This window comes from Macrobrachium nipponense, chromosome 49, assembly GCF_015104395.2.
Source record: "Macrobrachium nipponense isolate FS-2020 chromosome 49, ASM1510439v2, whole genome shotgun sequence".
In the NCBI taxonomy this organism is placed as follows: domain Eukaryota; kingdom Metazoa; phylum Arthropoda; class Malacostraca; order Decapoda; family Palaemonidae; genus Macrobrachium; species Macrobrachium nipponense.
Genome location: NC_087224.1, coordinates 8,786,792 through 8,904,405, shown reverse-complemented (window position 1 = coordinate 8,904,405; position 117,614 = coordinate 8,786,792). Strand labels below are relative to the sequence as shown.

General features: G+C 40.9%; 5 protein-coding genes across 12 annotated transcripts in view; 2 read left to right on the top strand and 3 right to left on the bottom strand.

Annotated features, from left to right (window-relative positions):
- Positions 1-4,433: 4,433 nt before the first annotated feature.
- LOC135205311 (annexin A3-like) lies at positions 4,434-8,035 on the bottom strand. Its single transcript, XM_064235742.1, is given in 8 exon segments — positions 4,434-4,604; positions 4,781-4,962; positions 5,229-5,402; positions 5,798-5,823; positions 5,826-5,969; positions 6,343-6,521; positions 7,101-7,271; positions 7,900-8,035. Coding segments are annotated over 8 exon segments (933 nt in total). The 5' UTR covers positions 7,903-8,035; the 3' UTR covers positions 4,434-4,550.
- Positions 8,036-10,571: 2,536 nt separating this feature from the next.
- LOC135205310 (uncharacterized) lies at positions 10,572-31,887 on the top strand. Of its 3 annotated transcripts, none has more exons than XM_064235741.1 (5): positions 10,572-10,701; positions 18,496-18,564; positions 19,785-19,914; positions 20,362-20,589; positions 29,999-30,822. In XM_064235741.1, the coding sequence occupies exons 2-5, from the start codon at positions 18,500-18,502 to the stop codon at positions 30,305-30,307; spliced, it is 732 nt and encodes a 243-aa protein (XP_064091811.1). In that variant the 5' UTR covers positions 10,572-10,701; positions 18,496-18,499; the 3' UTR covers positions 30,308-30,822. The 3 variants fall into 3 exon arrangements, with proteins under 3 accessions (XP_064091811.1, XP_064091810.1, XP_064091808.1); XM_064235740.1 differs by lacking the exons at positions 10,572-10,701; positions 29,999-30,822 and adding exons at positions 12,857-12,948; positions 31,240-31,887; XM_064235738.1 differs by lacking the exon at positions 10,572-10,701 and adding an exon at positions 12,857-12,948.
- A 646-nt stretch (positions 31,888-32,533) lies between these two features.
- LOC135205309 (protein TFG-like) lies at positions 32,534-68,375 on the bottom strand. 5 transcript variants are annotated; one of them, XM_064235733.1, is made up of 13 exons: positions 68,284-68,375; positions 66,085-66,219; positions 65,066-65,200; positions 64,480-64,614; positions 52,174-52,279; positions 50,936-51,033; positions 49,093-49,210; positions 48,144-48,209; positions 45,427-45,615; positions 40,564-40,608; positions 38,227-38,401; positions 36,235-36,399; positions 32,534-33,942 (listed from the first exon to the last, which is right to left on the bottom strand). In XM_064235733.1, the coding sequence occupies exons 2-13, from the start codon at positions 66,142-66,144 to the stop codon at positions 33,897-33,899; spliced, it is 1,338 nt and encodes a 445-aa protein (XP_064091803.1). In that variant the 5' UTR covers positions 66,145-66,219; positions 68,284-68,375; the 3' UTR covers positions 32,534-33,896. The 5 variants fall into 5 exon arrangements, with proteins under 5 accessions (XP_064091803.1, XP_064091804.1, XP_064091805.1 ...); XM_064235734.1 differs by having other exon boundaries at positions 49,093-49,195; XM_064235735.1 differs by lacking the exon at positions 40,564-40,608.
- Positions 68,376-74,442: 6,067 nt separating this feature from the next.
- On the bottom strand, positions 74,443-84,124 carry LOC135205308 (sucrase-isomaltase, intestinal-like). Its single transcript, XM_064235732.1, has 19 exons — positions 83,968-84,124; positions 82,407-82,549; positions 81,854-81,958; positions 81,369-81,526; positions 80,648-80,819; positions 80,156-80,255; positions 79,921-80,045; positions 79,477-79,602; positions 79,214-79,345; positions 78,647-78,877; positions 78,161-78,351; positions 77,669-77,776; positions 77,047-77,183; positions 76,529-76,652; positions 76,142-76,271; positions 75,634-75,795; positions 75,306-75,454; positions 74,980-75,118; positions 74,443-74,758 (listed from the first exon to the last, which is right to left on the bottom strand). The coding sequence occupies exons 1-19, from the start codon at positions 84,071-84,073 to the stop codon at positions 74,543-74,545; spliced, it is 2,754 nt and encodes a 917-aa protein (XP_064091802.1). The 5' UTR covers positions 84,074-84,124; the 3' UTR covers positions 74,443-74,542.
- A 4,167-nt stretch (positions 84,125-88,291) lies between these two features.
- LOC135205307 (cell division control protein 6 homolog) overlaps positions 88,292-117,614 on the top strand; it is an 83,121-nt gene continuing 53,798 nt past the window's right edge. Inside the window, exon 1 of one of the 2 annotated variants that reach the window (XM_064235729.1) lies at positions 88,292-88,405. The gene's annotated coding sequence lies outside the window, so the exon portion shown is untranslated. The remainder of the gene's footprint in view (positions 88,406-117,614) is intronic. The other variant, XM_064235731.1, reaches the window with a different exon arrangement.

The following is a 117,614-nucleotide window of genomic DNA, read 5'->3' as shown; positions in this document are numbered from 1 at the left end:
GATAACCCAAGCAGAGCATAAGATAGTCGTATCTTTTTAAGATTCCTCTCACGCACTATGGCTTGCTTTTTATCTTGTATGAGTCACCCACGCCAGCCTCTGATTCATTGCTCATTCATGACAGGTGAATTCGTCATGGGAAGGTGTGTAGTTTGCCGCTATTGCTTGTTGATTGTGGGAAAACATACGTACGTAAATATACATGCAAACATTTCAGCGTATGTTGATGTATTTTTTTCTACATATTTCGCAGCCCAGTGCGTATAAACACAAGGTACACAAATGAAAAACTAATATTATATCTAACCTCGGAGAATTTAGACCATTACTAAATATACTTCGACTATAAACGGATTTTTCCGGTAGATTTTCTCCCTAAATCCCAAGTCATGGAGTTTAATGAAACTACATCTAATCTATCTACGTTCTTCAGTCAGAGTGGTGTTTGTAATTTGTTTATTTTCCTCTACACCTGGTCATAAAATGGGTGGAAATACTATACAGCTCCTTTCAAAATAAAATTAGAAATAGTTATATTTTATACAATAATAATATCTGTAAAACAGCACCAGGAAAAGGAATTAAAGAACAAAAAATACGCGTCGTTCTTTTTATAACACAATGAACTGCTCCAGTGCGCTGTTGGTTGCAACTTTTGCCGATATTGCAGACCAACCATCTTCTTGCAGCATCTGATAATCCCTCGGTTCCACAAACTGACATGAAATGCATATTCGATTTGACGTTAGACAATAATGGCAAAATAGGTAGAGCTCATTGTCGATAAAGAACTTGAAATATCAGAGGATCCGTTTCAGTAAACAATTTAAAATGGTGGTGTTGCTGTCAATAACTGAATGGAATACACTACTATGAGATTCAGGGTCTCTGTAACACGATTTTTTGGACTTTGCTCCTTGTCAAAGCATCGGATGTAGCTGAAAGTTGACATATGTATATTTTACAACCACACACAAATTTTGTCAGCATTATCAATAACCTAAACCCGATGGTTTTAATTTTTATAGAGTAAAAATGATCTAGCCGACGCCATGGCCAATGATTACGAGCCAAGAGTCGAAAAACATTCATTACATAAGCAAGGTAAACACACCTTTTGACGAAATGTTGCCCCGCCCATCCACCAGACAGAAACTCCAACGGCTCTGAAACCCAAAGACTTTATGAATGGCGGAACGATACATAGTGTTTGCTAGCGTAGTAATAACTACTGTAGCGGTAGTGCCGCAACAGTATAGCAGTCATATACATGATTAAAACGTTTAGGCCCAACTGCTGGGATCCTTCAGGATCATTTATCAACTTCTTACAACTACTTGAGAAATTTGTTTTTATAGAAGAGTTAAATTTTCTAATCCAACAGTGCCCATGGTAGGCTTCAGTGTTATCCTGAATTATAACGAGACGAAAGTGGTGGAGCCTCATGAAGTCATCATTCTGACGATAATTATTGGTGAAGGTTTAAAGCCAATATACGGTACCGCTATTTTTTTCAGTAAATAGGTAGATAGCCAATAAATAAAAAATTGCTTGACATTGGATATAGCAGTTTTCAAATCAAGCTTGGTCTACTATGTTTTTGAAAATTACCAACTATTCCCTACATCTTGTCAATCTGATTGTGACCTATAAAGTAGACTGTAATTTCTTAGGAAACCTATTTTGGGAGTTAGACTAATAATCGTAGTGTTTTTGTATTTATTAACATATTTTGTTGGTTTGTTCATTATGACAATTATCAGTGAGAGGTTCCAGAGTTCATAAAGGTGTACTGCTTTGCTTGTATTTACATTTGTATGTCATTGTTCCCAGAGGTTTTAGCCTTCGTTACATATAGCCAATCATCCATCGATAAAGAGGGAAGAAATGCTGTCATAAGTTACGTAACGAGTGCGTTCGAAACCTTTTCTCTGAGTAAGTTGGCCCGTCTTCAAAAAGGTCACTTTTACATTATAAGTACCAAATTTATTCAACCTACGTAATGCAGAATACAGTCAACATTTATGTGTAGATATAATATGTATTCTGAATAAGCGTTATATTTATGATATGCATAGATAAAAAGTTATTGCGAAAAAACCGTGTTACAGAGGCCCTGAATCTCATAGTAGGATGCTTTAATGATATATAGACGCACCCGAGTTAATATATTCTTTTCAAGAAGTAATTTTTAATAAATACTTATTTATTCTTAATAGTAATTTTCTCTTTTGGTATTGTGGTACATAAAAACCGAACGGTTCTCGTCTTAGATAATATCGAGATTAGTCTATGTGTAAGTGTTACATAATAAAAATATATATGTTTATTCCTATATATAAAAAACTAAAACTATGATTAATTAAAACCTGTGACCCAAGAAGTCAACCAGATTGCTTGCAGGAATGTGATCAGACCATAGACGATAAAGTATGCTAAGATTACGTATACAATAAAGTAGGCTAAGATGACGTGCCGTCACCTGTGGTCCTTCATTTGTTTTTGAAAACACAGTAGTCCCAAGCTTCCTGCTTGAGACAACTACCGCGGCCTATATTCAAATGGCCAACGTGATTTGCAATCTATGTCATCTGTATGTGTTCGTATGTTTCGAGCTACTGTCTGCTTCCTTTATGATTTGTAAACGAGATTGTAGTCAGATTTGAATTAGCCATCATCATTGGCAGACCTGTACAAATTTCCTCTGATCTTCATCATGTAATCTCAGAGAATAGAAGTATATTTTGTACTCAGTGTTTTCTACTAGAACCTCATATCAGAAAGAGATCGAATGAAGTTATAACTATCATCATGAGTTTAACACATCTCCGTCGTCCTAACCAAAGAAGATACCGACTTCGTAAGTTATCATCAAACCCCAAGACACTCCAATGAGTATGGAAGTGCATAACCAACCGACTTAGCGTAAGATTATCGCAAGTCTAACATAACCTCACAGGGCGCCTTATTATACAAGGCAACAGCCCTTTCATATGGTTCTAGTGCAGGCCGTTAGACCAAACATTCATAATCGATCGATCGATCTTCTTTTAGCATAATTCTTTTGCAGATAGTGTCATTTATCTTCACTGATAACAAAAAATAAAGTCATGAATATTCATCCTCTGGCAAAACTTCTTTAACGAAGATACAACACGTGAATTTTCTAATCGAAACTGACAAACGAAAAAAATTTTCAAAGTTTAGCGCCAAGCCACGGAACCTTTCCGTGTGATCAAAGTTTATATAAATCCCAAGGAAACGTCTTAGAGACAATCAATTACATTTTTCCTGATATCCGAAATATCTATTTCAATTTAGATCCATTTTGTACCAAAAATAAAAGGCAGGACTATTAATAATTCTTTTTATTTGTAACAAATCGGAGGTTATCACTTGACTTTCAGAAATAGCATTTGGAGTCGAACTTCGTCTTCTTCTTCTTCTGCTTCTTCGTCTTCTTCTTGCGTTCCAAATAGAATAATTCACTCATTGATGAGGGCCAGCAGCATCTTTTCGTAGTACCCGATGTATCAAACCCTGTATATATATATATATATATATATATATATATATATATATATATATAATATATATATATATTTGGCAATGTGTGTGTATGTATGCTTGGTATGGGCGCCCGGGTCCATCAGTCTGACGGGACTGAGATTCAGAACAGAGATGGGTTTTTCCACCCCCAGGAAGGTCGAGACCTATGTTTGGGAGCCTGGAATTCCCCGCACCGGAGTCCCAAAATTTCTACTTCACCCCTCCGAAGGGTGAAAAGGGATTCCCTGAAACAGAGCTGGCTTCTGCCTGTGAAATGGGGGCTGGCTATGCCCGTAGACATAGTCACTTTACAAATTTCTGTATACATATGACTTATCATTTAGAGAAAAATACTATAGGGCAGGGCTCTCCAAACTATGGCCCGCGGGCCACATAATTTCATCCGGCCCGCCAAACAAAGGTTGCTTGTAGTTTTGTGTCTATTTTTGGTACAACATACTTGTGTGAACAAACATTTTCCGTTCCAAAATGAAGTATGTGAAATCTAACTATCGACAAATTTTGTCTGATGATCATTTGAAATCAATTCTTACAATTGGCTCATCTAATCTGGGGCCTGATTTCAATGAAATTTTGAAGTCAAAACGTCAGTATCATTCGTCACACTAATTTGGTTGCATAAAACTAAAGGCAGGAATCTATTTAGTTTACCCTGATTATTTCCAACAAGATATGGTTCAAGTTTTCCATGTTTATACTCTAATATTTGAGGAAATTAAATTACTGGAACTGATTTGGTTCCAGTAATTTAATTTCCTCTGGTGTAGGTTGTCAATGCTCATAACCGAATTATTTATTAATATTATTGAGATTCCATTTTGTACCAAAAACGGCTAAAAGGCCAGGACTATAATAATTCTTTTTATTTTGTAACAAATCGGAGGTTATCACTTGACTTTCAGAAATAGCATTTGGAGTCGAACTTCGTCTTCTTCTTCTTCTGCTTCTTCGTCTTCTTCTTGCGTTCCAAATAGAATAATTCACTCATTGATGAGGGCCAGCAGCATCTTTTCGTAGTAACCCGATGTATCACCCTGTAAATATAGAAAAAAAAATACAGTTAAAATGTAGTATCACATCTCATTAAACTGACCGAACTAATATCACGAAAACCAAACAGCTCATAACCGAATTATTTATTAATATTATTGAGATTCGATCAAATCAACATTTAACATTTAGCTGTCAACATTCCCACCGTACTACAAACCTTTATCGCCTTCTCTAGAGATTTGTTATAGATAACTTCGTACTCTTTCTTGATGGAATGGAGGTCAATCTCGCTGCGAGAAACCAGGAGCCTGATCAAGGTTCTGTCATTGGTGCCCGTGCCAGCGACGGCCTTGTGTATAGCCTGCGCAAAGTAGGCTGGAGTGTCCCTTATGCTCTCGTCTGTTGGTGAAAGTGTCTTTTTTTTAAAGTCTGGTTTGATAAAACTTCACGCAAATCTTAGCAAAATGTAATAGATGTGTCTAGACCTAACAGCCAAACTAACACTACCATTAGCAAACTCAAAAACTTGGACGCGTGTGTCCTAGACCTACCCGCTTAATTACTTAACCTAACTTTGTACTTAGGAGTTATGCAATTTTTTCATACCCTTTTTGCCCATATTTGGGTCCCCAAAACCTGTAATATATGAGTAACAGGATACTTACAGACAGCTAACATTCCCTTTTTGAAGTCTCCTTCCAGCTCTTGTTCGATGACCTCCCCAAAGGTGTTTCCTGTCTCCTTCCGGTAGAGTTCGAAGACGAGGCGCAGGGTCTCGAAGGAGCAGTTGGCCAGGATCCTACGGATCTCGTCCTCGTCTGCTCCGTGCCTTCCTTCTCCTGCGAGGAGAGGAAGAAGTCAAATGGTTAGGCCTAGTACGAGTTATAAATTACGTGAGTTTGGGAGGAGCTATTACAGAGAATATGTTTCCATGGCCGACTGGTGCATGATTTTTGTTATCAATCGTATTTAATGTTGCTATTTAATCTATTTCTGCTTGCTTCTGCTTGTTTCTATTTTGTCCATCAATTCACATTAATTTCTTGTCTTGTCCGGACCTGAACATAGCTATGAATCCCTGTCTTATGACCACAAGAATTAGGAAAATGGAAGCAGAGGAGGGCATTCGAAGTTAACTGCTTTTAGTCTGAGCTGTTCAAGCCTAGCTAGACTCATACCCACAAGCTCCGTTGTCCTACTTTTACATTGAAAATGCAAAAGGAAGGATATTTACCTGCCCTATAGAGCTTTTGGCAAGAGTAGGGGCCATGTGTGTGGTCTGCAGCCTCTGCCCTATCGCAGCGGCACAGATCCAGGAGAGTTTTTCAAAGTCGCTCGAGGTCTCCTTTTTAACAGCCAAGTAGAGGCTCTTGCCATAGACGTCCTCGTAAGCCTTCGAAATGTTCCTGTGGAGATGAAGGCAAAAGGATAAAATATTAAAATTTTTAAAACGAATGGACGGGTTGAAATGCCACTGGAAAGACAACTGACGTTAGACTAGGATATCAAGAGCTCCCTTATACTAGACTTAAACCAGGGTATCTGCTTTGTACAAGCTGAAATGCAAGGGTATTCATACCCCAGCTCAGTCAGCTGACCATCTACCATGAGGTCACTTAAAACAGCAGGATCTAGGATACAATTCAAAAGCCATGGTTTAACTTGCTGCGCGTTCTAAGATCAAACTTTTACATGCAAAGCTGCGATAGTGCCCTTACTTACAAAGTCGCTTCCCTGAGAGAGAGAGAAACAGCTTGAGAGGCTATATAGGTGATTTACCTGAGCGAATGGTTGTCCCTTGTGCAGAGGATTTCAATGAGGACATCTTCGTCTGTGCCCACGCCCTCCATGGCACGGTGCAGCTCCGTCGCGAGGTATCTGTCCATCGGAGTCATCAGAGCAAGCACGAGGTCTTCGAAGTTTCCACTCAGGTCCTTCTTCAGGTCCTTAATCAAGTCCTGGAATGGTTTAGGGTTAAGTTGAGGCCTTACGAATGTGGTAGGAGCAGAAGGGGGCGACAGTGAGAACACGCCTCCACCCACCCACCCCCCCCCAAAAAAAAAAACGGGATGTGATAGAGTGAGGTTGCTGTTGGGCATTTTTCCTAATCAGATTTTAGAGCTAGATTTTAATACGGTTGGTCATTAGCCTTCACAGGTAGAATACCAGGATGTTAGCAAAATACAGAGAAGAAGAAGAAGGAGAAGATGAGATATAAAAGTTTTTATACTAAAACCAATTGCAAGATTTAGATATGCGTGTATGTATTAAGCAAACAAGGTAAGATAAATGTACTTTTGAATACAACCTCAGTCAAAATACCCAAGATTGAGGAAAGCTAATTGTTACAGAAGATGTGTGTTATCAATACGTTACAGAGACTGAAAGTCTAGAATACCAGTGAAACTGAACATTTGAGACTAAACATGAGCAAAAGATAAGCTTCAGCATTTGGACAGGGGTTTAGAAATGGACACCAAGAGTGTAGGAATTGGAAATGAATTCGAATTCTATAAACAACACAGCCGGGAACTTACCCTGTCCTCATTGTACTCGTTCAGGATCGCCTGTCGCTGCGAGGACGTCCTGTTCGTGAGGATCTTGATGATGGTCTTCTCGTCTGTGCCAAGGCCCTTCAGGGCTTTCCTCAGGGCTTCGGCATCTTCCTTTGGGTTGAACGAAGGGGCAGGAGTGATCGTTGGCACCACCTGAGGAGAACGGTTAAGAAAACATTATGGGCAGCAGTCTCCCAGATAGTCAATTAGTTTATTGACAAAATATACAATACATTATTTCAGTAGCATAAATTTTTACAAAAGTGAATTGTTTTTAATTAGAAAAAATAATTTAACAGCAAAACGTAGTTTTTCCTGTGGTTACATATTTTGTCCCTAATGAAAAAGTCATGATTCATATTTCCGTGAACTGACCAAGGCTACTTTGGTCCTGTGGGATTGAACTCGGGCTCCTCACTTCGCGAAGCGATGCCGAAGCCACGAATTCAAAGAGGACCTTAAATAATTATGAATGACCGGGTAAATTTTCTTTTTAAGAAATGAGAAAAAAATTGGAGCTGCATAGAAATCTGTTTAAACATTCTGAAGCTATCATGAAATACAAGATGAATTTTGGTACGTCATTATTATTATTAATCGGGTGCTTCAACTTTCTAAGTTCGACAGCTACTTTGGTGCGTAGAGATGGCTACAAGCCAGTGTCTATGGTTAGGGTATGCTCTGTACTGGGCAATTTCATTTCCTAGTCAGCTTCTTCCCGCTAAGATCTAACTTTCATGAATGAGGAAAAACAGCAGAAAACAAATGTATAGTGTCTTACCATTTTCTCGCTCTGCTTGACTCGAGGTTTTGAATCTTAGGGAGTTCGCACTGCGGCGCTGATAGGTGACCTGACCGCTATTTATACCTTGAGTCCTATCAGCTAGGGAATGTGGGCGGAGCCTTCTCTCTGGGGCCACTGGACCCACCGAAGTCTCATTGGCTCGCACCGGAGGCTCTCCAGCCGATAAGGGATTACTACTCTGTATTGGAATGTGATGAGATTTCAGATTTTTGTAGAGGCCTGGGTTGACTTCCTGTTAGATTCTGCAGTTTCTGTAGTGTCTTTGTCGATTTATGCAGCGAATTTATGTTCTCGATAGTCTGCTAACTGTTGTTGGGAGAAAGGGTATAGGTCTAGCAACCCCATTCCAAATTATGAGATGCTCAAGGACAAAATTATGGTACTATCTGGAAACAGTGCCTCTAAGGAAGGTTAATGCGTTCTTTGTTAAAGAGAAATGGCAATTTGCCTAATCCCTTATTTCTTTGAAATGAAATGTATTTATAATCACGCTAGTCACTGGGAAATGTACATGAAGGTAACTGTTGTATTTACACAAAAACCTCATTGTTCTTTCCATTAGAGAGAGAGAGAGAGAGAGAGAGAGAGAGAGAGAGAGAGAGAGAGAGAGAGAGAGAGATCGGTGAATCAACGAAATTGATTCATAGACCAGTTCAAACTTTATCGCCTAATCTACACTGGAGTAACCCACTCACACGTTCTTTCTCCATTATCTCACGTCTTCTTCTTTTTCTTCTTCTTCTTCTTCTTCTTCTTCTTCTTCTTCTTCTTCTTCTTCTTCTTCTTCTTCTCGAGAATGACACTCTCACGAAAACCGAGATAAAACACTCACCTTTGCCAAGTGACTCAGAGAACCGGGCGATTACATTAACCGACGTTTCCTGTGTCTTATCTGTGAAAATCCAATAAAAACGCCAATCAATCGAACCCTTTTTTAATTCTGCACCGCAACTGTTGCTCATTTTTATAGTAAGGTTGTTGGATATTCTTTTATTTATAAGACATTCTTTCACATTTTGATTGAAGTATTCTTTGAATTCATTCAGCTCACACGAGCAAGCAGTCTTACACCTCGGCTTGGATACAAGCTGACTCGCATTACGTAAGTGCAAGGGGTCGGCCGCAGAAGGCGATAGCCGATAATTATACGTTCAAGAGTCCGACGTATATTTCCGCTTTAACTTTTTTTTTTTTTTTTTTTCAAGACATTTTAGACAAAGAATCGCAACTTTCAGTAATGTTGAAAAACTATAAAACAATGCGACTAGAAGTTACTGTCTTCATCTATAGGCCTAACACCTCTTGCCCAAGATTTAAAATTTAATTTAAAAACGTTTTTTTGCATGGTTGATTTCACTTGATTTATAAATTATTTGCTATTCTTACACTTAAATCGAGCCTAGGCTACAAAAGGGCATTAAATGTAGCCCATCACACTAGTTTTTTTCCCTCTCTCTCTCTCTTTTTCTATGAAAGAGAACACGGTCTTTAAGGCCGGGTAGAAACAGTTATACCTACTACTCACATATCTCAGCCCTTGCGGATTTAGGGATTATTTTAGGCCCCTTGCCCAAGAGGTAAATCCACTCCCAGCACTGAGAGCAAATCCTCTGAGGATTAAGAGATTCGTTTTTATCCTTAAATGTGTAATGGTTGTACGTGAGAGTCTGCGTAGTTTATTCCACACGAACAGCTTCCTTTTCTTATCCATGTATACTTTATTTATTTGTTTATATGGCTAAATTACTAGCCCAGGCCCGATGCAAAGACACATTGGTCTTTTGTGAGACATGGGAGGTTATAAGGAATTCTATAGACATATTACCACCCTGAATTAAAAGAATCCTATAGGCCTATTACCACCTTGAGTTGGAAGAATCTTGTAGTCTTATTACCACATAGAGTTGAAATAATCCTATAGACTTATTACCACTTTGAATTGAAAGCAATTCTAAAAGTTTGACTCCAAAATTCCATTTTTGCCAATTTTCTTAATAAAAGTGAAAAAACTCCAATTATTTTGCTAAAAATGCCGGGATCACGTGACACATAAAAATGGCATTTTGGGAAAAAGGAACAATGTATGAGACTGTCAACTCTTTACAGGCATTGCTCACTTACTGGGCAAACTATCAAACATTCTGATAAAATACAATACCGCATTGTTATAGCTTGAATCCCTACTCTCGGAACAATGACAGATAAGTTATATCAGTATTTAATATAGATATTAGTAAAAGATAGGCGGCATATCGGCATGTCTGTTATTTAGTCATGAAGAGATGATGTTCTCCACAATATCACATGTTAACATAACTTCAAAATGATGTCATTTAGCGTCAAGGTGAGACAATGACATTATCATTATATTTAAAGTCAGGTTACCAGAGTCTATTGTTAGATGGGGTTTCAAAAACTTTCATAATAAACCTTCCCTGTCCATCACAATCTTTTTATGTTAAAAATAATTTCCAAAAACAGCTTTACTTTGGATTACTGTAATCGTAGAAAAAATCATTACTTTTTATTTCATATGATGTGAGTCATGTTAACCCTTAATGCTCTGATCAGATTAAATTTCATAAATTACGAAACTGAATCATGGAGTTTGAAGACATGAGAAACACGACCGGGTCAAAAATAATTAAAGTTTCCTAAATTCGAGAATCCTTGCCGGCTGGTGTAAACAAAAGCCGCTCGTTCTTCCTTGTCAAGAGTTCTGTGACTCCTGATTTTTTTAACTTGTTTTTCTCGGAGATCCTGCGTTACAGGCCGTACGTGAGTATTTTATTTATTTAATTGGATTTAATTGTTTTTTTTATTATTTGTGGATGGGACTTTAATATACTGGGCATATTGATAATACAGTTTGAAAGGGCCAGGTCACTTGCTAGCTAGCTAGGTAGGTATACCTAACTATACTCTTTTTTTTTTTTTTTTTTTTTTTTTTTTTTTTTTTTTTTTTTTTTTTTTTTTTTTTTTTTTTTTTTTTCATCTGTCTATCCGCCTGTGGTGTTTTTGTATGGTAACACTGCGTCCCGGGCTTTAGATAGTTACGCTAATTGTAAGTTGTAGGTAAATAAAAGGATATGAGTGTACATTAGTAACTGAAAAGCGTTTTAATAATTTACTGTATGCGAATTACACCGTTAATATTCGAAATAGGATGATATAATCGTTGAATGTAACTATCTAAAGCCCTGGACGCAGTGTTACCAAACAAAAACACCACAGGCGGATGGACAGATGAAAAAAAACAGAGTATAGGTACCTACTAGGTAGGCTACCTATGTAGGCCTAATTTGTTTGATGTTCGTAGGATTTGCTTCAAAATCAAAATACTTTTGCTTGTAATTTTGTTAGTTTATTTACTAAAGGAGCCAAGTATGAATATTTAAGACCAACCAAAAGACAGGAATAAAAAAAAATTTATTAGGGTACCTACTCTTGGCTAGATTGCTTTTGGTTTTCATTAAGGTTTAGGCCTAAATGACATGAGGTGCAATGTATGCATTCATTAGGTAATAAAGGTTATTTTTTTACATCCATTTTCCCCTTGGCTACACTATTCCTCATTGTTTATTTTTATTATTTTATTTTTGTTTAACCATTTACTTGACCCTCATTTGACCTTCATTCCTGCATTCTCCCATCCATCCAGCTGTTCAACCACTTGAACTCCTTCCGGTATTTCTTCAGAAGCAATCTGCGGTGGCCTAGACTATGGCAATTGACGTTTTCCCATGTTATTTTACCCACTGAACAGAATTAAAAGTAATTTCATTCGGACGACTGTAATTAGGCTAACTCCCAAGGGCCAGTACTAAACATGGCGACTCGACCGCCGACCGAAATCTGCGGAAGAACACCAAAACCAACATGGTGGCAATACCAAAACAACAACAAACAAAGTAGGGAGCGACTAGGGTAGAATATCACAGCAGGCCAAGCAGGCCACCTACAATCAACACCTAGCCACCCTCCGAAAAAGTACATTATAACGCATCCTGACACCAGAGATGGGCATCAGTCGCGACTTCTTGTTGTTGGTGAAAAAACGGAGCTAAAGACCTCTACTCTCCTTTCGAAGTAAGTATTTTTCTCCAAAGTTAGAAATTAAGGCCAAATTTTAAGATTTAAACAGATGGTACTGAAAGGTGGCCTACTGCAGTGGAAATCTCACCAAAACGCTTTAGAAATTTTTACTTACACTAAAAATGTTTCGAAGATTGACGCTATCTTGATGTTTACGGAGTCGCTTGTGTCAACAAACTTCCCATTTCATGTGCTAAATCTGCACACCAACTTGTACCCATAGACGCGGTGGGGCACTTTCATCACAACAATCGTAAACCCACCCTCTTACCAGCACTTATTCGTACTTATTCAAGGGGACTACGGCATTCTTTGCGGCGTTTTGCGCTCTTCAATTGTTTATCAGTGTTGTCAATTGGTATGTGTTTACCCTCCAAAACTAGGTACAAGACTTACACAAACCGCCAAATAAGTGAAATTAGCGTATCTATTTGTAGTATATATACATATTAGAGCAGCAATTTTATCATTACTGCATTACTATGACAACTAGAATTCATCGAAACAGTTTGTAATGCATCGGCGTATGTGTGACGCTCCACTAGATTGGCAACGATGAGCCATTTTGCCTCACGTCGTCCGCTCGTAAGTATACATCCGAAACATTTGTAATTTTTGGGGGTTAATTTGGTTGCAAAAAAGGGATAATGGACATGAATTCAAATAAACATTTTGAAGTTAGAAGTTAAACTCAAATATTGAGTTAAAGGTAAACCATTAATCGGGAATAAAGCTTTGCATCTCATAATCAGTGTTGTCGTCTGCTGCTCGTAACTTTGTTTACGGAGTGAGTGCTTAGGAAACACGAACAGCAATGTGGTTCGAGTGCACTGTGGAGTGAATTAAGACCAAAATGTGTATATTACAATCAAATAAGCACTGTGGAGTTTCAGTTGTGATGGCAGTAAGGATAAAACCACTGATTACAAGGTAGAATGAATTCAGTTCCAACCATCACCCCGGGAATAAAAAGTTTCATACTTTCACTAATATAGGCAACAAAATGTAGTTTTATTGTGCTGATTACAACTGCAATCTTGAGTAAGATCAATAAACGTTACATACATACGCTAACATTGTTCAATGAGTGCTGGGAAGGCTGGGGAAAGATGGTGGCCGCTCACTGATAGAAACCGTCCATGCAAAACGTAGCCGCCATATTGGATTTCAAAACTGCCTTGAAAACATATTTTACGAAGAGCTCACATGCTTATTTTAATTCGTAATGGGGCTTTCATATATTCCACAATCATGTTGACGAAACTTCAGTCTTTTAATGGTATGCTTAGATTGCAATTGTATTCATGTTTCACCAATTAAATATCGAGTGAATAAGAACCCGTCCACCGTGATGAGGGTTGGCCTGTCGTGATATTCTACCCTAAATATCAGCGACGATCGATTTGTGTGCGCTGTCAGTAAGGCCGCAGCGGAACGGCGCTTTGCACCTTATCCGCATATTTAAAGATTCTTGGCAAGCACGGCATGTACGGCAAGAGGTAATGTTGTGCTGCGCACGCTAGCTACAGGGGTTACAGTAAGGCTACTTACCGTGGCGGATGACACCTAAAGGCGTTCCTGTTGTAGTCATCCGACAAATAGTAGCTCCACAACACACTGAGTTTTTTTTGCTTTCGAAAGAAATTTTGTCTTTGAGCGTATTCAATCACAACTTTTTTACCACCACTAGACAAATAATGATAAAATTCACCGTAATCCACATTGCACTGCAAACAATCGGTAGGAAATCGAAGGTGTCTGTCAAAATTAATGCCAGAAGGGCCAGCCACTGCCTCTGCCATAGGTACAGGAAGACAAAATGCCATTTTTTGCTTCATTATTTGAGTATTCTGTCAAACAAGGATACTAGGGGACACTGGACAGGTAACTTTATTACTCCGCTGAAATGCTAGTGAAACTTAGTTTTCGACTAAAGTCGTTCGTAATTGGTAATGAAATCCATGACGTCATAACGATGTCACACCTCTCGGCCAATAATGAGTAGCTGGAACTGCTTTTGTTTGCGTAAGAAAGTAAGTTAGAGGGCTCATTAAAAGTAAACATTACCGTAGAGGAAACACCTCTCCCGACTTAGGAAAAATTCGAGGTAAAAACTTATCAAGCTCATTTAATTCCACCCCGTTCAATCTCTCATATAATGACTATACTTTTTATATTGCTTTTCACATGCTCTTTCCATGTAGGTGATTATTTATTTTAATATCCAGTGCGGAGTGCTTCTGAAATATTACCTTTAGTACTGGCCCCTGGGGGTTAATTACAGTCTTCCGAATAAATATTACTTAAAATTCTTGTTCAGAAGGTAAAACTGCATAGAAAACCCGCAACTGCCATACTCTGGGCCGCCGCGGATAGGTACACTAGATCTACCCTCCTTCCCTCTGCCCTAAGCACTTAAGGCTGAAAGCGCCAATTTCATAGTACCTAGTATGATTGTTTAAATCGGATCATGGTAATCCTAGGCAATAACCCTGCACGGACTGCAAGGAATGTTCCCTCAAATACAACAGCCACTAGGGATTGGGGCATCAAATGTATTTCACTGTGTTTAGTACTATAGGTAGTAGATTCACATCAACCGTGCACTTTGATGTCTAGGCCAGTCCCTTACGACGCTCCTGATTGGCTGTTGATAAGCTAATCACAGGGCTGGAAACTCTGTCTCTTGAGAGTTCATATAGGCAGGATGTATGTTTTCCCACCTCTCCTGAAAGATGTATCCCTCAGGAGTGGTGAAACACAGGTAGATCCTACCCATGTGAACTCTTTGAGAGAGACTGAATTCCCAGCCCTGTGATTGGCTTAACAGCCAACCAGGAGCTTCGTAAGGGACTGGCCAAGACATCAAATGCATGGTTGATGTGAATCTACTATAGGCCCCGGGGGTTAAATTACAGCTGACCCCCCAAAAATAAGGGTAAATTTGGTATATTTAGGTAACAACGCTGCATTGAGTATTTCTTTGGAAATTGCTTACACAGAATTTACCTTTATTTTTGGGGGTCAACTGTAACTGCCCCCCTCCCCCCCAGGCTGGTACTAAACATGGTGAAATACATTTGACACTTCAATCCCTAGTGGCTGTCTTATTCGAGGGAACATTATTTGCAATCCGTGTGGGGTCATTCCCCAGAATTACCCATAGGCTGATTATTTAAATCAGATCACTATCACTGGGTAGGACATTTTATGACAGATCAAAGTGCCACTGGTGATCAGTGGATTAACTTTATAGGTACTAGCTACCTAGTTTATCCTATTGGTGATAATGTATCCTAGGCTAACATAATGGTATTCCCGCATCTTGACCCTGAACTTAAACACGCTAAAAGTGTAATTTTACAACTGGATTCCCCCTCCCGTAGGTATGGTATTGCGTAACAGGTTAACCAGTAATTTATGATTTAAACAAATCTGAGCTTTGTCAGCATCACAAACTATCAGAAAATCCATAGCCCAATTTATGGCCTTTCAAGTGCAGGAGCTATCAGCAAGTGAGGGTTACTTTTATCATGGCATTGAGTAAATTATATAATTTCATATCTTCAACGAATAGGTTATTGGGATGGTTCCTTTTCACACCGTGTAAGATTGTAAAGAAATTTCCAAAGTCTTTGATGCCACCTGATGACATTTTACTTATAGCTACACTATGCAGGAAGTAGTCTGTTACACTAGTTGGTGTCTATGGGCCAAGGGCCAAACTGAAGAAAATTGATAAATGGGACTGATTGTAACGTACTCTAGTGGATAACGAGCAATAAAAAGAGAAGACGAAGTTATAGGTTGCCATCTTGTTTGTATAAACTGTAGCTTATTGAAGTGGCCATTCCAGGGAACACACACATTATTTTACTAGTGGTGGTTCTAGTAGGGTAGTCTAATTCTGTGGCAAGCCTTGACCTTTGCAAACTACTATAGTGGAGTTTTTGAAAGTGTAAATCTGGACTTTGTTGTTATTTGGTCAAGCTGAATTTAGGCGAAATGACATACTTCTAACCATTGTGGATTTTAACAATTTTTCATGGGAATATCATTTAGTATTTCAATGCGTTTAGGTTCTGGGATTGACAAAGACAGTGGTTATAAATTTTTAAATAGGTGTCTCAGACAGTTTGCTAAAGACCTTGACAAATTTGACATGTGCGAGACATGGTTAGGTTATAGCTGCCCCCCATGTTGATGTCTGGTTGGAGTGGGTGTCTAGGGAGGTGAAGCCTCGCTACCCATTTCATTTAGTATGTGTCCATGTACGTATAGTGCTCTTTTAAAGCTTTGTTACTAAGGTTAAATAAGAGAGAGTCTGGGTTGGCCTACCCCTCCCCCAGCATGGTAAGGGTCTGGTATGCTGGCTTAGGTTATATTATATTAGGATCCATCCTTATTAATGTCCTTGTTCTTTGTTCAGGCTTTTTAAAAGGTAAATTGCAATATTAAATAGCCATCAAGTTTGAGCCCCAGGTTAATTTTTTGGCAGAAAGCTGTTTGCAATTGCATACTGCTATGTGGTTCATTGTTTATTTCTTCATCTTTGTTGGGGCAGATCACTTTTTCAATTAAGTATACTTTTCAAAAACAGTAGAAATTGGTGGTATAACTAATTATTTCTAGGCGAGGAATAGCAGAAACTTTATTCTCAATGGACAAATAAGCAATTTGGGTAGATAATTGAGAAAATAGCACCTTTTTAAAGATTTTTTACTTATACTCTTCAGTTTTGCTAATAAGCAACAACCTTTTCTAGGAAACTGCCCTAGCCCCATTACCTAAGATACCCCTTCTTGTTCAAGCTAAATGTATTCTTACTAAACATTCTAGGTTGCTGTGTCTTAATCAGTGCATGGTAACCAATAATTTCTCTATACGTATACGTATAGTGGCCTCAGCTGAGATCTCCACCCAGGATTTTCCAAACATGGCTGTACTTCTGTTTTATATTGAGAAAAGGGGTATCATGAAATCATCATTTTGTAGATGTACGTTAGGCAGAAAGGCCCCAACATATGACAGGAAGCAGTACGTTCTCTGTTTTGTGCTGTTCAAAAATATTCAAAATCTACCAAATCAGGCCAAAGTTGAAGATTGGGGTACAGTATTTTTTTCCTTGAAGATCAGGTTTATTGCAATTTCTGAAGAGTGCCTTAAGAAGGTAAAAATGTAGGTCGTATAATAATAGTATTTTATTCATCTTTACTTCAACATACAAAATACCCCAAGTTTGTGTAAACTAAATAGCTTATGAATTACATCCAAAATTATGAAGAATATTGTAGCCTGTAAAATTCATCAAGTAATCTTTATTAAGTTAGGGGGATGTGATGGAGTCTAGGTAGCATGATTGAAAGAGAACATGAAATAGCCAAATTTTGTTTTCTCTTTAGGCTTTTAGTTTGTGCCTATACAGTACTACCTAATACAGTACAGGTCCAGACTGCCCAGAACGAAAAGCCTGAATTAAAACCATAATATTTTAATCCCTTTAAATTTGCGTGGATGTAAACTGAGGATTCATGGTTATCAACACAACAGCGCTTGAAGGCTGAGGGGGGTTTATGGTTCAGGAGCCATCATCGTTGAACAAAATTAGCTTGGTATCAGCCTAGTGATTGACTGGGCATTGAACTGTTGCTGGAACCAGATATTTTAGCAAAAAAAAAAAACCTTGAACTCACAGGTGGATTTTTTAAATCTGAGTTTGTCCGTAGTCTTTCTCCAACATAAAATGTCATACTTTTGATATCTCTACAACAGCAGGATTAATTTCAGCCAGACTTGATACGTATATGTACATAGGATAAAGTGTGTTAGAGGCTCCACCCCCTCCCCTCCCCTCCCAAGACAAGAATATTTATAGTGAAAATAGGCTTTGGACAGTACATAATTGAAAAACCATGTATTTTATTACATAATGCGTAATCTGGTTTGATTGCTGTCAAGTGTTTGGCTACCCTCAAAATATTTACTTGAAATACTTGGTCTGCTTTTACTTGTAACCGTCGTCATGGCTAAAACACACGTTTCTCTCTCTCTCTCTCTCTCTCTCTCTCTCCTCCATCCTCTCCTCTCTCTCTCTATCTACTCTCTCCTCTCTCTCTCTTCTCTCTCTATCGTCTCTCTCATCCTCTCTCTCTGAGCAGTAAATTAAGTGAACCATTTATCTTATCAAAGGCATTACTGTCCAATATGTAGTTTTCAGTTGTGGATGGTATTGACTTGGGACATTTCCTTGTAATTTAATGTAAACTGTACTACTGTACATATACGTTTAAAGATAAATATTACTATTCAGAGCTGTTTCATGCCATGGTTTGTTGCTGTGTTAGCAAGTTTTACTTTTAATGAAAATTTAAGAATTGTTTTTATTTCTCCAATGATTTTTTTTTATCAATTTTGGTGATCTACAGATTGTTTCATGGTTCTTTGTGAAAAAAAAAATTAATTTATTCTCGTTTACAGCGTGATGCCAGCGTATCTCGTAACTTCGATGTTTGTGTTAACACTGGTTTCAGCTACGAGGCCAATGGTGTAAGTGGTTTTATCTCTGTAATTCGTCTTTTGTAGAGATTTGAGGGATTAATTTTATCTCCAGTTTTGGTTCTGGAAGGTCAGATATATCAAAATGAATTTGAAAAGGATTGAGCTGAACTTTGGAGACCAAGATGAAAATGTACTGTTTGTTTTCATGAATTTCTTCTTTTATTAATTTACTTTTAGATATGTTACACAGTGTTTATTGACAGGCTTAAGAGACTTGGAATAAACACACTGTCCTAAGAAGTTTGTACTCCTCTTTCACAAACCTTTCAACAGAAGAATTAACTTCCACCAAATTGTCTTTCCATTTTAGGAAATAAGGCAATAAATCCAGACCATATTCCATATCATTCTGCAGCAAAGTTCCTTTATTTATAGCCATTGAGCATAGCACAGGTAGTTTTTTTAATGTTGCCACATAATCAAAACCTATTAGATACAGCTCCAAAAGCAGTCAGATCACAGCCTGAATAACTTAGTATATCAGACACACTCATGAAGAAAAGTAATAATGTTAATGTTTCCATGGCCACGTTACATATCTAAAGCAAAACTGCTGTTGCATATAAACCTATCAGCACACATACTGTGCATCGTACATTTATTTACGACTTGTCACTGTGCCGAAGAAACCTTTTAAGCCTGGCTAAATATAGCTCCTTATTCAGCAAGATATAAATGGTGAATTGAGAGTTTCTCTATGTAAGAATTTGTAAGTGCAGTAAGAAAGCCTGATTAATAGTTATTCAGTGCAAAATTATAAGTTGTATCAAAGTTAGTGGACTTGGCCATTTTCACAAAGTAGTAGAAGATGGAGTATAATCATGGTTATCTATTAAGGGGTCAAAATGTTTTGGTAGAGGTTGCTGGGTCCATGGGAGATAAACTCATGCACTCTTGCTTCCCCCCCCCTCCACAGTCCTCAGATACTGTATTCATTCTACTGTAGTAGAGGCGCGCCTCTCTCTCTCTCTCTCTCTCTCTCTCTCTCTCTCTCCGGATGCCCTCCTCCTCCTCCCCTCTCTCTCTCTCTCGTCTCTCTCTCTCCTCTCCGCTCTCCACTCTCTCTCTCTCTCTCTCTCTCTCATATTCATTGTGCTGTAGATGTATGTGCATATAAGGCACGCACATTAAGTCTTGTAATTAGTGGTGTGTCTATGTAGCTTGTGTAACTAGTGTATAGTATACAATAAAGTTTTTGTATCGCCCAGGGACCAAAGTGGAGGAGGGAGGTTTGGAAAAGTTGTCGCACCACCCGAGCCAAAGAAAGAAGCGGTACCTGTGCCAAGAGCTGACGAGGAAGTTCACGAAACATCTCTGGAGGAGGAGGTTGATGAAGTTGTGAGTAAAATTTTGCCTATAGTTTATCCAAAAGAAATTTGTGAAATATTTTGTCTGTCCTGATTTTCATTTTATCCATTTATTGTAAAGTTAATAAGATTTCATATCATAAGAACAAATTCTTTAGGCCTGGCCTATGACAGCTGAGATTAGGTACCGTGCCTTTGTTAAGTTGATTATACTGTATTATATTAATATGGCCATCAGGGAATTTCAAAATTAGACCTAATTGATTTGTAGTACAGGCAGTCCCCGGGTTACGACGGGGGTTCCGTTCTTGAGACGCATCGTAAGCCGAAAATCGTTGTAAGCCGGAACATCGTCAAAAATCCTAAGAAAACCTTACTTTTAATGCTTTGGGTGCATTGAAAACTATGTAAACTGCATTCTTATGGCATTTTTCATCAAAAAAACTTTCAAATATTGATTATTTTGCATTTTTGACAGCCTGTTGAAACTAAGGGCAAACCAGCCAGGTCGTGGGACACTCGCGTGAGAGAGATAAGCGGGAAACTCTTGAACCGCTTCAATTTAGACTTCGGCTCAACTACAAGCTCAGTCGCAAAGGCCCTTGGTAGAGCGTCAGCTGCTGTGCAGGGCATACCATTTCCAGGAACAACTTTCTTTAGTACTGTGTTAGCCGTTGTCATAGGCTCCAGCCCAATTGCCAGAACGGTATGTATTATTCCTTTACTTGTACAGTTCTGTATTTTTTCTGTTCACAGAACAGATCTTCAGGAAACCCATATGGGGTTCTAGAAAGGGAACCTAGATCATCATCGTCTCGGTTGAGTCCCATTTTTGTTTGGGGTAGCAATTGTGGATGAGCTGCTCCCATCTACCTCTGTGGTGTGCTTCTGCTTCCAGTCTCTTCTCTCTCAAGTCTTCCCTTTCACAGTCTCTCCATCTTTCTTGGTCTTCCTCCTCATCTACATTTCACTTCCATCTTCATAGCATCCCTTCCAGTATGGTATTCCTCCCATCTCAGTAGGTGTCCATACCATCCGTGTCTCCCCTCCTGCACTTTTGATGTTCTCATTCATAGTCGTATCCTCCTTGGTTACTCTAGACTTCCATCTGCACCTTTTCATTTTCTTCTGTCTTTGTCATACTTGTATTTTCTGTACCATAGTCTTAAGGGCACACTTTTGTCACAAGGGACTCTAGAGGCAGCCTCCAGTTGTTTCAACCTACTAGTATCTGATGTTTTACTTCATCCATTCTTTCACCAACCTCTACTATAAACTCCAAGTATTTGAACTGTCTACTCTTTCTCTCTTTTCTCCATTCAATTTTATATACTCTACCTGCCATCCCCTTCAATAGTGGTACACATACTGTATTTTTTTTTTTTTTTTTTTTACCTGTTTATCCTCATTCCTCTATCCTCCAGTGCTACTCTCCACTTTTCCAACTTCCCTTCCTGAACACACCTCCCTCCCTCTATGAACACAACACGTGTTATCTGCATGTAACATGCTCCATGGTACTCTCTTACCTCCTGTCATAAAATGACACATTTAATTTTAATTTCCATTAAAAGAAAAGGTGCTTATTTCTTTATCATTAATTTTACTTTAGTTTTGTGATTTACTAATGATAACTAATTATTTTTAATTGTAAGTGATAATTTTTCGACCATATTTTGCAAATGCGACAAGAGTTTCCCTCCATTTTTTTTCCCACCTTAATGTTGGCGTAATGTGCTGCTGTCCGGGTTACTGTGCACACGTGACAATTTCGTGGGTCCCGGTAGTGGCGAGCACTGCCATTCTGTATTAGTTATATTATGTAATTAAGTGTGCTTATCTTCCTGAAGACATCGAACCAGCTAAGTATCTTATATAAGTTAATTTGCTTGTTTGGCCAAATGTGTATAGGGGTTATATAAAAATGCTAGGTTAGTTCTCGTCTCTTTGTGTTTGGCGACTACCAGTGAGATTTAAGATAAACACAAGTTGATTTCTGGTTTGTAATATAATTCCAGTGCCTAAAATTCCTACAATTGTTGCCTTCTTAAAGAAAATTGTGCTGTGGACCATTTTGAGCAATCTGAGGATATAATTTCACCACACCTCCCATGTCATGCTGTCCATCACTCTATTGAAAATAAATGGCTAAGGGCTGATCCCTGGTGTAATCCAACCCTTACATCAAATCCTCTAGTCTCCCCAATTGGTCCTCACTCTGACTCATTCATGCATACCTCTGTGGAACCATCTTCACCCTCAGACAATTGTCATAATCCTTTTCAAAGTTCATGTGTAAGTCTTTCTCTGCTTCTCTGAATTTAGAAAGTGAATCTAAATCTGATATGGTAATAATTGGCGTTAATCCTTCAACCTGTAAAGGCGTCAGATACTGTACATTCTGTAAATATGGCCTTTGACAATACGTACAAATTCATTTCTTGGTTGGTGATGTTATCATTGCCTACAGAACTGACTTGGCCATTTTTATTTGCTTTTACAATGTTGAATTTGAAAAGATGTTAAATAGGTAGGTGCAAACAAATTTTCACTTAGTTCTACGTGGCTTAAGCTTTTTAAAAATTGAAATGCATCACATAAGAGGCTTGAGTTGTGGTTCACAGGTTAACTAATCTATGATAAAGTTATTAATTGGCAAAAAATAGTGTAGGTATAGTGTTTTTAAGCCTGTAATCCTACAAAGAGCAAACCTTTTACATTAAACAATGCCTTTCTTTCCTATTTTTGCTGTTTGCATTTATGTTTATACATATTTGATATTAATAAACATTACCTTAATATAATTTATCAAGCCCTAAATCCCCAAAAACCACACCAAAATTTACCACATTGGCAAACTTGTTACCTCCTATTCTGTCTGCCAGTTGGCAACACTGTCGTTGATAGGTACAAAACCTTCCCTTGAAAATCGGTTGCTAACGAGCGGCAGTGTTGTTTACGTCACGGCCGCTCTTTATAAATTTCCTAAACCTTTTTATGCCTTTAAAGCTCTCATTAATTGTTAATGCGACTTTGTTAATAATTACCACTCACGTATTACATTCACGAAATAGTGAATTAACTTTTATTTCTATTGTGGTATTTACATTATATTATGAATTTTTGCGCGACCCGGAATTGTGACCTGTCCAACAGTGCAATGGATTGCCAAGATAATTTGATGCTTCCTTCTGCCAGCAACATCAGGAATTGCCCGGCTTATGGGACAAGGATGAGTAGCAGGGAGTATGAACCCCATGACATTTGTAGCTTTTGTCGTGGACAGGTTTGTGACTTGACTTCTCGTTGTGACTTATGTAAGCCTTGGTCTGACGAAGACTTGACGACTTAGCCTATATGAAACATCAAAGAATCATGCAGCATAACAGATTTATTAAGGAGAAAAAGAAATCGGTAGCTAGACCTGTATCTAATGATTTCCTTGATTTGTGCGCTCATGGTTCTGGCTCTTCGGTTTCAGTATAGTGTGATTCCGATTCCGAATTAATTGATGCTTTGCCACCTGTACAACCAGTAAATAGTGAAGTCGTTTCTGATAATTCAAAGGTTTTGGCGATGGAAACTAGTTGGAAACAAAAGTTTGAAAAATTACAGCTTGGTTTAGATAGACATTTCAGCCAAGTTTAACAAGCTTTCAGAGAATTTTGAAGAAGCTTTTACTAGAATGTCTAACACTCTTTTTAGATTCATTTTCAGCTCCTCGTCAGGTACCTGTCGACAGCACCATGGGTAACGGTGCGACAGATACCCCGGCTTGTGAACCCCGTCGTGGCGTAGGCCTAGGGGGGATCCGGTCCGGGCAGGTGCCTGACGATTCTTTACCCAATGTGTCCCCTGTTAGTCACGTAACAGTGCCAAAGGGCGCTTATTTAGGAGAAGGGGGAGGGGTATTAGTGTTAGACCTAAGATAGCTAGTCGTCAGGATCTTACTTCAGGGGAAGTTTCTCAGTTAGGATCTGACGATGATGATGATGATGACGTGGATTTGTGTGATATTGATGTTTCTTTGAACGGCGGTCATGATGTCGAGTTCAAGAAACTTTTTTATTTAATTTTGAGTTTTCTTCCTCAGGCGAGGCCTAAAGAGCAGAAGCAGCCTCCGCCTTGTTGTATCACAGAAGGGATTTTTCCTGACGGTCTTTCCCGGTCACAGGAATTTTTAAGTTTTCCCTTTGTTCAGAGGTTCACGAGAGTGAGGGTGGACATCGCTGTTAAACTTTCGAAGGTGATCGGGGAAGGGAAGAGGAAGCTCTCTTCTCTTCTACGACACCGGAGAGGAGTTTTTCAGGTGGCGGATGATACTTCATTCTCTCAACCCCCCAAACCAAATCCTGAATTTGTCCGACTTTCGGGTCAATCTTTGCTTTCCAAGGCTTCGGTCTCTGTCTCAATCGAAGACGTTATTGCCATGGAGTCTGTTATGAGCCCCTTACAAGAAGCTCAGTCCTTCAATATGTGGGTCCTCGGAGGTCTTTTAATGTATATCAAGGACTCCGGGTTTGTTCCTCCCGATGCTCCTCTTTTTGAGAAATTCTGCTTGTCTATTTCAATCGCTTCTGTACATCAGAACGAGCTTGCCACTTCAATGGAGGCCTTTCTTGTTTCTCTAAGGCGTAGCCTGTATTTGTCGCAGTTACCCTCCTCTGTATTGGAGATTCAGAGAAACCGTTTGTTGTCTGGCTTTCTGAGGTTTTGAAGGAACATCAAGGTGATGCCTCTTCCCAAGCTCACTGGGCCTTATCAAGGGTCTTCCTCCCGTTCCTTCAAGGAGTAAGCGTAAGTTTAGTGCCAGATCTGTACCTTTTGCTCCAGCCCAAATCTCCTCCTCCTGGCTCATTTTTCCAGAGTACATCTCAGGTGCTGGCGCCTCGGCTTCCTCCTCTGGTGCTCACTCTTTGAAATGCGGGAGAGGTTCTTGGCATGGCTCTAAGGGCAGGGGAAGAGCTCAACCTCCAGGTGGACCACCACCACCACCACCTTCTTCTTCCTTCTTCTTCTTCTTCTTCTTCTTCTTCTCTTCTTCTTCTTTTCTTCTTCTTCTTCTTCTTTCTTTTCTTCTTCTTCTTATTCTTCTTCTTCTTCTTCTTCTTTTCTGCTTCTCTTCTTCTTCGTTCTTCTTCTTATTCTTCTTCTTCTTCTTTCTTCTTCTTCTTCTTCTTCTTCTTCTTCTTCTTCTTCTTCTTCTTCGTTCTTCTTCTTCTTCTTCTTCTTCTGTCCCCCACCTTTTTCTTCTTCCCCCCCCCACCCCCCCCCCCCCCCTTCTTTCTTCTTCTTTCTTCCTTCTTTCTTCTTCTTCTTCTTCTTCTTCTTCTTCTTCTTCTTCTTTCTTCTTCTTCTTCTTCTTTCTTCTTCTTCTTATTCTTCTTCTTCTTCGTTCTTCTTAAGAATTTTTGGAAGTAGGAGTCTTTTCTTCTTCTTCTTCGTAAGAATTTTCGGAAGTAGGAGTCTTTTCCTTTGCCTGGAGACCGCAGTAGGAGCTTGTCTCTGTTGCCTTTGGTCAGCTTGGCAGGAGAGAGCAGTGGATGGTTGGGTGGTGGAGGTCCTGAAGGTAGGTTGCAAGATCCTTTTTGTTTCGAGACCTCCACTTTCCAATCGTCCTCTCGAGTTCAGCAGTTATTCCCCTCACTCAATCGGGTCAAGCCTTGGAGAAGGAGCTTTCGGCTGTCTTGGAGAAGGATGCTGTAGAGCGAGCTCCTCCTTCTCCCGGGTTTTACTCACGGGTGTTTTAGTTCTAAAGGCCTCGGGTGCCGTTCCGGATGGAGATGGTTCAGACTGTTCTTTCATCCGTCAGGATGGGCGACTGGATGATTTCCATCGATCTACAGGATGCTTATCTGCAAATCCCCATCCATCCGAAGAGCAGACCTTACCTTTGGTTTTTCACGGACTCAGGAGTTTTCCAGTTCAAGACCCTTTGTTTCGGCCTCACCACTGCTCCACAGGTCTTTTCTCGGGTGATGGCTCCTGTTTCGGCTATTCTGCATCAGTTAAATGTAAGGATGCTTCGGTATCTGGACGATTGGTTAGTCCAGGCCGAATCTCTAGAGAAATGTCTCCGGTCGAGGGAGATAGTTAGTTCTGTCTCTTTGTGTCGAGTTGGGCATTCATATCAACTTTGACAAGTCCAGTCTAATCCCTTTGCCAGATCATGACTTATCTGGGGTTTGTTTTGAATTCCCAGATTTTGAGGGCTTCTCCTGCTCCGAAATGAATAGACAAGCTTCTGTGTCTGGTCGAAGAATTTTTGTCCTCAGTAATGCAGCCAGTTTCTCTTTGGAGGACTCTCCTGGGCCATTTGTCATCCCTCATCCAACTGGTTACCGGAGGTCGTCTCAGAATGAGGTCCCTTCAGTCGACACTTCGCCAGTCGTGGGATTTCGTGTCCGAGGACACGATAGTCGCCACCTCTCCACAATGTCGGAAGGATTGGTGGATGCAAGTTCACTGCCTCAAGTCAGGGACATCTCTTCTTTCAGTTCCGCCGGACCTAATGTTTTGGTCAAACGCCTCTGATCAAGGTTGGGGCGCGCACCTGGGCTCCGAAGCCACTTCGGGCCTTTGGTCAGAGGAAGAGAGGATCATGTCAATAAATTGGAAGGAACTAAGGGCAGTGTACCTAGGCCTCCTTTCATTTCAGGATCAACTGTTGGAGTTGGTTGTCGTGATCTTCGTCGACATCTCCACAGCAGTCTCGTACTTAAGAAACCAAGGTGGCACACAGTCGGACCTTCTCGCTCAAGAAGCGCGATCAATCCTGTGTTGGGCAGAAGACGGGGATTACATTGGTCCCTCAGTTTATCGTGGGCCATCACGTCTTAGCAGACGCCTTGTCGAGACCGAACGAAGTTCAAGGGTCGGAATGGACACTTTGCCAGGAAGTCTTCGACAGCCTCAGGAAGAAGTGGCCTGTCATAGTCGATCTGTTTGCCGCCCCACTGAATTTTAGGTGCCAGATCTTCTTTGCCTCTTATCAGACTCCTCAGAGTGCCCGGACAGACGCTCTTTTGCAGGACTGGGAGGCCTTCAAGCCTATGCATTTCCTCCGTTCGCTCTGGTGAGGTCAGTCCTCAACAAAGTGAGGGCAACCAAGCGTCTGGATCTCACCTTGATCGCCCCCTTCTGGCCACAAAAGGAGTGGTTTCCCGACCTACTGGAAGCTCTGGTGAAGCCCCCCATTTGTCTGACAGAGAGACAAGATCTTCTCAAACAACCCCATTTTCATCAGTTCCATCAGAGGCTCCACATGCTCATCTTCATGCCTGGAGACTGTCAGGAGATTCTCCAAGCACGAAGGGTTCTCCTCCAGAGTGGCGCGACAGTTGGCCGACCCAGTCTGCAGTGTTCTCCTCCGACATGGGACATTAATAAAGTCCTTAAAGTCTAAAGGTTCCCTTCGTTTGAGCCTCTGAATACGGCCGATTTTAGAGACCTCTCTTCTAAGACACACTTCCTTGTCTTGCTGGCTACAGCCAAGAGAGTGGGTGAACTGCACTGGTGGTTCGGCTGCCTGTGAGGGCCAGATGCCGAGAGCACCCAGTATTAGAGCAGTTGCTACATCAGTAGCTTTTATGAAGAACGTCTCTGTCGCCAAGGTGCTTGAGGTGGCGACTTGGAGTTCTAATTCTGTTTTTGCCTCCTTTTACTAGAGAGATATTTCTCTAGTTCTAGGTGACCTTCATTCCTTAGGCCCGTTGGTGATGGCAGGACAGGTCGTCAGACAGGAGAATTAGGTAGTCTTCCTGTTTTACGTTTGGTTGCTACCTGTATGTTATTTATTTATTTTTTTTTTTTATATATATATATTTTTTGTTTTTACATTATAACTTATGGCAGTTTTTGGTTTTGGTTATACATAATGGGAATTAGGCATTTTGGTATTTAGGTGGTGTTGATGACAAGGACTAGCTGCTTGACAACTCATGCTGCTTCCATTGTCAGTGTGACATGGGACCAGCCACTGGGTTGTTGGCACTGGTGACTATGCTTCTCCCAAAGTCGATGCCGACCTAGGACTAGCCACTGGTACGCTTGTCCTGACGACTCGCGCTTCTTCCATTGTCCTTCTGGATAGGGAATTAGTCGATGGATCGTCTCCTGTCATCTGGTGGTGACTCGTTCACCATCTACTTTTTGTCTCGCCTCTTTTCTAGGAGTCAGACACTCGTGCGAGATCAGGCGACATTTAGTAGCCCTGAGTTTCTTGTTGACACGTCTGTTGCATTGATACACTCCAATGATAGTTTAACATGAGACCAGGTTGGACTGCCGGCACTCTTCCTTCTCTTGGCACCAGAAAGCTCGAGTCAGGAGTTGCTCATGAGCCAATATCGCTGCTGGCGACGTTGGGTTGCGTTTATACACCCCCAATGTTTGCTTAGCTTTGAATCGCCCAAGCAGTCCAGGCACTCATCCTTCAGGGAAAGAGTTGTCAATACCCGATCCTCTCTCTTGGCGCCAGACATTCGTGAGAGAGCAGGTGTCGTCGTAGTGCTTGATAAAGTCATCGGGGTGCAGTCTTGCGTTCCTCATTTTGTCTGACTGGTCACCTGACTTTAGTACAGACAGACTGACTATACACTTACTCCTTGTCCTTTACTACCGCAGTTCTGCGGCATTATGGTAGGAGACTTTGAGTTCTTAGTATCTTAGACCTTGGGTTGAGTTTTTAACTGCCTATGATATATATTTCTTTGTTTTGTGTCCTATTCTGTCCGAAAGGGAAATTGTACTTTGATTCCCTCCTCCTTTTCAGTGTGGTTAATCGGGCTGAATAAATTATATAAAGGTAATGTTTATTAATATGGAATTTTTATTATAAAATTATTATTAATAATACTTACCCGTATAATTTATCTAGTCCCTCCCATCCTACCCCATGATCTGCCTATCTCAACTGATTTTCAAGGGAAGGTTTTGTACCTGTCAACGACAGTGTTGCCAACTGGTGGACAGAATAGGAGGTAACAGGGTTGCCAATGTGGTAAATTTTGGTGCGGTTTTTGGGGATCTAGGGCTAGATAAATTATACAGGTAAGCATTATTAATATTGATTTTATAATAAAAATTCCATTTTGTTGGAGGTTTAGTATTCTCTCAGAAACTCCCTTGAGTGGAAAGTAAACTGTTACTAGCAGATATATATCGTTTCAAGAAATCAGTTTTCTCCCAGGAAGTATAAACTTATTTTGGAAGCAGGAGAACAATTTTCCTTCCTGAAAGTGTTACCTGGCCCTGTAGACAGGGTGGTGCCTTTTGGTTTACAGGCAGGATCAAGATGTACAAAACAAAGTATAGAATTTAGGCCAAAGGCCAAGTGCTAGGATCTATGAGGTCATTCAGTGGTGTAATGTAAATTGACAGTAAAAGGGTTTGAAAAGTGTAAGAGGAGGAAAACCTTGCAGCTGCACTTATCAGTTAGTCATTAGGAGAAGGTGGAAAGTAAGATGGAAGAAAGAGAATATGAATGGAGGTACAGGTGACGAAATGAAAGGGGTTGCAGCTAGGGGCTTTAGTTACGCTGCTCGAAAGATCCTTCAGTAATACCTACAGTGCACCATGTGAGGTGACTGACGGCATTACCTCACAAGGGGGAAGAAGTGCAGTAGTTAAGGGATGCATGCAAGACACTGACTCCTGTTGCTGGCATTGGTAGAACTATACTCTGTGATTTCACTCGTTTTCTCATTTGCTCTTCTGCTTGACGAATAACAGCAAAAGTATAAGCACTAAAGAAACTGGGGATAATGTACTGTTTTTGAGGAAGTGAGATAGTCTTTTTTATCCCCAAAAACCGATGGTTTTCTGTTGGTTAACCTGTTGCTTGCCTTTCCTTGGCAGGTGATGATAAAGCAATGGTTTGAAGCTATGGTTTGTAGCCATGAAATATTGTAATGTTTTTTAATGGAGTTTTTTTTGTATGAATGGAAAAAATGACTTATAAAATGCACAATGAAGTAATTGAAATTCATTTACAGCATATATTCATTTGTTTTGCAAACTCATAATTTGCGAATGGTAGGATGTATAAGTTAGGAGCCATTATTTTTGTTATAGATGGCTCGGTGAAAAATATTAATTTTCAAATCTCTTCCCAGTCGGGTATGTACTTCTTGGGCAGACTCTTTGGGGTTGTGGAAGACATTTTAGCGTACTTTGGAGGTTATGGACGGAATGACAGGTATAATCCTCTTATAGGCGACCCACAAACAGGTTTCCCAGTGTACAGACAGAGAAGAATTGAGACAGGAATGGAAAATGTCACAGATTATAAGAAGCCATTAAATTTCTCTGAGGCAGAATTCAATGCTACCTCATACAATGATACCTCATACTATGATACCTCATTCAATGGTACCTCATTCAATGATACCTCATTCAGTGGTACCTCTCCGGACTATTCATAGTGTTCACTGTAAAATTGAGTGTTTTAAGTTTAAAATGCATTTTGTTTTTCTTGAAGGCTTTAATGATAGCCTCAATAATGGTATAAATGTATTAAGTGAACGTAAAGCTGAAACCTGAGGTGTTCTTAGAAGTATAGCAGTGAATTTGTCGTCGTTTAATCAATTTTCATTCTTTTAACAAAAATAGTAAAAGTGACAAAAATAATTTAGTAGATCCATTTTGAAAAGTTTTGTACCAAGAAAAATGCTTAGTCACAAGGCATGTAGGAAGCTTAATTTTCGTGGTATTGCAAAATTAAGCTGTAAATGGTAAAAAATTACATTTAATGGGTATTATGGTTAGCTATGGTTTAGCAATGGATCTCTTTTTAATGCCAAATTATACTTGGAAATGCTGTTAATATTCACCGCTATACATAAGTATAACAGTGCAATGATGTTTTATTTACAAAAGCAGTTGAGGTGTAAAAGTTTTGTTTTTGTACTCTGGCAGTAGGATTAAATTTGTGCGTGATCCTTTTAGTTTTAATCACCCTTCACTGGTAACTGTACGTCCTCGTTTATTTGCTTGAATCTGTGTATAGTAAATACTACTGGTCAGCCCAGCGTTTCCCATGCCTGAAGTATCTGTTCCTTTACTGAAGTATTAATTTTCAGTTAAGGAGTTCGGTAACTGGAAAAAGATAATTAACAGAGAGAAGTAAGCTGTAAATGGCAGTATAAATGGCTAGAGATACGTATAATAAAATCTAGTTTACTTCGTGTTAACCTTATGATTTGGTGAAGGTCACTATTCTTGAAGCATCCTTTTCTGAAGGCCACACGTAGTGTGTTTATGCAAAGATTGTCTTTCAGTCAATAGATTCAGTAGTGGTACTTTCCTTGGCGGTCTAGGAATTTGGTACTGTAAAGCTTTACTTTTGTTTTCTCAGGTAGGTGATGGTATTGGATCAGTCGTAGCAGATGTTGTCAGAGGCGTTATGAGCATGGTTACAGGCAGTGGTGGCCCCCAGGAGGATGAACCTTTTGATAAAGATTATCCTGTGTTTTACCAGAGTAGATACAAAAGGGATATAGTCGATGAAAGCGTCATCCAAGATTTCATGCATTTTGTGTCCGAATTGGCTGGATATGCTTTGGATATGGTTGAGGAGAAATTATTGTAATACTGTATTTAAAATTTTAAGAGAAATTAATTTTGCAAAATGTAGCATTCAATTCTTGTTCATGTCCTAATTTAAAGTAAACAATTGAAGAAATCTGTAGTAATGATTCTGGAAAGATGGAATAGAGTAGTTTTTATTTTGTAAAAATTAATACTGAGTGTTAATTTATATTTCCCCTGAAGGAATTTTAATCACCACATGTAAAGAACTATTGAAGTGAATGCTAATTTCGACATCACATGTACATTACTGTTAATTTTGACCTGACAAGTAAAAAGTTTTGATATGGATGCTTGCCTAATGCAGATTGCTTCCGTACGTAATTTAGATTCTCTTTCAGGATATGTATGGTAATGCATTGTAGATAATTTCTGATAACCCATAGAATCTTTTTAAAAATAAAAACAAATGAAGCTTCATGTATTCTTTCACAGTAGGTAGCATTTAAAAATTACTTCTTGGACAATAGTGTACCATAGAGAATGCGCATGCATTTTGAAAGATGGTCATTAAAACACTAGTAGGGCTTGTGTAAATGCAATTGAATTATATTGGCCACATCAAGGTAACCTCTTGGTGCATTTAGGGTTAGATGGAACAAATAAATATGTATCTAATGTAAAAGTAGAGAATAAAGCTGTCAAAACTCGTTACAAAACAAATGGACTGAAAATCAGATTGTAGTTGAAGGCTTTCACAACCACTCGCCTTCATCTAAATTTGCACATACTAAATGCTATTATTTTTTAGAAACAAACCATACTACTATAATTGTAATGAACAAAACCTAAGTCTAGAAATGTGATTCAGATCCCTGGTAGGAGTTCCAACTCGTATAAACTTGAACCGACTACAATTCCACAGAACCGATTCCAATTCCACAAAAAACTCTTAAAAGACCCTTTTGTGTTGAGTACATTTTTACAGGAAATTGTTGAGAGGGGATTGCATTGAATTCAAGGAATCTTATAAGTCAAGCACAGACAAAACTAAACGCTGGAAAGTTCCAGATTCTATTTTCAAAGATACATTTGAACAAAATTTTGTAAATTAAACCAACTTTTATCCAGAAATACTTTATTTTACCAACCTATGTTATAAATGAACTGCATAAAATACAAACTAAGAGTAACTGGTGTTTAAAATATTACATCGATGTATATACAGTAACAACGTCAAACCAAATGCACCACGGGTGTTTCTATATCCAGGTACTTTGCTCTGGGAACCTTTCATTTGTAATCACTATATGCCTTTGGGGAATTTAAAATTATCTTGAATAAATGCCCAATGAAAATACATGAGTATGTAAAAAAATTTTTTTTTTTTTAAACTGCCAGCTTTACATTTGTGAAAAATTTGAAATGAAAACTCACTCAACTTTAAATTTTTTATAGTATACTTTCAATGTCATTTTTATATTTCCATTTGTCTTGACCACACCAAACGATCTTGTAAAACTAATTACCTTTTGGTGCAGGAAATAAAGAAATAATCTTCCATCCACCTCAATTTTCTAAACTTGATATTGAGCCAAAAAACAATTGAAATAAAAATTTAAGAAATTTACACTTCCCCTAAACCTATTTTCAGATCACAAGCAGTTGGACTCATGTTGCAAACAAGTCTGGAGAAATATGAGGCATGTGTTTAAGCAGGTTCATAAAAAAAAAAAAAAAATCCAGCATCCATAAATATATGCAATAACCAATCATTCACATGTTATGGCAACTATTGCAAAATTTTGAGTCTTATACAACTAAACTTTCCCATTACACTAAACGTGTACAGGAGCCTAACCAAAATCAAGGAACTTCAGCCTCTGATGAGAAAAATATTCATGATAATCCTATAGCAATAAGCATGGTAATATTGCTTAACAAAAATTAACCATTAACTCTCTTCAGCATTTTAAAATTAAGGCCACAACAGGAATGGTAACATTAAAATGAAATGCTAGATTAAAACAGACACAGGACGAAATGCAAGAATAATAAACAATGCACTTGAAAAAGTGGAAAAAATATGTACTGCATCACTTCAATACCATATACGTACTGGAGCATTTGGGACTACACAATAACTGCCGGGAAGACATAAGTATGGAGCGCTACTTGGGAGTCTACTTGTCATCAAGTTTTTTAAAGCAGAATCAGAAAAAAAAAATCCTGGTAAAGGTTAAGTTTGACTATTTTAAAATCTTGGTAAAAAAAAATTTGATAACTAATATAATTAGTAAGTAATGAAACTAATAAACTTTTCTACAATTTATAGGAGTTAACATTTTCTCATATAATTTGAAAGTAGGAATCTAGTTTACGTATTTCCTGTCTGCTGTATGTTGACCTTCATACAACATACTTTAATGCTGATAAAATTAGTTTTGCCTCTGATGCTTACCAAAAACAAAAATGCTAAAAAGTTTACTGTGGCCATGGCTGGAAGTTTGAAGCGGGCTGACCAGGGTACCTGTGGAGTGAGACAGAGAACTATTAAATTGCAATGCATGACCAGTGGTTAATTTAGACGTGGAAAACCTACTGGTCATTTTAGACATGTAAAACCTTTGTGTTAACCATACTTTACTTTGGAATAATAATAACCACTAAAATGATTAGTAAAATTTGATCGAACATACAGCAAATCAAGCCAACTAGTTACAAATAAATATCTCATAGATAATTATCCCCTGAAGGGGGGGGGGGGGGTGTTTGGCACTGACAGTCACCTCATGCAGTGCAATGTAGATATTACTAAAGGTTCTACTAAAGGTTGGTTCTTAGCTGCATCCCTTCAGCCCCTTCATTCATTTTATCGTACCTCATTCATATTCTCTCTTCCATCTTACTGTCCACTTTCTCGGAACAATTGATTCATAGTGCAACTGAGAGGTTTTCCTCCTGTTACACACACATTTCAAACCTTATACTGCCAATTTCTGTAAATCAATCACAGATAATTATCACACCATCTAAGATGAAAACTACCTTGTAGGTTAGTGCCATTAATGGCCAAGTATTCTCAAGGGAGCTGACAAGTGTCCCTTCGTTTCCCAGCAGTACCCATGTTTCAGCCTTTAACTTACCTCCATTCCTACTTCCTTTTTTCAGCCTTGCTGTCCAATCTCTCTTCAACTATATTGCTACCTAGAGCAACTGTAGGGTTTTTCTCAGTTCCACCTTCAGATCCTTGTTATTATTATTATTATTATAAAGGATTGGTTTATCCAGACCTCTGAGCCTATGTACTACATCATACTTGCTATTTGGATCTGTTTATATTGCTGTCCATACATTACAACTCCCTCTTTGCACTGTCTTCTAAGAGCTGAATGGCAAAAGCCCACATTTTTACACCCAAAACGCCTTAAGAACAGCTGTCTGGTATTTCCTTTGCTATAAAAATTTAAATTTCGATTATGTATAGGGCATAAACTGCAGTGCAATCCTTAATTAAACAAATAAGTGCCAATATAATGTATGTGAGCACTGTGACCTTATAATTAAGCTACACCCAAAGAACACTTTTTCATATGGTAGATTAAAGATATCTAGTTATGCTATATACTGTGGAAGGTTCACTGAATTTTTTGTCTTTTTTCAATAGTTTTGAGAAACATGAAAAATTATTGCTTATTTTGTAACAACTATGAAACTTTGATAGACAGAAATCTGACTTTTGTAGTTAAAATATTTCTTCATAAAAAAATGCCCCCTGATAATTACATAATCAAATAAAAATACACGAGCTTCCAGGCATTTCTCCAATAAAGACTTGGCATTTGTCCCCAAATTTTTTTGTCTTTCTAATTCTGGTAATTGATGCAGTTATTTTATTCTTTCTCTTTTAATACTTTTCTTTACTCCCATTATAATGGAAACAAACTATATTAAGAAATACACCAAAAAACCATGACGACTCACAACATACAATGTGTCCCTACAATTGATTCAAATGCACATTAGCTACACGTATGTTCCACAAATTTTTATTCCCAAATGGTGCGGGAGGACAGGTGCAAAACTGTGATAGTTGTCACACGATGTCAAAGTTAAGCACATTTTAATAAAACATTTTAACTGAAAATAGGGATAATTAAATGCAAGGTAGTCCATAAATAGAACACTGGGCAAACCTGCCCACTAAAAAGAATAATGGCCTTTTTAAAAGAAATAGAATTTTACTCCTATTTTTAACAAAGATTTACAAAAGTTTGAAACTGAAAATAAAAATTTCAATGTTTATGGAATTTTAAAATTTTAGCAAAATAATGGCCTTGCTGTCCCAATGTTTGGCATCTGAGCCTAAATTTCATAATCCCATTTACACCAAAGTATAGCCTGTTATAAACAAAATACTGTAATAGTACGTCCTTAATAATATCGTCTGTTTCAAAACACACACTACAGTAATGTGCAATGCATAAAAAACTTAATATTGTTTTTTACATCTTCACAGTGCTCACCCAAAAGGTTTCTTATATAACATGCGAAAGATGGAGCAAAGTAATGCCAAGAAGGTGGACATCTGAACAGACACATTATGTAGGTGTACTCCCTACAGTATGCATTACTACAAGGTGCACTTCGTACAGTGATTGGCTGCACTATCCTTTTCCCTCTCCCATTTCCTTTGCTCTATTACCACCTGGCTGTGCCTTCTTCAACCATTGCCTGCTCTAATTTTGAATGAAAGAATCCCTTGAGCCATAGCAACTGACTATAAATATGAATCAAGTGGTCCGGATAAAACAATATTCACCTATTGACTGCTGACTGTGGTCCAGCTGGAACCTGCGAGGACTGGGACACTGCCACTTGTGAGGGGGCCCCGCCTCGGGGTCCAGCTTGGCTGAAATTTCCAGGATAAGGCTGACCTGGGTATGCTTGAGGGAAGCCAGCACCAGGACTCCCACTCACGCCAAATCTGAAATTTATACTTCCAGTAATTGAAGGGACCCAAGAGATGGGAAAATGTATATGAGAAAATGTATATGTCTCAAAACACCACTGGGCGAAAATAAGAACGAGCATAAACGAACGTCATTCGCATAAACATACTCTCCAAGACCCATAAAAGTGACCAAACTTCACTGATGAACCAACTCCAACTAGATAAGAACGAAGACGCCCTGGAACCTTGCCTAATACCTGTAGAGGCTTTATGTACAGGAAATTTCAGTTTGCTTCTGAATACTGTGTTCAAGAAACTATGTGAATACATTTACCTGCCTGAAAGACTACATAATAATACAGTGACAACGAATATGTGACTCGGTCCCCCTTGATAGTTTAAACAGTAATAAATATTCAGTGGCATGAATCAAAACCCCACAACAATAATGGGAGTAACTAAAACTGTAATTACTAAATAAGTTAACTTTTAATTATCAAAATTTTTGGCAATTCATGTCTAAATATGTAAATATCTTACAGTGCCTATATTAGAACTCAAAAAAATTCTCTTGACAAGTTTAGACAATTTTCTGAATTTATATCATAGCCCTGTCAATCACTTTCCATCAAATCTTGTGACTAGTCATAAGCTGTCATCTCACACAAGTTACCCTCTTAATAAGAGTTGCGTGGTAACTGTCTATGTTTAAGAAAAAGAAAGATATTGGGGGAAAAAAAAAAAAACATGATTTCTTCAATCAAAATATTCTGTCCCAAACTTCTGGCCAGTCCCCGGTTCTCGGTGATCCAGTTTTATGGTGCTGAAATCTGCTGATTTCCGGTTACTGGCGCCAATATATGAATAAAGAGGTACCATTAACTGGTTATCGGCACCAATCGATTTTCGGTCACCATGATTTTTGTTTACCATCAAGCTGTCTGAACAGAACCCATGCTGATAGCCGGGAACTGCTTATGTACATAAGACTATGACTGAATAATAATAAATATAGGCAGTCCCCGGGATACGATGGGTTCGGCTTACGACGTTCCGAGATTAAGGCGCTTTTCAATTATATTCATCAGAAATAATTTCCAGGGTTACAACACCTAAAATGCTGATCTGGCAGAAGAATTAGGCCACCAAAAATGCAAAATAATCAATATTTGAAGGTTTTTTTTTTATGAAATATGCAATAAGAATGCAGTTTACATAGTTTGTAATGCACCCAAAGCATTAAAAGTAAGGATTTCTTAGGATTTTTGACGATGTTCCGGCTTACGACAATTTTCGGCTTACAACATTTTCTCAAGAACGGAAACCCTGTCGTAACCCGGGGACTGCCTTATATGTAATCTGACAAAGAAATATAGTATTTCTTCTCTGGACAGTTTCTCAAAACTCACAGTGCATATCTTCATGAATGAGAACTACTTTTCTCAAACATGAGAGAATGAAATTCAATCAAGCTTTTGGATCACTTAATCCAACTATTCAAGTTACACAAATGATATGGAGAGCATTTTAGAGCAGGAAGTTTAAGCTCAAAAATAAATTTATTTAGATTTTTAAAATGTACTTATATTCCTTAAAGTTATCAAGGTCAAATTTTGGAGTTTCCTTACTTAAACAAACTATGAATTAGTGGAACCATATTTTTAAAATTTGAAGCAAATCCTGTCCACCATATATGTACTCAAAGCTTAACTTTTGTTACTCTATAAATGTCCCAACATTATGGGACTCGACCTCACTCCTACAAACCTGTCTACAGCAAAAGATTAACCAGAATATCTTTTTTGATACAAGATTCAAATGAAAAGTGAAAAGCACTAATGAAATCGCTAAGTTACTGACCCTGGGTACTGGGGATACCCATAAGCTGGGTAATGCTGTGGTTGTTGACCAGCCTGCACCGGTCCTGCACCCATTGATACCGATGTGGATCCAGCTGGGATGCTGGTGGGGGGCATGCTCCCCCTCGGAGCGCCACCGGCAGACCCATCACCTGGAGATGTTCCATATGGTTGCCCTGGAACAGAAAATGTTTATAAAAAAATCTGGGAGGCTGATTTGACAACAAATATTAAACCAAGTCTCCATTCTTTAGATTTGAAGCATGCAACAAGAACATAAGCTCTGAGAGAGAGAGAGAGAGAGAGAGAGAGAGAGAGAGAGAGAGAGAGAGAGAGAGAGCGAGAGAGAGGAGAGAGGACGAGAGGAGAGAGAGAGAGAGAGAGAGAGAGAGAGAGAGAGAGAGAGAGAGAGAGAGAGCTTTTCACTTTAGTTTTAAGATGCATGGTATTCAAATGCATTTGTATATAAAGTTTATTTTTCACCATTAAAATGCTCCTCAGAATTACACACTATCTGCATTTTTACTTAGCTTACAAGTGAGGTTGAAAGACCACAAAACTGCAATAGAAACCTTATTTTCCAATGAAACTATTTACCCATTTACCTTGTAACCCATCACATTTATCTACCTACATCTTTTAAACTCCCAAAAACAATAACCACACTGGACTAGTGTCAGTTATTGACCAGTAACTGATAAATCTAACACACTCATATGGTACTAATCTCTATAAATTTCCTTCTAAAAAATGCTTCCATGATATTTAATATCTATGCCATTAATTATTTGTCTTTAATAGCCCTTTCGTTCTTTTCAACACAATAGTCCATGAATTTCCACTTCTACTGACTGCTGACCTGATTTGTAGTGGACAGCAATCAATTAACTAACATCATAAAATATGTATTACCTATTGCATTTAACTCTCATTTTATGGCATAGTTCTAGAAATGTTGCAATATGTAACAGCTTTTGTATTAACTATGCAATAACAGCTTTTGTATTAACTATGCAATAACAGCTTTTGTATTAACTATGCAATAACAGCTTTTGTATTAACTATCTCAAAATTAAGACTACCCTGATGACAGAGGAGGCTGGAGAGGATTCATTTAACGTCTAATGTTAAGATGAACGATGACATTTACAACAGCATATATTGGCAAGACCAGGAGAAACCCTTCACACACAATGACAGTCGCAACTGAATTGGTGTTAAATTAACAAAGTGTGCTTCAAACTCACAAAATGTCTCTGCTAGTAGTAGAACTCATCTAAGATACTCTACAACTGCAATTTGTAATCAACTGTCTCGTAAGTCATTAATGAGATGGCAGAAACACACTCAGCAGGCTCTAACTACCTCTTAAGAGCTGAAAGATTTCTGAGAGGTGAGTATAATTAGTGCAAGACACACTGTTGGTGTGCATGAGTGAAGTTTCTACAGTAAAATTTCTCCGAGTGATATTATTGCTTTGCTCAACAAAAGGCCAACCACAATAAATAAAACTATTGTCTGTAAAGCAAAACACTGTGCTTTCATAGGGCTACATATTTTGATTTAAAATTCTCAAGCTGATTAAAATATTGCTAATAGCAAACCACCTCAAACTCTAGAGGTATGTTTTCCACACTTTCCATTTCCTTTATTCAATATAGGGAGCTTGACCTGAGGACCTATACCACTCACTCAGTTTTTACGGGTTTCCGGGATTCTAAACTTTCTGGTGCTTATCACTCGATTCAAAAAATAAAATATATCCTTCACTTGATACAGCAATCCAATCAAACTAACTGCTTAGGATAAAAAGGGGATCGTAAGATTTAGTTTTGACTCGGACTTAACAAAATGGTGTCGAGTCTTCATTCAAAGGACGATTGTGGTTTATCCTCGTGCATTTTTACTGCTGTTAATATACAAATGACAATTACTGTGAGGATTTGCAAACATCTGGATTGTTAGTATTAACATGCAAGAAAGTGTCAACTCTACCTTAGATACTGTTTAGATGCTTATGAAGCCAGAATGACAAATACTTATGCATATCTGTTAAGCTTATAATTATGCATATCTGTTAAGCTATATACTTAATACATATCTGTTAAGTTTAACGTGCACAACTGAAAGATGAAAGGCTTGGAAACCAAGCTAAACACAGATTCGCTCTTCATGCCTAGCCTCATCTACGTAATGTTAGGAAACCATCATTTAAGGCCAACACCAGTTAGAACACAGTAGTATACGTAGAAAAGGAGTCCAAATTTACAATGATTTATACGTAAGCAGCCACTCTATGTCTACCTACAAGAGAGACAAAACAAGACGTTGTGTTTACCTGGGTAGGCCATATAGGGACCCCGCTGAGGAACTGGCACTCCAGCTGAAGGGGGAAATTTAACACAAATAGCTTAAAAAAAAAAGGTACCACCAAGAATGTGCACAATTATTCACCTAAGCGACCGTGCAAGGATAAATGACGATTGCATGGCACACGACTGCATCAACTTTCAATGATGAATCTCTGATAAATTTAATAAACGTGAGGTGAATCTGTACTGAACTATGCACATTCTTTTCATGATGGGAAAAAGGAAAATGGTTCAGAAATGAATGCTAACGGGTACAGTACGTATTCAAGTTTGTAAAAACATATCTATACAAACTTTTATATGTAATTAACTAAGGAAAATCATATCAAGGAATAAATCTAAAAAACAAATTATCAATATAATTTTGAAATTAACATCTAACAAACCAGGAAAATCATTTGAAAAACAAAATACTGGATAGCACAAGTAGTATGTCAATGATATAGAGGAAACCGCACTAATTTAAAACACAACTACGTACTGTACTAGGAAACAACTATGCTATCAAACTATTCAATAAATAATAAACTTATAACAAAAACAAAGGCTAAAAAATTAAAACCCAAACACATCTCATTCATAGGCAAAAAAAATTAAAATATCAATTACCGAGGAAGATTTTTGTTGGCTAAGGAAAGTTTAACATTTACTTGTAACAAACAAACATGAAAACATGCAAGCAACAATGTATATTTTGCAAACATGGTACCCACATTCCTTTTAGTGCCAGGAATGGTAGACTATGTTACCACATGTATACGTACAGTGTTCCTAATCTGCACTTTGGGGGTAAAGTTCGAAAAATATTTTCCTGAAACAGAAGTCTTAATTATCAAACTTACTGCTTCACAGTAAACACGGAAACTCCCAACTAAGCAAAACACAAAGCCCTTATCAAAATGCTTAACATACAAGCCTTAAATTTAAACAAAAAAGTGTAAAACTTACAATTTAAAAGTAAAGTCTGACATCAATATATCGTACAGCAACCATGTAAGATCATTGTCACAGGACCAAATTTGTTAGGTTGTTTTTCTTAAGAGCACATATGTTATTATGGAACACATTTGAAGATGAATATTTTTGGCTTTTACTCGATTCTCTGAATTCCTGGATTTCACAGTGTTAGTGATACATCGATAACATCTTTGTTTAGATGCAATCACTTATGCAGGTTTGCTGAGGACCAAGTGATTTACTATAAATCTCCCCTAGACCTGTCTAAAGCTCTCCTGGTTAGGTTATCACTCTGTAATCCAGTGTGTTTATATCCCAGCAAACTGGACAATATGATAAACGAAACTTCCAAGCAGCCAATCAATTGCCCTCAAACTTAACATCACAGCCTTCTGCTGATTAATGTGGCAGCTGTATATTGGTCAGTTTGTATCCATTAATCAAATCTAATCTGTATCAGTAAATCAAATGATCAAATTTATTGTCAAACTAACTAAATGCTTTAAAAATGTAATTGTCAAATTTCTTATTTTTGAAGTCCTTGTTCTCTCTCATTAATACTAATGATAACTCCATCTCATTGCAGGTCTGATGCAGTGGGAGGGATTACAAATACTTTGGCATACTGTTTGGTTGCATTGTCAGAAAAATACAGCCCTAGCCTGTGGAGCCATGGGGCTGTTGGCTAACAGTTGAGAGAGACTAGTGGAGCATTTTGGACTGTTGGTAACCTTTGTGTGTAGTCTGGTGTCTGTAGTATTTTCAATTATAATTGTATGGTAGACAGGGCTTCAAAGGAAGTGAACAGGATGCAGTGACACTGAATAATGCTTGTATAAACTTGACAACTGCCTGGAAACAACTGGTGTGCTATTGTTCTGATTGGAAAAATATGTTGGAACTCTTTAAATAACTTCACAGACTTCACAGAATACTGATTAACTTGGTCTTGATGTGCTTTGTTTAAGTTTGTTGTGACCTATTCACATTGCTAAGTTGTCCTCAAATAGTTGTAAGCAATAATGTATTAAGAATTATCATAAATTAAATAGTACAAAACTAATTGATTGATTAATTGAATGCAGGTTAGTTCCTGGTTAGGTAGGGATTGGTTCAGTAAATTATTGTCAATAAGAATACAGAGTTAACCTGCGATGACTGTAAAATTTGTGTACATAAAATTAACAGCAACTAAATCTAGGTTAAGTAGTGATTGTCTGATTTATTCCCAAAGATTGCTGGAACAAAACCATTGCTTTTACTCCAGACCTCTTCAGTGAATTAACACTGTTCCCCAGAGGAAAAAAAAAACATGACATTGGGAACAGTCATCAAACATGAGAAGTGTTAGACAGTATAATTTGCATGCACACAATAAAGAGTATTGCTATATGGAACTATTTATCATTCACTTTGCATCTGATTCTAAACCTGATCAAGTAGAGCAAAAACAAATGACAGAAAATGTTTTCATCATCATCTTACACGAACAGACTTACTTAACTGGATTTTGATAGATAAAGGATGTCCAACGTAAGGGTTAACACTGAAATTTGTCGTAGAACTTAGAAGTCTGGTTTGGGTAACATGGGTCATATAAGGCCCAAGAAGACAACACAAAGACACTTGCCAAGTGAATTTAGGTGCTCTTAGAATTTCCCTACACTAGTGTGGCTGATATGGTACTTAATTTTTTGGTTTATCTCTTAAGACTGAACATTTCTTTGTAATGTGTGAGTGACAGAATTAGAAGTCCTACCCAGTGTTGCATGCAAGGGAAAGATTATACATAGTGGTGTATGTCATGCTTGGCCTCTGGCTTGTAGAACTGTTTGTGATTGATAAATATTGAAATGTCTATCTCATGAACAGTATATGATTGTAGTATGAGAAGTATGGCGCCAGTACATTCCTACTTGATAAAATAAATGTGTATGTATTCATGTGATGCGTTTCATTCGTGGGCAGGCTCTGGTTTTAAAAAGTTTATCAATGGAGCCCACTGTCAAGGGAATTTAAGCCAAGTTTAGAAACTCTCTTCTAAAGGGTATTTGACAACATACACCTTATAAACTCCTTAAATCAGTTGACCTCCGTCAGATTTCAACCACTTGCAAATACTGTCTGTCCTAAACACACCTTGTACGTATTTAGTGCTTGTTTAGTGTTAATTCACCTTCGAGTGTGTTATTATACAGTTACTTCTTCTGAAACATTTGTATTGGTTAACCTTTCTAGGCAGATTAGCAGTGTATCTCATAAGAGCCTCTAGGGACAAAAAATTTTCATTGAATTTTTCTACTTTTGTAAGGACAGCATTTTACATCTCTGAGATTCTTGATGGCCATGAATAGGACAGTGTGATTTTAATGTACTCAGTTCATTCAACTCTATCTTAATTATTTGTCAAACAATAAGTCAGTTATCAGAGTAAAACAATTCTCCTTTGAACTAGTTAATAAAAGTTATTACCACAAACTGCAATGGTAACATTCTCAGTTCATTCATTTCTTTCTCACAACCCTGTAATACCGTAGGGCCAACTCTTCCCACATGTACTGTAGAAATCAGTATTCCTCACACAGTACCCATGCTAACCAGGCTTTAATTCCTTTACTGCTTTGTATTCTAAACTCTTATAGTTATCATAAGGTTGCTGTATTCCTTTTTTTGTTGTTTTATTGTCTTCTCTAGACCTGCATAACTGAGATGTCTGTCTCATTGTCTTTGCAAAATACAATAATTTAGAAAACAAAACTTCAATTTGAAACTTTAAGATGGTGATCTCCCATTTTTTAAGGAAATAAAAGGTGATATCAACAAATGTAGCACCAAACTTTGTCCCTAAATATAATCAAACAGAGTCATAAAACACTCATCTTACAAAAGGTCAAGCACAAAAGCATATCGAGTTAGTGGTTTCAAAAGGATATATACAACTATATCACGCTGATAATCAATATAAGCAATGATATTTCTATAAATCCTTCTTATTAGTCTTTTACTTTAACGTCACAGCAAACACATATACTGTCTAACCTTTCAACTGCATCTCGTTAAATAATGCGATGACTGTTTAAAATACACGCAAACAGCAATAGGAGTCAAGTGTAATGTCTTTTACAATTTTCCCTTACAATATTTACTTTGCAATAAAGTGGTATCAAAATATTTAAGTTCTGGATATCACAAATAACCACTGTATGGGAGAAGTAACCCAGCACTTTGCAGCTCAAAGGGGTGGGGTATTAAGTGTTTTGAATGGGTGCTTGTGAGCATTACTAGAATTGTCAGAGATTGTAAAAACTATTTCCACCCTGGCCCATGATTGGTTACAGTAGGTCTAAGAAGTCTTGGGAGAAATTTGCTAGCTTACTGGAGAATGTGGTGAGAATTTCACTCTCATGAATAAAGAGGGCCAACTACTGTATACTACATACAAGTTTCCAAATTAATAGGCACTAGCCACAAATCAAAGATAATTTTAACGCTGAATACAGAGAGCACATGCTACTATACTTCCTTACATCAATGATAGCAAACATACAGCGCTACATTTTGCTAAATTCATCATAGAAAAACTCACAACACGACTTGCTGATAAAGCAGTAGATGAAACTTGCACTAGACGCTCGACTGAAGTAGCCTTCCTCATCAGCTTTTCTGGATGGACAAACGCCAGCCAAAGCTCCGTGATAATATCGTGGGTGGTCAAAATAAGCAAACGGATCGAGCACAAACTGATGGAAGTCTGCTGGGAAGCTCAGAAAACGCTTACCTAAACCTACACAGCGACAGCATCGTCTCATTTGACTGAAAGTTGATCCACAAATTCAAACTACAAACAGCCATTAGTTTCTACATTGCTTTACCTGTTGGAGGGTACCCCTGATAACCAGGATGAGGCTGCTGTTGGGGTTGCTGTGGTGCCTGCTGCTGCTGCTGCTGGGGCTGTGTTGGTTGCTGTGGATACGCAGCTGGAGTTGACTTGCCCGAAGCACTTGAGGCTCCATCAACATTACCAGCTGCAGCAGTGGTCGATGTTCCTGAAGCATCTGTGCCTGCAATGACCCCATTTGAATAAAATCTTTGATTGTGTGCGTTAATTATTTAGTGGCAAAACAACTTCCCAAATTTCAGCAAATGTTTATAAAGTAACACTTCAACTTTCAGCCCTCAGCTCAACAGGCTTCTGTACTTATCAGCTACCAAAATGATTATTTTCCATTTTTCCTTGTGTTACCATTTCAGATGTGATACATTTTTAGATAAATCTCTCACACTGAACTGTAAGTGTGAAGTACAGGTTAGTTTAAGTTAGGAACTGTGCAGAATTGGTGTTAGCTTTAAGATATCTTCATAATACTCAGGCCCTGCAGAATTGGAGTTAGCTTTAAGATATCTTCGAAATACTCAGGTAAAGCAGGCTTTAATATAGGGCCTTACGTTACCCATCAGTTGAAGTTATAATGCATTCACACACATACCACAGTCTCTAGTTGAAAGTATACAGTAGCACTTCAAACTTAACAGAAACTTTGGGGGTTTGGGGTCCTGATTAGTAACAGTCTCTTAAGTTACAAAGACTATATGATGGCCAGCCCTTTTTAGATACCTTAAAGCTAACAGCAATTCCAATATATCACCTGACCTAAACTAGAATGAATTTCACTTTTGACACTCAATTAACAATTTTAAAATGTGTCTCATCTAAAGGAGTAGCATCATCAAAAATAATCATAAAAATGCAGCAGGTAAGTATAAAAGTCTTAAGTTGTGGTCCATTACACTGAGGGGTTACTTAAGTAAGTACTTGTTTTCTTATTCAATGTTATTTAGTTTCCTAGAACTGATAAACTGTCCACAAAATTTTAACAATATAACACAAAAATTGTTCAATAAACATGCATGGGGTTACATGTTAAGACTCAAACAATATGAAATTTCCATTTCTGTTCAAGACATAAAATTTGACAACCAACAGCAAAAAACAGGTTGGTAAGTTGCTTTAAACAGACCCGAAGAAAGATTCCAGTGTTAAAGATAAAATCTGAAAGTGAAAAAGACTATAACCACAACCTTGCACTTCAGTCTGAGTGTGAAATTCTGGTCCCACACTTCCCACCAAAGCAAAAGGCTATCTAAGGCTATACTTGATATGGACACATCAAAGACGAGATTCTAGAGTCAGAGAGACTGCTCAGACAGTGGTACATAAAAAGCTGTTAATGACTTGGGCTTGAAGTTCTCTGTTAAGTCTAGATTAGTATAACAACCTCATACATTCTCTGCTGGTTCAACGTATTAACAAATAAGCCTGAATCTGTTGTGCCATTGGACCATTAAAGATTTGTTGTCACTGAAAAATGTTAACATGCACAGATTACTGCAAAGTTGCTGCAGGTATTAATTGGAACAAAAGTTAAAATATATACTCCAGTTAATTGTTATTAGTTTTATTATTCCACAAAGCTTATACTTATTATTGGCCTTAATAATGCTGCATAATTATTCCTACAATTTCACAGAAATCACTTATACAATGAATGTCCCTTTAGATAACTTTTTATGAGAGGTCAGCAAGTTCAAATTTATTTCTCAACTGCTTTAGCATATGGGGAAATGTTTTTGGATTTTTGTCAGCACTTTTATTGTCTCTCTAATTCTTATATCATCATCAACACTAAACAAAGTTTTTATTTTAAAAGGTCAGATATCCACCTTGTGCACTTTGTCACAATATCATTCTGAATAGTCTTCACTCATGTACATATTTACTTCATATGGTTCTGGATTTTATAATTGAATTGGTCATTGTCCTGCGCTTAAGTATCTCACAACTACTCCTCATCCACATCAGTACATGCCCTTAATGGCTATACAAGAATAGAAATAGCATGTTCAACCACATATAAAAATTTCACCTCCTTACACTTGTGGAGTTAACATTCATAGCTGTGCAGATAAGTATGCATTACCTAACCTAAGTCACAATCCCTTACACAATACAAAAAAACTAATAAAGTATATATAATTCAAGCAATCCTTCTCAACCACACTTGATATCAGTTGAAAACATATGTTATGCCTTCAAATCTATTCATAGCACATCTTAATTGATAACAATCTCTTATCCGTCTTAGATAACCCTAATTAGCAATGCTGACAACTTCAAAACATAAAACTGAAAAAACTAATACCAATTCCAACTAACAGCATTAGTTCAAGAAAATTTTTAAGACTATACAACCTGAGTAGTGCTCCTAAGATTGAAGACCTAAAAGACTGTAATGCAAATCTAATTCTATAAGGATACTGTGACAAATGAATTGGAGAAATACCTTTGTCTCAACAAATATGATGAAAGAATATTCCTAGATATATTCAAAGTAGCATTTTTTTGTGCTTTGAAGAATTCAGGGTATCATTTAATAACCTAGGTTAGTTACAAGAGTACAGTGTAAATCCGAAGTAAGCTTCCTAGACTCAATGCATATAACAGACTGTACAGGATTTGAGTAAATTATTCAATAGAGGTGCATTTTTAGTAAAAGTCATGCAATACCACTTGCTAATTGCAACGTAATACCTTCTGTAAGACCAAACGAAGAGAGCACTTCTTGGTATGCACTACTTTCATCGCATTTTGTTGGAACTAAAAAGATCGATTTCAAATAAGGTATAGATGAGAAAACATTTATCCAAAAAGATCGATTTCAAATAAAGTATACATGAGAAAACATTTATCTGACACTAATCCACATAAAAATTTGCCCATCAAATACAAACTGAATTTTTTCTACAAAAAATTCAGCTCAAATATTACTTAGAGAGCCAACAATACTACTAATTTTAATATGTTGTACGTATCTATTATTGAAGCAAGACAACTAATGTATATGTATTACACAAAAGCTTCCAAATGAGCTCATGCTATTTTCTAATACATATGTATTACTCAGAAGTTCCAAACTGAACTGCTATTTCTTCATGTCTTCTTGCTAACTAAAAGGAATATGTTCCGACATAAAGTCTGTTAAAGAAGCACCTAAATATTCAAATCAACAACTGGCTTTTGTAAAGGCAATAGTTATGCATATCTCTTTTCAAAGAATTTTAGAATTTGAATCTACCTAACACCATAGACTACTCTGAAAATTAGTTTCTGAGCATTTAACAGTAATGCAGGCTCAACACATTGTTTCCTCTTCATATACAGAACCTTCACAGTTGAGGAAACTTCGTTATTATTACAAATAAAGTTCCCCAAATCACTGTCAGCCTTTCACATAAAAAAAAGGCTAAAAGCTCATTTTAATATCAAACTAGGAAAAGTTAAACTGTTCCAGAGAAAATGTTTCCACAAACATTCCAGTAGGTTACCAATGAAAAAACCATATGCTAATCACCAAAGCATCAGATGAAAGTATTTGAGTAAAAAAGCTTCAAATGAAGAGGGAAAAAAATCAATTTTAAAATGATTGTTGCACTGCAATACTGGTACATATGGTTAAAGACTATACCTATGTAAATCCTACCTTCACTTGGGGCAGACGTAGATGAAGCAGGTGCCGGAGTGCCGGCTGCTGGTGGAGCTTGTGTCGCCCCAGGGCCGAGGTGTGTTGGCTGCTGGGCCACCTGCTGTTGGGGTTGTTGCTGCAGAAATTATCATAATTATTATGTAACAGAGGGATATAATAAAATATGGCAGACTGACTGATTTAACACTAAATCTTTATGTGTAAACAAAAGAGAAAACTGATGCAAAGAGATTTCCACCTATTAGAAACTTTTTTTTTTATCATAATTATACATTAACGTAGTTTTAGTATTTATTTATAAAGTTTAAATCAGCCTTGTTTCCTTTTAAGTTTTTTTTTGGCTTAACAGCCATATGCTTGTTAATGTAAGAGTTTTTGTGTTGTTGAGCGCCTCCTCCTCCCTTGTTTATTTTTGTGAACTATCGTTCTAACGATTGTTTTGTAATTTATTTTTGAGTTACGGTGGGTAGTTCGTAGCTGTACTGTGAACGTTAATGGTCTGCCCGCGGAAGTTCGGGCTTTGGAACGCTCCTTGTCAGACCATCCCCTTGAGCAGTTTTTTGGGATTATTGGAGGACGACCTTTTGGCAGTGTATTTTGGAAACGGCGCTGTTGGAATCTTTCCTCACGACCGTTCCTAGGTGCCTTAGTCACCTGCAACTCTGGCGCTGTAGATCACGGCTCTTCGTTCACTTGCGACCATAGTGTCTGCTTTACGGGGTTCCGCAGAAGCGTATGCTATTTGCGACTTCTTGTATTACCCCTTATTCCCGTCGGAGGAGCCCACGGGAAATTGGTACCGTCGCTGGATCCCGGTACTGATTACGGATTCACCTGCCACTTCTCCCTTCGTCCTTCTGCATTTCTTCAGGGATGTGTGTGAGCGCTGGCTCGTGAGGAGAAACGTAGGGAGGCAATCGCCAGGTAAGACAGTATAGCTGTTATTTCCTTCGAGGAGCCTTATATCCCTTTTGTCCTGGCGATCGTGTCCATCCCTTTAGTAGCAGTTTGGGTGCTCGCTATGGACTCCTAGTTTGACCCGTCTTCAGTTGTTCATCCCCGACGTAAGGATTAGAACTGTCAGTGTACGTGCAGTATATATATTATATATATATACATATACTTTGTCATAGGTTTTACTTGTTTATATTATAAGCTTATTGTTGCCATTATTGCTTATTGCTTATTGGTGGATAGTATTCCATATCTTTAGTTATATGGCTAGGTAGGTAAATTTAAGGTTTTCCTTGTTTTGATATCTTCCACTTCCTTCAGCCTTTTGTTATTTAGGATAGTTTTGGCCGGCATATATTTGGATCCTCACTGATTTATGAAATATTTGTTCTCCTCTGAATTTCTGTTAGGGTTTAGATATTTAGCTTTAGGGTGCCTTGTGGCTCGTTGAGGACCTGGTATTTAGTCCTCTTGATTTAAGCAGTGTTGTTGTATGTATTTTACTTGAACCTGCAAGGCTGATTTAAGTTATTTCTGTTTTGTAATAAATACTGTTAAGTTTTTCTGGAGTGTTTTTGTGCCTACTTTCCTTGAACATGGGTTGCATATACTGTCTACGATCCTAGCAAAATAAAGTACCTAAGAACCTGTACTAGAACCCCAGAGGTTTGTAACAATAAGCTATACTAAATTACAGGTCAGAAAATTATCTTATTGTACAGTATAGTTAACATCATCAATGTAAGTTTCAAAGATCTCAATCACCATATTACTTGACAACATCGATGGATCATTGCTTCCCTTGTACTGTAATTGTTCGTCATGGGGAAAACTGTTTATAATAGCAAATTGTGAAATGAATTTAACAAACAGTGAAAAGACATACCTGTTGGAGAGGATCAAATTCCCTAGAATTGACATTCAATTGCATATTTGAAGGGGTAGCTGCAGCAGCTGTACCTCCAGCGGTATTACCACTCGCATCTGAAATGTAAAAGGTGAAAGTTGGAACTTGTGAAATCCTGTAGGGGGTCCACCCAAACGGGAGACCTCTTTTCATCGTCCTTTGCAGCGTCCATTTAGGCAAAAATTCTTAACCAAGAATGAATCTAGAAATGTGACATAGAAGTCCCATTTGACTCATCTTGATTATGATTAACACTTACCCAAATGACTATCATTTGGCTTTCAAAAGGCAGCTATATTTGCTAGTTTTGGAAGCTAATTGTAATTGGATAAAAATGGTCATGTGCTGCAGAACCTTTACCGGAACATTATTGAGTCACCAACTACCATTTACTTTACCCTCAGTTGTGTTTACATTCAATCTTGCTACCATTTTGACTCCATACAGCTCATTACAGAAATGGTCAGTACCCTAAACAAAAAGCTGACATCTTAAAGGAAAACAGAATAAGCTTGTCTTGGCTTTAATTAAAATACATAAATAGATTTGTCTTCTGAGCTAATGATGGTTAATCTGATGTGGAAAATTATTGAATGGGTTCACCCCAAATATTAAACCTCTGTATGTTCATAATGCAACACTAAATATCCATCCATGTATTTTATGTTTTTATTATATATACTTGAACTTTTTCTCCAAAGTCAATACAGTAGTAAAATTAGTTAGGTTTCAAAACTACATCATAAAAAAAGATGAAAACTACAAAAATCTTAAAAATGTATATGAAATTCAACTAGAGGATTTTTTTTCAAGACATAAGTCCCCTATGGAATTAAGTAATAATTTCTGTCAACCACTGCATGAAGGCAATGACAGCACCTCCTTCCTAACATACCCTGAACATTCACTTGTATAAGTGACAACTGACGCAGTAACTGTCACATCGATAAATCTTAATCTACATTCAAAACAGGGTTAAACTGAAGCAAAGAAAAAAATAAATAAAATTTAAAAAAATGATAATATTCATAATAAAATCATTTGGATACTTACCTACTGTTAAAGTTAGCTTTATCAACACACCAAACGGCGCAAAGAGAAAGCTGTCTTTAACACTAGGTAAGATGCATTCCAAATGAATGACTTTTACACCTAGCATTAGATGAACTACTTCTGTCTACAACATCAAACATGGAAAAGGATGGAGCACCACCAACCTGCATCTGCAACAGGAACAGTAGTGGGTAGAGGAACTTCTAGACCATCAATCAATGATGTTAGACGATTTCGAATCTCTTGGAGTTCTTTCTTGATGGCATATGTCTGAAAGAACAATTCATCCTATGTACAAACAATAACAGAAATTACACTGACAATACCTGGTTACTATGAAGCTGAACATGACAGCAGCTTTACATATCATAGAATTGCTGTATCACTGAAATGAAGAAAATTTAAAATAATGACCTGATAAGAATAAACATAGATGAAGATCCTTTTATATTCGATGTTCTATACAGAACTAGAGGTACTAGGGTTATTCTACTATCATTTTTAGTTATCTATATCCACATATTTCTATAGTTTCCATTTGCTTTTATCCCTTTATCAGTAAATAACAGAACAGATATAATATAAAACATCCATGCTTTTGCAGAACTTGGACTCACCAAAAAAGTTTATTCTAAAACCATCAAAACACACACAACCTGATGTTTATTAAACAAATGATTAACTGAACATCTGCCTAACAGATCTGATCAATTTTATCCATGAATTGACCTTTATAATTCAAGATGTAAATTAAAGTGAATGTGTATAGTATTTGCATACCAAAAATATCACAATTTTTGGAAGTAAATTGTATTTTTCCCAACTGCTTGTCCGATGGTTGGGAGTCCAGCCCGACTGGAGGTAAACATATCACTTTGCTTTAGGCCCAGGAACAGAGTGAAGGGTGGCATGAGGTGGGACTATATGTAAAAGACCTCAGGTTTGTATAGTTAGGAAAAATACAATTTACTTCCAAAAATTGTGATTTGTTCCGACGCTTAATACAAACCCTCGGTCCTTTACATAAGGTAGGCTCACTTATTGGTGGGTGGAATCTGAGTCTTGTGAACATACTGGTGTTCGCCCTCCCTGGTCGTAAGAGCAAAGGGGGGAACCTAGCCTCTGTCCAACTGATTGGAGTATGCACTGCAAGATCAGTTGTCAGACCTCTGGACCAATTCATAAGGGGGAGGCAAGCATACCTCTTATGAATAGCAAACAAGAACTAGGTCCTATATAAGAGCCAAATATAAAGTATTGGGTTTGTCTCTCGCTGGTGTCCGCTTCCCCCTTTGTTAGTGAAGGGACGGATAAACGCTTCTATCCCTAGTGAAAGGGATAGAATGGAGCTCGGTAACGTAGCTAACCTAAATCGTCATCCTGTCCAGCGTGGTGACGACCACTACCCTCTGCCCGCAGGGAGAGGGAAGAAAAAGAGGAGGAAGAGAAGCCAGTCACAGTCTCATTCACTCTCCATTCAAGCAGTCTCACAAGGATGAGATGCTTATCTCATCCTTGAGAGACTTGGTAAGCTACAAAACTTGTTGAGCAGCAACCACGGGTCCCAAGGAAAATGTGTCCAAGGACCTGTGGGCAATATCCCGAAGGTAGAAGGAGGCGAAGGTGGTCTGGTTGGACCACACCCCTGCCTTCAGCACCTGTGCAACGGATAAGTTCTTGCGGAATGCATGGGTTGGACCAATGCCTCTGACTTTGTGAGCTCTCGGACGAAGGGTACTGGTGTCGGTACTCCTGTCTGAGTCGTATGCCTTCCAGATTACCTCAAGAAGCCAGAAAGAAACAGTGTTCTTGGACACTTCTTTCTTGGTAACCCTGGTGCTAACGAAGAGGCGTCGACACTCAGGCCTGGGGTGTTGAGTTTTCTTCAGATAGTGCTGTAGCACCCTCACAGGACAAAGCAGCATCTCATCCACATCATTATCGATGAAGTCTTCCAGGGAGGGGATTGTGAAGGACTCAAACCTGGCGTCAGGGACCGAAGGGTTCTAAGTCTTTGCTACGAAATCCTGGACGAAATCGAAGGAAAGGCCATGGAGTTCTCCTACTCTCTTTGCCGATGCCAGGGCCAGCAGAAAAACTGTCTTGAGGGTCAGATCCCTGTCTGATGACTCTCAGAGCGGCTCGTAGGGTCTGCGAGTCAAGCTCCTAAGGACGAGTGTCACATCCCACCCCAGGGGCCTGAGTTCTCTAGGTGGGCAAGACCTCTCGAAGCTCCTCATTAGGAGTGATATTTCCATGGAGGTGGAAATATTGACTCCTTGCAGTTTAAGGACTAGGGCCAGGATGGCTCTGTAGCCTTTAACTGCAGAGACAGAGAGGAGCTTCTCGGCGAAGAAAGATGAGGAAATCCACTACCTACTGAAGAGTGGCTCAGAGCGGACACCAACCACAGAAGACGGACCACTTTCCCTGGTACACAGCTGCAGAGGACTGTCTGAGGTAACCAGCCATCTCTGTTGCAACTCGGCAAGAAAAGCATCTCGGTCGCAAGAGATGGTGGATAACAGCCAGCCATGAAGACACAGGGAATGAACTGCTTGGTGGTACCGTTCTACGTGCAGTTGGCACAGCAAGTTGTGCCATGGGGAAATCTCTCGCGGTGCCTAGGAGAGAAAAGGTAGCAGGTCCGGATACCAAATGGCCTGGGGCCATTTGGGTGTGCCACCAGAATCATCCGAAATTTGCTGGTGATCAAAACACTGCTGATCACCTTGCGAATCAGGCAGAACGAGGGAAAGCGTTCACTACGAAGTTGTCCCACGGGTGTTGGAACGTGTCCTCTGCAGCTGCCTATGGGTTTGGCACAACTGAGAAGAAAACCTGAAGTTTTCTGTTGTGCCGGGTGGCGAACAGATCCACTACTGGATGCCCCCATAGGTTGAAGAGCCTTTCCGCCACGTCTGGGTGTGGAGACCATTCGGTCCCAATCGCCCGATTCTGGCGGCTGAGCGTGTCTGCCACTACATTCCTCTTGCCTGGAATGTATCTGGCTGACAGCTCTACCGAGTGAGCTACGGACCACTCGTGCACCTGCATCGTCAACTGGTGCAACGGGTGGGACACTAGGTCCCCCTGTTTGTCGATGTATGCCACTGCCGTGGTGGTGTCGCTCATCAACACCACTGAGTGTCCCATCAGTCGTTCCCAGAACTCTTGCAGTGCGAGGAACACAGCCTTGAATTCCAGAAGTTGATGTGAAGGTGCATGTCATGATGGTTCCACTCTCCTGCAACCAGCAACTCTTCCAGGTGTGTGGCCCAACCATCAGTTGATGCGTCTGAGAACAGCAGCATCTCCGGAGGGGGAGTGCGCAGGGCACTCCTTTTAAGAGGTTCCTGTCATCTAGCCACCAGGCCAGGTCCTCCCTTACTTCCTCTGTGAGAGGAACCAGGAAGGATTGTGGATCCCGTGCCTGTGACCAGCACTCCTATAGTCTCCACTGAAGAGACCGCAAGTGAAGACGCCCATGAGGGACTAACTTCTCCAGTGACGACAGGTGACCAATCACGACTTGCCACTGCTGAGCTGACAGTTCCTGTAGGGACAGGAACCATCTGGCTTCCTCCCTAAACCTGCTGATCCGCAAGTCTGCGGGGAAGACTTGTGCTGTTACTGTATTGATCAGCATGCCCAGGTACTTTATCCTCTACTTGGGCTCGAGATCTGACTTCTTGAAGTTCACCACGATCCCCAGATCGCGACAGAATTCGAGGAGTCGATCCCTGTCCTATAGCAACTGCGAGCAGGAGCTCGCCAGGACCAGCCAATCGTTGAGATACCTCAACAGACGTATCCTAACTGAATGGGCCCAAGCTGACACCAGAGAGAACACTCGCATGAACATCTGTGGGGCGGTTGAGAGACCGAAACAAAGTGCCCTGAATTGGTACACCGTCCCGTCGAGGATAAAGCGGAAATACTTCCTGGAGGACTGGTGGATGGGTATTTGGAAATGTGCATCCTTCAGGTCCACCGAAAGCATGAAATCGTTCACCCTAATGGAATCGAGCACTGAGCGTGCTGATTCCATCGTGAACCGAGTCTGGCGAATGAATCAGTTCAACGGAGAGATCATCACCGGTCTCCAACCGCCCGTAGACTTCTCCACTAGGAAGAGTCATCTGTAGAAACCCGGCGACTGATCTCGCACGATCTCCACAGCTCGTTTGCTCAGCATGGTCTTGACTTCTTCTTGTAGTGCTACGTCCCTGGCAGAACAGGGAACGTACGTCTGAAGGTGGACCGGGTGCGAAGTGAGGGGTGGCCGCAACTCGAAGGGTAGTAGGTATCCCTCCCGAAGAACATCCACTACCCAGGTCTCAGCTCTGTAGTGCTGCCAAGTTGCCCAATGGCTCGCCAGGCAACCCCCCCCTTCCAGCAGCAGGTGGGGGGGGAACGCCGTCCCTAGTATTTCCATCTCTTTGGCTTCTGCTTAGCAGGTCTCCCACAGGAGCAGGAGGCTGGGGAGGAGGGAAGAGCTAGCCAAGCTCCGAGGCTTGGCCGCAGTTGCTCAAGACTGGCCAGAAGTCTTCGAGACTGCCTGGTGTACTAGACGGTCACTGTCCTCAGTGCAACGCTTTTCCACCGCAGCATTCACCGTCTTCTGGGGAAGAGAGAGGAGGAACCCAGCAACGGTCTGTTCCGTAGACCCAGTGTCACCTCTCGACCGGCCGCTCTGGTTACCCGAGCCAGGACAGAGTCCCGTCATCTCAGGACCAGGTTGGCCCACAGGTTGGCCGTCTGGTGGGCGAGGTAGGATATGGCCCTACCTCCAGAATGGCAGTCTCCCAAACGCAGTCTTCCTCGGGAACGATAGCTCCTGAGGAGGCTGCAACTCAGGATTCTATGAGGGACCACAGATCCAGTCAGGAGACGGCCTGGAAGGCTGCCATGGCAGTCGCTTCCAGGGTTGATGCCTCTTGCTGTGAAAACCAGAGGTTCTCAGCCAGCAGGTGATGGACAGGCACCCCTGGAGTTAGCCTAGCTATCTCCGGGTCAACCTGCTTGTTGGCAACGGGTCCACTGATGGCCCGTAGAAACGCCGCTGGTGAGGCAGAGGAGGGGGAAGCAGCTTGTCCGACCTGCTGGACCTAAGCGAATCCTCTTGTCCAGAGATGAGAGCATTCACCTGGCCCAGCACACCATCGGCCAAGGTGGACCGGGGTAAACCCACCGTCGCATTGGGTTCCTTCTTGGGACCCCAGAACGACTCCAACCTCAATGGAGGGTCAGAGGGAGCTATCACCGATCCTTCCCCGAGGTCGTTGTGACGACGAATCAGCGCAATGACCTCTGTGAAGGACCTCTGTATCTCGGGGGTGATCCATCCAGGCCAATCCCCTTCCGAAACACTCTTCCTTCAGGAGGAAGAACCTCACCAGACCCCTCGTGGTTTCCTGCAACCACTTGCGCGTATGACCTGCTAGGTCCAAGGACCAAGCCAGGATCGTAGGCTCTTGTGGCGGGACCGTGAGGAGCGCACTCCTTGCGGTCACTCCTGCTTGCCTTGCTCCTCTTGGTGTAACCCGAGGAGGTTGAAGGGACAGGTGATATAGACCTGATGCTCCTACCCTGCCTAACAGCAGAGCCGGGTGGCTGGGAGGACTGCAGGTGATCGCTAACCCGTGGTGGCGATCGAGCTACAGGTCTGGACCAGCAGTCTTCATGTGGAGAAGTGCTGGACCGAGGGCGGTAGCATCTGTCTCGTGTCAAGAGAGGTGCTACCAGTCGTGCGAGCCATTCGGTCCTGGTGGGAGTGACGGTCTGGTGACTGGTAGTGTCCGCTCATGCGGTGAGAGCGACCACCGTCCTCTCGACGCGCCAAAGTACTTGGTCCAGCCGAGGCTGGACCTGGTGACTAGGGGGACCTCTTCCCAGCCTCAACACGTGGACGGTCTGGTGGGACCATCATGTAAACCCTGGGAACCAGGGAATCGCCACGAGAGCGATCGCCGGCCTGACGAGAGTCACCTGAGCGACTCTTGCCAGCATTCCACTCCAGGCCTGGTCCTGACAGTGAGCATGCACAACGGTCTGCACCCTGGCCGCATGGTCACCGGTAGGTGACTGTACACTCGGGAAGGCCCGCGAGCGAGCGGCCGAGACGTTCCTGGTCCGGAGGTGGAACCTCTGGAGCCTGGAGCAGAAGTCCCCATCATCTTCCCTGGGGAAGGAGAGACGGGCTCTGTTCCCGAAGGAGGGGAGAACCAGCGGAAGACCCACCACCTGTCCCGCTGGAGCGGTCCGGCGGGATAGACCCTTAGAAGTCTCTGTGTGAGACTTCTTGGGAGGGGCGAGGCCACCTTCTTCTTCCTTGGCTGGGGGGCCTTGGAAGTCGAAGGGGAAGAGGCAGCAGAAGACGACAAAGAAGACGACGACAGAGAAGATGACGACACCTTCCTCTTCCTCCTGGACTTCTTCTTCGCCAGCTTCCTCAGGACAACCGACAGGTCCTCCATCCAAGATGGAGCTGGGGCAGTTGCGGTAGCAACATGGCCCAACAGCACCTGTCCGGAGGAACCTGCGGAAGGAGCAGCACTACCATGGGTAGGAACAGAGACAGCAGGAACTGCCACAGGTACTGGTGGGCGGTCAAGCGGGGAGCTCTTCAGGCACTCAAAGTCAGGGGGCAGGGCGAGGACAACAAACCCTGGTGGCGGAGGAACCATCTCCTTCCGCGGCACATAAGTCAGCGGGGCTTGTACAGCGGCTGAAGGGGTTACCAATGTCACATGCTGCATGTACACCAGATGCGGCGGTGCGGTATACCCTGGTGTTGAGAGAGCAGAGGTAGTCATCGTCACCATCCCTGTGTCATTGGGGCCACAGCCAGATGATGTAACAGCCCCTGGATACTGGAAGTGCCCGGAAGACTCGGCGAGCGCCACACCTGCTGAAGATCTCCACCCGCGGAGGCAGACACACCTGGGGAAGCATCAGTTGGGTTAATAGGGGGGGGTTCCTGTTCGCTCAGAGGGGGAAAGATCCCACCCTGAATGGATCGAAGACCCCGAGTACAACTCCAGGTCGGGGTGTCGTGTTCCTTCCTCTGCGCTCGACAGATCGAGCGTAGAGGCGGAATGGGACACCTCCCCCGAAGGGGAGAGAGCCATACGTGGGAGCTGGCTAGGAGGGAAGAAGGAAGACGACGTGTCTTTCACCAGAGGTGTCGAGGGAGAGCTTTTCGACGACACCTTGGTGACTTTACGTGGTTTCCTCCTCTTCTCAGAGAGCTCCCACTGCTCCTCCGACCAGGATACAAAAATCACAAGGTACGGCCAGAGAGCATTCACGCCCTTGGCACCGCGTACACAAAAAATGAGGGTCCACAGAATCACTGGACCTGAATGCCCCACACTTACGGCCTTCCACACCAGGGCACTCTCCAGCTGGATGAGGGGCAAGGGGGCTTCTCCACTTCGTGGGCTTGGATGTCTCCAGCGATGCAAAACCACAAATAAATAACAAAAAGAATAACAAAGTACTTACATTGCACACACACTAAGTAATACACCATGAAAAAGTGCAAAAGTAAGTAGCTCAATGTTGAACATCAACGAAAATCTCATGACAAGAGGCGGGCAGAGAGGCGAACACGTCTACACCTGACAGCAGTCGAAAGCAAAGTGATATGTTTACCTCCAGTCAGGCAGGACTCCCGACCATCGAACAAGCAGTTACTACCAAACGACCGGTCCAGCTGGCGCTGAATAGTAATTCCTTATGTAAACGACCGAGGGTTTGTATTACAGTGGGGCCTCGTTATCCACGGGGGATAGGGCCCAGAACCCCCCCGTGATAAGTAAATACCCGTGTTATCCTGATACCCCCCTCAAAAATTGCTTAAAACTGCCTACTTTAATAGTTAACCCACCCAAGACCACTATTCCAATGTTTATAACTGCCTACTTTAGTTCAAACACCAAATATGTTTTCAACTATCACCTAAAACTAAATTCAAGACAGTTTTAAAGTTATTGTACAAAATTAGCCTTAAAAAATAAATGTAGTATATGTACTACTGTACATATGTAGCCTACTAGCCTAGGGATTACAGCTAGAAGCCTACATACGCATGGTGGGCCTCTTTTTTTTTTACAAGGAAAGAGAGGATGAGTGGTAAGAGAACTATCAAAATATGTAAATCATATGGGTACTCACCAACAATCTATGTTGATAAAAGATGGCGACGATTTTGCAGTGCAATCCAGTAATATAATAACGATAATGCTACCAACAGTATGCAGCGAAACATCTCTTCCCTTCGTCACAACACGTTAATACTAGTATATTCCACGTAAAAATCTTCATCTGACCTTTAGGCGTCTTTCCCATAAGAGTAAAAGAATCAGGGCTTTTGGATGCCACATAATTAACTCGTTTATATGGGTACAATTTAAAGAACGCGCCGCACACCACATCTCATAACAACAACAAACAAACGTTTGTAGGCCAGTGTTGCCAACTGGGAATGGCAATTTCTTGCTAGATTTTGTTCCATAAAAGGCTAAAAAAAAATCACATACCGTATATACTCGAATAACGTGCAATCTCCCATATCGTGCAACCCCCTAATTTTCACCAATAAACAGTGGTTTTGTGTTTTGTCATGTATCTCATGTATCATGCAAGTTCATAAGGTTGGTGGTTTAGCCTGCTAATGGCCGAGTCATTCAGATGTGTGCTGATGCTAGTCAATTTACGGTAATTTTCTTATTAATCTCGAGAATTGAATAGAAAATCTCAAGATTAAAAAAAAATCCCAAGATAAAATAATTGTAAAAATAACACGCCTTGGAGTCCTTAATCATTCTCTCTCTCTCTCTCTCTCTCTCTCTCTCTCTCTCTCTCTCTCTCTCTCTCTCTCTCAGGAATAAATATGTACGTACTGTAATTTGCAGTAAATGTGTAGACATTGTGTGCGTGTTTAAAAAATGTGCAGTACACACACATTCCGATGTTTCGGTTTTTGGAATTTTTCAGATTTCGGAAATGTGAGGTCAGATGCATAATCAAACAAACACCACTACTGCAGCAAAAACATTTTTTCCCTTTATGTTTTTCATTATTGTTATTTATTAATTACAGTTTATTTAAATAAATATTAATATAATACTGTTAAATGAATGTGAGATAATTAAGATCACCTATAATAAAATAGTGGGACAATTAATACCATATGTTCACTAATAGGTATTATTTTCAAAACAAACATTCCGTAAAACACAAAAATATATGTACATAACAATCAAAATATAATAATGTTTTGCAGTTCAACTTGTGAATTTTAACAATAAGTATGACTATATGTATAAATTATTTTACCATCGATCTTGAAGTTGAAGAGTCGTAAAATTTTGAGGATGGTCCGGGAAAAGGATTTGTACTTTGTGATTACGTATCGCTACAACACCATGTGGTATTTTCATACCACTATATTGATGACGCATCGCTACGACACACTGGTGTTTTTCATACCACTATACGTTAAAGTTAAAAACATGACATAGAATCGACTTTGCGACTTCGTTTACTTTGATATTTTTAACGATACAATAACTATCATTTGTACTACTAAAACCATCTTCACATAAGTAATTTTTCGTAAGATATGTGTTGTTGCAAAAGCTAGCTTATACATAAAAGGCTTTATAAAATTTAAGTCATCTTAGATATACATATGCACCCAAACTCATTGTGGGGAAATTTACTACTGTTTCCTCGGATATTGAAATACTTTAGCATCATTCAAACACTAATAATATAATGCATAAATACTAGGCTATACATATTTACATCGTATACAAATACTACATACAGTTATATACACATACTTTTATATACAAAGTTAACAGTTATATACACATACTTTTATATACAAAGTTAATCATATGAGTAGTGATCAGACGACAGCTGTGCACTGGACTACGTACGTACTACTTGGAAGATAAAACGAACAAAAATTTTGTTGTTGTTAGTCGCCGGGATAGATTAACATTTTTCCAGAGATTAAAAAGCTGAATTTTGTTTTGAAGGTATGTCAACCGCGATATTATATTATTGTTTTCACGAAGGAATAATTATATAAAGAAAATTATTGAGTAATTTTTGCCGTCAGCAGTCAGAAAATCACGAACATGGTAACGTTCAAACCTAGTGCCATCCATGGCGTATGTCTATAAATAGAACAGAAGCAGAGGGCAGTCATTGGATAACAGATCTCCATGGCTACCAACAAACCAATCAGGTGTTAGTTATACTACTCTGTAATTTCTTAGAATGAACGTTTACACACACGAAGCTAACGATGATGTATGTGTTTTGCATACAGTACGTAGTTTTAGTTTTTATTATTAGTGTAAGTATTTTACTGATTTCATGAAGAATAGAATGATTCCTTCTCATTACTTTGAATGCAAAATGGCTTGAAGATTCTTCCGCAAAAAGAAGAGAAAAAAAAAATTCCTTAGAAGATGATACCTATTTACTAACGCGGTTGACATACCTTCAAAACAAAATTCAGCTCTTTAATCTCTGGAAAAATGTTAATCTATCCCGGCGACTAACAACAACAAAATTTTTGTTTGTTTTATCTTCCAAGTAGTACGTACGTAGTCCAGTGCACAGCTGTCGTCTGATCACTACTCATATGATTAATTTTGTATATAAAAGTATGTGTATATAACTGTATGTAGTATTTGTATACGATGTAAATATGTATAGCCTAGTATTTATGCATTATATTATTAAAGTGTTTGAATGATGCTAAAGTATTTCAATATCCGAGGAAACAGTAGTAAATTTCCCCACAATGAGTTTGGGTACATATGTATATCTAAGATGACTTAAATTATAAAAGCCTTTATGTATAAGCTAGCTTTTGTAACAAGACATATCTCACGAAAAATTACTTATGTGAAAATGGTCTTAGTAGTACAAATGATAGTTATTGTATCGTTAAAAATATCAAAGTGAACGAAGTCGCAAAGTCGATTCTATGTCATGTTTTTCCTAAACACGTTGACTTAAAGGAGAACGTTATTTTGGTTTTTTATCACTGGCACAAACCCATAACAATGCAGTGTATGTATGATAATTCTAAACTATTATTCACTACCAAAATAACGATGATATTTTGTATTGAAAATTAATGTTACGTATATTCCAAACATTATTACTACGTAGCATGAATAGTACTATAAAAATTTCGAAAGATAATCTTGCTGTGAACGCTACCATAATTTGATTTTCATATACGTACGTACATTTTGTCAGCTGGCTGGCCTCGCATAGATAAAATTGATTTCACTGATATGGAATTACTCCACGAATAGCCTTTTTATTATGAAGATATGACGATAATATATAAGGTAAAAAATGCTTTTATGTATTTCGTTTACGCTTCGTCGCCAATAACAAACAGCAATACTTACGATAATCTATGACAAATAGCGTTTGTATGACTTCATTGTTCAGGGCCTCGCATAGATAAAATTGATTTCACTGATATGGAATTACTCCACGAATAGCCTTTTTATTATGAAGATATGACGATAATATATAAGGTAAAAAATGCTTTTATGTATTTCGTTTACGCTTCGTCGCCAATAACAAACAGCAATACTTACGATAATCTATGACAAATAGCGTTTGTATGACTTCATTGTTCAGAGAAGTTATATACGAATACTGCCAAAAAAATAATGAAGTTCGAATTAATTTTAGCCTTAATGTTATTACTACTGTAATATCACTACCACTACTATTAAAATTTCTAAAAGTTTATCAAAACAAAAAATGTCGCTTTGAACGCAACCGTATACATAAACCATTTTCGTACGTAAAGGTATATGCTTACATTTTGTGGCTGGCCACTCCGACGATAAGTTGAGTGCAATGATGTGGAATTATTCTTCGAATAGGCTATTTATTATGAAGATATGACTATAATATATATGGTAAGAATGGTTTTATTACCTTTATTGTCAGTTAATATCATAATGTGAATGTTTGTGTATGTTGGTGGTTATAGCACTGCAACTACGCTTAGCCTACCAATGAACGTCGTACATAAACCTTGAATAGGCTATTTATTTCGAAGATAGGACAATAATATATTAGGTGAGAATGGTTTTATTACCTTTATTGTCAGTTAATATCATTATATGAGTCTTTAAATGAATGTTGGTAGTTATCGGACCACGGCCGAGGGTTAGCCTACCGAAAAACATCCATACGCAACACAACAAACCCGTGATGCAGCGATTCATACCAGTGATGTAACATGAGAAACGGTCCAAGAAAAAACCCGTGATTAACTGGATCCGTGAATACTGATCCGTGAATAAGCGATGCCCCACTGTACATGTCGGAACAACTTTCCTTAGTCTTTGCATACCTAAATCAATTCTGACATTAAGAAACAGAAACTAGAAACTTGACAAACTCACTGTCATATCAGGTCGCCGTGGTTTTGATTTTGAACTGCCCGAGAGCAAAATGGTTAGTCGTAAAATGCGGCTGCACTGGATGGCAAACGATAGATCTGATGTGTCGAAGATAGTCACCAAATCTCCGTCTTCATCCTGAAAGATACTCATGATTACTACTGACAGACTGTAATAAAATTTGTAATAACTTCTGAAAGATGCAAATGGATGGACATAACTTTTCAAACCATGCATAATTAAATTCATTAGGTTTAACTGTATTGCATAATAAAAATAGCATTTGGTACATATTTAAGCTCATTAAATCCATTTGTGGACCCCCCACTGCACTGGCCTCATGGATTCATCAAACAAGAGTTGGAAATTGGTGTAAAATAAAGGCAGGTAACAAGATGGCTGTAGCTGACCAGATGCTGCAAAGAATCTGTAGTACTTCCCTACCATTGGTAGTTTCAAAAGGTCAGTATTTTGCTTTTTCACATACCAAACTATAAATGGATAAGATTGGCCCCAGTCCTGAGATAAGTTAAACTTCATGTGACATTACATTCACTGTAGAGGATAGACAACCAAAACAATCTTCTACCTTATATTTAAGGGTGATTTCATCTTCTGGGTCCAATGAACACCTGAATACCCTCTGCATCATGAGGATCAACTCGTCATACGTCATGTCCTCATTATGAATTGGAATTCGTCTGATGTCATCGCCCAGCTGAGCCTGTGGATGAAAAGAATAGTTACAAATTCTAAGTTATAAACAAACCTAATGTAGTACGTATTTTCTAGTAAATAATCAAAATAACTAACTATAGGAAAACACTTTTCACCAAATTCATACAACTGAGATTGATTTACCTTTTTTTTGTTAGTCCCTAAAATCTTTTTATCAGTAACCATATCACTGAAACACCCAATCACATTGCAATAACTTGTATGACGAGTCATGGAGCTTAATTGTAAATTTTGGTAAACAGAATTATGCTTAAATACAGTTCAGTATATCTTAGTTTAACCAGACCACTGAGCTGATTAACAGCTCTCCTAGGGCTGACCCAAAGAATTAGATTTCTATTTACGTGGCTAGGAACCAATTGGTTACTTAGCAACAGGACCTACAATTTATTGTGGGATCTGAACTACAGTAGTATATCGAGAAATGAATTTCTAATCACAATAACTAAATTCCTCTGGTTCCACACTCAAGGAGCGAACTTGGGCTACCATATTGATAAGCGAGCAAGCAACACACTCGTCCAATGAGGATCCATAAGTAACAGCCTTGGCTCAAGTTGGTGACAACTTTCAATAAGGGACTCTTTCAAGATAGTGAACTTTTGCCAGTTCCAAAGTGAAAACTGTTAAACTTGAATGATAGGCTACCTACCAAAATTTCTCAAATGGAAATTCACTCCAGGAATTTTACTTCCACTAGAATTCATTCAGGTGTTAGTTTTTGCAAGTAATAATCCTGCTAATAGATAAAATTAACCAAGAAGAATACTCTGGCCATGGTAAATCTGACGTACCTGAGATACTGTACACAAGATCATCTTTGATACGTACCGAATGTATTTAAATTTATTAAATTACTGCAATATTTACCTTGATAATCAGTTTGCCGGACAAGTCCAGGCCGCTATCACTGCTGCCAGCCCCACTCATGTTGCTGGCTTCGATGCTAATCTCCTCCTACTTGAAAAGAAGCCCGAAGCACCGCAGTCCCAAACTTCATGTATACTGTAGGTAAAAAGGAAAAATAAAAAATATCAGGAGTCAATGGTGTGGACAATACAATCCTTTAACAAGAGGGTCTAAAATTATCTTCACTTCCCTTCTTTCATGTCCCTGGTTTACTGTGTTGAGACATCCAATAACTGACGTTGGTGTGTCTGCGTCTGTCTGTCACTTATAACTTGTCTGTCCGCTATTGTTGAAGTTTTCTTTATTGCACTACAATTTCACTATATACAGTATCATTAAGGATTAAGGACTTCAAAACTTCATATACCTGTGCTCTACATCACCTACAAGTGATAAAAATTCTATATTTTACATAGTGAATCTTAGGGTCGCTCATTGGGACTGAGATCTCTCTCTGCTCTTGAGAAATGACAAATTTTTAATCAATTTGTACTTTTCATAGCTAACAAACCTGAGGCCTTAACAATCGAATAAACTCTGGAAACCGGTTGAAACAATCAATGATTGTATAGCAAGGAATCTGCGAGATCTGGCGACTCATGCGTATTCGAGGTCGTCGGCCATGCAAGCAACTTGTGACGCATTAGTCTTTCCTCCTACAATGCCACATATAGCAAGCTAAACTAGGCCTCTCCTATGGTAGGCAGTTCAATTTGGAACAGACATACCTAGCCTAAGGTAGGGTTTAGTTGTGAACAGCTGGTTTTCAGGCATGGCCTAATTTCAGGTATTTATAGTGTTGTCATCTTTTGATTAATGGCTTATATGGTAAATCCTGTCTGCAAAATTATGTCAGAAATTACTAGCAAAATTAGGAGTCAGATATTATTGGCAATATTAGCTTATGTCACAAATTATTGGCAATATTAGCCAGTCAGAAATTGGCAAAATTAGCCAGTCAGAAATTAAAAAAAAAAAAAATTTATGTCAGAAATTAGAAGCAAAATTTTGTCAAAAATCAGTAGAAAGTGGCAGGTGGTCAGCTGGTATTTCATAATCATTCTTACTTTAAGCCGTGATGCCATTTTAAGTGATTGGGTAAACTTTACATTAGTTGCGCGGCCTGATTCCCACCATGTCATAAGTTAGGTTAGGTTAGGAAGATCTCCTCTGGATCTACAGGAAAGGTCATGGCCATTTATGTAAGAAGAACCTGTCCTAGTCGACGATTAGCGGGAAGCAGCCAGCGCAGCTAAAGTTTTACCAGTGATGGCTCTAGTAGTCTACATCATTTAGTCATTAAGCAGTACGAATGAAGCAATAAATTGCACATCTGTAGAGTTTCTAATTCATTCTAGAAAACTCCATTTCCTTTTGATACACAATTACTTTAAATTCAAGGTCCTGAACAGCCGTTAATTATCTCTCCATCAAGGACACTCGAAAAATGACATAACCTAGGTACCTAGGGTAAAATACCAAATGGCCGGCCTCTAACATTGCTTGACAGCCTTCTCAAACTTCAGAAGTGATGGCCTCAATTTGATAATTGGGAGAAAAAACTGACTTGGTGAGGAAAGTAGGTCTCAAGGTGTTGCTTCAATGGAAGGTGGAGCTTGACTAACGTCTATCCTGGGTTACAGGATGTGTTAAAGTACTTTATCGGAAAGGTGGTCGCGCTACGGTAGAGGCCGGCCATTCGATATATTACCCTATTACCGTATGAATTTAAGGACGTACCTAAAGCAAACACTAGATGAAATAGTTAACTAGAAATTGCATAGCCTAACGTACACTTTAAAGTACCTGACCAGCCTAGGGGTACGGCAGGCTTAACCTAACCTAACCTAGGCCTCCTTCACTACAAAAACAGATATAAAACCTAAAAAGCTTAGTTCAATGTTATCAAAATCATCAAAATTCCTCGAAAATAAGAACAAACAAGACCTGAAGCCCTAAAACTGATGAAAAAAATTGAAACATAAACAATGTCGGCCAAGACAATCGAGTCTGGCTTAAGCCTTGATCGGGCTTCGGCAGGAGTCTTGTTACAGGCTTATTTGTCCACCTTAATCAATTAAATTAAAACTATTCATGGTCTTTTTTCAACAATTAATCGTTGACGTGAAGATTCCCTCTCGAAATGAGAGATTAACTCACTGATTTCTCCGTTTCTTTTGTTGATTTAAGTCAAATGTCAAACGCAAAACTGGTGAGGATGAGTTGGCTCGGCCATCTTTTCCACTCGACTGAATTAGGCTTTGATTGATTCAAGTAGTAACTCTAATATTTTGGTCCCCTGTTTTAACATTATTTTGTCCCTCAGATTACATTTTCTGTTTTTTTAATATAATCTACTATTTAAATAATACGACGTGTTCTATTTTGTGGATTTAATCGTATTAGTGAAAAACTTCATATACCTACTATCGTCCTTATAGAACACTTTTTTTCACCTTTAGTTATTTACAGCTCTCGTCTATGTTATGAGCTCCATTGTACAGAGCCGCAGTAATTCAATCCTATCTCAACATACGTAAAATATAATCGATAACGTCGTAAATATCTTTTACCCAAACGCCCTTTCATTTCTTCTTCTTTATAAGTGAGGCAGAGCCGTGTTACTTAGCTTTGGCATCCATCGCTTTCCAGGTTAAGAACATTCTTAATTTTGAGGGCTATCCTTATATATTCTCCCAGTTTTCTGTTAGGAGATAACGGTGTCCCTAAATTTATATCCTTATCTAATTTTTGTAGCAATTTACACGTGAATAAATGTTAGGTGGTGTCCTCCTCCACTCTACATATTTCACAGACCTCGTCCTTAAATTTGCCCCGGAAGATAGCCTTCAAGTTCAACATATTCAGTCTGGCTTTCATTATGATACACGCATCCTTTGTCTCCAGTTCCCTTATGTACTTGTTTTCCTCGAAGTCGTCTATGAATCTCACCTTCTTCATTTCTTTTCTCTTTTCTCTCAAAGTCTCTTGGATATCTTGATTAATTTTTATCTTTATTTCCTTTTTCATATTCAAAATACCTTTTCTTCTTGATACAGTACCAACTGACAAAACTCGGTCACATTCAGTGAGGTAGAACAGCGTTCCTCTAATGTATTCTCCAAATGACAACAAACAATCCAATGGACCTTGACAATCTATTTAAAAAAATAGATAAATAAAAGGACATCGCATTTATAGGCAAGATTATACATACATAATATGAAAATAACAAAAAATTTTACTTTTTTTAAATTAAAAAAATTAAAAAATAAAAAATATATAATATATATATCATACATAAATATATTATATATATTATATAAATATATATAATATATATTATATATATAAATATATATATATATATATATATATAGATTATATATATATATATATATATTATATATATTATATATATATATCTATATATATATATATATATATATATATATATATATATATATATATATATTCCTCTCTCTCTGCTCTCTCTCTCTCTCTCTCTCTCATCTCTCTCTCGTCTCTCTCTCCTCTCTCTCTTGCGACAGCCGCTTGCCGCTTTTAGAACAATCCCATTACCTAATAACGCCTCACAAGTGCTTGGAACAATGACGCGTAAGCAAAGTCCTTTTCATCTTCTAAGAAAAAACCTTTAGTCTTATGCATTTAATTTCCAAAGTTTCTATCCACAGAAAATGTAATATTGGAAAGCTAAGTAAATGTTTGGCTTATTTTTTCTCTAACAATAATGTGAACTGTTTTGAACCTATAACCATGCTTAGAAAGCCTCCATTATCAATTATTACTATAGTAATAATATACAATGTATTGGGCATATATTCATTACTTCACAAAACGTATCGAAGTGGAAAAAACAGAGAAATACAAAATAAGTACAGTTAGTCGGCCAAAATATTGATATATAAGTAAATAAACCAAACCATCTTAGTAAAAAACTGATCATTGTAATTATAGGTATCGTTTCTCATCCAATTAATTAATATATACTTATTAATTATATTTGGTGTACATTCTTCCATCCTGAGAAATTCACTGGTTCGTTGTAGATGGATTAAGGTTTATAATTTGCAAGAAGTAGTAGTCCTCTTTGCTTTTTTTCTTTTTTTTTATTAACGAATAGATAGGGCATATATATATATATATATAGATATATATATATATATATATATATATATATATATGTGTGTGTGTGTGTGTGTGTGTGTGTGTGTGTGTGTGTGTTGTGTGTGTGTGTGTGTGTACGGTTTTTGATCACCTCGTCTTCCCAGTGTCATTCATTTTTACTTATTTGCTAAAAGAGCAGCCATTTTACCCCCACCTTTATTACTTGGGGGATTGGCATGTCCAGTCTAGGGGGAAAAATAATCCGTTAACGACTAGACCTAGTGTAGTGTAAGAAGGGCAGGTCGTAGGGGTTATATATAGGCTTCTTGGTGGGCTTTAGGTACTCCTAGCTTTAGACCTCTTTTCCCACAAATCTGCTGGCTGTGTTTTTGCATCTTTTCAGACAATGTCGTAGGCCTTGTGTGAACCCAGGCTGCTTGAAAATGCCCTGATTCGATCTCAGTCTACGCCAGCTACTCTAGTGGGCAGACGTGCTCGCCTCTGACTTGAAGTCAGCCCCTTTGTTTCGTCGTCGCTAGTTAGGGCCCTCCTCAGACATCACGATACATGTGCAAGCCTCTAAGGACTAAAGATACGTCTCGAAAGTGCAAAATCCAACAAGCCCTTTTTCTCCAAGACGAATCTTGCTATTACCATTTTCAAATTTCCCTTTCATAACTCCTCTACTGAACGTCCTTTGTCCACCATCATAGCACGGGCTACCCCTGTGACCTGTCCAAGAGAGTAAAGTCTTCATTGAGCATTTCATTTAAGCATTAGAGTTCCTCCCCTTGTGTGTGATTAAGGATAAACACACTCCAGAGTGCATCAACTGTAATATTGAGCAAGAAGTCTTTATTTTATGTTGTGTGTAATTTGGGAACTCATTTCCAGATTGACCCGGCTGAGTCCGTGCTCTCCGTCTCCTCGCAAGCGCTTTCTTACCGCTAGATATTATCAATTTGGAAACCAGCATTGCAGTAGACACTGAATTGGGCCATTTTTTCATATTGTGAAAGATAGGAGTGATCCAGACAGTATACGGCGCTCTGCCCACATGGCCATATTATACGCCTTGCCTTTTTCTCAGGCCATTCAATGTTGTCTTGTAAATAAATGTAAATTAGATAAATCAGCTGGGTTTTCAATGGCGACCTTCCGGAATAAACCGATCCCTTTTACAGTTATCTAAGGTAAGTCCTAAGTGCTCCATTATTTCCTCTTTTTTTTACCTCACGTAAATATATATATATATATATATATATATATATATATATATATATATATATATATATATATATATATATATACAGGAGCAACTTTCTCTATGAAAATTAATAGCACCAAGTTTCTCCAACTTCAAAAAAGAAGATAATTTTTTTTTGGGGGGGGATTGTTTTTGTGTAAGTAGTAGTTTCACCTGAGTAATTATGAAACCATTTGTTTTACTTAATCAGAATTTATAAAAAACATGGAAGTGTACAGTGATGCTCAAATCTCATGCGACATGACTCCATAGGATTTCATTCAAAATTCACTTAAGTGGCAACCTAGCATGCTCCATATTTATCTATTATTTCAGTGCGCAAACACGATTAGTGCATACAATAAGGTCATAATATGTTTCATTAGAGTGAAATCGGTCATATATTTCAAAACTGTAAGAAAATGTCACGTGTAGCCAAATTTCAGAAAAAACTCTTACAAAACATTTTCAAAACTTTTGTTTACACATCGCTGGAGCATTTGACCAAAACGAAGTCTTCATCAAATGATTAAACCTCAGTTCAAAAGTTAAATGAAACAACTTCATAACATTAACAATGCTTCCAAAGCAAACATGAAATTTGAAATAGTCCTATTTGTTTGCTTTTACACCTCAACGATGAAAAAATGTAAATATGTGTATATATAAAAGTGGAATGCGCCCACCAATATCAACGTATGAGAGCACGTGTTTGTTTGTTTGTTTGTATGGTGTTTTTACGTTGCATGGAACCAGCGGTTATTCAGCAGCGGGACTAACGGCTGCTCGTGACTTCCGGACCATGTCGAGAGTGAACTTCTATCACCAGAAATACACATCTCTCACTCCTCAATGGAATGGCAAAGAATCGAACCTGCGACCACCAAGGTTGGACGCTAATACAATACTGTCGGTGCAACAACAACCACCTTGTGTAACATAAGTAGGTCTACATTTAGTAGTGTCAATAAAACTATATTTTAAAAATTTACTTTTTATGTGTTAAGAGGAATATTTGGATTTTCATACATAATTATTTGTTATATTTCTTAAATATTCAAAAATTATGGTATGCTACCAAATATTCGCCAATGCAATTATTCTTTTGTCAAAGCCAAGATATTGTTACTAGGCCTAGGTGTTAGATTTCTTTACTTTACACTTAACACTCACATCTATCTATTAATATTTTCTGGCCAGAAAGCAAATGAGGTTATTTACACATTCTTACACTTCAACACTTCAAATTACCTTATGAATTATGAATTATACACCAAAAGCGAGCAGAACCTTTAAGAAAATATTTTAAACCAGTTGAAAAAAAAAAAGTGTTCCTACACCTTGATATTAATACTTATGATGTTTCGATTAACAGCCATCTTGTCCATATAATCAAAATCATCATTATCTTTTATTCCTCAAAGAACAGGTAATGTTTATAAATAAAAATATCAGTAGTAGATTACATCTCAGAAGGCTTAGATTATTTTTCTAGGCCTATAAATCATTTTGCAACATACAGGCAGCTTAAACACTGCCGATAACTTCAACATTCAAAGAAAACCTGCTTTAATTCATATTCCTACATTGAAAATGTTGTTATGACTGTTGAGCTTAGTAAGTCTACTGTCATAATGCTGCAGACGTAGTTCTAACATTGACCAGTCCTAGGAGCATGTCAAGTGTTAAGCGTGCTCTCATTGATGGCACCACTAACCTTAACATATCGCACTATGAATTAAGCAATGTAAAAAAAAAATAAGTTCAAATCGCACAGATTACAAATTATAGCACTGTATAAAAGGGCGCATCTCTACATAACCATAAGGAAAATAGGGCTAGCTGTGAATTTGCTAACTTTTCGATATGCAAGGCATTAATAAAAATAACACTACTTGGCAATGTCATGGAGGAGTTATGGAGTTCCATTTGACAACGTCTGTGTGTGTGTGAGAGAGAGAGAGAGAGAGAGAGAGAGAGAGAGAGGGGGGGGGTAATTGGTGGTTGGATGGTTAACAACTGAATTGGCTGTTGGTGAGTTCTGGGTTATCTGCTAGTGCTGTTAGTTGTTAGAGTTCTGTGTTTTGGAGGCAGTCTTTAGTCAGTCTTTGGTGAGAGCTGGTGATAGTAGTGTTGGCAGCAGTCTGGTGAAGGCATTGAAATTCATTCAAGTTGTGTGATGTTGATTTTTTGTTGGTTGTTATTGAGTTTGATGTTAATTGATTTAGAGCTGCCACGCCTGTGTTGTTGGATTTGTTGTGCTTGTGAGTTTTGTTGAGTTATTTGTGAGTTGTTATGGTTGAGGGTTGTTGTTGGGGAGCTGTTGTGGTTTCTTGGTGTGGTTGTGAGTTGTTGAGGGTTGTTAATGGTGAGCTGTTGTGATCCCTTAGTATTGTTAATGGGTGTGTGTGTTGCCTTTTTGTGTTGTTGTTTTTGTGTTGGTGGTTGTCTACGCAATGGTCTTTTGTTGTGGTTGTGTTCCTTGGTTGTTGTTGAGTTGTGGTTGTGTTCCTTGTTGTTGTGTTGTTGAGTTGTGGTCCTGGGTTGTTGGGTTGTAGTTCTTAGTTGTTGTTGGTGTCTCAGCAACCTTGACCAGTGGACAGTACAGCATAGCCCTGAGTATCTGCAGTTGGGTGAGTACACGTTTTTTTTGAGAGTTTTTGTTTTTGTGTAGGTATACATCAATTGTCCTGTGTGCATTCTGTAGTGTAAAGAGGAAAGTGTGACTGAGAGTGGGTTTAGCAGCTGGAGTGATTAAGTTCATGTTGGAGGGGGGTGGGGGGGGGGGGATTTACCACTTGTTTTTTTAAGCTTGTGATCCCGCCACAAAGTCACGTTGAGTCTGAGAATCTGGATGATACAAAAAGAATCATGTCGCATGAGATTTGAGCACCAATGCATACCTGTATTTTCTCAGAAATATCGAGGGATAGACAAATAATCGATGTTACACCAATAAATGCCAATACATTTTATTTCACCTCACCTAAAACATGAACATATAGAACCTATTTACCTGACCTCGTCAGAGATAAAAAGAGAATATCAAAATGAAAGTATGACCTCCAGGTTTTGTCCCAAGGGCACAGACAAGGTCACTGTTAAGACTGATTCCTCAAACTTCCAACTGGAAGACTGGAGACTTTCGCCATTGACTGTGATGCCGCTAGGATCAGAGGAGACGCCAAAGAAGGACAGGGTTTCCAAATTGAGGCCCTCAACGGGTGCCGTGCTGTCGAAAACCTCCATCTTCAGCTTGTCCTGGGAAGAGGGAAAATTTAGGTTCAATTTTGCTCTCTGCGAAGGGCAGAGGTGTGTGACACTTTAGGAAAATGGTCACAAGAGGAACAGTGTGTAGGATATGTCAATTTCACGCAAGAAATTAATGGAGGATATGAAAACGAAAGCAAGGAGAGAGAGAGAGAGAGAGAGAGAGTTGGAAAATGGGTCAACACTCATATTTTATACTCGTTTTCACTCACATCTGCATATTCAAATTCAGCGGAAAATGTTCCCTCATGTTCCGTAGTGTGAACGTTTTCTCCGTCATCCCAGAAGAGCTCTCCGGATGCGCTCGAGTTTGAGTCTAGGGCTACAGTCAAGCAGAATGGGTTCTGTCGGCTGGAAATACATTAAAAGAATAATCAAATGCAAAATATTACATATGATATATCCTAGCTATGTTCTAGTTACTGCTGTGTATACCATCGTAGCTCTGATAAGATCTATTATGCAATTTTCTGGTTCATGCATTAGACCTAGTGGGCATATAAGGATACATTAAGAGCAGTATATTATACACATATACCTTTCTTTAGTGTTGATAGCTGGTTCTTGGCACGGCATGATGACTCCTCCTCGGGCAAACACTGGAATTACTTCCAGAGGAACATCCAGGTCGAGGGTCACAGGTCCTTTGGCTACAGTGTGACCTGTTCTCAGGTCATACCATTCTCCCTGAGAGCAGAAATGATGATCGATAAGCTAGAATACTGTTCCTTTAGGATAGGACTCCGTTCATTCATTTAATAATAATGCAAAATAGAAAGAAGTCCCCCCCCCACCATGCAAATTGTATTTAGGCTTATGTATAGGCTCAAACAAATCACATATAGACCTATGCTGGCCAACCGTACCGCAGGGAAGTAAACTGATCTGCTAGTAACGGCCTCTTCCATGACAGGGGCAACCATGATGCCCGTTCCCCACATGAACTGGTCATCAACCACCAGGGCATCTGTGTCTGTTAGGTGTTCGCTGAACAGCGGTCGAACTACGGAGTGGCCATGGTGATGAGCCTAGTGAGTATAAACATATTGTGTTGTCAAATTAATTTTAAATTAAGGTTACTTTTAGATGACAATTTATTATATACTTTAATTAAATAAGTTCAGTTGAATACAGAACTGGAAATTGAGCTGAATTGAAGGGCTGAAAATTTGCAAGTTTGTAAAACAAAAAATGGTTGCATTGATATAGCAAATCAAATGTAGCCATAATAATAGGGTCTATTTAGCTTTGTATTTTCAAATTGCCTCTGCCATTCCTCGTTCTTCGAGTCTGGGTTGGACAAGGACACTATAAGTAGCCATCTAGGTGCTTGAACCATGTCAAAGAAGATCAGAATCGAAGGAAGGCACTCACATCATGAAACAGAGTGTAGAGGTAAGGTAGGTATTTGTAGCGCAGAGCCAAAACCTCTTTCGAAATGGCAGCCACCTCTGGCCAGTGGGCAGGGTCCTGCGGTGTTTGACCTTTGCCGTTGTGGTTGCGACTGAAATCAAAATTTGTTCACATTTTGTCACATCTGCTGACGAGATCATGGTGAGTTTGTGGTTCAGTTTTATGAATAAATGCCCTGGGCGTTTTCCTGTAATCAGCTGACATTCTTAAAGCATTCGATTAGGAGCTAGGAGCTCATGGTCTAGCATAAGCAAGCTTTGGTGTGATACTGGTCGTATATAGTATTTAAAAAAAAGCGAAGAGGATGTAAGGAAGGATAGGAAATACATTTTAATACATTCCCCTCACTTAAAAGGATAGAAGGCTCCAACTTGCATCCATCGCGCACAGAGTTCCATCGTGCTATCTTCTAAGAAGCCGCAGACATCAGCTCCGACCATTGGCACGCCGAAGAGGTTGAATTCCAGCATTCCTGAAGAAGAAGAAGAAGAAAGTAGAGGTTAAAAGTACAGTAGAAATTTACTTATGATATTTTGTATTAATTAGTTTCGAAACATCTCTAACTTTTTGGGGTTCTTGTTTCAGAAAATGGTAATGGTCAAGGATTAAAATACACAGTCTGATGTACTATTAAATAAAGCAAAGCTACAGACATTTAAAATTGTTAAAAATATGGTAATTTAATGGCGGTTTAAATAATGTAATAACAGTGTGAAAGAGAAAAATTGTAAAGTATAGTGTGCCCGCAACTGTGTTTGTGGAGTAAGCACTTAGGAACCAGGCTAACTCTTAATACACAGACACTGAAAACATGAGTACCCAAAGGCCATATCAGATACTAGACCAGCAAGTCTGTCTGAACTTACCTATGACAGAATTCCTCAAGTGGTCCCACCTGGCTGAGTTGTCACCCAGCCAGTGAGTTGCGTAACGACCTGATCCTGGGTATGTGGACCGAGAGAGCACAACGGGCCTCTTGCCGGGGAACAAGGCTTCTACCCCCCTGAAGATGGAAGGGAAATGTGAATCTTTAAAAAAAAAACAAGCTGCCACAAGCAGTCAAGTTTGGCTACTTTACAGAATAAATCTTAATCTTTCATAAAAAAAATAAATCGTATGCTAGGCCCAAACTAGTTTCTACTCTGACTGCATTTGTGGATAGCTAATTCCATGATCAAAAAAGAGGTATTACATCATTTTTCATCTAAAAATGTGCATTTCCAGAGATAAATATTGATTGTACTACCATAAAAACTGGTACACACCTTAAACAACCTGACATTACAAACGAAATCAATATGTCCAAATAGACATTACGTCTCTTCTTTGAAATCCGAAGTAAACTAGTTGTTTTAACATGACTGTTCGCCAGAATTTAACTATCCATCTTAACCAGGAGGTTCTCCAGAACCTAACTATCTATCTGAACTATAAAGTTCTCCAAAAATGAATTAACCAGGCTGACATGAACAAGGTTCTTATTCTTACTCAAAGGTGGCGACAGTTTCTGACCATCCGTACAAGCTGTGGACATCGTAGTGCAGGTAAGTTTGGTTGCCATCTGTGTGGTTGGCTGACATGCATATGGTCTTCTCACTGCAAAGCAAGAATGTGCACATACTTATTTGGTGGAGGCAGGTGGAATGGGCAACTTATAGCCCTTATTAATCTCAGAATAAAGGTGGAACGTTGTGGGAGCGATCAGTGCCATTACAGAGATTGCTCAAAGTAAAATGATAGGCCTAAATAGGTTCATCTTGGGAAGCTTCACTAAGACAGAATTATACTGAAGGATTATGCAAAATTTAATGCATATCTTAGCATAAGTTCTTGCCATTCTGCTGCCTTTGTATATAATGCTCTTTCTCCATGATATTCTGGGCCTACTGGTCCCCTTGCTACATCAAATTCTCCTACTTGTGTCACTCTCAACTTCATGGCACCAGCACACAACAAAAGCAAAATAAACTCATACTATACCTAATCCTTTTGCTCTCACTGCCACCGACTCTGACCATCTTCGTAGGGTAAGGCGGGCTGTCCCATGCGTTGTCGGGACACTTCAAGCTCCAGTCTGGCTTCTCAGGAGGCCAGTTCCAAGGATGGGCCAGGTTGGTGCCAAAGTTCGCCGGCTCGTTCATGTCTATCCATACGGCGTCATAACTTACCTCCTGTCATTTGAGAGAGAAGAGTGAAGCAGAAAACGGGATATATTTCTACAAGTTGTGTGGATTTGAGAAAGAAGAGCGAAGCATTTCAGTGACAACCTCAGAAAATGGGACATATTTCTACAGCTTGTATGGCCTAGGGCCCTTGCATACCTTCCAAGCAACAGGAAATTTCTGAAATTGCAAAATTTCCTTGAACTATATAACCCCAACTCAACAAAGGACCAAGAAACTCTCCTTGTGGTGTCATGATTACCCCCCAAAAATCTTGCAATGTCTGAAGGGACAACCTCCTCACCGTGTGGAACGCCTCAAGCTCACTAGCCCACCAAGTCTTTGTCTCTGGCTTGAAGAAGTCTGGGAAGATAGTCTTGGTGTCGGGCCAAACGTAGCCAATCATGTAAGATTCGCATCCAGGTTCCTGGTCTTCTGGAACCAAATCCTCCGACATCCACTTGACAAATACATCAGCATCTTTTCCTCTCTGGCTAGGAGGGTAGTTCTCGAAGTCAATGACCAAGGCTGGGTCCTGGAAAGAGGAAAGATTGGCTTGGCTTGCCTTGATGGTTTCTAGATGAGAATCCAGATTCTGATACCAAGTGAAAATAGTCCTTATTTTACTCTGGTTTTGTGGTGTTTACTGTTATTCATATACTGTGCAATAGGCTCTGTACTCAAAGGTTTCTCAGAGTAGGACCAAAACTGCCTGTTTGTAAAAATAGCTCGCATCGCAACACCCATTCCTTCTTGAGCTTCTTAACCCCAGAATGTCTTGGATATTCTGCCAAGAGGAAACTTGAATGACATTTATGAAGAGTGAGATCAGTGTAGCATCAGTTTAAAGACTGCAATGTCATAGACGCACCCAAATAAGAGTGAGCTTGATGTTGTCGTTGTGAAGTTCCTCAGCAAGTTGTGGCAGTTCTGTCCAATTTTCCTTGTTGTAGGTGAAGTCCCTGAACCGCACCATGTAGTCGATGTCAATGGTCTGACCATCCTGGGAAATGAATACAGTGTATGAGCTATGAAAAAAAAAAAACATTTATATTCATTCACCATTACCCTAAGTTATTCCATGTGGGATCAGTCTTCTAAAAACTTCAAAATCTAACCCCATATTTTGCTTACCTGGGGTATAGCCATAGCCTTCATTCTCTCTCGAACCTCCCGCACCTCTTCAACTGAAGTATACCCGTAACGAGAGAGCTGGAATCCAAGTGTCCAATATTGTGGGAAAGTAGGGAGGCCAACCATCTGGAAGGTATTGTGGGTTATTTTATCCTTGCAAACATGACTGACATTTGACAGTAACTAGGCCTACAGATCTGGGTCTAACAGACAAATTGTAATGACCCCCACTTGGTGGGTGGGTTACCAAAATATTTAAGACAGAATGGGCTTCAATGTGTCCATTTTGGCCTCATCCCATCTAGCTGTTTTTTAACTTTAATTTGACAGAATTAATTTGGGAGAGCTCTGAGTCTAAAATGGGGCTCAGTGGTGTTCAGCTGCTTTAGAATCATGAAGATTATAATGCTAATAATAATAATGTCAATAGAAGACAGAACGTACAGTAGAGTACTGAATGTTGACTTCCTCCAGAGATGGTCCCAGGAAGAAGTGTAGGTCTATGATCCCTCCGATGCTACGGAACGTAAGGGCAGGTCTCCCATCGCTAAGCAAGTAAGTCGAATACTCTGGAGATGAGAGCCCATACTTCAGGTTGATTGATATATTCTGGAATCATTATAAGAGCATATTCTCCTTACTTAAAATTGGTGAAACCAGGACATAAGCTTCTTCTCACCCATAGCGTTGGAATTGAAGAACAAGACCGAATGAACTGTGCCTGTCTCGTGGTTGACATTGACGTAGTACGGGTGCACCCCATAGTGGTTGACCTCAGTCTGTTGGGTAGAAATTTTTTAGATCTTTCTCTGAGCTCATCTGTTTTTAATTACACAGACCAGCTGGAGAAGCAATAGGTTATAATAACCCTATCTATACCCTAGGCTTACGAAGAAAGATAGGAGATTTATGTTACCAAAAATGAACCTCCACATGATCTGCTGAGTAATGTTTGCACTTAAGTCATGATTTTATTATCAGGAAAAGGGGAGGAAGGAAGAATACCTCAATTATTCATTAAAATAAGTGGGGTTTTCCTCCCTCTCTCCCATTTTACTGTATTATATTTCCCATCTTTCCCTGTTACTCTGTAGGCCAGCTGGCTCTCTTCTGCTCTACCTGATATGCACTATATTGTTCTGGATTAACCTTGGACCTATATTAGCCTTACATCTCCAACAGGCTGATCCTTAGCAAACAATGGCTTGGTCTCCCTCGACCCAAAGTCATGCTTGAAGACATGGTGCGTGTTCTCCCCGAGTCCGTAAAGATACTCCGTGGGAAGGGAGCTGGTGAACTGCAGAAACTGGTCCTCGAAGATCAGGGCGCCCGCCAAGCTGAAACTTTTAGGATAAGCTGGGTATTAGGATTTGTCACAAAAAAAGATTCTGAAACCTTTTGACTATGTGGTCAAAGTTTAAATTTGCTTTTATATTGCTAGGGTCTGTTTCTGGAATATATGGCAACTCTGGAACTGGTATATTAACCTGAGACTAGGACTGAAAAGGATAGCAGTTCAATTGGGGTAAAAAAAATCGTGTAAATCCCCAAAGTTATCAAAGTCTCATTTTCTTAAATCGAAATTTATAGCCTTTATGTCAACGCTTAACCATAGACTCTGAAAATTGTCAAAACATTCTTTTCCCACAGTCCAATTTATCAGTGCATCTAAAACTTTAGTTCAATAAATACTTTAGTAAAAAATCTCCCCATTAAACACCTGTCTTCAAGGTGACATCTGTAAAAACCTTTGAAATCAAACTACTCTGAAAATAGCAAAAACATTCCTTTCTCAAAGTTCAGTTTGTCATTGCATCTAAAACTCCCGTTCAATGAACACCTGTCTGGAGGGGAAATCTATGAAAACCTTTAAAATCTCAGGTTCAACTCACAGTGGTCCTTCGCCAGCCGAAGAATCCCGAGAGACAGAGAACGAAAAGGGTTCGCCATCTTGGGTGGTGTTGACTACGTATTGTGGATGGGTGCCCGCTTCCTCTGGTAGGTTCAGGGGAACTGGGACCTCGTACCTGTCTTCGTTTGCGTCGTAAATCTTAAGGAATAGAGAAAGAAGAAGATCAATGCCAAAGTAATTTGTCATCTGTTCTTAAGAGGGATGGAAAGCCTTCTTGTGTTACAACATGGTTAGGCCTATAGCTTACAATTTTAGTTTATGTACCTATTGTCGAATCTTTCCCACCGGTTGTGACTCACTACATTCAACCAACTATTGAGTACCTAGTCAACTAGGGTTCAAGGGGTTCCATAATAAACTGACTCCACCTGAAATAGTATGGCTATTTTGCAGATCAGACCTAGGCTATACTAACCCTTGTTTACGACCAACCCCAGTCAGCTGACCACCAGGTATTCCCCTTACCTTGATTTGCAAGTGATAATCCTCGTGGTTGATGACCTCGAACACAAGATCCTGGATGTCACTGCCAAACATTGTCAAACTCGGGTCAGTTTTCCTCAGGTTTAACTGTGGACGAAAAAATATCCAATTTGACTAAAATGCACTTCTGTCTATCTGTACCACCTAAGAACTTCCATTAAGTTGACATTAATCATTCAAATTACAGATATTATAATAGAAACTTTCATTTTGTAAATTAAGCTTTAGATTATTGCTCAGTCATTTTGCGCGGAGTGGCTCATCCAGCAGGATTGGATAGATTGTATTGTCCGTCTTCCAAACCAGTTGCCAACGTACAGTGGCCTTTGGCTAGCGCGTACCCTGCCATGTTGTGCATCAGTATACATACTCTCTCTCTCTCTCTCTCTCTCTCTCTCTCTCTCTCTCTCTCTCTCTCTCTCTCTCTCTCTCCAGAGTCAGCAGACTTGAATATCAAACTTAACAGGGTCCCGGTTACATGAAAGGATGATAAGTAAATATGCCAGAATAAACAAATGGAAACCGATTACCTTACCTTGTAACCCCTTGGCGTGGGCACGGGAGCTCCTACGACATGGTACCCAGCCTCCGAATTGGCCCTGAGGTGGCATAGGTCACCTGCCCACTCACAAGCTGGGTATTCGGCGCATTTCTCCTCCGATGCGACATCTTGGCCCTCTGTTGGGCAAGGTCTTCTGTTATTTTAGGGGCATTCATCAATGTTTCAGTTATACTGTTGGTCCACTGGGGCATTTTTTTTCGTTCCCGAGATCGTATTCATCAATTCTGGGTATTTATGTGGCTTTAGTTTCATTATTCATAAATAATACTAATAATAAAACGAGACAATTCTGTAAAGCAAACCAGTCAATTAACAATTCACACACAAAACAATTTATTATATAAGTTTTTAGCAACGAGACACATTGACCTCAGTCTCGTGTATATCTTTAAATAGATAACCCTTATCAGAAGTCGATAAATCATAGCCTAAAAAAGAAAAACGAAAGTAAGTTGGATTGTAAATATAAGAATATATTTAAAAAAGTGACTCGTTTCTTTAAATCTCCCGTGAGAAATTCCACAGGTGGCATATTAGCCCACGAGAGAGAGAGAGAGAGAGAGTGAGAGAGAGAATAAATAAGTATATCTTAGTTTAACCAGACCACTGAGCTGATTAACAGCTCTCCTAGGGCTGGCCCGAAGGATTCCATATTTTTACGTGGCTAGGAACCAATTGGTCACCTAGCAACAGGACCTACAGCTTATTGTGGGATCCGAACCACACTAAATCGAGAAATGAATTTCTATCACCAGAAATAAATTCCTCTGATTCCGCGCTGGTCAAGCCGGGTTTCGAACTTCGGACCAATGGATTGGCAGCCGAGCGCGAAAACCACTCGTCCAGAGAGAGAGAGAGAGAGAGATTTGTTGTAAATATAAAAATATATGAAAAAAGTTACTCGTTTCTTTAAATCTCCCGTGAGAAATTCCACAGGTGACATACTAGCCCACGAGAGAGAGAGAGAGAGAGAGAGAGAGAGAGAGAGAGAGAGAGAGAGAGAGAGATGGATTGTAAATATAAAAATATATGAAAAAAATGACTCGTTTCTTTAAATCTCCCGTGAGAAATTGCACGGGTGAGAGAGTAGAGAGAGAGAATTAATAAATTGTTCGAATATTCTCGACTTTCTGGACCTAAAGAGCACCCCAAAATACTTATTCTCTGGAAGAATTTACTTCAAATATAGTATTTAATGCTTAAGTATGGCAAAATGACATAAGCAAAGTCCTAATTCAGCAGCTGGGAACCTGTTCAAAATAGTTTTGTTTCCAAAACGAATAACTTTTCAGAAATTTCATAGACCAAGTTTTTAAAAATGTGGATATAGCGTTTGGTCGCCTGTAAAGTGATTAAGAAATGGTCTGTTATCAAAATGAATCGATATAAGTTCTGTGGCTTTGTTAGAAGATATATATTTTGAGTTTTCAAAACGAAAAACTGTTCAGAAATGTCAGAAGAAGAATGGGAAATGTCTAGCAGAGGACAGCATATATGAACTGCAGAAATAGCAGTGGAATATCTCACCACCCACCTGGAAAGGGACACTCGATGTATATGTCGCCATCTTGAGCAGAGACGACCAATATGGAGGATAGGAGGAAGAAGAAGGATACGAAAAGCGTCCGTATCAACGCCATGGCTGCTCTAACTTCCTTTGCAATTGTAAAGTGAATCGAGTGAGATTTATGTAGGTTGGTTATCACTTATTATCACTTGCGATGCTATCGGCCACTTTTTTTTTTATTCGTTGTGGGAGCTGCTTCTCATAACACCTTTCATTTTTAATGGGTTTTCCCGAGGACGCTTATTATATAAAATTCAATATCCTCGTATATTTCGCTGTTTTCTGCTACGTGGAAGTTGACAAGTTGGCAAGGTGATCTAAGGTTATTTTGTTGATATGATGCTTTTTTCTTTATTTTTTCGTTCATTGCCCCCATGGTTTAAGTAACAGGCAAAATGAACTTAATAGAAGTACAATTTGCGTATCCCCATTCGTGTGAAATATTATATATACCTGCGAATAGATGTGGTTTGGTTATGGTTATGGGTCTATACAAAATAGCTTCCACACTTGTTAGCCTGTTTCTTACTCCTAATAATCGTTCCATAGTGAAACTGCTTCTAGGTTTTCCTCCTGTTACACCTCTCTTAATGTATTCTCCAAATGACAACAAACAATCCAATGGACCTTGACTTCTTCTTCCTAGCTTAAACCCATTTTCATATGGGGTCGCCATTGTGAATGAGTCGTCTCTATCGATTTCTGTCCTGTGCCTCGTTCTCATTTATACCTTTTAATACCATATCTTCCCCTACACAATCACGCCATCTCTTTCTTGGTCTTCCCTTCTTCCTTCTACCCCGCACTTCCATTTCCATCGTATGTCTTCCAACATGACGTTCCTCCCTTCGTAACAGGTGTCCATATCATTGAAGCCTTCCCTCTTGTATTTTCTTCGATATTTCAACTACTACCTTTGTCGATCCTCTTATACTCATTTATAATCCTATCTTCCCTTGTTACTCCCGAGATACATCTCAACATTCTCATTTCTTCTATATTCATCTTCTTCTCCTCTATTTTCCTCATACTTGCTGTTTCTGTTCCATATATATAACATTGCTGGTCTGACCACCGTCCTATGAAACTTTCCCTTCAATTTCAGAGGAACCTTCTCGTCACAGAGGACCCCTGATGCAGGCCTCCAGTTATTCCATCCTGCCTGAATTCGATGTCTCACCTCTGCATGCGTGATATGTATTCAGTTTTGTCAAGAACCACTAAACTAGAATATTTAAGTAATGATCTTGTACTGCATGAATTGCCTATGTCCGTTAGTCACATAATTTCCTTGATTAAGTTATGTATTTGTGATTGCAGATTTATTTTTAATGCAGAATATAACCAACAAATATTCGGTATGGCCATGGGTAACCCTTTATCACTTCTCCTTTCAAACTTATATATGGAATTTTTTGAGAGACAACACCTCCCGAATATCACACTTGTCCCCTTAAAATGGTACCGATATGTCGATGATATCTTAGTAGTCTTACCTGTTGGTATCGATGTAAATGATTTACTGTCTAAATTGAATAATTTAGTGCCATCCATAAAATTCACTGTTGAAATCGAAAATAACAATGTCATCCCTTTCCTAGATGTATTAATACATAGAGAATCTTTCCAATGCAAATTCAGTATTTATAGAAAATCCACAAATAATTCAACATATGTACATTTTTATTCTGGCCACCATCTTAATATTAAAATTTCAATTTTTTCTTCTATGTTCCTACACGCTTTGCATATCACGAGTCCACAATATCTTGACCAAGAAATAGAATTCATAAAAAAGATAGGAAACGATCTCTGCTACCCACCTCATTTAATTGATTTATGTTATCAAAAAGGCCACAAAAAGTTTTATACTGTTGCTATTAATGAAAAAGAAATGCCTAAAAATGTACTTAGCTTACCTTACTTTCGTGGATTTTAAACCATAAAATCAATATTTAAATCGTTTAATGTTAATGTAGTGTTCTCTTATAACAATACCATTAAAGATATGCTAATTAAGAATAGTCCCGTAACAAATAACTACATCATTTACAAAATTCCTTGTAAGGGTTGCCCATCGTTTTACGTTGGTCAGTCAAGTAAAAATTTATGTGTACGTATTAAGCAACATATGTATTCAGTTAGAACAGCCCAGACTTCAAATGCACTGTTTATCCATCTGAGTGAAAAATCTCATTGCATTAATTGGGGTGATACCTCGGTAATTGCTAGATCTAATGATTATGTTTCAAGAAATTTAGTGGAATCGGCTATTATACAAATCACTAATAAAAATAACCTAAATCTTAGTCTGGGAATGTACCATTTGGACCCATATATTTGTAAGATGTTTATGAAGGACCTTAAAATAAATGAACTACCAATAAATTAGTCCCACATGTATATAGTTTTTATTTCTTTCTTTCTCTCTCTCTCTCTCTCTCTCTCTCTCTCTCTCTCTCTCTCTGGTTCGATATTCTCTCTCCCTTTTTCTCTTGCTCGATATATATATTTATATTTTCTTTCGTCTTTTCATTAATAATAACTTTTTGGGAAAATTTGTGTAAATTTCATGATATTAAATTGTATATGCTTCCGTGTTTTTTCAAAATGTACTGTTTTCTGGAAGAATAACTTGTTTACTGCGTGTGTCCTCCAAGGTGTGGCTACCCTCAGGCGTTTCCTCGTTTCTGTAGAGTGAAATCGCCCTTATTGCTAATCTTGTATTGTCAGTTTGGATATTAAGCCTTCTTTTGACTATGTTGTCCTCTGTAAAATTAGTTTGCCTTAGTAAAGGGTCTGAACAGGACCGAAAGTACTCGGCTATCTTGCTTTTTAATTTTTTCCTTCGTGGCAAAAAACCTTTATTTATACATAGCATCACGTTTTATATACTTCGTGATCAAGTTATTCATATATATATGTATATATATATATATATATATATATCTATATATATATATATATGTATGTATTAAGGATTTTTAAGGTCAAATGACACTCGTTTAAACAAAATGAAACAAACAACGTTGCATATCTCTCTTGGGAGTTGGCTGAAAGTCCAAGCTAGGCAAATATAAATTCCCGTAATTACAAAAATATACTTTTTATTTCCCAAAATTAGCTAACATTGAAATGGAATAAAATTAATTACCTCTGACCCAAAAGAAATGTTAAACTATCATATTCCTCTCAAAATCATATTTAAGTAAGTACCCCCTCTTAGCTCATCATTCTGTCTGATTAATCATAATCTTTCAATAAGTCAATACAAGTCTAGAGAAATCCATTTTTCTATATGGTGACTTCGAATCCATCTGAAATAAAGAGACCACAATTATGACATCACTTAACCATTAAAGTTAGTCAAAAAAGAATGTGTACCGCACCCCACTTTTCTTTCTCCAGACACAATATTTGTCACTTCAAATGTTAACTTTTCCAAAGTTCTCTCTTACATTACCTTGTCCATTGGACCTGCAACACCTCTTCCAGGCGTGTTCCACATTCTGTCAAACACAATCAGTGAGTCCCTACTTAGCACTAATTCTCCAGAATAAATGTCATTTTCTGTTCATTACAAACACACACACACACACACGCCCCGATGGGCTCACAATAATCATGTATGCTTCATGCCTGAAACTCGTGATCTTCGAGGCGCCATTGACCACAAAGTGCACAGGTAATCTATCCTGGCTGTTTTTCATTTCAGCATCTTCGAGGGATTCAGCATTTTGTGCTTGTCTCTAACCGGTAAGAGCTGATGTTGACAACTCACTACCGTGCCTTCAAGATATATATATATATATATATATATAATATATATAATATATATATATATATATCTATATATATATATATATAGATATAGATAGAGTAGGGGGGGGGGTTGATACGATAGATAGATAGATAGATAGATAGTAGATAGATAGATAGATATCCGAAATGTGGCGCCATATTTATGCAATAGCGAACTACACAATCACGAAAATAATGATAAGGATGACATCAATCTCCATTTAACTGTTAATCATTAAAATTCGCGAGCAAAACAATATGATTTCTAAATACTTTATTAATTAAATGTCACGACAGCCAATGCCATTTTTAAAGGTCTGGCGGGCGTCTTCCCAAAAGTATCCCCGCTCAAAAGCTCTCAACCAATCAGAGTGCGTTTCATAGAGAAGACGATTCGTTTTGACCAATCACAGCTTAGAATACAAATACCTAAGGATTCATTTCGACCAATCACATGTAAAGGTTACAGCCGCCTAAGGCAGATATTTCGCGCCATTTAACTAAGTGTAAACAAACCGCGATCAGAGCTTAAGTTTGATTGTGGATTTTTCTCGTTTAATTTCACGTTTTTGACGATTATTTACGCCATTTTAAGTAAGTTAAGGTATGTACGTGAGTATTTGCCACGCCAAGATTCGCTATTCGCTCAAGTGATTGGGTTTTTAGGGTTTAAAATGGGGTTAAATACCCGGTCTCGTGTGCAGGCATACGTAGCCGAAGGATTACCTAGGTAGGCTTAAGGCTTAAATTTATAAAAATTCCTTCGTAAATAATACTTTTAATCACTTAAATCTACACGTTCATGTTTATTATATTATATATACTTCTATTTCGTGGCTTTTTAGGGTTTAAAATGAGGTTAAATACCCGGTCTTTAGGAGTAGGCAGACGGCTGCCTTAGGGGTATGGCTAATACTAAGGTACTTTCGTAAAATTTCCTTCGCAAATAATAGTAGATTTAGCTAATAACTTAAATCTAAACATTTAGTTTTATGAAGTTATTTATAGGCTACTTCAATTTCATTATTAAACAGTTGCCTAGGCTCTGTAATTGACGGCAAACTGTCATCGCCAAAGAGACCTAAGCCAATGTACCTAGCCTAGCCATAGCTACTAGGCTAGTTGAACGCCTAGATTTTTGGCTTAGCTAGGGTAAGCGACCGCTTTGACTGGCCAGTCACCGACTACCACGGCTAGGCCACCCTCTGAAAAAGTACTTTTAATGTGTCCTGACACCGGAGATGATCACCAGTCACAAGTTGTTGGTGGTGAGAGAAGGAGCTCAAGACCTCTACTCTCCTTTCGAAGTAAATATTTTCTCCAAAGTTAGAAAATAAGGCCATATTTTAAGATTTAAACAGAGGGTAATGAAAAGGGTGGCCAACACAGTGCCCACAACCCCAAAATGCTTTTGAAGTTTTTACTTACAGCTCCAAATAGCCTAGGTAGTAGCCTATTTCAAAGATTGACGCCATCTCGATGTTTGCGGAGTCCCTTGTGTCAACAAACTTCCCATATCCTGTGCTAAATCCGCACATCACTTGTACCCATAGACGCTGGGGCACTTTCATCACAACAATTGTAACCCCGACCTCTAATCAACACTTAGGTATTCATACTTATTCAAGGGGACTATGGCATTCTTTGTGGCGTTTTGCACCTTTCAATTGTTTATTAGTAATGTCAGTTGGTATGTGTTTACCCTCCAAACTGGGTATAAGACTTACACAAAACAGGGGAAATAAGTGAAATTAGCGTATCTAGCTATTTGTAGCACTATATACATAGGTATTACAACAATTTTATCATTACTGCATTACTATGACAACTAGAATTCATGGAAACAGTTTGTAAATGCATCGGCGTATGTGTGAAGCTCCACTAGATTGGCAACAATGAGTCTTTTTGCCGTCGTCTCCTCGTGCTTCAGAAATAGCTATGTTTAATTTTTTAGGGTTAATTTGGTTGCAAAAAAGGGATAATAGACATGAATTAAATAAACATTTTGAAGTAAAGTCAAACTAAATAATGAATAAAGTAAACAATTAAGGGAATAAAGCTTTGCACCACATAGGTAAACAGTGTAGTCGTCTGCTGCTCGTAACCATGTTTGCAAAGTGAGTGCTTAGGAACCAGAAACAGCAACGTGGTTCAAGTGCAATGTGGAGTGAATTATGACCAACATGTGTATAATTACAATCAAATAAGCAATGGAGTTTCAGTTGTGATGGCAGTAATGATAAATCCACCGATTACAAGGTAAAATTGAATTCAGTTCAAACCATGACCCCGGGAATAAAAAGTTTCATACTTTCACTAATATAGGCAACAAAATGTTGTTTTATTGTGCTGATTACATCTGCAATCTTGATTAAGATCAATAAACTTTACACATATGCTAACATTGTTCAAATGAGTCATGGTTTGAACTGAATTCATTTTTACCTGTATTTGGTGGTTTTATCCTTACTGCCATCATAGCTGAAACTCCACAGTGCTTATTTGATTGTAATTATACACATTTTGGTCTTAATTCACTCCAAATTATACTGGAACTACATTATGGTTCCTGGTTCCTAAGCGCTCACCCCACACAGTTGCAGGCAGCACACGACTACACTGTTTATGAGGTGCAAAGCTTTATTCCCTTAATTGTTTACCTTACTCATTATTTAGTTGAACTTTACTTTGCTACTTCAAAATGTTTATTTTAGTTCATGTCTGTTATCCCTTTTTTTTGCAACCAAATTAACCCAGAAAAATTACAGATATTTCTAAACTAGATACCAGTTGGCAACACTGATAAACAATAGAAGAGCACGAACAACGCCGTAGGTACTGTTCACAGCAAAACTGTTGATATTTGAGTCAGGAGTCTTGTTACTTCTTCAGCAACGAATATTTTCAAATTAATAATCGTGAATATGTAAAAAAATTGTGCAAATCATGACCTTATACTGCTGGTGAACTATTTATTTAAATAATTATCGAGTGCACGCTTCTTCTTTCTACCAACAAATCGTAGTTTCCTTGGATGTGCCAGATGGTTGGTGTCATTGTTTATGATTGTTTTGAAGAAAGTGTCCCAGCGTCTATGGGTAAAAGTAGTGCGCGGATTTAGCACATACAATGGAAAGTTTATTGACACAAGTGACTCCGCAAACATCTAAATGACATCATCATCTACATTTTTGGTGTTTTAAGTAAAGATTTCGAAAGTGTCGTGGAGTTATGTTTGCACTGCGCATCGCTAGCCATTCATTAACCTCTGTTTAATCCTAAAATGTGACCTTAATTTCTAACTTTGAAGAAAATACTTACTTCGAAAGGAGAGTAGAGGTCTCGAGCTGTTGCTCTCACCACAGATGACTCGTGACTGTTGCCCGCCCATCTCCGGTGTCAGGATGTGTTCAAGTACTTTTTCGGAGGGTGGATCCACAAGCGGCCAAAACTGGATCAGCTAGTCCAGTCGGTTGTTTCCCCTAGACCTTTCAAACATTTCTGCAAACCTTTCTGTTCCTCCTGTTGCACCTTTCAAACCTCTTGCTGTCAATTTCCATTTCAGCATTGTATGACCTCATAGGGTGAAATACTGAATGGCCAGCCTCTACCATAGTGCGACCACCTTCCCAAAAATCAGAAACAATGGCCTTAATTAGTGACTTGGGAGAGAAAACTGACTTCGAGAGGAAAGTAGAGGTCTTGAGGTGTTGCTTCGACGGATGCTGGCTCTTGGCCATTGTCTATCCTCTGTTACAGGAGGTGTTAAAGTTCTTTTTCGGGAAGGTGGTCGTGCTACGGTAGAGGTCGGCCATTCGGTATTTTACCCTAGGTCCCAGCGCTTGGCCTCTGGCCTAAATTCTGCATTCAGTCAATCAATCAAAGCAAATGTTTTAAGCTAAACTATCCTTCAATTTCAAGAGCTATTTAAGCTAATGAAGGCTTCATGGTTTGGTTGGGGAATTCTCAGGACTGGCTGTTTGGAATAGGGTAGGCTAGGACTAGGGCTAGCCTAACTATGTCCTGGTCCCTGCCAGTCGCTGACTGGAATATTCACCTGCCTTTGGTAATTCTGTGCAATCGTACCACATGGAAATTGATTTTTCCTATACTTTTAGCATTGCTGATGAAGGAGGTGACTTTGTTTATTGGCGTCAGTTATTATTCACCTCGGTATTTCAAAGTAATAACTCCTCACGGACAGCAAGGAACGGTCCCACAAATTCGAAAGCCACTAGGGATTGGGGGTCAACTGTATTATGCCCGGGGGTCAACTGTATTATGCCCTGTTTAGTACTAGCCCCTGGATATAGTGTTTATGGTTATATGTGTTGTAATTTTTCTTTTTATTTGTAATTTGTTCCAATACGTAATACAAACCATCGGTCCTTTAACAATAGGAAGTAGCTAGCGGCAGCTGGAACGGTCGTAAGCTTTGAACAAGGGGAGAACGGTAGTTAACTGCTTGTCCGACAGTCGCGCGCCGTGCGACTGGGAGGTAAACAAATCACTTTTATTGTAGTGTCTTACCGAACAATTATAGAGCCGTGATTTCCACGAGCGGCAGGATACTAAATTCAAATTTAGCGCGTCGGCGTCGCCAACACTGGTGGTGATGACGTCATCTCCCTCCACTCGCGGGAGAACCAGGTACAACTGCCCAGGTGAATCCAATTCTTTTCCTGCCGGCGTCTGGTGAACATCGGTGGTCGGTGCGGTTGGATGACTTTGCTTCGCTTTTTTTCTTGTGGAATTGATCTTCGGAATTGGTGAAGTACTCCTTTTTGGCGTTGTTGTTATTTTGCTTTTTATTTAGGCGTTGCCATGTCGGATCTAGTCCGTCGGGAGTTAGGTTTTGCATCTCAGGATGTAAAACTAGATATCCAAGTTAGAAATATGATTCTCACACTAAATGTGTAAGTGTAGGGGACAGGTTTGTTCAGCAGATCGAACATGTAACGAGTGTAGTGATTGGACTGATTCTCAATGGAAGTTTTTTAGTTCATACTCGGAGAAATTAGCTAAAGACAGAATTAGAAAAGCAGCGCTTAGGGAAAGTAGACTTAGCTCCGCTTCGTCTTGCGATGCTTCTGTTCCTTCTGTTTCTCCTCAAATTGTTATGTCTCCTTTAGTTACACCTCCTATTCCTCCTACTAATCCCACTTCTCCGGCTTCCCGTGTAGTTTCTTCCGACACCATTGCCAGTCTGGAATCGAGGTTAGATCAGAAATTTTGGGTACTAGCGAATACGGTTTTGCAACTTGGTAATTCAGTTAAGACGTTTTTGGAGAAAGCGGCTTCAGTAAGAGTGTAGTTGAGGGTGCGTCTGTCTGTCCTGACACGTCTCCTAGACAAAGGTCACTGTCCAGCTCCCCCGCACCGGGGAGAAGACATACCGGAAGTCCAAGGGAGTCGATCGGGATTTGCCCACAGACAGGCGCCTCTCTTGTTGAGCCTGTTGCGCCTCAACAGGGCTCGGTTAAGCGTTGGAAAGGTGTTGCGGTCAGACGCCTTTCGAATGATTCAAGCGATTCGTCTCCGGTCGAGCGGCGCTCTTGGCGAGATTCGCCCGTTTCGCGTCCCTTAAAGAGGCGTTCAGGCGCCGATTCTTCGCCTCCTCCAGTCAAGCGGTATAAGGAGCCTGAGAGTAGGGTTGCGCCGCGCCCGTTAGCGGCTCGTTCGTCGCCTCAATCTGTGCCTTTTTCGGCTCCATCTACTAGTAGAGATTGTGGTTTTAGCGCTGTAGCTAGCAGTTCTAAGGGTGTTTCTTTAGGCGCTTTTTCGTCTGTTACGCCTGTTTCGCTTCGAATTTCGGCGGCTCAGAGCGAGGCGCAAGTAGTTTTTCCGCCTCCTGCTGAACATTTAGGCTCTTCCAAGCCTACGTTAACTGTTTTTGATTCGTCTCTGGCGCCTTGGCGCAAGCAGTTAGAGATGTTAACCAACTGGATGAATGAGTCCAAGGGTGGTTCGAAACCTTCAGATCCGGTTGTAGTTCCGTCTACTTCTTCGGCGGTATCGGAGAATGAAGAAGAAGTAGAGGAGGAGGATTCTCATCACCCTCTCGTGTTATTCACGTCTCCTTAGATTTCTTCTGGTATCTTATCCAGATTATTTTGAGAAAGCGGCTCCGCGCTCCCCAACTTCGACTTTTTTGATGAGTAGGAAAACTTCAGACCCTCTCCTCCCAAAACTTGTTCTATCTAAAGCGGTTAGACATTCGTTGAAAGAGACTGAAAAATGGATGTCTATGAAAAGAGACTTAGGGAAGGCTCTTTTTTGCTTACCCTCCCTCTAAGTTGCTTCGTAAGAGGTATAGGTTTTATGTAACTGGGGAAGCTCCTTCTCTGGGAGTTTCTGCCTCCTCCCAGGGAGACTTCTCCAGTTTAATCGACTCCTCTAGAAGATCTGCTTTCGCCGCAGCGAAAGTTTTCTTTACAGCGCCTGAGTTGGACCACGTTGTAAAGAATCAATCTAAACTTTTGGAAGTCTTTAGCTTCCTTGATTGGGACTATTGGCGCTTTAGCGGCCAAGATCGAAGATTGTCCTTCTCTTTCTCACGGAGTTAGCGGAGGATTGGATTGGTGTTCTGTCCTGTGCGGACAAAATCCATTAGGGATGGATGTGATGAGTTAGCTTCGCTCATCGCCTTTGGTACCCTTAAGAAAAGGCAACTTTGGTGCTCCTTTGCTTCTAAAAGGGTTACTTCCCAACAGAAGTCTGCTCTCTTGTTTGCTCCGTTTGTGAAAGATAACCTCTTTCCAGACGATGTAGTGTTGTCAATTTCGTCTGCGCTAGATAAGAAATCTACTTCGGATTTACTGGCACAGTCTACTAAGAGACCTAAAGCTCCTGTGGAGACTGTTCCTTCGGTTTCTCCTCTGGCCCAAGTGCCTTTTCGAGGGAGAAAACCCAAGCGCTTCTTCGGCCGAAGTCGAATTTGCGACCTCAGTCTAAGGCCTCGGCCAAGGTTAACAAACCTTCCAAATGAAAGCTCGGTTCTTCATGCACCAGTGGGAGCCAGGCTGGCTATGTTTTGGGAGGAATGGAAAACAGAGGAGCAGAAGCCGGGGTAGTGCAAGTACTCAAGTTCGGCTATCGTATTCCTCTCGTTTCACCTCCCTCGCTCTCACCTGTGCCCAATTCCATTCCAGGCATACTCTCCGGGCTCAGACAAATTTCTGGCGCTAGCCGCAGAAGTGGAAGCGCTTGTTCTCAAAGAAGCGATAGAACAGATAGAAGGGATTTTCCTCCAGGCTTTTACAATCGCCTTTTTGTAGTTCCCAAGTCATCAGGGGGCTGGAGGCCGGTTTTGGATGTGAGCGCCTGAACTTGCATGTCCAGAAAACAAAATTTCATATGGAGACCACTCGGTCGGTTCTGGAGTCCATCAGACAGGGGGATTGGATGGTCTCTCTGGACATGCAAGACGCTTATTTTCACATTCCGATACATCGCGAATCTCGGAAGTACCTGAGGTTCATGTTCGAAGGCAAGGTGTTTCAGTTTCGGGCGCTTTGCTTCGGACTAGCGACCGCTCCTCAAGTTTTCACCAGGGTTCTATCCCCGATAGGAAGCTGGCTGCACATATTAGGAGTAAGAATCTCCTCTATCTGGACGATTGGCTTCTCCGGTCGGAATCAGAGAGTCGGTGCATGAAGGACCTTGGAACAACTCTGGATCTTGCCAGAAAGTTAGGAATTCTGGTCAACAAACAGAAGTCCCAGTTGGTTCCATCTCAGAGCATCCTTTATTTGGGGATGATTCTGAATGCTCAAGTTTTTCGGGCTTTTCTGTCCCCGAAGAGGGTTCAAGGCTGTCTGGAGACAGTTCAGGAGTTCTTGGACAAAAAGGTAAGTTCTGCCAATCAGTGGATGAGGCTCCTGGGCAAATTGACGTCAGTGGAGAAATTTGTGACGTTGGGAAGACTGCACATGAGACCTCTGCAGTTTTTCCTGAGAGCCTCTTGGTGCAGGAAGACACAACCAGACTCGATTACCTTTCCTGTCACAGATCAAATAAAAGAGGACCTAAGGTGGTGGCTCTCTCGAGCAAGGTTGGAAGAAGGGTTAGATTTACGACCCATCCTCCCGAACCTACAGTTCTTTTCCGACGCATCGGACACAGGTTGGGGAGCCCTTCAGGAGCTTGGTCGGAGAAGGAGAAGAAGTTCCACATAAATGTAAAGGAACTGTTAGCAATTTTCTTGGGGCTCAGACAGTTTCGGAGTTTAGTAGAAGGTCGAGTAGTGGCAGTGCATTCCGACAACTCCACGGCTCTCTCGTACGTGCGGAAACAGGGGGGGGCGGGGGGGGACTCAGTCTTTCTCTCTGTACGAAGTACCAAGGATCTCCTCCTGTGGTCAAACGAAGCGAAGGTTCAGCTAGTCCCGAGATTTGTTCCGGGAAAGATGAACGTTCTGGCGGACGAGTTAAGTCGTCAACAGCAAGTGTTACCTCTGGAGTGGACTTTGGACAACAAGATTTGTCAGAAACTTTGGCGCCTTTGGGGACGACCGTCAATAGACCTGTTCGCGACATCAAGGAACAACCGTCTTCCTCTCTTTTGTTCTCCAGTCCCAGATCCTCTAGCTTGGTCGGTGGACGCAATGCTGTTGGATTGGTCGGGTCTGGAAGCTTATGCATTCCCTCCGTTCGGTCTAATAAGAGAGGTGCTGAACAAGTTCATGTCGACACGCAATGTAACACTAACGATAATCGCTCCCTTTTGGCCCAGGAAAGAGTGGTTCCCGGACCTTCTCCAGTTGTTAGTAGACTTCCCCAGACTTCTTCCTCCAGAGAAGTGGCTTCTCAAACAACCGCACTTCAAGAGGTTCCACCAAAACTTGTCCGCTCTAGCTCTGACAGGGTTCAGACTGTCCGGAATCTTGTCAGAGCAAAAGGATTTTCAAGAAGAGCTGCAGAAGCTATCGCTCGTTGTAGGAGTGTCTTCTAACAAACTCTATCAAGGGAAGTGGAGAATCTTCAGAGAGTGGTGTAGAAGTGCTAAAGTCTCTACTTCTGCGACCTCTTTAACAGAAATAGCAGATTTTCTTCTATTTCTTAGGAACTCTAAGAAACTGGCTCCTTCGACGATCAGAGGATATAGAGCCATGCTCTCTTCGGTTTTTCGACATCGAGGTTTGGATATTTCCTCCAATTCAGATCTGTCGGACCTCATTAGGTCTTTCGAAACCACTAAGCTCCCGCAAGATACAATGACTTGGAACTTAGATGTGGTGCTTTAAGTTCCTCATGGGGCCACCGTTTTTTTTTAGCCTTTGAAGTCGGCTTCACTCAGGAACTTGACTAGAAGGCACTTTTTTCTTATTGCACTAGCTTCTGCTAAGCGTGTCAGCGAATTGCACGCTATAGACAAAAGAGTCGGTTTCTCTCAAGGCAATGCTGTATTTTCGGTATCTTTGACCTTTCTAGCCAAAAATGAGAATCCTTCCTAATCCTTGGCCGAGGAGTTTTGTGGTAAGGAACTTATCTGATTTGGTTGGACATGAGGAGGAAGAAAGGCTCTTATGTCCAGTCAGGGCTATTAAGCAGTATCTGTTTGCCACTAAGGGTATTAGAGGACAATCTTCTAAGCTCTGGACCTCGGTTCAAAATCCCTCTCGTCCTCTTTCTAAGAATGCTATATCGTTCTTTATTAGAGAGCTTATCAGGGAAGCGCACTCGCAGTCCGAGAACGACAATCTTTCCGTTCTGAGAGTTAAAGCTCACGAGGTTAGAGCAGTGGCAACTTCTTTAGCATTCAGAAAGAATTTATCTTAGCTTCGATTCTTCAGAGCACGTTCTGGAGATCAAATTCGGTTTTTGCGAGTCATTATCTCAAAGAGATAGAAACGGTTTTCGAGAATTGTAAAACGTTAGGTCCGGTGGCGGTTTCTGGCATGGTGTTGGGAGAAACGGCACGGGTCGTCACCTCTATGCTAACTTTTCACCTGGAATAGGTTGTCGAGTTCAAGGGAAGCTGGGGGTACTGAGTACCTGGGATACTCACCAGTCTGTTAGGTCAGATTTTACAATGGTTGGGTATATATGTTTTTAAATCTGGTGTTGGTGACAAATGTTTTGTATGATTGATTTTCTGGTCTTAGCCAGGGCAAGGGCAATCTTTGTTGTTACTATCCTCCGTCAGTCAGCCTTGACTCGCTTGAACTACGGAAGGATTCCACTCCTGTAGAGGCTAACTTTGGTCAAATTCCAATTCCTCTACAATAGTAAGAAGAGCACCGACCAGAGGCAGTAACAGTCTGCTGTAGCTCTCTTACAAGGTAAGGTACAACAGACACCTTGAGTGTTTACTGGTATTGCAATAAATGTAACCATTTAAAAATACTAGTGGTCCACTGAATCCCACCTTCCCATAAATGTGTAATCAGCTCTATAATTGTTCGGTAAGACACTACAATAAAAATGAAATTTTCATTATTAAAATGAAGTTTTATTGTTATACAGGCGGTCCCCCGGGTTTACGACGGTTCCGGGATTACGACGTTCCGAGGTTACGACGCTCTTTCTTAAATATTCAATGGAAAAATCCGTCCTGGGTTACGACGCTTGTTCCGAGGTTACGACGCTGACGCTTCCGACGCTCCGAGTTAACGACGCTTTTAAAAAACGCATACTATGATAAAAATCCTTTATAGTTTAGCACATTATATTAATAAAAATAAGTTTCTGGTTAGATTACAACAAAAATTTTGAGATTATGATGATTTTCGACACTTTTTATGTTGTATTTTTCTATGTTTTTTAGTGACGCCTCATATGCGGAACTAGTTTCCGAGGGAATGAATACATACTAGTTTACATATAACAGTCCAAAAGCGCAAATAATGAAAAAATCATTGCTTGTTTCCAGTAATAATAACAAAACGAAGTTTCTGGTTAGATTACAACGCAAATTCCAAGTATCCAAAGAGAGACATTATCCAGTAATTTGATCAGAGAGAGAGAGAGAGAGAGAGAGAGGCGTCTTCCGACGCTCCGAGTTAACGACGCTTTTAAAAAACGCATACTATGATAAAAATCCTTTATAGTTTAGCACAGTATATTAATAAAATAAGTTTCTGGTTAGATTACAACAAAATTTTGATTATGATGATTTTCGACACTTTTTTATGTGTATTTTTCTATGTTTTTTAGTGACGCCTCATATGCGGAACTAGTTTCCGAGCGAATGAATACATACTAGTTTACATATAACAGTCCAAAAGCGCAAATAATGAAAAAATCATTGCTTGTTTCCAGTAATAATAACAAAACGAAGTTTCTGGTTAGATTACAACGCAAATTCCAAGTATCCAAAGAGAGACATTATCCAGTAATTTGATCAGAGAGAGAGAGAGAGAGAGATAGAGAGAGAGAGAGAGAGAGAGAGAGAGAGAGAGAGAGAGAGAGAGGCGTCTTCCGACGCTCCGAGTTAAGGACAGAGAAGTGTTCGTTTCGTTTAAACGGCCTCTGACTCATGCCAGTAAATGTTTTGTTGATACTAATAATATAAGCCTATTTAAAGATACGTTTACTTAATTAGTCTATATGATACGTAAATAGTAATCAACTGTTCTTGTAGCCCTCAATATTTGGCAAAATCGAAGTATCCAAGAGAGACATTATCCAGTACGTAATTTGATCAGAGAGAGAGAGAGAGAGAGAGAGAGAGAGAGAGACGCTTTGGCAACAATGGTCTCGGGGGTTTTTATAGCTTCCTTCTGCTTGATGATCGTGGATATTGTAGAAGGATTTCGACCATACTCGTTTTGCCAAATCGACGATACGAACGCCACGTCATGCTTTGCTATAATTTCATGTTTTGCTTCCATCGAAATCATTTTCTTGGGTTTTTCTTATCACCTGCTTTGTCTTTAGCTTTGAGACCATGGTTAATAATAAAATAGACAAAATAACACGAAAAATAGGCGCAAATACAACGAACTAAACAAGACGTGTTAACATGCAGCACCAACAAACAAACAGACTGAACGCCATTTATCGGTCGCCTATACAACTAACACTCATCGCAAAATCGTATCTCAAATATTTCGTTGTATATCAAAGCTTGTATTTTCGCAAATTTTCTGTTATATCTCAAAACATTCGTATATTAGGGCAATCGTATGTCAAGTTTCCATGTAATTTGATCAGAGAGAGAGAGAGGAGAGGAGAGAGAGACCCCGAGACGAGAGAGAGAGAGTTGAGGAGGAGAGAGAGAGAGAGAGAGACGCTTTGGCAACAATGGTCTCGGGGATTGACGTAACGTTTATTTTCTGAACAGATAGGACAGAGAAGTGTTCGTTTCATTAAACGGCCTCTGACTCATGGCAGGAAATGTTTTGTTGATACTAATATATAAGCCTATTTAAAGATACATTTACTTTAATTAGTCTATATGATACGTAAATAGTAATCAGCTGTTCTTGTAGCCCTCAAGATTTTGCAAAATCACTCCAGGTTGTACATAAAACTTCAAGAATGTAGTGTCACCAGAGGATTACAATAGTTTTTACCTTCAAGAACCAGCATTCTTTTATGAAAATAACTCCAGGTTGTACATAAAAACTACAGGAAACAACATGTAGTGTAACCAAAGGATTACAAGTAAGGTTTTATAAACTTTTTATTAGTTTAAGACATATTTCCAAGCGTCGTTCCGGCTTACGACGATTTTCGGCTTACGACGCATCTCCTAAGAACGGGAAACCCCCGTCGTAACCCGGGGACTGCCTGTACTTACCGAACAATTATGATTATACCCACCCTCCTCCCCTTAGGTGGACGGACGGGCAGAAAGAATTGGATTCACCTGGGCAGTTGTACCTGGTTCTCCCGCGAGTGGAGGGAGATGACGTCATCACCACCAGTGTTGGCGACGCGACGCGCTAAATTTGAAGTTTAGTATCCTTGCCGCTCGTGGAAAGCACGGCTCTATAATTGTTCGGTAAGTATAACATAAAACTTCATTTTAAATAATGAAAATTCATTTTTGCTTTCGGCGTGGGTGTTAAGGACGTGTTCGTCATCGCTCTCTGCCCGCTTCATCGTCGTATGCTTGTTTATATTGTGTTTTCATCCAGTCAACTTACCTGTCAGATATATACATAGCTAAGACTCCGTCGTCCCCGACAGAAATTCAAATTTCGCGCCACTCGCTACAGGTAGGTCAGGTGATCTACCGGCCTGCCCTGGCGGCAGAACTAGGACCATTCCCGTTTTCTACTCATATTTTCTGTCGCCGGTGGTATCAACATCGTTGCTGCCACTCTTTGACTGGAATTCGCTTTTCTAGACAATTGATCATCTTTTTGTGGACTTCTAGTGACGTACCTGGATCGTTGTTTGGCATTCGCTACTGTGGACTGGATTTGGACTTGCTTTTGATTTTTCTTCAAGAATGTCTGATTCAAATGGTTGTGTGAGAATGTGTTGTGAATGTAGGCTGCAAGGTGAGGATACCGAAAGCTTCGGTTGATCCTCACACTGTATGTCGCAAATGTAGGGGTTTTGATTGTTCTATTTCTAACACCTGTCATGAGTGTGAGAGGTTGAATGTGAGGAATGGAAGACTCTAACTTCTTACTTGAAGAAGTTAGAAAGGGATAGAGTCAGAAGGGCTGCATCTAAGATTGCGGTAGTAGTTACAAGGCCTATTGAGCCTTTGGATAATTCTAACTCTTCTCTTAATTATGATTCTAATTCTGTATCAGGGCCCTCACTGGCTTTACATTCAGATTCGGCCTCGGAAATTGCTGAACTGAAAGCTACTCTTCACAGGATGAGATCCAAAATGGCTACCATGAAAGGTACAAGGACTGTGAAAGTGATTATAGTGAAGTGAGTGTCCCCAGTGTTGTGGAGGGGGCGTCTGACCGTCTCTGCGACGCTCCCAGGCCTAGACCTCTTCCAAGCTCCCAAGCCCAGAGGAGAAGGAAAGTCGAAAGCCGTACGGAGGTTGTGGAGAATTCCCCCGGTCAGGCGTCCCTTCAGCAGGTGCTGTTTATAGACAGACTGCTCAGGACCGCTATCGGAAAAGCGTCCTCAGAGAGTGCTTCTCTTCATCCGCTTCTCCCTCTCCTAAACGAGGGTGGAAGGATTCGGACTTGTCCAGGCCCCTGAAAAGGCACTGGAGAGATCCTGTGTTGGATTCAAGCCCAGAACGCTTTTCGGAAGAAGCGCCTCCTTCCATCAAGAAGGCGAAGAGGGTGTTGACGTCCCATGAGGTGGGCAAACTCCTTGAGGTCTCCCTCTCCCGTTCAAGAAGACGCAGGAGAGGCTTCCAAGAGGATCATTTTGGCGGTGCAGGAACAGCTATCCGCCTTGGTAGGAGTCCTTTCGAAGGATCCTCCTCGTAAGAAAGACGTGAGACTGCCGGTCAAGAAGACTCGTCTTCCTTCTCCCGCCAGGAGTGAGGCTCCTGTGGGACGTGAGTCTTTTGAAATTTACTCGGATAGAGACTCTATGGACGATTTTGATTCGCCAGACAAGCGCGTCGCACCAGTCAAGCGCGAGGCGTCCTACAGACGAGAAGCGTCTTCTTTTCTTTTTTTTCTAGGGATTAGAGCGTTCATCAGACAAGCGAGAAACGCTACAGGCGCGAGGATATTTTCCCAGATGGGATACGTCTGCCAGACCAGCAGCTTCAGCCGACGCGCGAGGTAACAACCAGGCGTGAGGATTCAGCCAAGCGCGAGGCGCCAGACAAGCATACCGACATACAAGGATGTGGCACCAGAAAGGCGCGAGACTCCAACCCAGGCGCGAGAGCTTGAGGAGGCGCGGGAGAGCTTTGAGAGGCGCGAGACTCCAGTCAGGCGCGAGGCTTCCAGCCCCAAAGCGCGCAGGAGTCAGCCAGGCGCGAGACTCCAGCCAGGCGCGAGGATCCTGCTAGGCGCGAGGCGCCAGCCAAGCGCGAGACGCCAGCCAGGCCGCGAAGACGCCAGCCAGGCGCGAGGCGCCACCAGCGTGGAGGCGCAGCCAGGCTTCGAGGCGCCAGCCAGGCGCGAGGCGGGGCCAGCCAGGCGCGAAGCCCAGCCGGCCGCGGGCGCCACCAAGCGCGAAGAGCCAGCCAAGTACGAAGAGCCAGCCAAGCATAGGAGCTCTTTACACTCTCTTAACCCCTCTCCTATTAGGAGTTTGTCTACCGTTAGAGAGAGTTTGTTCCGATTTTTTAACGTATAATACAAACCCATCGGTCTCCTTTTAACAATAGGAAGTTAGCTAGCGGCAGCTGGAAACGGTCGTAAGCTTCGAACAAGGGGAGAACGGTAGTTAACTGCTTGTCCGACAGGAGGTAAACAAATCACTTTTGCTTTCGGCCGCGGGTGTGAAGGACGTGTTCGTCATCGCTCTCTGCCCGTTTCATCGTCGTATGCTTTGTTTATATTGTGTTTTCTACTAATGGTTTGTTTGACTTGAAAATGAAACTGTAAGTACACTGTTTTCATTTCATTACTTAATTATGAACCAACATGGAGTTATCGCCGTAGATGCGGCGATTTCCTCTCTTTTCATGAATTGAACCCTTGAATTATGTCTCGGTGCCGAGGGCGGGCGCGCTCGCGCCGAGTCATGTATTTTGGGCGAAAGTGTGTAATTGAAAAATGTAAGTACTTTTTTTCATTATATTTTTGCCCTGTGCGTTCGTTACCGAGAGTGTGATTGCGCTCGGCACGAGCCTTTTAATTTTGTATATTAGAATGCAATGAAAGTGGATTCGCAATTGCAATATTCTTTTCATTTTCATTTATTTATTTGCATGAAATTTAATTTGGATCAATTTTCGTTCTTACCCGGGAATTGATCCTTACGATTTTTTTATGTGAAAATGAAATCGCAAGTGCAGTATTCTGTTTCATTTTCATATATATTTTATGATAGCATCATATTATTGGATCAAGTGTCCGTTCTTACCCGGGAATTGATCTTTTCCCCTTTAAGTTCTATGAAGTGAATCGCAAGGGCAGTATTCTGTTTCATTTTCATATTACTTTTCACTGCTGTGCGGGGGTAGGGGAAGCGAAGGTCTGCCAGGAAGTCGTCGGAAAGCTCTCCCGCGACTCCCTTGGTATCCGATTCTTCGTCTTCCTTCCTGCCCCCCCGCTCAGCTTCTTCGTTGTATTTTGTATTTGGGGTCTTCCTTGCGTTTTCGGGGTGGGCATGTCTTCCCCCCGTGCGTGAGGGAACCCCTCTTACTAATCTATCTATGTTACCGCAGGTGCTACATCCGTGGGAGACGACCTTGGACAGGTATGGACCACCGCGGAGGCAGGGCGTGCCTAGCATCCACGATCTGCTGCAGCGTCTAGCGAGGTCTGGGGCGGTCTCCACTACTACCACGGCCGCTTATGCTGCTCCCCCCCTCCTGGTCTACACTCCCATGCTGTGTCGATGACGCCGTCTGCCGCTACTAGGGCCGCAGCCGTACCGAGGTGGGGTTGCCGCCGCCGCCTGTTTTCTTCGTGTTGCTGCCCCAGACTTCCGCTGTTCCAGCAGCTCGCCCCTGGACCGGCCGCCAGGACCCAGGTTCCGCTGGCTGCCGATGATTCTACAAGGCGATCGCTGGGCCTGCCGTACCTGCCGCTGATGTGATTCCCGCTGTTGGCTTGGCTGTCCCTTCTGGGTCTACCGCTGCCGCTGTTCCTGCCGCTCCTGAGCTGGTTGCTGTTCCTGTCGCTCCTGGTTCCTGTGCCTGGTCCATGCTGGTCCAGCCGCACGGCGTGTCTTCCCCAGACCCAGGTCCTTCCGGACAGGTGGCGCAGTCGTGGCCGTGTTGCTTCGGCAATAGCCCCGGCTCCGGCCTGGATGGAGGACCTGACGACTGTCCTGCGTGAGTGATGAGGAAGAGGAGAAGAGGAAGCTGTCATCTTCGTCTTCATCGTCTGCTGCTGCCTCTTCCCCTTCGACTTCTAAGGCCCATAAGCCGAAGAAGGAACAAAAGGAAGGCTGCCTTCCCCCCTAAGAAGTCTCCTTCGGGAACTTCTAAGGGCCCGTCCCACCCACCCCGGTGGGACGGGGGGTGCTTCTGCTGGTCCTCCTGCTCCTTCGGGAGCGGGGCCCGTCTCCCCTTCCGTAAGGAAGAGATAGACGGGGACCAGAGGAGTATCGGTTAGCTCTGGTACTTCCTCGCCTGGTGCTAGCGGCGATGCCGCTACGCCAGGTTCCGGCTCGTCTCTTCTTCGCGAGAGATCCCGAGTGTACGTTCTCTCCCTCGGGAGACCGTGCAGCCAAGTTTCGGCGCCAGAGTTCGCTCGGCGCCAAGACGCGGCACGGAGCAGAAGGCTGGTGAGAGACGCTCAGGTGTTACGTCTTGCCAGGCCAGCGGCCGCTCTTGCAGCGACCAGCTCCGGCCTAACCCGGGTTTTCCCCCCTAAGAAGGCTCCTTCGCGGGACCTTCTAAGGGCCCGTCTCGCTCCGGCGATTCGGGGAGCTCTTCTGTGGTCCTCCTGCTCCCTCGGGAACAGGGCCCGTCTTTTCTTCTACCAAGGAGAAGAAGACGGGGACAGAAGGAGTACCAGCTTCCGGCTGGCACTTTCCTCGCCTGGTTGCTGGCGGGTATTCTGTCCGCTAAACCAGGATCCCACCCCGCCTCAGCTTCTCGTTAGCGAGAAGTACCGAGTGGACGGTCTCCCGCGGGAGACCGTCCAGCCAAAGTCTTGACACTCGAGCTCGCTCGCCGCCAAGACCGAAGCGCGGAGCAGAAGACTGGCGAGTGTCGTGCAGACGACTCTCGCTAGGCCAGTGGACGCTCTCGCAGCGACCAGCTGGCTGCTCGGGTTGACGTGACGGTCGATGACCAGCCACGGGTTGAGGCGAGGAAGGGGTCACCCTCGACGGTCGTCGGTACCAGCCACGACTGGTACCAGCGCCGCTCGACGCCGAGAGAGGACGCTCGCCGGTCTCACCGCGACAACGAGCCTAGCAGGTCACCTGACGCCGCTCCCATCGGGACCGGGCGGAGGACAGGTAACCAGCAACAGCTCGCCATGACGCTAGAGATCAGCGTCGACGTTCTCAGCCGAGGCCTCTCTCCCAGGGCGAGCGGCAAGGCTAGGCCTGCTGCTCGATCGCCACTCACGCGGGTGGACGATCAGCAGCAGCCCTCCAAGCACGCTGGTCCTGCCGGAGCGAGCTAGGGGAGCGTCAGATCTGCCTCTCCTGTACCTTCAAACCTCCTCGGGCTACACCGGGAGGAGCAAGGTACCTATGAGTGATCGCGAGAGGTGCGCCGCTCGCGATCCCGCTATGACGCCGTATGGACCAGGCACGGTTCTAGGACCGACCAGGACATACGCGCAAGTAGCTGGAGGCGACCGTCAGGGGTCTGCCGCTGTTCCTCCTTCTGAAGGAGGAGTATCTCGGGATCTGTTCTTGTTGGAGGGACTGACGGTCCTACTCCGCAGACACTGTTACTCCCGAGATACAGAGGAATTTGCAGAAGTCATTAAGCTGATTCGTCAGCATAATGACCTTGCGGAAGGATTGCCGCTCCCACCAGCAGAGCCTACGTCTCTGCTCGAGTCGTTTTGGGGCCCGAGAGGGAACCCAAACCGACGGTGGGTCTGCCGCGATCGGAACTTGCCGATTCTGTCTCGAACCAGAGTCTCTCGTCTCCGGACAAGAAGGCTCTCTCAGTTCTGGACCGGTCGATCAAGCTACTTCCACCTCCTCTACTGCGACAGCTGGCGTTGTTTCTACGTGTCTTCGGACACCGTATTTGAATACTCCTTCGGTCCTCCTGAGAGGTTTCGACCTCGACGAGGACTGGAATGAGTCGGAGGAGCGTATCGGCTCTCTCCTGTCAGGTGTCGATCAGCCCCACCCAGACGACGTTCACAGTGGCGGGCAGACCCTTACCTACAGTGAGAGTTCGTAACCCTCCGCGGGAAAACGTTTTCTCCTGACGATACGTTTTCCCAGACTCTGAGAGGCCATCGCCGCAAGGCGATGGCTGTTCCTACTCTTCTCCAACTGCTAGTTCCACTGGGAAGGCGAGCGAGTATCCAATTCCATTCCCTACCCCATCCCTCTCTCCTTACGGTTACAGAGGAAAGGGGAGGGATCCTACAGAGATTTCTCTGTAGGATCCCACGTTCGGGACTGCGCTACCGGGGGGACCTTCGGGTCCTACCTGACGTAAGCCCCGGTCCCCGGCGTTGAGGAGGAATCCTGCCCCATTCTCGATTTCTACGGGAATCGAGAGGACCACCAGCCGATATCGTTTGACGAATTCGGTGGGGGGTTTCGCAGACTGCTTAGAATTCTACGGAATTTCTAACGCATTCAGTGTTCGAGTTTTACGATCTCCAAACCACTTACGCGGAGACCACGGTTCCAAAGTGAGCGAGACGAGAATCCCCGATATACACAATAATCGGGAAACCTCGCCTCCCCTATGCTCGAATTCCTGGAATTTCTAGCCTTGGGAAGAAGACTGCTGCTGAAGAAAACTATCTCACAGTAGGCGACCAACCTGGAATAGAGAAGATCGACGGGGGGAATGATCCAGTTTGGCTTGAACTATCGTCTTAGTATTCTGTTCACCATTGAAGCTTTCCTTCGAGGAAGACTTCTCCTTCACTCTCTTTGATAGAGATCGAAGGTGGTCGATCTCCAATCCTTATTTTGTTTTCTTGAAGGAAAGAATTTAGGATGGAGATCGTTGTTCAGAATCCTACAAATATTACTACGTATATTAACCTCGCGACATGATTCTACTAAGCAGTTGAATTGTCCGAGGGGTAGGCGCATATCCTAGTTAATCTACGGATTGCGACTTATAAGAGAAGTATTCTAATTGAACTGCAACTCGGGGTTGCCTGCAACCTCCCAGGAGTTTTCAGTTTCAATTTTATATACTTATGGTTTTGTCACGACAACACCATTTCAACTTTTATATTTACCGAAATTCGTTTCGCCTAAATATAATTGCTCGAGCATATCTTTTATGCTCGGTAGTTCTAACCGAACGCATTCCTTCGTGGAATAATGGATTACCTGGCAACTCAGGATGACGAGTCAGCGAGAGCTCAGGCTCAACTACTGCGTATTGAACTGCCTGATAGCAGCTCAGTATCAGCTGGGCCTCCGATATGCACGGTCATGTATGTCTCTCTCTGCCCTGCTTTGATTGACTACCGAACCGTATCTCTGCCCAACAATCATGGACTTAGGTCTCTGATTAACGGGGATTCTCGCAATAATGAAGGACCATCTACTGCTGTGACGCTAGATTCCATCGCCTTCGACATTGCGAGAATTTTCAACAGAGATATCTCTTGGACTCTTTCATCTTTCTGTTTACCGCACGGTAACAGAAGTCTGTACAAGTCTCCCGCTGCATCGCACTGCGATAATGCGAATGATTTTGCAGACATCTGAGTTTGTCTTCAAAATATCTCTTATTCGTAGGTGTACAATTGTTCATTGTTCAACCGAAGTTACGAGATGTGTCAGAAGACATCGCCTACTCTCCGACCTGACAGCTCTACTTCCAAATGTTCAGGCCCATGAGAAGCAGTTCTTCAGGCGGGCTTTCCCCTGTGTTTCATTACTGAAGAACGCCCCGCTTTCATTGCAACTACGACTTCTCACCGGACAGCAATGAAATAGCGGTTAGCGTTTTCAGTCATTTGTAAGCACAGGTTATGAATCTTGAGAATCCTTCTCTCGATTCATCTGTGAAGACGTAGGTTGCATTCAATATCTACCTTCGTCTTCAACGGTACATAGTGTTGTTCTCCTTAGCTGAGATTCAACAACCATGAGATGTTTTACCTTCAGGACCTCGGTCTCTAGAAGGCAATTGACTTTCGCCTGTTGGGCACATGCCTTAGAGAATCATCACCTTGCTGTCCGGCATTGGTGACAAATAAATACATTATTTGTTTGGTCTCTCGGCATAACCCTTTAAAGGCGAAGGTCACGTGACTTACTCGATGCTTTGACAACTTGCCTCCTACCGAACGCAGTCAGTCGGCAGCTGTCAGAGCGGCCGAGTCAGTTACGAAACTACGCTGTTGACTTAGTTCCGGTTGTTACAGAGCAATCATTACTTCGTTTTAATAGCTTGTCACAGTACCCATACCATTGACACCACCATGGAGTGTCGGTGTCCTATCCACTACCGAGAACTTCGCTGCATGGGGATAGGGAGGATGCGAGAGACTTCGTGGCAAACGGACAGACCAGTATGGGTACTGGACATCACCGAAGTAGAGAAGAGGGATAGGTCATGCGACTATTTCCTTCTTTTCCTCTGAGGAACTGCATGACTTCTCCTGCGAAGTCAAGCATCCAGGGGAGGGGATGGGGATCCGTGACGCTCGATTTCGTACCGAACTTCGTAGCGAAGACTCAGAACCCTTCGGTCCCTGACGATTGGTTCGAGTCGTTCACAATCCCCTCCCTAATGGACTTCACCGCCTTCGATGCGAAGGAGATGCTGCCTTGTCCGCAAGAACTTCTCCGTGGCGCAGGTACTGAAGGCAGGGGTCTGGTCCAACCAGACCACATGCCCTTCCCCAATTCTACCTTCGGGATATTGCCCACAGGTCCTTGGATCTTTTTCCTTGGGACCCGTGGTGGCTGCTCAACACGTTGTGTAGCGAACCCCAGACCCTCGCAGGCTGAACAGCATCGAGTCCTGGTGTGACCATAAGAATGGATGAGTGAATGAGAGTGTGACTGGCTCCTCTTCCCATCTTTTGCTTCCCCTCTACCTGTGGTTAGAGGGACACGGTCGTCACCCTGCTGGATAAGGACAAGATGCAGGTGAGCTACTCAACAGAGCCCCATCCTATCCCTTTCACTAGGGATAGGAGCGTATATCCACCACTTCCTCCAACAAGGGGGAGGAAGTGGATGCCAGCTTGAGACAAAACCCATACTTTTATGTTGCCTCTTGCAAACAGGAAACAAGTTCTTGCTTGCTGGTACGAAGAGATACGCTTGCCTCTCTCTTAGTACTCGGCCCAGAGGTCTGACCATTGATCCTGCGGTGCACACCCCGATCAATCGGACAGAGGCTTGGATCCCTCCCTCGCTCTTACGACCAGGGAGGCATTCCAGGGATGGACGAACACCAGTCTGTTCATCAAAAGACTCAGATTCCTCCCACCAAGAAGTGAGTCTTCCTATTGTTAAAGGACCGATGGTTTGTATTTACGTATCGGAACAAATGACAATTTGTCGAAAATTGCATTTTCCTAACTATACAAACCTGAGGTCCTTTACATATAGTCCCTCCTCATGCCACCCCTCACTCTGCGTATTTTGCATGGGCCAAAAGCAAAAGTGATTTGTTACCTCCCAGCCGCGCGACTGTCGGACAAGCAGTTAACTACCGTTCTCCCCTTGTTCGAAGCTTACGACCGTTCCAGCTGCCGCTAGCTACTTCCTATTGTTAAAGGACCTCACGGTTTGTATAGTTAGGAAAAATGCAATTTTCGACAAATTGTCATTTTTGGACAGGAAGACCCGGAACGGGAAGTGGCCTCTCCTTCTGATCCGATTTTGGAAGAGGACTCAGAGGACGAGTCTCACGGCAAAGAAGGACTGTCTAACTACAAAGTTTTGACAGCTCTCCTACTCCAGGAATACGGAGATGCATTGATTCCTGCCGCTCCTCCTTCGCCTCGTTCACTTTTTTCATGCTCTAAGACGCCGAAATCGTCGGCTTTCTTGAAGATGAGACCGACGATTTCTATGAAGAGAGCTCTGCAATCGCTGGATAGCTGGATGCTAACCAAGAAAGAGCTAGTAAGGACAGTGTTTTGCATGCCTCCCGCTAGACTTACGGGCAGAAGAGAGGGATTTGGTACCAGACTGGGGAGAATATGGGTCTCACTCTCCCAGCTTCAGCTGAAGCTGACTTTTCCAGTCTGGTAGATGCATCCAGGAGACATAGCCTTCACATGCTAAGATTACTTGGGGTCTTTCAGAGTTGGATCTCTCCTCAAGGGACTTTTTCACATTCTAGAAGTCTTAACTTCCTAGATTGGTCCCTTGGGGTGATGTCCAAGAAGGCTCATGCCCCTGAAGGGCTAGAACCGGACGTACTCCTTGCAATTTTGTCATGTATTGACAAGGCGGTACAGGACGGCTCAGGGGAAGTTTCTTCCTTATTTGGAGCAGGTCTCTTGAAGAAGAGATCTGTTTTTAAGCGCTTTCTTGACAAAAGCAGTATCCCATTCGCAAAGAGCAGCCTTGTTATTCGCCCCTAGGTCTGATTTTCTGTTCCCTTCACAAGTTGGTGAGGGATATTTCCCGATCTCTGACGAGAAAGCGACACAGGATCTTCTCCTGCAATCTTCCAGGAAGAAGAGACCAGTGATGGTGTAGAAAAGAAAGGGGTGTCTACTCCTGGTTCGGCCCTTTCGAGGAGGCCCTCCCACTAGAGTTACCGCTAAAAGGAAAACGACCGAGAAGAGAGCGAGCCTCGTTCCGCCCCTTTAAAAGGGGAAAGTGAAGTGGCGCTCCTCCAAACACAGTAGTGCCAGGCTCCGGGATTTGCGGAAGCCTGGACTCTCATCGACACAGACGCTTGGTTGATGTCGGTGCTTCAGAAGGGATACCTCATTCCTTTCCTGGACAATCCTCCCCTGACGTCAACTCCGAGGGAATTGTCCGCCAATTACAAGGACCCTGTGTTGAAAGATACTCTTCAACAAATGGTTGGATCAGATGTGGGACAAGAGAGCTATAGAACTAGTGCTGGATCAAGCTCCCCGAGGGTTTTACAATTGTCTTTTCTTGGTTGCGAAAGCCTGGGCGGGGGGCTGGAGACCAGTTCTGGATGTCAGCGCTCTGAACAAGTTTGTTCAGGAACAGAAGTTCTCCATGGAAACCTCTGCTTCAGTCCTTGCGGCTCTTCGCCAAGGGGATTGGATGGTGTCTCTGGATCTCCAGGACGCCTATTTTCACGTCCCGCATCCATCCTTCGTCGAAGAAGTACCTCCGTTTCATGACGGGGGGAAGGATCTTCCAATTCAGAGCCCTGTGTTTTCGGCCTGTCTACGGCGCCTCAGGTTTTCACGAGCCTTATGAAAAATGTGGCGAGATGGCTTCATCTGAAAGGAATCAGTATATCTCTGTACCTAGACGACTGGCTTATCAGAGCAAAGTCAGAGAAACAGTGTTTGGAGACCTGACTGTGACACTAAACCTGATAAAGACCTTAGGATTACGTGAACCTCGAGAAGTCCCAACTGATCCCCAGCCAGAACTTGGTCTATCTTGGGATTCGGATGGATTCTCGGGGTTTCGAGTATTTCCTTCTCAAGAGAGACTAACGAGAGGTTTAGAAAAAGTCTCTCTCTTCCTAAGGAAGGAACGTACTTCGGCGAGGTAATGGTTGAGCCTGTTAGGGACCCTTTCCTCGCTCGAACAGTTTCTTTCATCTAGGAAGACTTCATCTCCGTTCCTCTTCAGTTCTTCCTCAGAAGTTCGTGGAACATGAAGACAGGACTCCTCTCGGACAGTTTTTCCATTCCAGATCTGATGAAACGCCATTTAGAATGGTGGTTACTCCCACTGAGGGAAAACAAGGGTACTTCCCTGGAAATACAGAGCCCAAACCTTGTATTGTTTTCCGACGCGTCGGAAAAAGGTTGGGGAGCAACTTTGGGAAAGAGAGAGGTGTCAGGCACAATTGGAATGCTCTTCAAGTGTCCTGGCACATAAACTGCAAAGAACTGTTGGCTGTACACCTAGCTCTAAAGAGCTTCGAACCGTTTGTGAGCTAACAAAACAGTACAAGTGAATGCGGACAATACAACCGCTCTGGCATACATTCGGAAGCAAGGAGGGTACTCACTCGTATGCCCTTTACGAACTCGCAAGAGACCTGCTGTTGTGGGACATCGCAAAGGAACATCTCTCTATTGACGAGGTTCGTTCAGGGAGTAAGGAACGTGAGAGCGGACAGGCTGAGCAGGAGGAACCAGGTCCTCATACCGAATGGACCCTCCACTCAGACGTTTGCCGCAATCTCTGGTCTCTTTGGGGGACTCCTATGTCGACCTCTTTGCCACGTTCCTCTCGAAGAGACTGGAAGTCTTCTGTTCAGTAGTGGAAGACCCCAGAGCTCTAGCGGTAGACGCCTTCCTGCTAGATTGGTCTCAGGTAGACGTTTACGCATTTCCCCCATTCAAGATTCTAGGGGCAAGTGCTCAGGAAGTTTGTGACTTCAAAGGGGGACAAGAATGACCCTGATAGCCCCACCCCTTTTGGCCAGTCAAGAGTGGTTCCCAGAGGTACTGGATGTGGATAGTAGACTTCCCCAGATCCCTTCCACAAAGGAAGATCTTCTCAGACAACCACACTTCGAGAGGTTTCATCAAACTCCCGCTCTCGCTCTGACTGCCTTTCGACTATCGAAAGACTTGTCAGAGCGAGAGGCTTTTCTAGCAAAGCAGCAAGCTCGATCGCTAGAGCCCGGAGAACTTCCACTATCCGGGTTTACCAATCCAAGTGGGAAGTTTTTAGAAGGTGGTGTAAGTCGAAGAAGTTGTCCTCCTCCAGGTACCTCTGTAACAGAAATAGCTGATTTTCTGTTATTTCTGAGAGAAGAATCACGTCTCTCCGTAGCCACGATAAAGGGCTATAGGAGTATGCTATCGGCCGTCTTTAGGAATAGAGGCCTAGATTTGGGAAACGATAAAGATCTACATGATCTGATTAGGTCTTTTGAGACCAAGAAGTCTAAGATTACTTCTCCCCCTAACTGGAATCTAGACGTAGTGCTGAAGTTCTTGTCTTCAGAGAGATTTGAACCCCTACATTTGGCCTCGTTTCGTGATATAACGAGAAAATGTTTATTTCTTTTGTCACTGGCGACGGCGGTAAAAGAGTTAGTGAATCGCACGCCCTTAGTGACAAAGTCGGGTTCAATATAAATTCAGCCATCGTTCCTTCAAGGAATATTCTTGGCGAAGAATGAAAATCCTTCGAATCCCTGGCCGAGAAACTTCGAGTAAAAGGATTATGGGTCTCGTCGGCAGGAACCGGAGAGGTCTCTTTGCCCAGTAAGGGCGTTTAAAGTTTTACTTGCAGAAAAAGGAACAGTTGGAGGTTCTAGACAAGTCTTTGGTGCTCAGTGAAGGATCCATCAAGACCTATGTCTAAGAATGCTTTAGCCTTTTTTGTCAGGAACGTAATTACGGACGCTCATAAGCTTGCACGGATGATTCCTTAAAACTCCTGAGAGTAAGAGCTCATGAAGTGAGAGCAGTGGCGACGTCTCTCTCTTTTCAGAGAAATATGTCACTGAAGAATATCTTGGAAGCGACATATTGGAGATGTAATTCTGTGTTTGCTTCTCTATTTGAAGGACGTGCGTGTGACCTATGAAAAATGTTTTTCCTTAGGTCCTTTTGTGTCTGCGGGCACAATCCTGGGTACAGGAGCTGACAACATCCTTAAATTTTTACTACTTAAGTCTAATAGATATGTTCTAGACTTTCTGCTGAACAAGTGCAGATACCGCACAGGCGGCCAGTCACTTCCGTTCAGTAAGGAACTCTTGTGGATATCTTTTAGTAGATGAGTATCTTTTTTTTTTTTTTTTCTTTTTTTTTTTTTTTTTTTTTTGAAAAATTATTGTGTGCGTGTGCAATTTGGTTTGAGTTACGGTTGTTTGCGAAGAGTTGGGATAACTCGGAGCAATTTTTAATACTAACATGGTGGTTAGGATCAGGTGGTCGGGATTGGTTGTGTGCTCCTTAATAAGGTGTGTTGTCATATAAGTGGATCAGCACCCATTGACAAAGTCCTTTCAGGCTCTGCCGAGTAAGTGGATAAGACCCCTTCGGCAGACCCACAAGAATTCTTGGCCATAGATCACATATCTCGCTAAAGTTTCTTGAGGTGATGCAGACTACGGGGCAAACAAACCCACGAAGTCTACCACCTATCAGGTAGGAACCAAGGTTTTTATTTTATACCTACAACAGATGTTGTTTACCTGTCTATTCCAGTAGTAGCTGTCTCTTACCCTCCACCGAAGGGTGCCAATCAGCTATGTATATATCTGACAGGTAAGTGATTGTATGAAAATGATATTGTTAAATATCAATAAAGTTCATACTTACTTACCTGGCAGCATATACGATTAGGGCCCACCCAGCCTCCCCGCAAGGAGACAGTGGAAGAGAAAATATATGAGTAGAAAACGGGAATGGTTCCTAGTCCTGCCGCCCAGGGCAGGCCGGTAGATCACCTGACCTACCTGTAGCGAGTGGCGCGAAATTTGAATTCTGTCGGGGACGACGGAGTCTTAGCTATGTATATATCTGCCAGGTAAGTATGTATGAAACTTTATTGTATTATAACAATATCATTTTCTACTAATGGTTTGTTTGACTTGAAAATGAAACTGTAAGTACACTGTTTTGTTCATGAAACTTACCTGCCAGATATATATATAGCTGTATTTTTTCTGAAGTCCGACAGAATTTTAAAAACTTCCGACACACGCAGTGGTCGGCCAGGTGGTTAGTACCCATTCCCGCCGCTGGGAGGCGGGTATCAGGAACCATTCCCATTTTCTATTCATAATTTTTCTGTCGCTGGTGCTGAAAACACCTGTTTTCAGTACCTCCGTCTTAGGATTTTGGAAACTCATTGCCGCTAAGTATCCTAATTGTCTTTTGATTTATTTACTTGGATTTGTGGATTTGTGGTAGGCATACGCTATCTTAAATTGATTTGAATTTGATTCATTTTTGCATTAAAATATCTGAATCTAGTTAGGCTAGTTTCAGACGGGGTTGTCTGCAAAGATAGGGTGTGGCTACCGAAAGCTTAGTAGATCTGCACTTGGTATGTACGAGGGGTATGGGTCTTGCTTCTTTGTTGAGATTTGTCATGTAAGGAGTGTGAGACTTTGTCTATTCCGTAAGGAAGACGTATGATTCGTATGTACGCAATTAATCAGTAAACATGTCTAATTCCGTAAGGAAGACGTATGATTCGTATGTACGCAATTAATCAGTAACAAAAGTCAGGGTAGTGAACCTGCTAACCTTCCTGTAGACTTTATTTTGCCTAACCCTGTAGTATGGCCTACGGGCTATGAATATGTCTACGAGAGGTGCTCGCTCTCCTTCATTGCTGTGAAGTGCTACTTCTGTAATTGTTACTCCTAACCCTGCAGTGTTGCCTTCGGGCCCTAAACAGTGTCTGTAGAGGAATTGCCCTTTCTCTGATACTCTTTCGATTCGTAACTTAGAATCGAAAGTGCTTGCTTTAGAGAGTAAAAGTGAAGTGCAGAAGTGCAGTGATACCCCTTTGTGTAGTGGAGGGTGCGTCAGATCGGCCTCGTTTCGCCTCTAGGCCGGGACCTGCTTGACTCCCAGGACCCGGGAGGGAGCATGTCGAAAGCCTAAGGAGGGTTACAAGGAACCCCCACCGATCTGGCGTGCCTTCGGCAGTTTCTGATGAAAATCCCCAGACTGCCAAAAGTTCGTGCGCGTGCACGAAATCCTGAAAGATTGCTTCTCGTCCTCCGAAGCGTCCTCCCCATGACGGGGTTGGAGCTTTCGGAAGGACTCGCGCCCTCTAAATAGAAGCTTTATAGAAGAGGACGCTTCACGTCCTCTCTCTCTCTCGTTTATGCGTTTCAGTGAGAAGTAAGAAGGCGAACGTCGCCTGAACTCGTGTCCGTCTTTCCACCGAGAAATACGTAAAGAAGTCATAGTAGCAGGAAGCTTTTGAGAGCGGACGCCCGGGACGCTCGGATGGACTCCAGGCGCGCGCGGTGCACGCCAAGCGCGCAGACGCCGAGCGCGCTCCAGTGACGCCGAGCGCGCTCCAGTGGACGCGAGCGCGCTCCAGTGGACGCCGAGCGCGCGCCAGTGGACGCCGAGCGTGCACCAGCGCAGCCAGGGGTGTGTCGCCTGGCTGAACGTTTCTGTTGAACTCTTCAAGCTCTTGTTTCAGATTTGGGTCTAAAGAATTTTTAGCCTCTACCTCCGGTGATCCTTCTACCTCACCTGCAAAGAATGTGAAGTAGGCAGTGCTTCGGAGGAAGTTTAAAGTGAACAGACAACTTCTTCTTCGAAACCCAGCAAGACATCGGGTTTCGTGAATTCAAGAGGTCTCTGTCAATTAATATTGCTTTTCGCATAGGTGGATGGAGTTAAGGAAAGCTCAAGGGAAGATCTCGTTTGCTCTACCGCAACCTTTGCCATTCTGCCAATAAATTTAAGTTGTCACTACCGCAGTCAAGACTTTGCGATAATGGCAGTTACGGGTTATGTAAGGCTCGATGTCCTGCACGTCAGGACTCTCGACAACGTTCAGTGGGATTCTTGCAAAGGCACTCATCAAAGGACGCTCTTCAGGAAAGCGCAAGACAGGACTTCCTTTGCCATACTGCCAATAAATTTTAAGCTTTAGCAGGCATTAGTTGTGATACGGGAGAGGAAGCTGGTTGGAGAGTTTCTTCCTCTTCCCAGGTAATTTTGCAAGCTTTTTATCCCATCTGAAAGGGTTTTTCAGATGATAGATTTTGTTAGTTTCTAGTCGGGACTACGCTGCCGAATTGAACATCGTCGTTCTACCTGCCGTAAGCCCAGTCTCCTTTAACAGGATTCTTGCCCCTTTCCTCGTTTTGAGACGGGAATCGGAAAAATTAAATGCTTGACTCCCTGGATTACGTTTTGTCAATTCAGTGACTTTCCCCCATTGACAATATACTTTCGTTTTGTCAAGTAAGTGGGTATCCCCTCATTGACAAAATATCTCTTTGTCCCGTAAATGGGTTAGTTCTCATTGACAAACATCTCATCAACTTGATATTGCGTAAGC

Coding starts and splice junctions, on each gene's coding strand:
- LOC135205310 (XM_064235738.1), top strand. CDS start 12,872: ATGTGTATATTACAATCAAATAAGCACTGTGGAGTTTCAGTTGTGATG. Junction 12,949..18,495: donor ATAAAACCACTGATTACAAG/GTAGAATGAATT, acceptor TCTCGTTTACAG/CGTGATGCCAGCGTATCTCG. Junction 19,915..20,361: donor AGGAGGAGGTTGATGAAGTT/GTGAGTAAAATT, acceptor CATTTTTGACAG/CCTGTTGAAACTAAGGGCAA.
- LOC135205309 (XM_064235733.1), bottom strand. CDS start 66,144: ATGAGTGGGGCTGGCAGCAGTGATAGCGGCCTGGACTTGTCCGGCAAA. Junction 38,402..40,563: donor TCCCTATATGGCCTACCCAG/GTAAACACAACG, acceptor TTTCTGTTCCAG/GGCAACCATATGGAACATCT. Junction 36,400..38,226: donor GGGTATCCCCAGTACCCAGG/GTCAGTAACTTA, acceptor TATAAATTTCAG/ATTTGGCGTGAGTGGGAGTC.
- LOC135205308 (XM_064235732.1), bottom strand. CDS start 84,073: ATGGCGTTGATACGGACGCTTTTCGTATCCTTCTTCTTCCTCCTATCC. Junction 80,820..81,368: donor TCGGCTGGCGAAGGACCACT/GTGAGTTGAACC, acceptor TTATCCTAAAAG/TTTCAGCTTGGCGGGCGCCC. Junction 78,878..79,213: donor TCAAGCTCACTCTTATTTGG/GTGCGTCTATGA, acceptor TCCTCTTTCCAG/GACCCAGCCTTGGTCATTGA.